At 49.9% G+C, this 117,244-nt stretch overlaps 2 protein-coding genes across 2 annotated transcripts; one reads left to right on the top strand and one right to left on the bottom strand.

The window, feature by feature from the left end:
• Window positions 1-3,038: 3,038 nt before the first annotated feature.
• TACR2 (tachykinin receptor 2) lies at window positions 3,039-12,736 on the bottom strand. Its single transcript, XM_049764550.1, has 5 exons — window positions 12,345-12,736; window positions 9,207-9,401; window positions 8,015-8,177; window positions 6,383-6,579; window positions 3,039-3,234 (listed from the first exon to the last, which is right to left on the bottom strand). Exons 1-5 carry the CDS (start codon window positions 12,734-12,736, stop codon window positions 3,039-3,041), a joined length of 1,143 nt encoding a protein of 380 aa, XP_049620507.1.
• Window positions 12,737-41,625: 28,889 nt separating this feature from the next.
• TSPAN15 (tetraspanin 15) lies at window positions 41,626-101,967 on the top strand. The gene is made up of 8 exons (XM_049790502.1): window positions 41,626-41,749; window positions 77,487-77,672; window positions 79,484-79,558; window positions 94,932-95,027; window positions 98,474-98,590; window positions 100,488-100,535; window positions 101,278-101,394; window positions 101,758-101,967. Exons 1-8 carry the CDS (start codon window positions 41,654-41,656, stop codon window positions 101,905-101,907), a joined length of 885 nt encoding a protein of 294 aa, XP_049646459.1. The 5' UTR covers window positions 41,626-41,653; the 3' UTR covers window positions 101,908-101,967.
• The last annotated feature ends 15,277 nt before the right edge of the window (window positions 101,968-117,244 follow it).

The raw sequence follows: 117,244 nt of genomic DNA, 5'->3' as shown, positions 1-117,244 counted from the left end.
TGGGGTCACACTCAGAGGTGCTCCAGGGTTTCTCCTGGCTCTGCACTCTAAAATTACCCCTGGTAGTGCTCGAAGGATCATATGGGGCGCTGGGGTTCGAGCTCGGATCAGCCGTGTGCAAGGCAAGCGCCTGCCTTGAGTGCTGTGGCTCACGCTCATGGGTGAGAGTTTGAAACAGAGGGTGCCGCTCGTCCCCCAGACCTTGTGGGGTGTGAGGACTCCTGGGCCTTCCCTCAGAGGAAATAGCTTCTCCCCACTTCTGGGACAGGCCAATGGGCACCACTGTTCTGCCCCAAAACCTTTTCAATAAAAGGGGAAATCCCGCAAGCCCCTTGTGTAGTCTGGGACACCAGTCCAGCAGCTTTCCAGAGGTTTGGGAGGATTCAGCGAGGAATATTGCCCCACTCTCCGCCACCCTCTGAGGCACACCCTGCCCTGTGTCCTTTATTCTCAGCCAACTCCAGGATGGGATGAAGGGGGCCAGAGCCATAGCATAGTGTTAGGGTGTTTGTTTTGTACGTGGCCAACCCGGGTCCGATCCCTGGCACCCCACATGGTCCCCTGAGCCTGCCAGGAGCGATTTCTGAGTGCAGAGCCAGGAATGACCCCTGAGCATCACTGGGTGTGGCCCTAAAACCAAAAAGTAAAATAAAACTAAAAACGATGATCACTTCTCAGCCTTTGGGCTAAGATTAAGTGTAGTAAAAACAAAAACAATGAGATTGAAGGCCCCGGCCTGAGTGGTCGCATTGCAGGGTGATGCCCCAGTCTTAAACCCGACCCCCTTCTCCTCACCCTCAGGTTCTTGCTTCTCCCATTCACGCTGCTGTTTTGTCTCTTCCCAGACTCGGCATCGGAAAGGGCCTCCACCGTGAGGTGTCCAGGAGCGCCCCCAGCCATGGCTCCATCGAGTCACGCCCCCCCTTGACTGGCTGCACGCCTCTTCACTGGGTTAGACCACAGTCCCTTTATTTATCACACGGTGACTTTAGCAGACAGTTCAGGTCCATAAAGAACTCTGGATGTGCTCTGAGTGTCCGGCCATTCTCGGGGGAAGAGGCTCACAGGGCGTGTGGGACAGGCTCCACTGCCTCGGGGATCTTCCACTGCAGGCATGCAGAGGTGTGTGTGTGTGTGTGTGTGTGTGTGTGTGTGTGTGTGTGTGTGTGTGTGCGCGCGCGCGTGCATGCTTGTGTGATCTCACAAGAAAGCTGGCAAGCAGCCCTCAGCCTTGGGGATCTTCCACTGCAGGCATGCAGGTGTGTGTGTGTATAGAATGAATGCATGCATGTTGTGTGTGTATGTGTGTGTGTGTGTGTGTAGAATGAATGCATGCATGCTTGTGTGATCTCACGAGAAGGCTGGCAAGCAGCCCTCAGACCGAGGGGAGGTGGCTGCTGATGGAACATGGACTCCCAAGCTGGGCAAGTGAGCAGAAGGCGCCGCTCCCAGTAGCCTGTCAGGTGTGTTGCTGGGGGCACTGGAAGAGGCCAAGGATCCCTCAGTTCGGCGCAGCTTCACCACTGGAGGTGCCAGAGGAATCTGTGCCCTCCTGCGCTCTGCAGGGATCAGGGTTCTCGGGACCACTTGCACGCTGGGCACTGCTGCAGGGAAGCAAGAGGCCCCCAACCAACAAGTCCCCCCACTTGTGCCCTGAGTGGGTTGGAGGTTTCCCCATGGGTGCACTGGGGTCGATTCTCCCTCAGTTTATTAAAAAGTGAGACATGGGGCCGGAGAGATGGCATGGAGGTAAGGCGTTTACCTTTCATGCAGAAGGTCATCAGTTCAAATCCCGGCGTCCCATATGGTCCCCCGTGCCTGCCAGGAGCAGTTTCTGAGCACAGAGCCAGGAAAAACCCCTGAGCAATGCCGGGTGTGACCCAAAAACCACAAAAAAAAAAAAAAAAAAAAAAAAAGTGAGACAAAGCGAACAATCTTGGCAGCTTCACAGGTTCTGGGTTTCAGGGAGTTGGGAAGAGAAAACAGTAGAGCAGTTTGGGGGCTGAGAGATAGCACAGGGGTAGGGCATTTGCCTTGCACACAGCCAACCTAGGACGGACGGTGGTTCTAATCCTGGCGTCCCATATGGTTCCCCGAGCCTTCCAGGAGTAACCCCTGAACGCCACTGGGTGTGCCCCAAAAAACAAAACCAAAATCAAGCAGTAGAGCAGTTGCCTTGAGTGTGGCCACTGTGACTAGTCTTGGCTCCATCCTGCACCCATATAGCCCCCTGAGCTAATCCAAGGAAACTCCTGAGCAGCTCCGACTGTGAAACCCTCCTCCAGAAACACACACACACACACGCACACGCACACGCACAACAAATGTGTGTGCACCCAACACAAGTCAACAAAGTTGGATTTCTGCTGTCTTACTCTCCAAGATTTAGAAGACCTGGTGACATGAGTTTCCCATTTCCCTGTGGTGACATTTCTCCAGAGCTGACCATCTACTGTCCCTTTGGGAGGCCAGTCCCTCCTCCCCCTGTGCCATAGTCCCCATGATTTTCTGTCGCCCCAAGTTTAAAGCAGTTATCTGTCATTACATTCATGGTGCTGCTTTTATTTTATTTTATTTTGGTTTTGGGGGCCACACCCATTTGATGCTCAGGGGTTACTCCTGGCAAAGCATCCAGAAATTGCCCCTGGCTTTGGGGGACCATATGGGACACCGGGGGATCGAACCACAGTCCTTCCTTGGCTAGCACTTGCAAGGCAGACACCTTACCTCTAGCGCCACCTTGCCAGCCCCATGACGCTGCTTTTAGACCAGAATCTAGGTGCAGGATGCTGAACCCCAGGAAGGGGGATGATGTCTAAACACCTGGATTAGGGGGAAACTTCAGCGCCCCCTGTCTCCTGCTGGACCCTCTAAAGCCCCAGTTGGAGACTAATTGACAGCTGCCCCTGCTAATAGAGTGCCCGCCCCATCGTGCTTTTACATTGGTGTGCTGAAGTGAGTGAGGCATGGATCAGACTTTGAGGTCTGGTCCTCTGGGTCAGCTGCGTCTCAGAGAATGCTAAAGCCAGGGCAAGGGTTCAGAGTTTAGTAGGTCCCCCGTCCTGGGGTGTCTCAGAGGGAACCACGGCCCCAACCATGAAGAAAATCTCTTTGGTGCTGCGCCTGGTGGCCCTCAGGGACACGGACGCAGTGTGGGTCAGCTCCATCTTGTCCTCTTCCCTTGGCGTGACCCAGGGGCAGCAGTGGAAGGCGAGGCGAAATCCAGAGCGAAACCTGAGAAGGGGTCAGGGAGGTGACGGTCAGCATGGTGATGGGGGACCCTGGCTAGCTCTAACCTGGTGAGACTGCTTCTCGAACAGGCCTCCCCTCTAGATGGTCACTGCCTTGTGCCTCACTGGACCTGCTGGTGTTCTGTCTGTGAGACACTTGATGGGTCTGATTCTGGAGAACAGTGGGGTGACCTGGAGCTGGTGCAGTTGGGGGGGGGGGTTCAGCTCCATTAGACCTGATGCTGTTTCAGTCACGGAAAGAAACCAGGTACCGTGATAGAGGGAGAGGGAAGTTCTGGGGTACAGGGATAGCTCTAGGCACAGTGCTTGCCTTGCAGCAGACTCGAGTTTGATTTCCAGCACTCCATACAATCCCAGTGGTAGCACCATATGATTCCTGGGACCCCCAATAAAATGTGGTTTTACTAGTGTCCTGCAAGTAGGTTCACAAGCTCCAATGAGCTCTACAGCTGACCTCGGCTGCCTCTCTATCACCAGGACAAAAGGGGGGAAATTATGTAACTAATGATTTTTTTTTCCCCCCTTGGCTTGTGAGCCACTCCTGGCTGTGCTCAGCTCTTACTCCTGGCTCTGTGCTCAGATCATTTTTGGCAGAGGTTTGGGGACAGATCCCACAGGTGCTGAGGATCTAATCCATTCTCAGCTGACTTCCCTCTCCTCCTGCTTTAGGGAGGGGGAGATGCTAAGGGATTACTCCTGTTTGTCTGGTTTCTGTTTTGGGGCCATACCCGGCAGCGCTCAGGGGTTACTCCTGCCTCTGCACTCAGAAATTGCTTCTGGCAGGCTCGGGGGACCCGATGGAATGTCAGGAATCTAACCCGGAGGATCTGTCCCGGGTCAGCCTCACGCAAGGCAAATGCCATAACACTGTGCTATATCTTCGGCCCCACGGGTTACTCCTGAATCTGCCCAAAGGAGGAATCACTCCTGGTGGTGTTCAAAGAACCATATGGGATGCCAGGGATTGAACCCGGGTTAGCCATGTGCAAGGGAAGTGCCCTGCCCACTCTACTGTCACTCTGGCCCCTCCATTGACTTCTAAAGGACTAATCAAAGAGGACACCATGAGTTTAGACCATGTAGGGAAGAGCAACAATCCAGAGAGAGTACCCATGCAACCCTGGCCTTTTGGTCCTTCAGCTCAAAAACTAAACTATAGGGTTGGAGAGATTGAGCAGGAGGTAAAGCACTTGCCTTGCCTGTGAAACCGTAGGTTGGTGATAGGACAGAGGTGTAGCATGAGGGTTGGGACACCGTGGCCCACCCACGGAGGTAAGCAGGAATCTCAGGATCCAGTGTGACCATGAGATCTTGGTTTCCCAGTGGGGCTCCATCCTGATGAGCCACGGTAAACCAGAGACCTGGGCAAAGGTCACACACATGGCCCGGCCAGGCCTCTCCTACCTGCTCCCTGCCTTTGAAATCATCCAAAAAAGGCCTGTTGAACTCTCCTCACTAGTTGTGAAACTTAGAAAGATTTCTTTTGAAGCAGAATAGATTTAAGGAAACATCCTTATTTAATGAAAGATGTGAGGAGAAAGAAAGATAACTTATTCAAGAGATAACAGTCTCTCTTACTCAAGAGAGAACATGGGCTTCTCCAAAGTGAGAAACAGAGATAGAGGGGCTGGAGAGATAGCATGGAGGTGGGGCATTTGCCTTGCATGCAGAAGGATGGTGGCTCGAATCCTGGCATCCCATATGGTCCCCCAAGCCTGCCTGGAGCGATTTCTGAGCATAGAGCCAGGAGGAACCCCTGAGCACCGCTGGGTGTGACCCAAAAACAGAAAAAGAAAAAAGCAGAGATAGAAGCAAGTGAACTAGGTGTTCAAGGGATTGAAGAGCAAACTGACTTTTTTTTTAAATGTGAGGCCAGCCCCACAGCAGTTCTAGGAGTATGGAGCTGGGGGCAGCCTGGGTGATGCTGCCCAGTGGTGCCAGCCTGAAAGCTCAGTGAGGGATCCTCACTGCTTCAGGCCTCCCCGGACATACCCTGCATGTGTCATCAGGGATCAAACCTAAAGCTTTGCATAAGCCAGGCATAGTCTGTCCCCTTTGGACACCCCACACTCCCCCACCCAAGACTTGAATTACTGCCCTGAAAGAGTCACAACCAGTGGCACACCCATAGTTTCCCACCCTGGTGGATCTGCCGTGTCCAGGTGTCCCCAGTGTGGACCCCACACATTGCTAGTCCAGAGCGGCAGGTCAGAAGTATAATTTCTGGGCACCAGTTTCTGTGGGCTGAAACTAGTCTGAGGCCCTAGGCCCCATTTCAGTGCCGGACACACCATTATCTTCTGGTCCCAGAGGATGCAGAAAGCCTGCCTTAAGAGGACAGCCTGACCTACCCTGCGGCTCCATCTTGTAGGCAAAATGTCAGTGAGGTTGGCTGCCTTCCTGTGACTCACTTTCCTCCCAGCTCAAGAAAGAAAGTACAGCATAGAGGGCACCTGGCTGACCTGGGTTCAATCTTTAACATCCCATCCAGTCCCCTGAGCTCCTCTAGGAGTGATCCCTAGCCCTGTTAGGAGTGCAGAGCCAGAAGCATAGCTGGATGTGGCCCCAAAATGGAACCCAACTCAACACACACACACACACACACACACACACACACACACACACACACGAGCAGAGCCAGAAGCATAGCTGGATGTGGCCCCAAAATGGAACCCAACTCAACACACACACACACACACACACACACACACACACACACGAGCAGAGCCAGAAGCATAGCTGGATGTGGCCCCAAAATGGAACCCAACTCAACACACACACACACACACACACACACACACACACACACACACACACACACACGAGCAGAGCCAGAAGCATAGCTGGATGTGGCCCCAAAATGGAACCCAACTCAACCCAATAACCAAATCTCAGCACACCAGCACACACACACACACATACACACAATCACACCATGTTGGGACAGACACTGTGAGCTAAGGCCCAGATGACAGGGGAGGCTCTGACGGAAGTGGATCTCAAGTTCTATACAGACCAGAGGACAAGGGTGTCTCCTTGTGGTGGGCCCAGGGTGGGTGGTTGCAGGCGGTGCGGGGGAGCCACGGGGACACCCCTGGGAGTCCGGGCGGGGAGGAGCCGGTGGGACTCACCTGCGGTTGAGGCAGCAGTAGATGATGGGGTTGTGCATGGTGGAGCTCATGGCCAGCCAGAAGAGGGCCAGGTACAGCTGCTGGATGAAGCCGTGGCGGTAGATGCCGTCCTGGAAGTGGCCCAGGAGGAAGTAGAGGTGGTAGGGCAGCCAGCACACGGCGAACGTCCCCACCGCCAGCACCATGGCCTTCACGAACTGGGGGGAGGAGAGGCCAGGCCAGGCCAGGCCAGGCGAGGCCCAGGTCAGCAGGGCAGCTCTGCATCTCAGCTCAGCTTGACTATCACTGCCCACAGGCTGGCCCTGGCTTGGCTCGTCCGTCAGAGCTAGAACCCAGAATCCAGAGCCCAGGCCAGGCCCTCCCTGGCAGGACTTGGGGATGCCCGAGATCGGGGGCCACGCTGAAGCTCAGAGCTGGCCCCGGGTGTCCTTGGCCCAGAGATGAGCCCGGGAAGATGAGCGGGACTCGGGGAGCACTGGAGGTGGGGTGCGGGCGGTTCTGAGGATCTAAGAGTGGGACAGGCCCGGTCTGGGTGCCCTGACCACCTGCCTGGCTTCCCAGATCTCAGTGGACTTAGGATGCCCCGTCCTAAGTGTCCCGCAGGCACCTGAAGTGCCTTAAGAGGCACGCAGGGGTCCTGACTCCCCCACCTTCTGCAAATGGCCTTGGCTTGGTGTTGGGCCCCAAACGACCTGTCCTGGCCCCCAGCAAGTCCCGCCCACACGGGCCCGCCCACCGCCACCAAACCCCGCCCACAAAGCCAGTCCCCATCGCACTCAGGATCCCGCCCAGCCAGGCAAGCCCCGCCCATCCCAGGCAGGCCCCGCCCACGAGGCCCTGGACACCCCGCCCCGATGCCTGCCAGGTCTGACCCGAAGGCCCCGCCCACCCCAGGCAGGCGCCGCCCTCCAGGCTCCTCCCACCGCAGCCAGTCCCCATCGCACTCAGGCTCCCACCCACCGAGCCAGACAGACCCCGCCCACCCAGACAGGCCCCGCCCACCCAGACAGGCCCCGCCCACCGCAGCCAGTCCCCATCGCACTCAGGCTCCCACCCACCGAGCCAGACAGACCCCGCCCACCCAGGCAAACCCCGCCCACCCAGACAGGCCCCGCCCTCCAGGCCCCGCCCACCGCAGCCAGTCCCCATCGCACTCAGGCTTCCACCCACCGAGCCAGGCAGGCCCCGCCCACCCCAGGCAGGCCCCGCCCTCCAGGCCCCTCCCACTGCAGCCAGTCCCCATCGCACTCAGGCTCCCACCCACCGAGCCAGGCAGGCCCGCCCACCCCAGGCAGGCCCCGCCCACAAGGCCCCGCCCGGATGCCAGCCAGGTCTGACCCGAAGGCCCCGCCCACCACCGCCAAGCCCCGCCCACCAGCCCCCTCCCACCGCAGCCAGTCCCCATCGCACTCAGGCTCCCACCCACCGAGCCAGGCAGGTCCCGCCCACCCCTGGCAGGCTCCGCCCACAAGGCCCCGCCCAGGCGCCAGCCAGGTCTGACCCTAAGGCCCCGCCCACCATCGCCAAGCCCCGCCCACCAGGCCTCTCCCACCGCAGCCAGTCCCCATCGCACTCAGGCTCCCACCCACTGAGCCAAACAGGCCCCGCCCACCACAGCCAGGCCCCGCCCACCTTCTTCTTGGCCCGCAGGCGGCGCCAGGAGGCGGCGCCATGCACCTGCCGCCCAGCCACGGCCACCGGCCGCTTCCACAGCGTGAAGCCGATGACGCTGTAGGCCGCGAGCATCGCCAGCAGCGGCAGCACGTAGATGGCGGCGATCACCACCAGGTGGTACCTGGCGGGAGGGAGGGAGGGAGGGACGGAGGGAGGACGTTTGAGCTGGCCGGCTCCCCCTCGAATGACACAGGGATCCCTTCTCAGGGTGAAATGTTATCGACCTTGGAATGACACAGAGTCACCTCCTCCCGGAGCTTGAGGCGGGCCAGAGCTGATTTCCTCAGAGTCTTCTCTCATGGTCTCCTCTCACATGAGATCTGGGCAGCTGTCCTGACCCCATGGGGCAGAACTTGGGCGATCGGGAGTCTACAGTTTGCTTTTTTTGTTGGGGGTGGTTTTTAGTTGTGTTTTTATTGCGAAGGGAGTGTCTCTGAAGAGGGTATCAGCTCTTTAAACACCCCAACACCCCACACCCCAACACTCATGTGCGTGTGAGTCCCCAATCGAAATATTAGATGCTTCCCCTCCTCAGAACCAATAATATAGAAATCCCGAACCTTCTCAGATTTCTAGCCCCAAATTACACACTTCCACATGTACCCACCTGAAGCCTTCTCACACACACGCACGCAGACATGTACCTCTATTCTCACACAAATCTCAGACCCATGCCTGCATGCACTTGTTTATAAACGTAACTAGTCTTTTGTGTTTGGTTTTAGGTCCCACTGGCAGTGCCGAAGGGTTACTCCTGGCTCTGTAATAGGGATCATTCCTAGTGGTGCTCAGAGACCATTTGGGATGCCAGGATACAACCTGGGTCGGATGTGTGCAAGGCAAACATCCTCCCCACAGTGCTACCAATCTGCCCCCCATTATGCACACATCAGTGTTCAGACCCCCTGCATCGACAGCCACAGGCACCACTGCTGGAGGGGCAGTGCAGTGAGGAGGCCGGGCCTTTTAACACCAACAAATTGGGCCCAAGAATGGCATCCCAGGTTGTTAGGGAGGCAGGGAGGCAGTAGATTCATGCAGGGAAAGTGCTCCGAGCAAGCCTGATGCTTTTTGGTAGGTTCCCAAAGGCCCAGAGACATGCACTTAAGTATCCTGGCCCCCTCCTTACCCCCCCCTGCGGCTGCCTTACAGGAGTGGTGTCTTGCCCCCTCCGTCTTCGGGCCAGGCCACCAAGCACTTGGTGGCGCCTTGGTCCTGGGTGATGGTAGAGTAGAGGCATTGCGGGAAGGCCAGGGCCAGTGCTACCAGCCAGATGCCAGCGATCACTGCCCGGGTGGCCAGGGCTGAAAGTCGCGGCTGGAAGGGGTGGACGATGGCCATGTACCTGCAAGTGGAGGGCGGAGTGAGAGGTGGGCGTCCTGTCAGCGCGGCCCCCAGCCCTGCTCCCCACATTGAGGTGTGGACCCCAAGAGCTTGCACGCTGCCAACTCCCAGATGCAGCACGGAGACCCCGAGGCTGAAGCTCAGCCCTGCCACCACCCTCTGCCAGGCAGCTCCTCCTGGCAGATCATCAGCAGGGCTGCTCACCAGCTCTCTGCCATGAGAGGCCCTTTCCTGGTCCCACTAATTGGTTATGCTCCGCAGCCTGCTGGAACAGGGAACATGGCTCATAGGACCAAGGAACGAACACGAACTGTTTTTTTTGTTTTGTTTTTTGGTTTTTAGGCCACACCCGGAGATGCTCAGAGGTTACTCCTGGCTATCTGCTCAGAAATAGCTCCTGGCAGGCACGGGGGACCATATGGGATGCTGGGGTTCAAACCAACGATCTTGGGTCCTGGATCAGCTGCTTGCAAGGCAAAACTTCTGTGCTATCTCTCCAGCCCCCTACACGAACTGTTTTAATGAAAATTTTGTGGGGGGCTGGAGCGATAGCACAGTGGTAGAGCGTTTGTCGTGCATGCAGCTGATTCAGGATAGAACTGGATTCAATCTCCGCATCCCATATGGTCCCCCAAGCCAGGAGCAATTTGTGAGTGCATAGCCAGAAGTAACCCCTGAGCCCAAAAACAAAACAAAAAAATACTTTTCTTTGCAGTTTTTCAGCCACACCCAGCTGTGCTCAGGGCTTACTCCTGATCGCATTCAGGGATCGCTCCTGGTGGTGCTCAGGGGACACCTGTGGGGTGCCAAGGATCAAACCTGGCAAGTGCCTTAACCGCTGCACTTTCTGTCTGATCTTTAATCTTATTATCATTGTTTGAGAGGGAGCAGTGCTGACCATGCTCAGGAGACCATGAAGTCCCAGGGATCAAACCAAGGCTTCTGCCTGCAGGGACTGGAGCAGTCCATTGAGATGCCTCCATGGCCCAGACAAGGGATGCCCTGCATTTGCAAATGGGACCTTTCCTCACCCTTCCCATGAACTCCCCCCAGTCTCGCAGGCTTAGTCCGGGATTAAGGCCATCTGAACTAGATGACACCCCATAACATCCCCACCGTGAAAATTTCCTGGTGACCAACTATCTACCTTGGTAGCCAGGTTCTAAAGAGACAGACTGAGAGTCCAGGCAAGATGGAAGGTGCATATTTCTTCAGTGTTCTTGAACCCTTCAGCCACCCCCCCCCCAGTGACGGGGTCAGCTTGGGGGCTCAGGTGGTGGTCTGGGGGGTGGTAAGAGGGGCACTTTTCATGGTCTGTAGCAGAGGGCAGGTCTGCACTGCAGCCAGAATAATCCAGATCTGTATCTGGTTTGCACTCCTTCCTGCTGCCTGAAACCCCAGAGTTCAGAGCACACTGGGAAGGGCCTGGCTTGTTCCTATGCTGGGGGGCGGGGACAGAGGAATAGAGGGGCCACCTGTACTCAGCAGGGGAGTTTCTCTTCATTTCCTTCCCCTGGGCTGCTGGGGTCCAGGCTCTATCTGGAGCCCATGCCTTGCAAGCCTGAGGCCCTGAGATCAGTTCCAGTGCTGCATGCTACACACACACCCTGGTCCCCCATCTAACCGCCATGGCCTCCCTGGAGTCCCCATTACTGCCCGGCATAGCTTTGCAGGGCCGGGCGTGTGACCTCTTTTCTCTTCTGCTTTCCCTGTGCACCCACTCTCAGATGCTTGTGTCCTTTGTTCCTTTAACTTACCAAGGCAGGCATCTTGAGTCTGTTTTTACCTTTAACTCCCAACACTTACACCTGGCAAACGTGTGAATGAGTGAGAGGGTCGAGTGACCAACGACGGATCATCTCCCTTACCTCTCCCCAGGGCTTTGCTCAGTGGCTCTGGCATGGACTCCTGGAACCCACTCTTCCCGCTAGCTCATTTGCCTCCCCCCCACCCCCTTGCCTTCCTTATCCCCTAAAAAGGAAGTTCTACGAGACCAAGAATTTGGGACAAACTTTCCCTGCTGGTGTTTATATTAGAGGGAACATTCAAGTATTTGTTGAATGAATGAAAAAAACATCTCAGGGGGTAGAGAAATAATAGGGGGTGGAGATGCTTTGGCTGTTGGGGATGACAGTCGGATGAGGGAGCTGGCCAGGGGTCAGACAGGTCCTGACCTCTCACCTCTGACCTGAAGCCGGCCTGCTGGTCTCTAGCTGTCACACCATTGCCCAAACACCAAGAAACTTCATATTTTAGGGGAGAAGGTTTTGAGTCCCTACCCAGCAATGCTCAGGGGCTACTCCTGATTTTGAGTTCTTAGGCTGCTTCTATGAGGGACTGTATGCGGTGCCAGGGATGGGACGGGGGTAAGCCATGTGCGAGGCAAGCACCTTAACCCTTGTACTATCTCTTGGGTCTTCTTTTTCTTGGGGAGTTGTACAGTGAACCTAGGTAAAAACCTAACAAAGGCCCTACCCTCTGTACTATTGCTGAAACTCCAGAAACAGCTTTCTTTCTTCTCACAAAGAGAGGCACCACAGGTAAAAAAGATTTGATCCCTGGCACCCTATATGGTCCCCTAAGCACCTCCAGGAGTGATGCCTGCGTGCAGAGCAGGAGGAAGCCCTGAGCAACCCCAGATGTGGCCCCAACTCCCATTTCCAAAGGAAAGATTTCAGCCAAGATCAACTTCAGACTTAACACCCCAGCAGATCTCAAAGCTGGCCACTGCCCAGCCAGCCCTTCTCTGCAGTGTGGTGGCGTCTTCTCACGCCCCACCACCTCGGCTTCTCCTGCACACTCCTTCCTTCCAGATGTGCCTGTGGGCTCAGGTGGGGCGATCTTCCCCAGGGCTTTGCTTTCCACTGGCGATGTGACCAGCCCCGTGTGAGCCCCAGCAAAGGGATCTCGGCTGTTCCCTCCCTTCCCTGCCTGTCCCTCTTGCCTTTCAGCAGCGATGGCTGTCATGGAGTAGATGCTGACAAAGACGGCCGTGATGGGGAAGAGGTTCTGGAAGTAGCAGAAGGCGCGGCCGAAGTACCAGACGTTGTGGCTGGCGTAGACGAAGTTGAAGGCCGTGTTGAAGGTGGCAGTGCAGAGGTCAGACAGGGCCAGGTTGACGATGAAGTAGTTGGTGACGGTGCGCATCTGCGGGTGCGCCAGGACAATCCATATTACTGTGGCATTGCCTGTCACGGCCACCAGAACCAGGGCCAGGTAGGCCGTGGCCCACAGAGCCAGCTGCCAGCCACCCATGGAGAAGGCGGTGAGGCCCGTGGCATGGCTGGCAAGGGCCCAGGAGTCGTTGGTGTCTGTCCCTGTGCCATTGGCTGTCATGGCTGCCTCACTGACCTGTGTCAGGCCTGACTGTCTACTCCGGCGCCTACTCCCACCTCTCAGGCTGAGGTGAATTCTTGGTCTAGATCGTTGTTGGTCTGGGGTGTCCACAGGCCCCTTGGACCCTTGAACCCACAGAGAACAGGCAGTGCCTCTGTGGGGGTTCAGTCACCCCTTCACTGTTGCTAAAAGACTGAAAGCAAGTCCCAGAGGGGGCAGACTGGCCAGTCCTCACTCGGGAAGCAGGTGGCAGCCAGGACCCAGCCCCGTCCTCTCAGTTCTCTTTAAACCCCTTTTGCATTAGGGTTCTCGGATTTAGAGACCCTCCATCCGCCATCCACACTGTCTCTGCAGGCTTTGAGTCTAGGTTCAGCCCTCTGAGTCTCTGCTCACCACTCTTTGCAGGGCAGGCTGGGGCTGCAAGCCCAGGAGGTGGGGATTAGCATTTGCCCCTTGTCCCCCCCACCCAACTCTCCTCCCTATTCCATGCAAGGCCAGGCCCTGTCTCTCAAAGAAGATTTAGGACTGGCTATTGGTGCCCGTGGGGATACCGCCTGTGGTGCGTATTTACGTTGGAGCAAAGAGACTTCTGGAGCGTGGCCCGGAGCAGGCAGTCCAGCCACCCTGGGAGGGGGGTGTGGGTGTCCCAGGGAGAGGTCCACACCTCCCCGCGTCCTCTGCAGGCGTGGAAGACCACAGTTGTGGGGCTCAGTCTGTGTGTGGGCACTGGAGACGAGCTGTTCAAGGAATCTGAGGCTACAGGGGACCCCCTGGGCCCTGACACCTTACTTAGAGCAGCTGTGTTAGGGTGAAGACAGGCCCCACGGGTTCTTCTGCACATCCCAGAAAGGCCAGAGTGTCCGCGGGGATGAGGAGTGGGGGGAAAAATCTGAACCCCCAGGAATGACTGCTGTTCTCATGTGTGCATGTGAAAGTGTGGGCATACATGTGTGTATATGGGTGCCCACATGTATGCATGTCCACTGTATATATGTGTCCATGTTTGTTTGGTGTATTTCTATGGTGCAGATATCTATATATGTGTGTAAATGTATGTGGCCCATGCAATTCATACTCTTATGCGTGTGAGTATACATGTAGGTGTGCATGTGAGTGTGCTCATACATGTTTGTGAGTGTGTGTATGTCTGTGTATGCGTTCTGTGGTGGTGGGGTACACCATGCACCCCTGTGTTGGAATAACCAGATTTTATTCTATTCCGGTTAAATTTTGTTTTTCTCTTTTGCTTTTTGGGCCACACCTGGTGACGCTCAGGGGTTACTCCTGGTTATGAGCTCAGAAATTGCTCCTGGCTTGGGGGACTATATGGGATGCTAGGGATCAAACCCAGATCCGTCCTGGGTTGGTCACGTACAAGACAAACGCTCAATAGCTGTGCCATCGCTCCAGCCCTATTCAGGATAATTCTTGTTTGCTCATGCTTGTCACTCATGGACTGGAAGTACCTCTGGGTTGTTCCTTTACCCCTACCTGTTCTCCACCCAAGGGGTGGTCTTTCTCCTCCCAAAAAAGACCTCAGGTCCCAGGAGAACCTGCTGTGGTTCCGGTTTCCACACCTCGTCTACCTGCCTGCTAGTATCTTTCGCTACTGAGGAAAGTTTGTGGTGGAATTGTCCTGAACCTGCTTTATTTCCTTCAACCTTGTGTGGATGATTTCCTGTGTCAGTGTTTTCTTCTAGACCCACGCTCCTCAATCCCTTGGGGTTGGGGCATGAGGCTTCTTCTTCACCTGGTGCCCAGAACAGGGACCTTGTCTATAACTGGTGAGATGTTCTCTGGGGTGATTTTGTGGTTATTCAAGTGAATACTTCCATCTCCGATAAAGGTTCTAGTTTCTTTTTTCCTCCATCCTCCCTCCCTCCCTCCCTCCCTCCCTCCCTCCCTCCCTCCCTCCCTCCCTCCCTCCCTCCTCCCTTCCTTCCTTCCTTCCTTCCTTCCTTCCTTCCTTCCTTCCTTCCTTCCTTCCTTCCTTCCTTCCTTCCTTCCTTCCTTCCTTCCTTCCTTCCTTCCTTCCTTCCTTCCTTTCTCTTTCTTTCCTTTTTGTTTTTGGGTCACACCCTGCAGTGCTCAGCCATTACTCCTGGCTCTATGCTCAGAAATCACTCCTGGCAGGCTCAGGGGACCATATGGGATGCCAGGATTTGAAATACCGACCTTCTGCATGCAAGGCAAATGCCTTATCTTCATACTATCTCTCCAGCCCCAAGATTCTAGTTTTTATTCGGTTCAAAATTATGACAATGGCTTGGCTTTGGATAGAGGGACCCTGGGCTTTCTTCATGTATATTGCTACCTTCTTTATCCCAAAATCAATATAAAATATACCCAAGTCACAATTTATATATTGGTCACTCTGGTTATAATTTATACATACTGTGCAATGTGGGATGCACAGGCCAAGCTTTCCAAAATGCCTCCAACTTTAGAAAACAGAAGCGCTCTTCTAGTAGTGACATGTGCCCAAGCCAAAAGCCCTGAGGCTGGTAACTCAGCACCTCCACTGGCGCTAGGCTAGAGAATCAACATCTGTCTACAGAGCTCAAGAATTAAAATGCCCAAGAAAAAGAAAATAAGGAAAAGAATTAAAATGCATCAGGACAGAGAACCAACAAGCTGATTTTTTTTTTTTTTGCCATATGTGGCTCCAATTTCCTTGAACCTTTGGGGTTGTGACTTACATAGACAGTGGGGGACAGAATACCACATCTCTTGCCAAATCTCCTTCCAAAGTACCAATTCAGATAGTTTGCCTGCTCGTCCAACCCCACTCCAGCCTACCAGCTCAGCCTTATAATTGGGGCTGCTAGGGTTCAACGCCCAGCACCCATTCAATTGAATGGAAAGCACATGTTTCAATTTGGATTCCCCTGTGGCCTGTGAACAATATAAAATTAGAGGCACCAAAGAACTTATTTCACGAACAGTTAAAATTGGGACACATTGAAACATCATTTTCTGTTTGTTTGTTTGGTTTTGGTTTTTGGGTCACACCCTGCAGTGCTCAGCCATTACTCCTGGCTCTATGCTCAGAAATCACCCCTGGCAGGCACAGGGTACCATATGGGATGCCGGGATTTGAACCACCATCCTTCTGCATGAAAGTCAAACGCCTTATCTCCATGCTATCTCTCCGGCCCCAGGTTTATCTTTTTATTTTTATTTATTTATTTTTATTTTTTATTTTGTTTTTTTTTTTTTGGTCACACCCAGAAGTGCTCAGGGTTACTCCTGGCTCCATGCTCAGAAATCGCTCCTGGCAAGCTTGGGGGATCATATGGGGCACCAGGATTCGAACCAATGAGCTTCTGCATGAAAGGCAAATACCTTACCTTTATGCTATCCCTCCGGCCCCTTTATATTTTTATTTTTATTTATTTTTTTGGAGTCACAGTTAGTGGTATTCAGGGGTTACTCCAGGCTCCTGGCAGGCTCAGGAGACCATATGGGATGCCGGGGATCAAACCTGGTTGGTCCTGGGTTGGCTGTGTGCAAGGGATATGCCCTACCTGCTGTGCTATCTCTCTGGCCCTTAAAAGATTTTATAACATTTCCATTCACCCAGAGGACAGAAAACTTTTTCAGTTTTTTCTCTCAATATTAGAGCACCCATGTGGTGGTTTCAGTGGACTGTTTTTACCTCAGGGCACTACGAACTCGCCCACAATGTGTCAATACTTTGTTGATGTGTTCTTATGTCCAGCTCCCAAAAAGTTCCCCCAGGCATGCTTGCTGGCCTGCTCTACAGACAGAGAATGACAATGTCTGTATAAATATGTCATCACTTGCCTGCAGACTACTGGTTTAAAAATAGCCACAGGAAAAAATCCAGGCTTTGAATTTCAATCTTCATTTCAATATGTCAACCCCATTTCAATATTTGGGGTTTTTTTTAGAGCATACGTTAGTATGCCTCCAGAAGATCTCTATTTATTGGAAAAATTTAAGAATTCTCAATGATTTTCAAAAAATTTTAGGTGACAGAAATTGGATCCTTCCTTCCCTTGGAATTCCATACTCTGAATTTAGCAAGTTATTTAGCACATTTGAAGGTAATCCAGATTTAAATAACCCCAGGTGTTTAACTCAAATAACCCAAAAGGAATTGGATTTCTTCATGGATTAGATTCAAGTTTACACCTGGAGATAAAGGGTAACTATTAATTTTCATGGGTCCTGTATCTCCAACAGGAGCTGTTGCTTAATTGTCAGGGCCATTTGAATGGATTTATGTACACAACGAAAAACCTCACATATTTGTGCCCTCCTTAGAGTGATTGCTGCTTTTATCAGCAAAGCAAGGCTCAGAGCGGGTTTCTTTGTTAAGTTTTGATCCTGAAATAATAGTCTTACCAATTCCAAAAAAGGGACTGGAGTGTTGGCACAGCAGTAGGGCATCTGCCTTGCATGCACTAACCTACGATGGACCACGGTTCAATCCCCCGGCATCCCACATGGTCCCCCAAGCCAGAAGTGATTTCTAAGCACGTCACCAGGTGTGGCCCTAAAACCAAACCAAACCAAACCAAACCAAAACAAAACAAAACAAAACAAAATTAAATAAACCCAATTCCAAAAAAGAAAGTAGAATGCTTATTACCTCTTAGTGAGTCCCTTCAAAGAGACTTATCCAACTTCTTAGGAGAGATATCCTCCCATTATCCTGCTGGAAAGGCCAGGATTTTTTTTAAGAAGGACAAATTTTGTAATCTCTTCAACAATCTGTTCCTCTCTCAGACCTGACACTCCCATGTTTTACATTGACAAATCATCATCAGGAAAAGGTGGTATCGACGACCCCCTCACTGACCACAATGTGTCTACAAATTATAAATCCGCTCAACAAGTGGAACTTGCTAGTTCAATTTACTTACTCTTCTATATTCCAGAACCATGCAATGTAGTGAGTTACTCGGCGGATGTGTGGGCTTATTTCTAGGAATTGTCACTGCCTCTTTAACAGCTCATAACCAGGCTGAAAACCAGGTTGAAAAGCTGCAAAACAGTCTTGGCAGAGACACAAGCAGTTCAATGAATCTGTTATAGCTACACTTTTCCAAGGCCAGCTCAAGTCCACAGTCCAATGCCTCACCTGTCACAAACTATCTTGGACATTTGAGATTTTTACACATTTATCTTTGCCTTTGACATCTACGGACAAATGCACATTGCAAGATTGCTGCTCACAACTAGATTCAGCTTTTGGGAGAAACTTGGCTCTAAAACAAATCTTGATCCATGACTGCTCTGAGCCGTTTTACAGACTTCCACAAGACCACGTCACTGGCTGAAGCTGTGCTCTGGATTCTATCCCCTCAGACTATTTCAAAAGACTTAAAGGGAATATTTATATCTCTTTTGTATATTTCTTTAGTTAGGTGTATTTTCTTAATATGTATAATTCTTATTGTGTATTTTCTTTTTATTTTGTTCTTGTTTTGTTGTTGTTGTTGTTGTTTTTTGGGTCACAACCAGCAGAGCTCAGGGGTTCCTTCTGGCTCTATGCTCAGAAATTGCTCCTGGCAGGCTCGGGGGACCATGTGGGATGCCGGGATTCGAACCACCGTCCTTCTGCACGCAAGGCAAACGCCTTAACTCCATGCTATCTCTCTGGCCCTATTGTGTATTTTCTTATGTAGAGTAGTCCCTGCTTTTTTAACTCGTTTAGTAGAAAATGTTACTAGATATGTATCTCTTAGAGCCAAGTTATAGGGATTGCTTAGTATGTTGTTATTACCCCCATATGCAACCATAGTATCCTGTGGCATTGTTCCTTTTTGCAGAGGCATAATAAATGCGGGTTTTTCTGTTTGTTTCTGTTTGGGTCACACCTGTCTGGTGCTCAGGGGTTCCTCCTGGCTCTGAACTCAGAAATCACTCCTGGCAGGCTCAGGGGACCATATGGGATGCCAGGGATCAAACCCCCATTTGGCCACATACAAGGCAAACCCCCTTTCCACTGTATTGCTCCAGCCCCACGCTAATTGTTCTTTATTTTTTTTAAAGCCAGTCCAATTGAGCAGTCGAGGGTTATATACCAACTTTTGTGATACTGACGTTAATAAATACTGATAAACCACTGCCATCGGACCAGCCATGCTAATTGCTCTGAACCACTAAGCAGGGGTCTCAAACTCAATTTACCTGGGGGCCGCAGGAGGCAAAGTCGGGGTGATCCTGGAGTGCAAAGTCAGTAGTAAGCCTTGAACATTGTGGGGTGTGACCCAAACAACTAAAGCAAAACAAAACAAAAAAAGATTCCTCTCGGGCTGGGCCACAAAATGTTGTACGGAGGGCCGCGAGTTTGAGACCCCTGGAAAGAGTTCAAATGTGGGTCGTCTGAAGGTTACTGGGCACGTAAACCCTTAAAGGAAAGGGAGGAAGTGGATGGTGGAGTTCCAGGAAAGGGTAATGCGTGGCTCCCTGAGTGAAGCCATATCAGGGAGGGTGGGCTGGCAGCGGGAGCCTGGTGTTTTCCTAGGAACTGCATCTGGAATGAAGAGAGGCAGAGAATGTGTATGCAGCAGAGACCAGAGGCTAGGCATCTGGGGTCTCTAGGGTCTGGCCTCTCTCAGGGGGGTGAGATCTGCCCCCCTGTTTGCCTTGGTTTGCATTTTTGCCGTTCTGGATCTGGGAGGTGGCAAGGGAGGGCTGCCCACCCCTCACCCCACCTTTCTAAACAGTTTACATGAGCTGGATAGTTAAAACACTTAAAGCCTGAAGTTTAAGTTTCTCTAGAAGCGAAGCAAAGAGTGTTTACACGGCCCCGCTCCTGCTGTGCCAGCTCAGAGCTCAGAGCTCTGCACCAAACGCTCATTTCTCAGCATCAGCACCAGCCTGCTCTGTGTCCATCTATGGCAGGCGGGGAGGTGGTGGGGAGGGCAGGCCCTCTGTGGGGCACCTCGGTACCTGATTGGACAACTGATGGGGGATTGGTCCGGGAGAGACAAACCCCCCTCCCCCAGAACTCTGGGTATTGTGAAGGGAGGGGATTTGGTGTCTGCCCAGGCTCTGGGCACCAAGGACTTGGCACGCAGGTGGGGATGAGAGGGGCTGGGACACTGGGGGATTGACCTGCGGTCCGTTCTAGCCTAGCGCTTGCAAGACAGACGCCTTACCTGTAGTGCCACCGCTCTGGCCCCGGGCATGGCTTTTATTGGTCTTTCATGCCTGCCTCTCTCTGCACTGTCCCTTTTCCCGGCAGGATCCTGGAAGTAGGGGACTCTGCATCTATGCCCCCTACACCCCCACCCCACCCCACTCCCCCATGGACAACAATCATGGGCTTGGAGAAACTTTCCCAGAATTGGGCCCAGTGACCCTGCACCACACACACACTAGCCCCGAGAGCCTGCCCAAGAGAGGAACCTAAACTGCTTCTCTCCTCCGCAGCCCAAGGCAGTCCTACTTCTATGGAAATGGAGCCACTTCTTCCAGAACCTTCTAGCTGATTCCCCTGCTTTCCTGGGTTCTGTCTTAGTTCTACAGGCCAGGAGCAGTCTGCGCTTTCCTTCTTGCTAACAGCCAGCAGCTAATGAACAGTTCCATCAACTGGCCTAAGTGTGTTTTCTCTCCTCACCTGGAAGCCCTTAAAGCCAGGAACTGTGCCCATCCCACCTATGGCCCTGTAAACAACACACACACACACACACACACACACACACACACAGAGTGCAAGGCTCAAGAATGATGATTCCTTTAAGGGCTATTAGTCAAATAAGATCTAAAACTAGGTATACTTTTGTTTTGTTTTGGGGCCACAACCCACAGCACTCAGGGGTTACTCCTAGCTCTGCACTCAGAAATCACTCCTGGCAGGCTCTGGGGACTTTATGGGATGTTGAGGATCGAACCCTGGTTGACTGTGTGCAAGGCAAATGCCCTTTCTACTGTACTTACACCCTGTAACAGTGAACTAAACCAGTCAAAGCTTACTTTTTCTCATACAACTAGAAGATGGAAAATATTCCATGATGTGCATTTAAAAACCTTGTTTTCTAAAACTGGGGGCCACAGCCTCATGTAATTGGATACGAGGGAATGTCACAAAAACTCTGATGACAGTAAAAGATTTAAATAACTAAATGTTAAAGTCAACCACGCCACAAATATGAGGTGTTTCTGGCAGCGCTCCGCTCCCCCTTTGCATTTCTTTGATGAATAGGAATTGCACACGGGAAAAGTTTTGTGGTAAAGAATTCCATGACTTTGGGCCCGGAGAGATAGCACAGCGACATTTGCCTTGCAAGCAGCCAATCCAGGACCTAAGGTGGTTGGTTCGAATCCCGGTGTCCCATATGGTCCCCCGTGCCTGCCAGGATCTATTTCTGAGCAGACAGCCAGGAGTAACCCCTGAGCATCACTAGGTGTGGCCCAAAAACCAAAAAAAAAAAAAAAAAAAAAGAATTCCATGACTTCAAAGCTCCGTGGGAATTTTTCTTTTTCTTGGCCTTTGCCTCGTGACTCCAAGATGCCTGCAGCACCTCTGACTATTACATCATGACCTAACTGTTTGCCCATCCCAGGAAGCAAAGAACTTTCGGGTCTCTTTTCTCAGGAATGAAAAAATACTCTCAGGACCCTCTCAGTGGATATTCTCAACATTATTTTAGCCAAAACCAAGCTATAGGATTACTTTGGCTGCCCAGGAGGCAAGGGACCCACTATTCCTTCTTCGGGGCCCACTGGGCCTGGTGGGATGAAGCTGGCTCCTTCCTTGCCTGAATGGTCTCATCAGAATAGTCCCAGGGACAAAGTTTTTATGATGTGACCACAATTGAAAGATCAGACGTTGTTCTAGGTATTTTCTGGAGAATGTTACTTGATTTCTCTTCATTTTTTTCTCTTTGGCTTGGGCTGGCCCAAGACCGTACTATCCCCTTCACGGACCCCTGTATCTGGTACAGTCTGGTACATGTCACTACCGTGGAGCCATCAGTAGCTGTGTGTCTGCCATGTATGGGGTGGTTGAACAGTAACACAAACAGTTGAGCTTTGGGGGCTGGAGCAATAGCTCAGCGGGTGGGCTTGCACTTGGCCAACTTGGGTTCAATCCCTGACATCCCACACTGTTCCCCAAATCTGCCAGAATGACTCCTGAGTGCAAAAGCCAGGAGTAACCCCTGAGCATCACTGTCTGCCCCCCGCCACACAAAAATAAAAAATAAACAAACCCAAAACCAAAAGAAAACTACTGGGCTTCTGTTTCCCACCTGGATTTTTTTTAATCTATCATCTATTTTTGGTTTTTGGGCCACACCCAGTAGTGCTCAGATATTACTCCTGGCAACTCAGGTGACCATATGGGATGCCAGGGATTGAACCCAGGTCTGCTGAGTGCTAGGCAAACGCCCTACCTTCACTACCTATCACTCCAGCGCTGATTTAACATATACCTTTGTATGTGTTTAGAGCAGTACCTGGCACTAAGGTTGTCTCTGTTTTTTGAACGGGAGGCTTTGGAGGTTGGGGGCCACACCCAGCAGTGCTTGAGGCTATTTCTGGCTCTGTGCTCAAGGGTCACTCAAGAAATTACTCCAGGGGCTGGAGAGATAGCATGGTTGTAGTGCGTTTGCCTTGCATGCAGAATGATGGTGGTTCGAATCCCAGCATCCCATCTGGTCCCCCGAGCCTGCCAGGAGCGATTTCTGAGCATAGAGCCAGGAGTAACTCCTGAGCCCTGCCGGGTGTGACCCAAAAACCAAAACGAAAGAAAGAAAGAAAGAAAGAAAGAAAGAAAGAAAGAAAGAAAGAAAGAAAGAAAGAAAGAAAGAAAGAGAGAGAGAGAGAGAGAGAGAGAGAGAGAAAGAAAGAAAGAAAGAAAGAAAGAAAGAAAGAAAGAAAGAAAGAAAGAAAGAAAGAAAGAAAGAAAGAAAGAAAGAAAGAAAGAAAGAAAGAAAGAAAGAAAGAAAGAAAGAAAGAAAGAAAGAAAGAAAGAAAGAAAGAAAGAAATTACTCCAGGGGCTGGAGAAATAGCGCAGCGGTAGGACTTTTGCCTTGCATGTGGCCGACCAGGGAGGGACCTGGTTCAATTCCCGGCATTCCTTAGGTTCCCCCGAGACTGCCAGGAGCAATTTCTGAGCACAGAGCCAGGAGTAACTCCAGGTGTGGCCCAAAGACCGACCAACCAACCAATCAATAAAATTAGAAAAAAAAAAGAGAAAGTACTCCATATCATAGAAGGTACCGGAGATTAAATCACAGTTGGCTGCATGCCAGGCAAGTGTGTTAGTCTCTGTACTATCTCTCTGGCCCCGAAATGTTTGGTGTTGATAATTTGTCATGATTCTACCCTAGGAAGCAGACAGCCAGTGTGTATCATTTACAGACCAGGACGCTAGGGGGCAACCTCTGCCCGGGTCAGCCTTAATACTTCTGGCCACGATGGCCTCTCAGTGGGACAGAGATTGTCCACGGGACTGTGTTTGCGTGGGCATGGGGGTTCTGCACACTTTTCTTGTGTTGCTGAGACTGGACATGGATGCAGGCTGCAGACTGAGGAGGGCAGAGCTGCCAGGACTGAATTCTGCAAGTGACCGCACCTGGGTTGAACTCAAGGCAAATGCGTTAACAAAAGCCCAGTCGCCTCCAGCCCCATCACCTGTTTCCATCTGAAATGACTGAGCTGTGGCTAATATTGGACCAAGGACCCTGAGATGATGGGAAACATACATTAATTCCTATGGTTTATGGTCAAGTGTAATCTAAACTCGAATTTTAACCCAGAAAGAATCCATGAATGGAGTTTGCACATATCTGTAGTTGGGGGTCCTGACTGTGCTCTGGAGAAGGGTGGGCATGGACATATGGGAGATCAGAGCCCATCTGGGACCCCGTGATGTGTGCAAAGCAATGCCTCTGTCTACCAAGGAAATAACAGACTTAAAAGCTGGTAAGCTCACTCAGGATCCTGTTAGGAATAAGCAGAAAAGGAAAATTACAAGATGGGCTGATTCTTTTATCCATGTTCTTTCCACAGTATCAGGATGGGTTGCCATTCACACATCTATATTCTATTTGCCCTTGGTGATAGGTTGAATGCTCATGATGGAAGACATTGATATTAGGGCAATAGGTTTATGATGGTGGTGGGAGGATATTCATGCTGTTATTCCCTCCCCATGGCCGAATGCTGATCTTACCTGATGGTCAGGCCCACCCACTCTAGGAAGGGATCTGTGGTTGTTAATTAGAGGCGTCTGGGGGAGAGGGCAGGGAGAGGCTCAGCAAGAAGCCTCAGGAAGAGGCAGGATGGAGAGATGAGAGACAGTTGGGTGCAGAGCGGCTGGTTAGCTTAGAAGCCACACACGGTGCTAAGAACCTTGTCATAAAGCTTCATGCCTCCTGACTTCTACTGACTGCTTGTGGGTCATTTCCTCACCCTTATCCTCACCCTTATCCTGAACCCTCAGACCCGCCGGCCAAAGAAGGTGCAGGCGCCTGGCCTATCCACCCACCATCATCCACCACCATAAAGGACTCGTTAATTAATTAATTTTTTGGTTTCGGGTCACACCCGGCAGTGCTCAGGGGTTACTCCTGGCTCTATGCTCAGAAATGGCTCCTGGCAGGCTCGGGGGACCATATGGGATGCCAGGATTTGAACCACCGACCTTCTGCATGCAAGGCAAATGCCTTACCTCCATGCTATCTCTCCGGCCCCATTCTTTCTTTCTTTCTTTCTTTCTTTCTTTCTTTCTTTCTTTCTTTCTTTCTTTCTTTCTTTCTTTCTTTCTTTCTTTCTTTCTTTCTTTCTTTCTTTCTTTCTTTCTTTCTTTCTTTCTTTCTTTCTTTTTGCCTTGTATGTGGCAAAAAAAGGACTCATTAATTTAATTCATTCAACAGATATTTTATTGATAAGTTTATTGGTTATGGTGGAAGGATATTGATACTTTGGCGATAGGTTTAATGACTGGTGGAAGGATATTAGATTTTGGTGTCATGTGTCATTTGGTAATATATTTTGAAGAAGTGTGAAATTGCACCCCTGGGCCACAGAGTCTTATAAACCAAATGTTCTCCAGTTAAGCCAACCAATAAATACCTAAGCCAATGAACAGGTGTGATTTGCTTCCTTTGTTCATATTCCAGAGACCCATGGAGCAGGGCAGATGGGAATTGTCTGGAGACATAGCTCTGCTCTCCTGGGCCCTTGGGAAGGCTGGGCCACTTACCAGGTGTCATGCCCAGAACTTGCTGACAGTCAGGCTCCATCAGCCCATGAGGGCAGGTCCCCTGGGTCCTTGTGGGCAGCCAGGTGGTGCGCTGCCCCCCCCCCACTGACTGTCCTTCAGCTTTAGCCCAAGAGAGTGAAGCCCCCAAATCGTTTTGGCCCTTAGAGATATAGGGCCCCCCATCACCTCAGGTGCTCCCTCCAGCTGGAGAGTGAGCGAAGGAGTGGGGACTGGGCTCTGCCACCACACTCAGTGCAGAACTTTCAAGATTCACAGGTTCCAACTGGGGAAATTTGCTTTTTTTTTTTACTCCTGGATGCTTCCTGTACCAGCTCCCAGTGGGTTCAGGCTTGACTTACCTATTGGCTGAAACAAGCCTGATTTGTCTGGAGGTTTCTCTCGATGGTTAGAATTTAATCTGTGTTTTCCTAGGGTGGTTTAGGATTCATCCCCCCCCCCCCCCCAGGGACCACACCTGGTGACGCTCAGGGGTTATTCCTGACTATGCGCTCAGAAATCACTCCTGGCTTGAGACCATATGTGAAGCCTCATCCGCCCCATTCTTCCTAGGTAACTTGACCTTAACTGAAAGACCCCGCCCATTTCCTGGGAGGGGTCTTGGAAAGGGTAGATAAGGCTTTGACTAGAGGGGATTAGCCCTTTTGGTCTTTTGCCAGCATGGAGGTCAAAGGGAAGATGGCTGAAAGGAGTTAAGATGCAGGGCTAGCTAAGAATGGCTGAATGCTTAATTGGTTATTGAAGCCTCATCCCCCCCATTCTTCCTAGGTAACTTGACCCTACCTGCAAGACCCCGCCCATTTCCTGGGAGGGGTCTTGGAAAAGGTAGATAAGGCTTTGACCAGAGGGGATTAGCCCTTTTGGTCTTTTGTCAGCATGGAGGTCAAAGGGAAGATGGCTGAAAGGAGTTAAGATGCAGGGCTAGCTAAGAATGCCTGAATGTTTGAAAGGTTATGATATAGGCCACACATGTGGTGGATAGGGCATGAATAAAGTTGATGCTTTCTGAAGCCTGCCTGTGAGTGAGTTCAATACCCGTTGCTTTCCTGGACCCCAGACCCGCTGGTTGATGGGGGATGAAGCCACGTGGTCATGGCCTAAGAATAAAGGCCTCCATCCACCTCTATCCAGCAACCATCGTTAATTATTTAATTCTACAACTGGCGCCCTGATGCCTGTCTCTGGATGAGTCTGATTCCGCCGTTCACCTAAACCTGAGACCTGCCAGCTGAATGGGGGTTGTAGAGCCACGTGGCCTGGGATCCATCGTTAATTATTTAATCCTACACATATGGAACTCTGGGGATCGAACCACAGTCTGTCCTGTGGCTGCACAGGCAAAGTAAATGTCCTACCTACCGCTGCACCACCACTCTGGTCCCAGGTTTAGGATTAAGTTGAAAACTGGATGGAGAGGCAGATAGGCAGGAGAGATAGGATAGGTATTAGTGAAGGCTTGTTTTTGGATCATACCTGACAATGCTCAGGGCTGTCTACTGCCTCTGTGCTCAAGGATCATTACTGGCAGTGCTCAGAGGACCATATGGGATGCTGGGGGACCAAAGTCAGGTCAGCTGCATGCATGGCAAGTGCTCTACCTGCCGTTCTATCGCTCTGACCTTAGTTAAAGCTCTTGTCCTGCAAGTGGGTGACTGGTTCAATCACACAGAATAAGGAGTAAGCCCTGAGCACAGTGAGGTATGGCTTTTCCTCAATCCCCCGAGAAAAGGGCAGAAAGGGGCCCTGGGTTGGGTGGGGGGGATGAGGCAGAGGCTCTGTTTGTATTCATGAGTCTTTGAATTTCACCCCTAGCATCACTCCCCATGTGGATTCTTTCCCAGCCATAGTGCCAACAAAGAGTCCCATCTCTGGGTATCTCCAACCAAGCCACCCCCCAAATTCCCGGGTGTGTGTGTGTGTGTGTGTGTGTGTGTGTGTGTGTGTGTGTGTCCTGAACCAGAGTAGAAAACTGTGCGGACCACTTGGAATGAGAGGTGGGGCAGCTGCCATGACTCCCCAAGCAAGCATGAGGAGGAGGATCCGTCTTTCATAGAGACATTCCATGACTCCTCTGCTCCCCGCTGGCTGCAGTGACCACACGCCCCATAGCATTTTGGAAAGGCCAGAAAAGAGCAAATCACTCGAACCTCCAGCTCCTAGGCCCTTGCCCGACTTCCAGAAGGCAGAGCAGCCCCACGGGCTCCAGGAGCTGCTCGGGTCCCTTTGCTGCTGGGGATGTTGCATCCTCCTGGGATGTTGCAGGCCGAGTGGGTGGGTGGGAAGCAGCCAGAGCTTTGTCCCTGGCAGGACCGAGACCCGGTCTGCACCCCAGGGAAACAGAAGGTCCTGTTTCCCACAGAAAGCGCTGCTGAGCCTCCCAGAGAGAGGAAAACAAAAACCAAACAGAGAACCCCGACGGTTCCCTGGATGGACATTGGGAAGGGGCGGAAATGGCCATTTTGCTCCTTTTTCTCCACAGGACAGGGGGCGTGGATCTGCAGGACAGAAAATCTGCCACTCTGCTCAGCTCAAGGAAAGGGGAAGCTGGAGTGGCCGGAGGGAAAATCGGAAGAAAAGGGAGCCAGAGAGTTGGGGAGAGTCCCTGGCAGGGAACTTGAACTTGCCCTGCGCCAGGCTGGCTGCTCTAACTGGGAACCAGCTGGTCTCTTTGGGGTGGCCCCTCGGTGGGGGTTTCTGTGCTCAGGAAGCACGTGCCCAGCCGCCCAAGCCAGAGTCCCTTGAAGATGGTCCTTCCTATGGGGTGAGCCCTGAATCCCTCCCCACCCCCCAGTGGGGAAGGAAGGGAGAGGTATGGGACTCAGTGATTTGGAAAGTGTCAAGTCCACATGTCTACCCCCATACACAGCCACCAGCAGGGGGGTCACTTCAGAACCAGCCGGGTAGAATCCTGGCAGAAACCAGCAGAGCCTGTACAGCAGTGTAGACAAACGCTTCCTGAGACCAGCACAAGTGTGAGGCAGTGACAACTCCTTCTGAGAGAACAGTGGAGCCACACTGCAGTGTCCACACTGCCTGAGACCAGGGGAGCTGTGCTGCAGTGTAGATGCCTCCTGAGAGACCAGCAGAGCATGCTGCCCTGTAGACACCTTCTGTCCCTTTCCTGGGTAGCCACAGGATCTAGTCCAGCCAGGCCCTCCTCGGTGTCTCCCAGAATTCCATCCTTGGCTCCCTCAGAACTGCCCTGGAACTCCCACCCCTGCCTTCCCAGCCTCAGGGACAGGCCCCCCTGTGCTGAGTGACAGACAGGTGGAACCCCACTGCTCTGAGGAGGGTGCTCCACCACTCCCAGTGAGTCACAGGGGCCTGGCCCTGCACCCCATCTTCCGCCAAACAGGGTTCCCAGGCTGCTTTCCCAGAGTGCCTGGCTGAACCCCAGCCAGGCCAAGCCCCACTAGTGTGTAGGGTGGGGGGCACTCAGTCCCTTCAGAAACCGAACCCTGAGAAGCCTGCCAGGCGGGTCTCAGCTGGAGTGTCTGTGGGCGCCAGTGTCGGGAAGGGCAGCTCTGCACTCGCCAGGCTCTGCAGTGACTTCAGTGCAAGTGGGCAGAGGCTGGGTGTTTACAATGAATGGCTGATCCCCAGGTTAAAACAACTCTCCCAACCATCGGGGAAAAGAGAGATAGCATGGAGGTAAGGCGTTTGCCTTGCATGCAGAAGGACGGTGGTTCAAATCCTGGCTTCTCATATGGTTCCCCGAGCCTGCCAGGGGCGGTTTCTGAGCGTAGAGCCAGGAGTAGCCGGGTATGACCCAAAAACCAAAAAAAAAAAAAAAAAAACTTAAAGGTGAAAAAAAGCCTTTTGCTTTTTCTATTTTGGGGGGGTCACATCCGGAAATACCCAGGACTAAATCCTGACTGTTCAGGGGATCACTCCTGGTGGGGCTCAGTATTTTATTTTGAGGTGTTAGGGATGGAGTTAGGTTGGCCCCGTGCAAGGCAACCACCCTCCCCACTATATTATCCCTCTAGCCTCGAGTCATTTCTTTGGGACAATATTTTAATGTAGTTAAAACAAAAGACATAAATCCCAGGACGCAGCTATGAGCTGCGTGCTTTTGTTTTGGGGATGGAGGGTTGGACCACACCTGGCTGTGCTCAGGGGTTCCTCCTGACTCTGCACTCAGAAATTGCTCCTGGCAGGCTCTGGTACCATATGGGATGCCAGGAATCCAACCTGGATCTTTCCTGGGTTGGCCGCATGCAAGGCAAACTTTCTATCGCTATATTATCTCTCAGGCCCCATGCTGGTGCTTTTCTAGTCATTTCTCTGTCCAAGCATGAGGAATTGGATCAAGCAGCCTCTAGGCACAAGCCTGGTTTCTGGCCAATTCCTCCCTCCTCCGTAGCCTAGAGAAACAGCCTTACCTCTCTCTCTCTCTCCATTTACACACACACACACACACACACACACACACACACACACACACACACACACACACACACACACACCTGTCTCCCATTCCTCCCTCCTCCATAGCCTAGAGAAACAGCCTTACCTCTCTCCATTTACACACACACACACCTACCCCCCTGTCTCCCAACCCTGCGCTGTTTTCAGAAGGACAAAATCATCAGAGACACAAAAGCCTGGATGATGAGTAGAACCTGGGGAAGGATCAGCCAGACCTTGTCTGCTTGAGGGGTGGGGAGCTGAGAGTCCCTGCAGTTGTCCTCTGCTGTCCTCTCTGCACTGGGTGGGAGGCACTAGGCTCACACCCTCTTTGGGTACTTGAACCTCAGATCCACACTGCATGCAAAGTCTGTGTGGGAAGAGGAGCTCCACATTGCCTCAACACATAAATCATGTTATGGAGTCTACGTTATGGACGCCCTGTGTCCTTGCCACCTGGTCATCCTGGGGTGCTGCTCCCCAGAGCCTGCAGGAGACTGATTGATTCATGGTAAGCCTGGTTGGCTGACAAACCTTCAGGCAAAGTTATGTGATTTCACAAAGTCAAGCTCAAAACAGAAAGCATCTGGGACAGGAGAGATAGCATGGAAGTAGGGCGTTTGCCTCGCATGCAGAAGGACGGTGGTTCAAATCCTGGCGTCCCATATGGTCCCCCCAAGTCTGCCAGGAGCAATTTCTGAGCCTAAATCCAGGAGTAACCCCTGAGCGCTGCTGGGTGTGACTCCAAAACGAAACAAAACAAAAAACCCAGAAAGCATCGGTTTTTGTGTTTAGTGTTCTTTTCTTTTCCTTTTCCCCTTAATAACTGGACAGCACGTAACTTCTAGGAATCATGTTCAGCCCCCAAGGAACTAGGAGTCAATCCCATGGGGCAGCCCGATCAAAGTCTGCTGTTTCTTTAATGTTGATAACTAGGATTGGGAAAAATAAAGTTGTGCAACCAGTGACAGTGGACAGAAGCTGCGCAGGCCTCTTCCCTCACAGAACTATGTCAGGACTGTTCCCACGAGTGGGGAGAAATCCCACAGCCTTTCCCAGATGCCCCGGACAGAGTCATGTTTTACAAAGCACTTCAAATCTCATGGAGGCACTTTTTCATGGTCGCCCACAATCTTTTTTTTTTTTTTTTTTTTGGTTTTTGGGCTACACCCTGTGACGCTCAGGGGTTACTCCTGGCTATGTGCTCAGAAGTTGCTCCTGGCTTCTTGGGGGACCATATGGGACGCCGGGGGATCGAACCGCGGTCCATCCTAGGCTAGCGCAGGCAAGGCAGGCACCTTACCTCCAGTGCCACCGCCCGGCCCCTCGCCCACAATCTTTCTCTTTCAAGTTTCAGCTCTAACCAGCACCAAACTCTTATCTGAGCCAAGCCCATCACTCAGACTGCAAAGTCACAGTGGATTTTGTTCTAGAGTCTCTGGGACCATTACTATCTTTGACTAGAAAATGCTCTGCTGGGTCTCAGCACATGGATTCAGAAGAATCCCATTACTTAATTTTTTAAATTTTATTAATTGGTTTTTGGGCCACACCCAGCTGTGCTCAGGCGTTACTTCTGACTCTGCACTCAGAAACCGCCACTGGCAGGCTCGGGGGACCATATGGGATGCTGGGAATTGAACCAGGTCCCTCTCGGGTTGGCTGCAAATGACCTACCACTGTGCTATCTCTCTGGCCCAGTCCAGAGAAGCTTCTGTGCTTCAGTTTCATTTATAAGGTGGGAATCAGCCTGTTACATTCCATGGACCATGAGACTTTCGAGGTGACTCTGTGAAAGTCCACGCAGCTATGGTAGTCTAAGCTGGTCGAGAAGAAGCAGAGATCCCAGTGTCCTGAAATAGAACCTGAGAGAGGAAAAGTGACCTCACTGAGCCAGAGACAAGGACTGAAGTCACTGCAGTTCCCTGGGAGAAGAGTTGGAGGAACAGGTATTCAGATAAAGGTTTTATGCATTTTTAGTTCTAAGGACTTGGCAATTAGCATTTGCTAGGTAACAAATGGCCCCGGAATCAGTGCTTTAGGTGATGATCACATGATTCTCTAGGTTGATTCATCTGGGCTCAGTTAACCCTGCCTGGTCACACTTACCTAGATGTAGACAGCAGTGTGTGTAGGTGGGGTTTGCTGGGTGGGGTGGTCTGACGCAACTTGCCTTGCATATCTGGTAGTAGTTGCCAGCGGTTGTCAGCCAGGGGTCTCGTGGTCTCTCCAAAAGACTGAGACTTATACTTGGGGAAGCAACACTCCAAGAGTGGGGACACATCAGGAGCTAGAAGACCTCTTGATTCCTAGGCTAGAACTCAAACCACCTCACCCCCATCTTGGTCTGTTGGTAACAGCAAGAATCAAGGCCAAGCATGGATGCAAGAGGTCATGGAAGTGATTTGGCCACTGAAATTCTCCCACATTGAGACTAACTCTGGCATTTTTGGTCGGGGAGGTGGTTGGTGGTTTGCGGAGACATCCATCTGTGTGTTCTCGTGAGGATGTTTCATACACCCACCTCTGTTATCTGGACTTGTTTCTTCTCTCACTTCCCCTCTCTCCCTTCAGTCCACCCCAATTAAGCTTTTGTTCCCACTGTTCCATGAAAGAGCTCTTGTCAAGGTTACTTTCAACCCACACCAAGTGACAGCCTGAAGTCTGTCCTGTCCCACTGACCACCACCTCAGGGCGTAGTTGAAGCATCTGATCTGGCATTCCAGTGCCATATCCCTGCCAACTTCTCCCAGCCCTTTCATCTCCGTCTCTCCCTGCGTGCATCGTGCCTGTTTGCTTCACAACCTCTCGTTCAGAGTTGAAGGGGTCTGCTGTCATCTGTATGTCTCTCTTCCCTTACACATTTTTCTCCCAGTGTAATTTCTAAACATCGTGGATTAAGTTGCTACTGTGACTCAAAATTTGACCTCCCAATCCAACCCCCACCACAGAATTTCCTGCAAAACTTCCTCTGGATTTTGGGCAGGAATGATAGTACAGTAGATCACTCTACCCTTTGCGTTGCATGGGGCCGACAGGGTTCAATCTCTGGCATCCCAGATGGTTCCCAGGCAGCACCCAGAATGATCCCTAAGTGTGGAATCAGGAAAAACCCCTGAGCATTGCCAGGTATGATCCCCCCAAAATAAACAACAACAAAAATTTCATCTGGACTTTGGAAACTACATTGCAAAGACTAAAAGGTCAACGTCATTTACCCCTGTTCCCTCATTTCCATGATCCCCATCCTTTGGTATGTGACTGGAACACACACACACATGCCTACTCGAGGCAAACACACATGGCATCATCCCGATTACTCCCTCTCTCCCTCCTTCACATTCCACACCCACGATGTCAGTCTGAATAACTCTCTCATAGCTGTCTGCCATGGAACCCAGCTTTCTGTATGGACCCCCCTTCTCCATGCCATATCCTCTTACTCTGGGACTACAAGGGCCTCCTAATCCAATTTTCTCCTTTGCCCCTGTCCCCCTCCTATCTACCTGCAGGAATCAGATTCTACATTATCAACTGCTTAACACCCCCCTTACAGTGGGCCTCACTGGAACAGAAAATCACCCCAGTTACAATGCTCTCCCAGACTCTGACCCTACACCCTTCGATTTTCCCTGCATTCTGCCACAAGCCCCTTGCACCTCTCCCAGCTGTTCTTTCCTCGTTGCCTTCTCACTTGCCGTGTGAAAGGAGCTTCTCCCATTTTGAGCCCAAGTTGCTTCCTGAAATGACTCCTTTTGCTTTTCATTTCCATAGGCTTTCATTGGTCTCTCCAATCCCACACTCACCAACAGAACACAATGGCAGCTCTCTAGTCTGTCTTGTTTACAGATGAATCTTCCAGAGCCCAGGGCAGGACCTGACTTGTAGGAGAAACTCCAGAGACAATGACTGATGGCTCTGACCTTGGGGAAAAAGGCTAAAATGGCTTGAGCTAGAAGAAAAACAGCCCAGCTTGGTGGTCCCTTAGAGAGTTACTGGTGGTGGCAGAGCAGATGTACTCATGCCTGCCAGCCTACTACACTGGCCTGATCCTCATATTATTATTATTATTTTTATTATTATTATTATTATTATTATTATTATTATTATTAGTTTATTTGTTTTGAGGCCACACCTGGTGATGCTCAGGACTTACTGGGAATTGAACCATGTGTCCTGACTGCCAGCTTCAGCATTTCTCAGTGCTTCCCCTCACCCCCGTCTTATTTTCTCATGACCTAAAAGTGAGGTTTATATATTTCTTTTCCAGGAGAATCCCTGCCACATGATCATGAAAGCAGATCTGGGAATGGATTCTGCCATCGTGCAAATATCTCAAAAAAAAAAACATTTCTTAGCGAGTAGCCATAAAATTGGCTCCCACAGCCCTACGAGGTTAGGGGATCTAATTCCATCTGCCTAGAAGGAGGCAGGAAATTCTCCTTGCAGGCCTCAAGAACAATCCCATGGGCAGGAGCTCAGCATCCAAGATACCCCATTCTCTCCTTGGTCTGGTACTCTATTAGCTGGCACGAAGTATGTGTGTCCACACTTGGAAGATAGAAGATGCTAGAAGCAGGATCTGGTTCGATGGAGGGTAAGAGAGGCCACAGGAATACACAGAGGAACTCACCAAGGATTAGGTCCAGGACAGCTTCCTTGAGTCCGATTCTTTCATTTGGATGGAGCAGTGTCAGGATCCCCAACCCACTAGGTCACTCATTGCCTTGACCACTATTCACGTCCTCCCAAGGGCAACTCGTTCTTGGTGATGCTAATGAAAAAGACAGGAATTTGGCAGCTGCCTGCAGTTGAGTTCTGCCTTCAGCCCCCAATCCAGGCTGAGCTCTTGCTGGGAACAAGGAGTCTTGCCTTCAAGGGGGTAACTTGACTTCAGAGAAGCTGGGAGGGTTTAATCTAAGGAAACACGTCACAGGGAAGGAAGATCTTCGTCACCCCCTCCGACCCTGGAGCCTGAAAATAAACTTTTACTAGCATCCCCATGGCTTTTCTTCTAAAATGATTTGCACTCAGCTGATCAGTTCTACCTCTGGCTGTTAGGCTACGCCTTATTTTTACCCAAAACAAAGATCATCCTTTGGTTTATTCCTATCTGTTTGTTTACAACTTGGTTTAACCCAAAACAAAGATTGTCTTACATGTAAACCTGGGTTGGACAGGCTCAGGATAGCCTGAGCTCTCTGCCTTTACTCTGTCCTTACTGCCTCATCTGGGGGTGATCTCTGTTCTCAATAAAAACAGTTCTGGGGGGCTGGAGAAATTGCATGGAGGTAGTGCGTTTGCCTTGCATGCAGAAGGACGGTGGTTCAAATCCCAGCATCCCATATTGTCCCCCGAGCCTGCCAGGAGCAATTTCTTTTTATTTTTTTATAATAAATTTATTTTAATTATGAGAACAAAGATGCAAAGAGGAAAAGGTAAAGTTACAGTGGAAGGACAATCACCCATAAACAGAATTCTTAGAAGAAAACCCCTTGCTGATACCTTAATTTTGAACTTTCAGCCAAAGAACATTAAGAAAAATAAAATAGAACCCATGTACAATTACTTTGTCCCTCAAGTCCCCAGCTTGTAGTACATTATAACATTTCTTAGCAGTACACAAAGCAATCTAAGGCCATAAAACTTATGTTTTATGAAGGTATAGTATTTTCTTACATTTTCTTCCCCATGCATATTAGTTTAAGTTAACTTCAAAAGTTGTTTTTTTTTTGTTTTTTGTTTTTTGTTTTTTTTGGTTTTTGGGCCACACCCCGTTGCTCAGGGGTTACTCCCGGCTGTCTGCTCAGAAATAGCTCCTGGCAGGCACGGGGGACCATATGGGACACCGGGATTCGAACCAACCACCTTTGGTTCTGGATTGGCTGCTTGCAAGGCAAACACTGCCGTGCTATCTCTCCAGGCCCAACTTCAAAAGTTTAAGTGGTTTTTTTTTAAGGATTAGAGTCAAAGGAGCACCGTAAAAGCGGTGTTAGAGTTGCAGTTTTTGTTTGCATAGGCCCACCAAAATATGAGAGACACGGAAAGGAAAAGCCTTGGCCTAAATACAAGGAGACCCTACCCCTGAAGTTTCCTGGCATAAGACCAACTCTAGGCTCCAGGCAAACTAGTTTGTACAATCCAAGTCATTGTCTTTAGTGCCAATACAGTTTTATTTTTCATGCAGTCTCTATTTTTGGCATCAGGTTTCTGTATTAATGATCCTGGAATCTGCATATCCTACATTAAAGTCAGGCTGGTGTGGAGCATCCTCTCATTTCACCTCACAATTAAAGGGCAAGGCAGAAAGCCCTGTCCAGTAAGCAGGTCGTTGTTGTCAAGTCTTCTTAGTGTTCAGGGAAGTCTCTTTTGAGCAGGCCAATGTCAGAGCAGTGGTAGGGTATTCCCTGGTAGAGGATTGCTTCCAGATAATATTATAAATGACCTTGGATGTTTTGTAGTTAGCTTTCCTAGTTCAGGGGTGAATGGTGAATGCCCATTCTTCTGAGGCCTGTCAGGTCATTTTGTCAATGATCAGGGTGTAAGGACCCATTGCTCTACAAGATTTCTGTGTTCCTACCTCTATTAGATAAGAACTTATTTGTATATATAGTATTTTCCCATTTTAATGTGCCTATGCAAACAAGGAACAATGCCACATGGCGTTATAGGCCCATATGGGGGCAGCAAGAACAAGTCCAAAACTCTCCATGACATGGTTAAACATAAGCATTAAACTAAGGGACTCTTTCACGGAATATTTCTTATTGAACAGCTCACAGAGAGAAGAAAAGATAAAAAGTGGGGAAAATCTTCACTGTATAAGAGAATATTTAGTAAGAGTTAGCTGTCAAAGAAAATAGACATAAAATATTCAAAAGCCATACGTGTCCATTTTATGTCTTTTGAAATAGTTGGGGGTTGTTAAATCCAGTGCACCACTTTGGTGTGTGATTAGGACTGTGCAGTACTGAAGTTAAAAAGGGTAAATGGGGGGTACTGATGGTTGGGGGTGATAGAGTTAAGAAGTGAATATGAGCTTTACAGGGCTGTGAGAAAGGGCAGAATACCAGATGGACATTCTACATACACAAAACATAACTTAAGGATAGGATATATTATTAATATATACTGTGTGTGTTTTGAACATGTAGACTGGTAAGAAATTGCCAGAGACTGCCTTAGTAAAAATGAGCACCCTCAAATTTGGACCCACCTTTTCTGGCCGCCTGGGCTAGGTCCCAGGGAAGGCCTGGAAGCCGGGGGCAGGAGAGGGGATGGCTGGAGGCCTACCAAGGCTCCCAGCACCCCCAAGCTAGGGAGAAAGCCTTTGACATTGGGGTCTCCCCAGACCCCATGCCGGCTAGAGCTAGCCCAGGAGCAATTTCTGAGCATAGGGTGTGACCCCTCCAAAAACAAACAAACAAAAAACAGCTCTAGCAAGCAGCTTGGTGGAAATGTGAGGTAGATGGCTGCCAGACTATCCGTGTTTCATCCTCAGCCTGATCTGGATTTTTTTTTTATATAAATGTTTATTTCAGCACCACGATTGCAAGCATATCCGTAGTTGGGTTTCAGTCATAACCAGAGTACCCCCCTTTCACCAGTGCAACATTCCCATCACCAATGCCCCCTCCTCCCCGGCCCCTGCCTGTATCATGACAGGCATTCTACTTCTCTTATTCTTTAGTATTGTCATGCTAGTTGTTAGTGTAGTTATTTCTCTAACATCATTCACCACTCTTTGTGATGAGCTTCAAATTGTGAGCCAGTCCTTCTGGCCCTCCCAGTCCTTAACTCTATTGTCTCTGGGCCTTATTACAGTAATGTCTTTAATTTTTCTTTTTTTTGTTTTTTTTTTTGTTTTGTTTTTGGGCCACACCCGGCGTTGCTCAGGGGTTACTCCTGGCTGTCTGCTCAGAAATAACTCCTGGCAGGCACGGGGGGACCATATGGGACACCGGGATTCAAACCAACCACCTTTGGTCCTGGATCGGCTGCTTGCAAGGCAAACACTGCTGTGCTATCTCTCTGGGCCCTTTTTTTTTTTTTTTTTTTTTTTTTGTTTCTGGGGTCTTTAATTTTTCTTAAAACTCATAGGTGAGTGATGCTATTCTGTGTCTATCTCTCTCCCTCTGACTTATTTCACTCAACATAATAGATTTCATGTACATCCACATATAGGAAAATTTCATGACTTCATCTTTCCTGACGGCTGCATAATATTCCATTGTGTATATGTACCACAGTTTCTTTAGCCATTCATCTGTTGAAGGGCATCTTGGTTGTTTCCAGAATCTGGCTATTGTAAATAGTGCTGCAATGAATATAGGTGTGAGGAAAGGATTTTTGTATTGTATTTTTGTGTTCCTAGGGTATATCCCTAGAAGTGGTATAGCTGGGTCGTATGGGAGCTCAATTTCCAGTTTTTTGAGGAATCTCCATATTGTTTTCCACAAAGGCTGGACTAGACAGTATTCTCACCAATAGTGAATGAGAGTTCCTTTCTCCCCACATTCCTGCCAGTGCTGATAGTTGTTGTTCTTTGTGATGTGTGCCAGTCTGTGGTGTGAGATGAAACCTCGTTGTAATTTTGATTTGCATCTCCCTGATGATTAGTGATGTGGAGCATTTTTTTCCTGTGCCTTTTGGCCATTTGTATTTCTTCTTTGAGGACATGTCTGTTCATTTCTTCTCCCCATTTTTTGATGGGGTTATATATTTTTTTCTTATAAAGTTCTGTCAGCAACTTGTATATTTTGGAGATTAGCCCCTTGTCTAATGGGTATTGGATGAATAGTTTCTCCCATTCAGTGGGTGGCTTTTGTGTCTTAGGCACTATTTCCTCTGAGGTGCATGGTCTGGTGCGTGATCCTGATTCAGACTTGTTCACCATGGGGCTGGGCTGGAGTGGTAGCACAGTGATAGAGCATTTGCCTTGCAAGAGGCTGGCCCAGGACAGACGTGAGTTTGATCCCCAGCATCCCATATGGTTCCCCCAAGCCAGGAGCAATTTCTGAGCGCAGAGGTAGGAGTAACCCCTGAGCACTGCCGGGTGTGGACACCCAAAACAAACAAACAAACAACCAAAACCAAAACAACAACAACAACCACAAAATCCCAAACTTGTTCACCTGAGGTTGGAGATAGGGTGCATGGGGTGATTTTATGCCTGGCATCCCATATGGTTCTCTGAGCTTGCCAGGAAGTGATTTTCTGAGTACAGAATTATTCCCTGAGGGCTGCTGGGTGTAGCACCCCCCAAGTCTGGGGCTTTTTAAATGGAAATTGATTCCCAGGTGTTGGAGACTCAGGGCAGGGCTGGAGAGGAACCGGAAACTCACCATGGGTTCTGTTGTAAAGCACTTGTGCCCCAGATCCTAACAGTCAGTGACATCCTGATTAGCACCTGGCTCACTGGCCCCCAGCCCAGACCTTCTGGTGGAAGAAGGGAGAAGGTGGGAAAGGGGAAAGGGTGTTGGGGTACGCCAGTTCCTGGAATAACTCAGGAACCACAGTAGGGCTGAGGCTGTCCCCACAAACTGCAGGTTCCTTCTGGGTGTGTCTCCTCCCCACTCCTCTGGGCATCTTGCAGGGGCATCTTAGCCAGTGCTTAGGGGAGTCGGGAAGACTTGAAGGAGGAGCGGAAGAGGGGCCAGAATGCAGGAAGACAGCAACTGGAATAAGGAAGCAGGGACACCCATATTAGGGCTAGAATCACTCAAGCTATCCTTCCGGCCAGGAGTGTGGGGACCCGTATCTCCAGTCTCTAAGAGCGGGTGGCAGGCTCCTGCAAGTGGGGTGCAGGGCAGAGCTGGGCTAGTTTCCTCCTCCTTGGTTTTGACTTTTGGGCCACACTTGGGGAGCTCCTGGATCTGCACTTAGGAGTCACTCCTGGCAGTTCTTGGGGGACCTTATGGAATGCTAGGGATCGAACCAGGGTCAGCTAAGTACAAGGTAAACTACCTTCCGCTCATCTATTCCTTAGGCTCCAATTGGGAACTGAAAGTAAACTGGAGACCTGTGTGTGGGAGACTGCTTTAGCCCATTTGATGACCAGGTGGCTGGCACACCCCCTTTTGTACCAGGAAACTTCCTTTCACCCCTCCCCCTCCCTGCCTTCCTTTCTTCCTCTCTCCCTGCAGCTTTGGGGGTGGGGAAGCATGTGACGCCAGGAGCTGTGGTGGACGCTCTCTGGGAAGGGCAGGTCAGGGGACTGGACACGGACAACACCAAGGGCCCGCCCGCCTGGGCCGGCTGGAGCCAGGACCTCTGGGTCACCTGTTTACTGACTATAGCCACCAACTGTCTGGCTTCCCCTGGCCGAGCCAAGCCTGGGAGGCAAGGAAACAGAGGTGACTAAAAGCAGGGCCATCTGGTGTGAGCGAGGGACCTTCCGGACCCTCAAGACTCCCTGCTGGCTGGGGAAAGTCCCACCCCCAGGGGACTTCCGAGGTCACAGCAGACAGGTGGGGTGTGTGCAATGGCCTGGCTGAAAGTGCGTTTTGCAGAGGAAGAGATGGGGGACCCCCAGCACCCGGTCACAGAGATGTGGGTCACAGTCTAGAAAGATCCTCAACTTAGGGCCGGAGAGATAGCATCATGCAGAAGGTCGATGGTTCAAATCCTGGCATCCCATATGGTCCCCTGTGCTTACCAGGGGCGATTTCTGAGCATAGAGCCAGGAGTGACCCCTGAGTGCTGCTGGTGTGACCCCCGCAAAAAGAAAGAAAGATCCTCAACTAGTAAAATTGGGGTGGGGTGGGGTACAGCTCCTGAGAGCCCCACGCAGCCCCACCTCCCAAGAAACTGCCCTTCTGTCCCCTCAAGGCAAAGCAACTCCACTTCCTTATTGCATTCTCCTTTGGGACCATCATTAGCTCGGTTGTAACCTCCTGGAGGATCATTTCTGTCCTTTTTTCCCAGGGTCTGTTTGTTCCCTGAGCTAGATCGCCAAAGCCGCCAGTCTATACATAGCTTTTTAAGATTTAGACTTTTTTTTTTTACTGAGCAGACTTAATAGATGAGCTCTCTCTGTCCGGCTCTTAAAAATGTTCCAGGAGAGGGGAAAAAAAAAAAGTGTTCCAGATGTTTTACCTGAAAGATTAGTTAAGTTTTGCTGGGCTGAATTTTTGGATGTCCCATATATGTTCTTTTTCAGAAAGAGTGGGCCGTGGCTGTGGTGACTGGTCTTTTTGAAGAGTTTTATGTCTGGTGCATAAAATTAGACAAACACAGAACACACACAGGAGGGTCTTTTTCACTCTAGAATTGGAACGAGTGTCTATGCAGTGAATATATATATATATATATATATATATATATTGGTTTTGGGGCCACATCCTGTGACACTCAAGGGTTACTCCCGGCTATGTGCTCTGAAATCGCCCCTGGGTTGGGGGACCAACCATATGGGACGCCGGGGGAATCGAACCATGGTCTGTCCTAGGTTAGCCGCGTGCAAGGCCAACGCCCCACCAATTGTGCCACCGCTCCGGCCCCATGTAGAGATATTCCATATTTACATGTTCCATATTTTATTTTATCCGTTCCTATTTATTTATAATAATATTCATTCCTCATAGTTTAGTTCATATTTTATGCAATCCTATTCATTTCATAATGATCAAGTTGGATTCCTAATTCCTTTCATAGTTCATTCCAGATTTAAACCTGCCATTAGAAACCACTCAACTATCATTTAAAAATAATTTTAAGATTAATGTGAAATTCATATGCAACATAAAATACTTCATAGGTGCAGGAGTAGGCACCCCCTCATCTCCCCTCCCTCTTGCACCTTCTGTTTCAGTAGAAGTTGGCACCCGCTTTGGCAGAGCTGCTGGAGACCTCTCCTCCCCTGGGTCTCTCTCCCAGTCCTTTGGCCCTCGGTGGGGAAGGGAGAGGGGTTTCCCGGCCGAAGCCACGCCCACCACGGCCCCACCCACCCCGTACATGCCACACCACGCCCCCGACACGCCCCCAACACGCCTTCGCCCCGTACTCACTAGGCTCCGACACGGCCCAACCACGCCTCCGACACGCCCCGCCTCGTGTTCGCCACGCCCCCGACACGCCTTCTCCCCACCCTCGCCCCGCCGTCGCCCCGCCCCGCAGAGGCTCCGCCTCCCTCCCATTGGTCGCCGGCGCCCGTCTCGGACCGTGATTGCGGCTGGCGGGTGTCAGTCATCCTGCGGGGCGGGGCCAGGCGCCGGGGGAGCGGCAGGTGGGGCCGGGGCCGGCGCCCGCACCGAGAGATCGAGCCCGGCCCGGGAGCCCCGGAGCCCGGGAGCCCGCGATGGCCCGCGGGGACTCGGAGCAGGTGCGCTACTGCGCGCGCTTCTCCTACCTGTGGCTCAAGTTCTCGCTCGTCGTCTACTCCACCGTGTTCTGGGTGAGTGAACCCCGAAGATTTGGGGGCCCCTCGCCGGGTCGGGGTCCCCCCACGCAGGTCCTGCCCGGGACACCGGGATGGGGTGCTCGGGCGGCTCCGGGGCGATCGGAGGGCCCGAGATGGAGTCCAGCTGCTTCTCTGGCACCTCCAGGCAGCCCGAGCCCAGCTGCGGGTCCCCCTGTCCCCCCCCCCCCCCGGTCACCCCCTGGTTGCTGACCCGGCCCACTGCTGGCTCCCAGGGTGTCCACGGGTTGGCTCGGCTGCCAAGGCCTTAGTGTCCACCCGCCTCGCCTGCCTGGCATCACAGCTGGCCCAGGACAGAGCACAAGTGGCCAGTCCGGCTCTGTGGCCTCCGGTGGGGCACCCCGGACTCTGCCCTGACCCCCCCAGGACTGGCTGGTCTGGCCGGACCCGGCACCAGCTGCTTCCAGAACCGGGTCTGGGTTTCCTTCCTCTGGGAGCCAAAGCAGAATGTGCCCCTAGTTAGTCCAAGGGCCCAGGTGAGCGAATCCCCCAGACCTCTGAGGGGCTCCATCCCAGTCCAGGCCCCCTGACCATTTATTTCTTGCCCCTGTTGGGCCCAGGGGTGGAGGGGAGAGTGGTTGGGCCGGACCCGGCTTCCGATCCTGGGCTGCCACTTTCTGCGTGTTCTGGGGCTGCATTGCTTTAGTTTTCTGCACCAGAGTCCTTATCCGTAAGTGGAGAAAGTCAGCTGCATTCATGATTGTGGGGCGGAGTGGAATAGGGCAAGTAAGCCCTGGGCTTAGGTGGTTAAGCTCAGGGCCCGGCAGGCTGCATCCTGGAGGAGTGTGTGTCCTTGTTTTGGTCCCAGGGACGAGGTTTCTGGATGGGGAGGTCTATGGGGGTTGTTGATCGGCCTGGTGCCAGCTATAAACGAGGACATCTATCGTCCTGCCTGGTCCTGCCAGTCTAGAATAGTGCCCTGACCCCAGGTACCTCAGGAGAACTGACCTCTCTCTCTTACACACACACACACACACACACACACACACACACACACACACACACACACACCTGCCAGTCTAGAATAGTGCCCTGACCCCAGGTACACACACACACACACACACACACACACACACACACACACACACACACACACACACACACACACACACACACGCCTCCTCAGCCCTCACTGTAACCTTGTGTTTCTTGCCTCTGCCTCAGGAGAGATCCCAGGCAAGTCACTTTCCTGTTTGGGGCCTTCCAGCTAACTGACTTCCTTATCCCAAATGTCCCCTGAGATTCAAGATTGAATTTTGATTGGAGATCGTTCTTAGTGGTGACTAAGCAGATCATAAAATACTCGCTGACAGGTGGAAGGAGGGGATAGCCCAGGGATAGAGGTTCCTGGGTTCAGCCCCCTTAATACTTCTGGTAATGCAGTGGTGCAGAGTTGAATACTCTCACAACCACTTGTGGCCACGTCAAATTTAATAAGTAGTTTTGTTGGGTTTTCTTTTGAGGGGGAGGTACACCTGGCAGCACTTGGGGGTTACTCCTGACTCTGTACTCAGAAATGACTCCTGGCAGGGGCCAGAGAGATAGCTTGGAGGTAAGGTGTTTGTCTTGCATGCAGGAGGTCATTGGTTCGAATCCCGGCATCCCATATGGTCCCCTGAGCCTGCCAGGAGCGATTTCTGAGCCTGGAGCCAGGAGTAGCCCCTGAGCGCTGCTGGGTGTGACCCAAAAACCAAAAACAAAAAAAAAAAAAAAAAAAAAAAAAAAAAAAAAAGAAAAGAAAAGAAAAAAAGAAGCGACTAAAAATTAATTTTTATTTAGTCACCACAAATTACAGTTATCAAGATTGGGTTTCAGGCATGCAACGTTCCAACACCCATCCCTTCACCAGTGCTCATTTCCCGCCACCAATGTCTCCGGTTTCCCTTCAACTCTCCAGCCTGCCTTTATGGCAGACACTTTTAAAAATAAATCTTTGGTAGTTGAGATTTGAATGACTCAGAGGTCAGTGGCATCAGTTGTTTTTGCAGCGGAAATCTATGTGTAACTTGTTTTGTTTTCATGGGTCAGACTTGGAGTGCTTAGGGCTTATTCCTGATTCTGGGCTCAGGAATAACTCCTGGTGGGCACAGGAGAGCATATGGGAGTGCTGGGGATTGAACCTGAGTTGGCTCTGTGCAAGGCCTACTTGCTGTACTATTACTCTGGCCCACCTATGTGTAACTTTTCACTCACTAACTTTTCACTATCTACTCACAGCCTGTTGTGAACCAGAGCATTGCTGATAGCTTAGACAGCCAATTACTACCTGTTGTATGTCCTATGTGCTATGTACTAAAAGCAAACTAGGGGAAATGACAGCCCAGCTCCCAACCCTGATCTCTGACGAGGTGAGGCCGAGAGAGGTGAAGTATGCGTGGTCAGAGGACGTAGGTGGAAGGTGTTACGTGGGAGGCCAGGATGGGGGCGGCTTGAGTTTGCATTCGAAGGTTCTCTTCTGAAGTTGCCTCAGAACCAACTAGACTCCTTTCAAAAGGTGCCTGGATAGAGGAATGGATTGAAACTCATTTAAGCTCCCCAGGTACTTTCGATTGTGTGCACAGGGTGGAAACCTGCCTTGCTAAATCCCTGATTCCAACTCAGGGGTTCTCTGTCTGCCTCTCGCTTGTCTGGTCTTTGAAGAGAGCAAGCTGGTAAGGGAGATGGGGAAGAACCTAGAAAATAAGAACAGGACTGGAGAGATAGCATGGAGGTAAGGCGTTTGCCTTTCATGCAGAAGGTCATCAGTTTGAATCCCGGCGTCCCATATGGTCCCCTGAGCCTGCCAGGAGCAATTTCTGAGCGTGAAGCCAGGAGTAATCCCTGAGCACTGCCGGGTGTGACAAAAAAAAAAAAAAAAAAAAAAAAAAAAAAAAAGAAAAGAAAAGAAAAGAAAATAAGAAGAGCCTGAGAGTATGCAGGGGTTGCTCCTGGCAGCCTCAGGGGATGAAATGCCAGGAAATCGAACCGGGGTCTGTCCTGTGTTGGCTGCGTGCAAAGCAACTGTCCCCTTCATCTCTTTTCTGCATATACGATTGATTACTGGGTAGGCCCTTTCCATCTGTGAAATGGATGACTGGGGGCCCATCCCGCTCTTCTCTGGAATGTTCTTTGCAGAGTCCAGTACTACACAAAAGCAAGTCTCCAGGGAACTTGAATTCCAAGGCCTTCCCTGACAGGTCACCTTAGCTGTCTTGGGGCAGGGTGAGGCCTGAGCTTGAAATCTTTCCTCAGTAACTGAGACTTACCAAATCCTTGACTTCCCGTCCTTGAAAGTATTTGCTTAAACTCTCCCCTCCCTTGCCAAGAACTCAGCTACCTGCTACCTGCCAGCTCTGCCAGGCTGCTCGAGGTGCCAGTTTGGCTGCAGGGCGGGAGGCCGGTGTGAGTAAGCCATTTGTCCTGGCCCGGCTTCCCTGTTAATTGGAAACCATGAGGGAAATCCCATTCTCTCAGGTGCCATCCCTGCGGGCAGGGGGCGTGGGCAAGAGCAGTGCCAAGGCTTCTATGCAGCAAACATCTCAAGGAAGCTCTTCTGTCGTTCTTTCTTGCTTTGGGGAGCATTGTGGCGGATCTCGGCTCTGCTCAGGGATCAATTCTGGGTGGATATGGGGAACCCTATGTGGTGCTGGGGATCAAACCAGGTCAGCCAAATGCAGGGTAAGTACCTTAACTTCTGGACTATCTCTCTAGTCCTCACCTCAATCTCTAGGATTAGAAGGAACCCCAAAAGGCATTTTGCTTCATATCATCATCATCATCATCATCATCATTTTGGTTTTGGGGCCACACTTGACAGCTTAGGGCTTACTTACTCCTGATTCCACACTCAAGAATTACTCCTGGGGCCGGAGCAAGTGGTAAGGCGTCTGCCTTGCCCACACTAGCCGGTTCAATCCCCTGGTGTCCCACATGGTCCCCTAAGCCAGGGACAATTTCTGAGCACATAGCCAGAAGTAACCCAGGAGCATCACTGGATGTGGCCCCAAAACAAAAACAAAACAAAACAAAACAAAAAGGAATTACTTCTGTTGGTACTTTGGAGGATTATATGGAGGTGCCAAAGATGGAGGTTATGTTGTCTGCTTGTAAGGCAAATGTCCTTCCCACTGTTTTATCTTTCCACACCCAAGACTTTTTGCTTTAAAACCTTCTGCCATGGGGCCGGGCGGTGGCGCTAAAGGTAAGGTGCCTGCCTTGCCTGCGCTAGCCTTGGACGGACCGAGGTTCGATCCCCCGGTGTCCCATATGGTCCCCCGAGCCAGGAGCAACTTCTGAGCGCATAGCCAGGAGTAACCCCTGAGCGTTACCGGGTGTGGCCCAAAAAACCAAAAAAAAAAAAAAAAAAAAAACCTTCTGCCATCTGGAGAATTCAAGGATACGTCTGACAATTTAGAAAGCATCACCAAGGCCACAATCTCCCTCCTCTTCCTCTCACTGCCTGCATGGGCTCCAGAGGGCTCCAACACTGTTTCCTGTGCTTCTTCTCTGAACTAGAAGCCTGGGCATGAGAACGTACCAGGTGTTGGACTAGCTGCGATCTTTCTCATTCTCACCCCAGGGGCTACTGTTCTGTCCTCTCTGATTTCAGTTCAGATCCATGGAAGAGTCCCACACTCAACCCCCCTGCAGAGTGCCGCTGGAAAGGAGCTTTCAAAGAGCTCATTTTTCTGGGTAGATGCAGAGAAGTCCCTGGAGGCTGGGCCTGGGTGGACTGGATCCATCCCTTCCGGGAACTCAAGTCATTCCCTCCCTTTTCCTTATGGTCTAAAAGGCTACACGGAGCAAGTCCGTGGGGGGGCTTTGCATTGGGTGTGTTTGTGTGCTGGGTAATATGGAGTGGAGCTGCCGACTCAGAGTGCAAGTACAGTAACAAACAGAAACACACTTGCCCGAGATGTGTGCGAACTGAAATGATGGGATTTTACAAAGTGAGGATGAACAGATTGGATCGAGTCAAATCAAATAGGTCAAACCAACCTGACTGACAGCAGAGGCCGGGCACTTCCACCTTATGCCTGCTTCATTCCTTTCTCCACTCAATTTCCATCAGAATTGCTCATCTACAAATGAATAATTTGTAGATTTGCTTCCTCTGGATGTTCATTTAAAAATGAGAAGTGCTGGGGCTGGAGCTGTGGCACAGCGGCTGACCTAGGATGAACCCTGGTTCCATCCCCCAGTGTCCCATATGGTCCTCCAAACCAGGAGCAATTTCTGAGAGTCTGAGCACATAGCCAGGAGTAACCCCTGAGCGTCACTGAATGTGACACGGGTCCAAAAAAAAAAAGAGAGAGAGAGAAGTGCAGAGAGATAGTACAGCAGGGAGTTGGTCTTGCTTGCAGCCAACCTGGGTTCCATTCCCAACATTCTATATGATTCCCTGAGTACCGCCAGGAGTAAGCCCTGTGCTCTGCATGTGTGGGCCAAAAAAAAAAAAAAAAAACCCAAAAACCAAAACAAACAAAAAACCAAAACCAAGCAAGAGAGACTGTTCCACTGTCTGAAACCTAGAGGTTTCCCCCATTCTAATATTTTCTGCACTTTCCAGGCACTGACTCCTCGCTCAGAAATCACATGTGGCAGGCATGGGGGACCATATGGGATGTCAGGAATTAAACCCGGGTTTGCCCTCGGTCGGTTGCGTGCAAGGCAAACTACCACTGCTGTGCCATCTCTCCAGCCCCCTGCTTTTGACCGTTTCCTTCATCTTTACAAAGCAGCTTTTTCTCACTGCTGCCAATGTGAAGCCATTATTCCCTCATCCAAAAGAGCAGGAAGCGGTGATGGTGAATGCAGAGAGAACAAGCCGGGGTAGGTCGTTAATCCTGGTAGATAAGGTGGTGGCTGGACTGTGACCCTAGGCGGGGCCCCTTTGTTCCAAGGCAGGTGGGCAAGTGTTCGGGAGGCTTTGAGACTGGCATCAGACTGGCGCAGAGTTTGGCTCCTCGCTGCATTGGGAGGATCAGAGGGAAAGTGAACTCGGACAGCCTGACCTTCCTCGGCCTGGGAGTCCCTCTGAATGTGGCTTTGAACCCCTGTGATAGTCCAACGTTCTCTGGGCCCAGAGTGGGTGTGTAGCCTGGAGCAGGGCTGGATGTGTGCCTCAAGTCTCAAAACCCCACGTCGGGGAGATTCGTGTAGGAAGGCAACTTGGATGTTTCCCGGAAAAGTGGACCCCCCCCAACACCATAGCCTCCTCGCCTGTCATCTGGGTGAATCACGCTGACACACGTGTTGAGGCCCATTGGGGACACGGCTCTAATTTTAGCACAGGCTCCTGGGGTTCCCGGGGATTGGGTTTCAGGGCTCCTTTCTGTGGGACTTTGGGTGCAGGGGGCAGGGCTGGAGCTCTTTCATGAAGGTTGCTCTGGGGCTGGCCTCAGCAAGTTGTGGGACCAGGACCACCCTGCATCTTGTCAGAAGCCCTGGAGGGGACAGAGCGGCTGACTGTCTTGCAAGTAGCAAGTGGCTGCCTTGCCAGGAGAAAGGGTGTTCAGATGGGCAAGGGGAGTCCTCGCCCCGTGTTCCTAATTAAAGAGAAGGGAAAAAGACATGGCTGAGATGTGTAGAGGCATTATGGACTCACTATGGTTTCTCAAGAGCAGGGGTCTCAAACTCAATTTACCTGGGGGCCGCAGGAGGCAGAGTCGGGGTGATCCTTGAGTGCAGTCAGTAGTAAGCCTTGAACATTGGGGGCTGTGACCCAAACAACTAAAACAAAACAAAACAAAAAAAGATTCCTCTAGGGCAGGGCCACAAAATGTTGTATGAAGGACCGAAAACGGCCCCGGGGCCACCAGTTTGAGACCCCTGCTCTCTGTGAACTCAAATCTCGACTCTGACATTTGTGTGTGTGTGTGTGTGTGTGTGTGTGTGTGTGTGTGTGTGTGTGAGAGAGAGAGAGAGAGAGAGAGAGAGTGAGAGAGAGAGAGAGAGAGAGAGAGAGAGAGAGAGAGTGAGAGAGAGAGAGAGAGAGAGAGACTGGCATTGGCATTCCTGTGCCTCAATTGGCTTAGCTATTGAAAAATGAAAGGTCTGCTCATTAGAACTGCAGGCAAATGAAAGCTGCCTGGAGGTTTCCTGAGGCAGAAAGGCAGCAACTGCTTATGACTTTCTAGACCAGCCAAGTGCTCTGAGCAGTGCTTGGATCAATAAACACTCCAGCAGCCATTTCTCCCTTAGCTGTTGGTTTGCCATGTTCAGTTCCTCTCCGGGCTTCTAGGGGCTCAGGAGCCACAGACTGGGGGCTGACGGGGCCCTATGAGGGTCTTGACCTGTGACCAGGTTATCTTACTGATTTTTTCTTTTTTTGCTTTTTAGGCCACACCCGGTGACACTCAGGGGTAACTCCTGGCTATGGGCTCAGAAATTGTTCCTGGCTTGGGGGACCATATGGGACACCGGGGAATCAAACTGCAGTTTGTCCTAGGTTAGCACCTTGTGCAAGGCAAGCGACCTACTGCTTGCACCACGGATCAGGCCCAGGGGATCATCTTACTGAGGAGGAAGAGAGGCCTGGAGTGAATCCCCGATGGTGCCTTGTGAGGCAAATGATCAATACAGAGAGGGACCCAGGCTGACCATTGCTTTGTTGTTTTTGGTGTTTGGGCCACACCTGGCAATGCTTATGGGTTACTACTGGCTCTGCCCTCAGGAATTGATTGTGGCTATCTCTGGGGATCATATGGGGTGCTGGGATTGAACCTGGGTTGGCCACATGCAAGGTAAATATCTTCTCTGCTGTGCTATAGCTCTGGCCTCAGACAAGCCATTATTTTTTTGGTGTGTGTGTGTGTGTGTGTGTGTGTGGGCGCGTGCACGAGCGCCACACCTAGCAGTGCTCAGGGGTTACTATTGTCTCTGCACTCAGGACTTACTCCTGGAGGTGCTCAGGAACCTTATAAGATGCTGAGGATTGAACCAGGTCAGCTATATGCAAGGCAAACACCCTCCCCTCTTTATTATTGCCCCACCCATGACCTTTATTCTTCCACCCTTACCCCAGCCCACCTGGCTCTGTCCCTACAGCCAGGACTCAAGGAATGAAAAAATGGAGTCAGAATGGTAGCACAGTGGTAGGGCGTTTGACTTGAATGTGGTTGATCCAGGACGGCTGCAAGTTCAACCCCAGGAATTCCATATGGTCCCCTGAGCCAGCCAGGAGTGATTTCTGAGCACAGAGCCAGGAGTAACCCCTGAGCACTGCAGAAACAAACAAACAAACAAAAGGTATGAGGAGAGAATAGCTATGTCAGGTGTTAGATGAAGCCAGGCAGAAAAGAAGGTAGGTAGATCCAGTTTCCAGCAGGAATGCCGGGCTTTGGAAAGAATTCTATTGTTTTTGTGGGAATGAATAGGACAGACACGCAGTTAAAAAGTCCAGTGAGCTGTTCAGGAAGATCCAGCCAGCGGGCTAAAAAGCCACCTTGGATTCTCCTGCAGCCAGAACCTGTCCGAGTTGGAAACCACCTGTCTGGACTTTTTGCACAGACGCACAACTTTGATTTGCCCTTTTTTGGAGTTGTTGCTGTTGCTGTTGTTGTATCAGGCTGGTTTCCTCCTATTCCAGGCAAGCCTTTCAAAGAGAATATGGGGAAATTTGGGGCCGGAGAGATAGCACAGTGTAAAGCGTTTGCCTTGCACGCAGCAGCAAATCCAGGATGGTCATTCGAATCCCGGCATGCCACATGGTCCCCGAGCCTGGTAACCCTGAGCACTGCCGGATGTGACTCAAAATCCAACAACAATAACAACAACAACAACAATAACAACAAAAAGAAAATAGGGAAATTTGAACAGTAGGCAGGCAGCCTTCAAGTGAGGGAACAGAATCAAAGGACTGAGAGATGCTGGGAGCAAAGGGCCTGGTCAGCTCTCTCTGAGTCAGGGTCCTCCCTCCCCTTGTCCGGCCACTACAGACCAGAGAGGCCGAACAGCAGCATGTAGGTATTTGGAGAACCTTCTAGACCACTCGTTTTACAGGCTTTATTTTCTCTCTCTTTCTTTCTTTCTTTCTTTCTTTCTTTCTTTCTTTCTTTCTTTCTTTCTTTCTTTCTTTCTTTCTTTCTTTCTTTCTTTCTTTCTTTCTTTCTTTCTTTCTTTCTTTCTTTCTTTCTTTCTTTCTTTCTTTCTTTCTTTTTCTTCCTTCCTTCCTTCCTTCCTTCCTTCCTTCCTTCCTTCCTTCCTTCCTTCCTTCCTTCCTTCCTTCCTTCCTTCCTTCCTTCCTTTCTTTCTTTCTTTCTTTCTTTCTTTCTTTCTTTCTTTCTTTCTTTCTTTCTTTCTTTCTTTCTTCCTCTTATTCGTTCCTTTCTTTTTTTTTTAATTTTATTTTTTTTTTATTTTTTTTTATTTTTATTTTGATCATAGTGGCTTACATAATGTTGACAATAATATTCTAGGTACATATTTACATAAAATCAGGGGGGCTTCCCATCCCCAAATTGTCCTCCCTAACCCTCCGTTTTTGTCCTACCTCCCATTTCCTCTTCCCTCACCCTCAGGGCGGTTAGAATATATGGTCCCCTCTGTATCTAACCTACTACTTAGTAGTCTTGCATCAGTTTGGTCTTGGTGCCTCCCTTATTTCCCCCTCAAAGTGGGGGCAGGGCTAGCAGCTCAAGTTAGGTGGTTTTGCCTGAAAAGGAGAAAATGAGTAAACTGGGGTAAGAGTCTAATATCCCAAAAATGGGCAGAATCCTTCTAGAGGTTCTCCTCATCGATTTGGATAATGTAGGAGAAAAAGAAGGTGAAACACCCCATCAGTACCAAAAGAAGTGTCAAATATCCAGTGAGGACTCCAGTTATATCGATAAGCACCACAAAAAACTGATAAAAAACTGATAAAAAACTCCTTCCTTCCTCTTCCTTCCTCTTTCTTTCTTTCTTTCTTTCTTTCTTTCTTTCTTTCTTTCTTTCTTTCTTTCTTTCTTTCTTTCTTTCTTTCTTTCTTTCTTTCTTTCTTTCTTTCTTTCTTTCTTTCCTTCCTTCCTTCCTTCCTTCCTTCCTTCCTTCCTTCCTTCCTTCCTTCCTTCCTTCCTTCCTTCCTTCCTTCCTTCCTTCCTTCCTTCCTTCCTTCCTTCCTTCCTTCCTTCTTTCTTTCTTTCTTTCTTTCTTTCTTTCTTCTTTCTTTTTCCTTTTTTTTTTTTTTTTTTTTTTGGTTTTTGGGCCACACCCAACATTGCTCAGTGGTTACTCCTGGCTCTCTGCTCAGAAATAGCTCCTGGCAGACACGGGGGACCATATGGGACACCGGGAATTGAACCAACCACCTTTGGTCCTGGATCAGCTGCTTGTAAGGCAAATGCCGCTGTGCTATCTCTCCAGGCCCCATTCTTTGTTTGTTTGTTTCTTCTTTCTTTCTCTCTCTCTCTCTTCCTTCCTTCCTTTTTTTTTGGTTTTTGGGCCACACCCAGTGGTGCCCAGGGGTTCCTCCTGGCTCTGCACTAACAAATTGCTCCTGGCAGGCTTGGGGGACCCTATGGGATGCCGAGGATTGAACCTGGGTCCATCCCAGGTTGGCCGTGTACAAAGCAAATGCCCTACTGTTGTGCTATCACTCGGGCCCCTTACTCCTGTTTCTGAGTTCTGGAGTGACTCTCAGAAATGCCCATCTATATGTATGGCCACGCGCATGGCAAATACCTTAGCTCCTGTACTCTCTCTCAGGCACAAGTTTCTTTGCTCTTGACTTTGGCCTTTCTCTTTGACTGGGGCTACTTCAGGGGCTTTGGACCAGGACTCGCTACTCTTGGTGGCTTGTCCGGAGAAGCCGGAGGAGCAACTTGCATTCCTTACCTGCCTCAGTGCTCGGGTGAGTCACAATGTCACCTTGGGGTGGGGCTCCAGTTTGCCCAGATAAGAGCTAGATAAGGAAATGCCGGTGCCAGCTGATACCATGTGCAGGGAGGAGCTATTTCAGGGTAAGCCGGAGAACCAAGAATACAAACTCTCCCCAAAGGGTTCTGGAGGGGTGAGAGGGTTTGAACCCGTCACTCCGAGGGAGGAACGCCCAGCCTCGGTTTTCTCCAGGGTGTGGGGGGTTTGCTTGCTTATTCACCCGGTAAATGTTTGTTTGGAGCTGGCAGTGTTGCAGGGCACGAGCAGTGCCAGGAAGTAGAGACCGGCTTTCCGGGGATGCTTTGGTGAGGAGCCGGCCTGGCAGGGGAGATCCGTGACTGAAAATGGGGTCAAAGGGAAAAGAGTCCTTAAAAAGGCCACAAGAGTCTGCAGGCAAGAGGCCACTGCCCTCGTGTTCAGGCAGGACTGGGAGAAGGATGAAACCCTGCCTGCTGTGGGTGCCTGAGGGGTGCCATTAGCCTGGTCTGGGGGAGTGTGGGCATCTGTGTACCCTCTTGGAGTTGGTCCTGTGGCGGGACGAGCTGTCTGAGCCTCACAGGCCTTCCCATGCAGACAGGGCAGGAGGGAGGTAGCACAGTGCGGAGGGTGTTTGCCCTGCATGCAGCTGATCCCTGGTTCCATCCTCAACATCCCTTATGGTCCCTCCAAGCACCTCCTGGAGTGATTCATAAGCTTAGAGCCAGGAGTAACCCTTGAGCACCCCTGGGTGTGGCCCCAAACCAAACTAAACAAAACAAAAACAAACGAAAAGAAAAGAGGCCAGAAGTAAGGGGAGTGGGGCTTGGAGCGCAAGGCAGGCCCTTTTTTGTTTTGTTTTGTTTTGTTTTTTTTGTTTTTTTGGGTCACACCCGGCAGTGCTCAGGGGTTCCTCCTGGCTCTAAGCTCAGAAATCGCTCCTGGCAGGCTCGGGGGATTCTATGGGATGCCGGGATTCAAACCACTGTCCTTCTGCATGTTCTGCATGCAAGGCAAACGCCCCACCTCTATGCTATCTCTCTGGCCCCCACTGGCAGGCCTTTAAGAGGGTGAGAACTTGAGAACTTTTCTGGGAAAGGCCGTCCCTTCTGTTGAGGACTCTGCCAGCTCTTTGGCCGAGCAGACGAGCGGACCCCTTCCTGGACCTGCAATTGGGGCTCTACACACACAGCCGCTAGGCTGTGCACCCCTCGGGCCAATGGGTCCCTATGGCCGCAGGTGTCCTGAGAGACTCTGCTCTGGTTGTCACCCATATCTCCCCCAGTCTGGGAGGAAGTGGATCTGGGAGCAGCATCGGGCTGAGCTCCTGGGAAGGTCCGAGCAGACAGAGGGCCCGATGCTGTGTGTCTGCCCAGCCCAGCAGGAATGGAAGTGGAGAAGGCAGAGAAGGATCTTCTATTTGAAAGCCCATTTGGGGGCCTTGGGGAAGCAGGTGGGGTTCCCACTGGGCATTGGCCTGTGTGCCTAGGGGCCCCAAAGATTGGGATGATGGCTGGAGCAGTGCCCCAGTCACCTGTTGTGGAACTGATGAGTCATAATCGCTCTGGAGGGCCAGCAGCAGGGCAGAGGTGAGGGCAGGCCTGGTGGACTGGAGGAGCAGGGATGGTTGCGGGTAGCTCTCGATGGCTTGTTACCCGACCTGTGCAAAGCATTCACCGGTGTACTTCAGGGGGTCAAGCGTGCCTGGGCGCTGCCTCCAGACCGCTGGGAGCACAACCTCATGCTCGCCTGGGCTGGTGAGGGTCACACAGGATACAGAGGTAACCTCGCTTTCTGCTTGCCTTCCTGCACTTTTCTCACCTCTGTGGACCTCAGAGCTCCTGAGAACGGAGTAGGAGGATCTTGACCCATTCTGTGGCCGAGCAGTCTGAGGCCTCAATGGGGAGGCCATGGGCAGCAATCCGCCTTTCATTCCAGAGCCCCCAAACTACTTTGCAGTTTGCATGTGGCAGGCAGGAGGGCATCGGGGTGCTGAAACAGGAGCAGCAGGGCTCCCCTTCAGGAGGTGAATACCCCATCGGGGTGGGTAGGTTGGGCTGAGACTTCTGGCCAGCCAGAACTTGGAAGACCTTGAAGAACTTGGGAAGCTGTATTCCTTTCGGGGGCACGAAACAGAGCAGCCCACACAGCAGGTGTCTCCAGGGTGGGTCCCTGTATATGGGACGATGATATCAGCCCCTGAACCTGAGGGGACACTTTAGACTGGCCCTTGTTGTATTGATTATTAGTTATTGAGTCCTACTAGTGTGGATGGATGGTGGTGAGGCCTTTCTCGGCCCCACCCGCTGCCTGCAGCCCCTTCAGCCGAGAGTCTGTAGGTGCAGGTGATGGTGAAGAAACGATCCACAGGCAGTCTGTTGAAGCTTCATTAGACATCCAGCTTTATTACAAAGCCCTATTCACTATTTGCTGCATCTCTCTCCTCCCCCAGGTAACCCCTTCATTACCAACCACGGATCCCTCCAGATGAGATAGACAGGAATTTGGGGGAGGGGTAACAGACCTGTCAGGTGGGAAGAACTCCAGCAGCTGACATGCCCCCCCACTCCATGTTTATGCCTTTGATGGACACAGTTCACCTGGGTCTGAGTCTGGGGGCGCCCCTGGGCCAGCCTGCCTTGACCTTGAAAGCTGTGCTCAGGGAGCCCAGATGGGGTTGGGGGTCAGCTGCCCCCCAGTGGCTCCTGGGGATTCTTATTCAGCAGGGCAGAGTCAGAAGTGGAAGTCTGAGGCGCCATCAGTGGCCGCTCCAGCCTGCAGAAATGGCTGTGAGGTCTGGAGTTCTGGGAACCACGGAGACTGGAGCCTTTGGTATGCTTGACTCTCGTCTTCCCCAGCTGCTGCCTCATTTCGATCAGACTTCCTCTCCTGCCACCAGGAACCCCCCCCCCCCCTTCACCGCAAATGTGCCTCTTTACTTGGGGGAATGCCCCCTGCCACCTCCTCTTTTTGGTTTCTATTTCACCCCCAAGACAGGGAAGGAGGAGGGTGGCAGAGAAGGAGACTGCCCAGGGCTCCCCTAGCTTCGTAGCAGGAGTGTCGCCATTAATACTCTGTACCCCCTCACCAGCCTGTGCTCAGTGTGGCTCTTGCCCTTGCCTGGACCTCCCCTGATACTCTCAGCAAAATAGGGCTCACTGGGAAGGGTTTGATTTGTGTGAACTTTCTCTTGGTCTAATTTTCTTGGAGGAGGAGGGGACAGAGGGCGAGGGGACCCCGTCTTTAGTTCCTCAGTTCCCTGCCCCTCGTCAGCCCTCAGAGGTCTGGCTTCTGTGGCTCACGAGGTGGATAATGGGCAGGTTTCCTTTCGGCTTATATTTAGTCGCCCTGAATGCTTGGGTGACATCTGTTTAGGACATTAGTTCAGGCGAGGGGCGGCAGTCCCCAAAGGGCTCCGGTGGCCACTGGGATTTTCCAGAGCCTGTAAACAGACCACCTCAAGAGAACCGTGAAGCCTAGGCATGTTTCACTGCTCAATGTTTTATTGCCAAAAAGGTCCACAAAGGAAAGTCTGGAGGGATGATGACCGAGTGGTCTTCTCACCCGCCAGACACAACGATGGAGCCTCGTGGCTAGATAAGAGTCCGTATCAGGGACCAGTGTCCAGGGTTCATCTGTCGGACCCAAAGGGAAGCAGCTCTGAGAGATCAGCACTGTTAAAAGATATACCAGCCCATGGGCCAAAGAGATAACACAGAGATAGGGCATTTGCCTTGCATGCAGAAGGGCTGTGTTTCGAATCCCGGTACCCCATATGGTCCCCCGAGCCTGCCAGGAGCGATTTCTGAGCATAGAGCCAGGAGGAACCCCTGAGCACTGCCAGGTGTGACCCCAAAAACAAAAAAAAATCCAAGTTGCAGGAATGGAGCTATAGAACAATGGGTAGAACATTTGCCTTGTATGAGACTGACCCAAGGTCGATCCTTGGCATCCCATATGATCCCCCAAGCCTGCCAGGAGGGATTCCTGAGTGCAGAACCAGGAGTAAACCCCGAGCACTGCTGGGTGTGACCTCAAAACAAACAAACAAACAAACAAACAAAAATCCAAACCAGGAAGCCAGGAGTCAATATAGAGCCAATATATCTGGCCGCGTCTGGCCTGGGTTTGATTGCTGGTACCACATGGTTTACACTGGGTGCAGCCCTAGAGGTGTCAAGACTCCCCGGGGTAGCCGGACCCTGGTGCTGAATTGCTACCGGGGTGGCCAAGACTCTCCAGAAGAGTCCTCGGACCCCTTAGAAGCACCCCTGCCCACCCCTCAAAAAATTTCCATGTCAAAGTCTCGCACAAACTCTCAGTGCCTGTCTATGACACAGGTGGCGAGCTCAAAGAGCATCAGGTCAGCATCTCAGAGACTTCACAGCCCAAATTCCCCACCCCTGAGGCGGCAACAGCTTATCCTTGAAATCAGGGACCCCTGCACAGTTGGGGACAGTTGTTCCTGCTCCTTCATTCATTCACACGGCAGGCAGTACCGTGGAATGAAGATGATGCTGTGGGACTCCCAGTGACAGTTGACCCAGCCCCCTCGTCACCTAATGTCTTTTATTTTTGGGGGGGAGATGTTTAGGCCACACCTGGTAATGCTCAGGAGTTACTCCTGGCTTGGGGGACTACATGGGATGATGGGGATCGAATTGCGGTCTGTCCTAGGTTAGCACGTGCAAGGCAAATGCCCTATCACTTGTGCCACAGTTCTGGATCATCTTTCGGGTGTTTTTTTTTTTGGGGGGGGGGGTTTGGGTCACACCCGGCAGCACTCAGGGGTTTCTCCTGGCTCTGCACTCAGAAATCGCTCCTGGCAGGCTCAGGGGATCATATGGGATGTTGGGATTCGAACCACCGTCCTTTTGCATCCAAGGCAAACGCCCTACCTCCATGCTATCTCTCTGGCCCTTGTCTTTCAGTTTTGCTGTAGCCCTTGTGCCCAGATATTCTTTCGTCTCCTTTGCTGCTCCTTAAGGGAGCGCCCATGCCCGAGTTGGGTCTTTTGTGCTTAGTTTATTACTATGACGATGCCCTGGGTTTCTTTTTTTTTCCTTTTTCCTTTTGGATTTTAGGTCACACCTGGTGGTGCTCAGGGGTTACAGTTAGAACCAGACAGTTAGTCCTGGTTCTGTGCTCAGAAATTGCTCCTGAAAAGCTTGGGGGATTTGAACCTCCGCCTGTCCTGGATCGGCTGCTTGCAAGGCAAATACCTTACCACTGTGCTATCTCTCCGGCCCCAGTGATGCCCTGGGTTTCTAGACCAGCTGCTTTCAAAGAGTGAGGGGAGGGGGTTTCTCAGGGATCCATGTGGACAAGTGGCAGCAGCAGACATTGGGGTGCAGCTCTGAGAACCAGTGGTTTCCTCCTCCCCGGGCCAGCACTCGTGTGCAGCAATAGCAGTAGTAGGCCACACTTTTCAGGTTTGGGGTAAAACTGTAAAATAAAAACAATGTTTATTTGTGGCAACACACATCTATTATGACTCACTTGAAACCAAAAAAAGAAAAACCCACGTAGAAGGTCAATGCTGGTGCACGAATGCAGTTTTTGGACTTAGTCATGAGACCGAACTTGGATGGTTCTGCTTCTGAGAGACTCCCTGGCCTCTTGCCTTCTTCCATTCTCGGCTCTGACCCACTGACCTAATGACCCAAATGCACCTTGTACATTAAAAATAAAAAAGATTCTTGGGGCCAGAGCGATAGCACAGAGGTAGGACATTTGCCTTGTATGTGGTGACCTGGGACAGACCTGGGTTCCATCCCCAGCTTCAGGGCCGATTTCTGAGTGCAGAGCCAGGAAAAAATCCTGAGCACTGCCACGTGTGGCCCCCAAACAAACAAACAAACAAACAACAACAACAACAACGAAAGATTCTTTCTTATCTATAATTCATCCAGTGAACTCAGCGCAAATATCTCCTCCTCCAGAATGCCTCTCTGGGCCATGGTTCAGCCGCTCTGCCTCTCTGGCCCCTTCTACGTAAATCAGGTTTCCTGCTGCTGCAGGCTGACTGCACGCTGCCTCAGGGCCACTCCTGAGCCAGAGGCGGAAGGCGGAAGGGTCACGGGTGATGGACTGGAACCAGGAAGCATCACCCCCTCCTGCATCCCTAGTGTTCCCAGCTCGACCTCCCCGTCCCCACTCCTGTCCCCAGCACAGTGAGACACCCCAGTGCATCCTGGGGACCACTCGTTCCAGCTCTGATTGGCTGCTGGCTGCTGAGTAGTCTCAGGCCAAAGACTAGCCTGTGGGCAGTGCTGATCACGGAAGGTGGATGCTAAGCAAAGTCAGGGGCAAGGGGTGCAGAGGAGGAGTCCCGAGAGGAGGAAGCGGGGTGGGTCTCTCCCTCCTGGGGCTGGGTCCTGAGGTTTCAAACTCACCCTGAGTCACTGAGGAGAGAGGTGAGGCAGGAAGGGGAGCACTCATCTGCTGCCATGGGCTTGAGGTGGGAGCCTCAGAGTCACTTCTCGGATCTCTCACTCCCCGAGGCTCCCGGCCTTGACGCCAAAGCCCTGCACATCCTCTTAAGGCTCTGCGCTGAGGGCCCTTCTGATTTCCCAGGAGGAAGCAATTGCTAGGCTGTGTAGAAGAGTATCCTGTTTGTTGTGCCACTTCCTGCCTGCCAAACCCCCTGTGAATGTGGCCCTACTGGCCTTTACCCCAGTGCTGTGTTTGTGGCTGTTATATATATATTTTCCTGGCTCTGTGCTCAGGACTCACTCCTGGCAGGCATTGGGGGCCATATGGGATGTCAGGGATTGAACCCCAGTCAGTGGCGTGCAAAGGCAAAGATCCTCCCCACTGTGCTATCACTTCCTTAGTGAATGTTTTGTTTGTTTGTTTGTTTTTGGGTCATACTCAGAGTTACTCCTGGCTCTGCGCTCAGAAGTCACTCTTGGCAAGCTCAGGGGACCATATGGGATGCCGGGGAATCGAACCACCGTCTGTCCTGGTTTGGCTGTGTTTAAGGCAAACGCCCTTAAACTAGTGCTATCACTCAGCCCCTTAGTGAAGGTTTGATAAGGAATTTCACTCTGGTGGGGACTGTTGGCATCCTGGCCCAGCTTTTTCTTTTTCTTTTTTTTTTGGGTCATACCCGGAGGTGCTCAGGGGTTACTCCTGGCTGTCTGCTCAGAAATAGCTCCTGGCAGGCATGGGGGACCATATGGGACACTGGGATTCGAACCAACCACCTTTGGTCCTGGATCGGCTGCTTGCAAGGCAAACGCTGCTGTGCTATTTCTCCGGGCCCGGCCCAGCTTTTTCATGCCTGGAAGTTTCCAGGCACTGTGGGACACTGGGCAGCACACTCTCGGGACCCTTTGTGGCAGATGGGGTGGCAAAGCAGACCTTGCCATGTTCCCTTGACTTCCTGAGAGGTTTGAGCCTCTAAGGCTGAGCATTCTATTCGGGTTTGCTGGGGTGGGGGCTTTCCAGCCCTACCTAGAAAATGTTTCTGAAAGTTTCTTCTCATCTGTTTGTAGAGGATCATGGGAAAGCTTGAGGAAGGCAGATAGACATGTTTGAAGAAGGGGTACCACGTGTCTGAGTAGAACGTGCCCCCCCCCCCCCCAATCTACATTCTGTGAGATTCTGGGCAGGATATTCCATGTGATTTTCTTTCTTTCTTTCTTTCTTTCTTTCTTTCTTTCTTTCTTTCTTTCTTTCTTTCTTTCTTTCTTTCTTTCTTTCTTTCTTTCTTTCTTTCTTTCTTTCTTTTCTTTCTTTCTTTCTTTCTTTCTTTCTTTCTTTCTTTCTTTCTTCTTCTTTCTTTCTTTCTTTTCTTTCTTCTTTCTTTCTTTCTTTCTTTCTTTCTTTCTTTCTTTCTTTCTTTCTTTCTCTTCTTTCTTTCTTTCTTTCTTTCTTTCTTTTCTTTCTTTCGTTCTTTCTTTCTTTCTTTCTTCTTTCTTTCTTTCATTCCTTCTTCTTCCTTCCTTCCTTCCTTCCTTCCTTCCTTCCTTCCTTCCTTCCTTCCTTCCTTCCTTCCTTCCTTCCTTCCTTCCTTCCTTCCTTCCTTCCTTCCTTCCTTCCTTCCTTCCTTCCTCCCTCCCTCCCTCCCTCCCTCCCTCCCTCCCTCCCTCCCTCCCTCCCTCCCTTTTTTTGTTTTTGGGTCACGCTTGGCAACGCTCAGGGGTTACTCCTGGTTTTGTACTTAGAAATTGCCCCTGGCAGGCACAGGGGACCACACACCTAGGCTCTGCGTTCATGCCATTGATGTTGTGGGATGTTCAGCTGAGTAGCCAGACAACCATGTAATGCCCAACACCACCAGCTACATGGACATCACTGACACTGCTGTGAGTTGTCCCACATCTGGACAGAAGGGACAGTTAGTCTGTTAGAGGTTAAGGTAGGTAAAGGTAGGCTTTTCACTGAAGAGCTGGCTCAGATGTTTGCAGGGAGGAGCCTAGGGTTTAAAACCCAACATAACATAATCCCCTGAGTACTTCCAGATGTTCCCCAAAACTGAGCCAAAGAGAATGGTGGATCCTTCCTGGATCCTCAGTTTACATGCCCTGCATGTGCCCTGCCCATAGGCCCCTAGACTTCCAGCCTGGCTTCATCCCTATGGTTTACCCTGTACAAGACTCTGGGTAAGGTCTACATAACCAGGCGGGAGGAGGCTGAAGTGAGGTGCAGGGGGAGAGCACAGTGGTTAAAGCATTTCTTTTTCACGCGGCTGACACTGGTTTGATCCCGGCGCCTCATATGGTCCCTGGGGCCCCACCAGGAATGATCCTAAACACAGAGCCTGGAGTATCTGTGCCCTGAGCACTGCCAGGTGTGGACCAAAAGCCAAACAAGACAAATAAAAAGTCCCTACATCCTCTGTATGCTGGGCTGTACCCAGGCCCCACGGAGTCTGGCTTGGGCCTTGAGCACAGTGGGTGCATCTGAGGGGTACTTTGTGGGGTGACATAGGTCTTGCAGAGTCTCTGTGAGTGCAGACTCGTGCCTTTGCAGACCAGTCCGTGGGGCAGTGGCTGGAAGCTCCCTTGAAAGACCTGCAGGTGGATCTACCGCATTGGGACATTGAGCTCCCAGAGGATCCAGCTCTCCCACTCCGAGGGATATGCCCTGGAAACAAAAACACAACACAAAAATGCCTTCCTAACACCTATATTCATTGCAGCACTATTGTTTTACTATACATTAAATAGTTCTACTGTGTGGGGAAGGTGAAGCCCCTTGGCTAGGCCCGGCTCCTGCAGCCCCTATGGCCTGGCGGGTCTGTAGGCTGCCTGGTGAAGGCAGAAAAATGACACAAGGCAGTCAGCCAGCTTTATTTCACAATCCTATCTGCCATATACATTTCCTCACGTGGCTTCTATGCTAAGCCTTTCGCTAACAGCCACTTCTGGCTTCTTCTGGCTGTTTCTGCCTCTGTCTCCCTTTCAGCTGCTTTTCCAGGCTTCCTTGCTGACTAATTACCTTTGCTGATGCTCAGCTGCTGATGCTGAATCTCTCTGTTGAATCTCGCTGCTGATTCTCGCTTCTGCCACTCGCCTCTCTCTAACTCTCTCTCCCCCCATGCAGACTCCTCTGCCCGCCCATTCCAAGTGTGGGCAGTTTGGTCATTCAGGTGGGATAAATAAGAATGTGGGGGAGGAGATACACACACAGCGCTATTTACAATAGTCCTACTCTGGAAACAACCCAGATGCCCCACAAGAGATGAACCGCTAAAGGAACTGTGGCACATATACAGAGTAGAATATTATGCAGCCATCAGGAGATATCAAGTCATGACATTTTCCTACACATGGATGAACTTGGAAACAATGATGCCGAGTGAAATGAGTCAGAGGGAGAGAGATAGACGCAGAATAGTCTCACTCATCTAGGGTTTTTTTTTTAAGAAAAATAAAATACATTATTGAAATAATTCCCAGAGATGAGGGCCGGAAGGACCAGCTTACGATAAGAAGCTCACCACAAAGAGTGTGGTGAGTGCAATTATAAATAACTACACTGACAACTAACATGACAGTGGTAGTGAGTGAGAGAAATAGAATGCCTCTCTTGAAGGCAGGCAGGGGGTGGGGGTGGAGGGAGATGGGTACATTGGTGGTGGGAATGTTGCACTGGTGAAGGGGGTGTACTAAAACCCAGTTACAAACATGTTTGTTATCATGGTGCCTAAATAAAGATATTAATTAAAAAAGAAAGAAAGGAAAGAGAAAGAAAGAAAGAAGGAAGGAAGGAAGGAAGGAAAGAAGGAAAGAAAGAATAAAAAAAGAAAGAAGGAAGGAAGGAAAGAAAGAATAAAGAAAGAAAGAAGGAAGGAAGGAAGAAGAAAGAGAAAGAATGAACAAAAGGAAGGAAGGAAAGAAAGGAAGAAAGAAAGAAAGAGAAAGAAAGGAAAGAGAATGAAAGAAAAGAAAGAGAAGGAAAGAAAGAATGGAAGGTAGGAAGAAAGGAAGAAGAAAGAAAGAAGAAAGAAAGAAGGAAGGAAGGAAGGAAGGAAGGAAGGAAGGAAGGAAGGAAGGAAGGAAGGAAGGAAGGAAGGAAGGAAGGAAGGAAGGAAGGAAGGAAGGAAGGAAGGAAGGAAGGAAGGAAGGAAGGAAGGAAGGAAGGAAGGAAGGAAGCGCTGCAGGTGCCGAACTAGCCTTTAGGCTACCTGCTTCCCTGAAGCTGCATCCAGGCTGTCGGGCTCAGTCAGTACCTGTAGAATGAGATGCAAAGTCCAGGCATTTGGGCCTGGCCTGAGAGCAGCCAGCCCTTTCCTTTCCCTCTTTGCCCTGCATGCGCAGAGTCTTGTCAGCCGCCTCTGCTGGGTTCTGTTTAACTGAATCTGTCTGTCCTGCCTGACAGATAGGCCCTGGCTTCCTGTCCTGGAGCCGGAGCGGCTGGCAGCCTGGCAAAGGGCTATAATTAGGAGAGAAGATTGGCCGGGGTGCTCGCCAGCGCAGGCAGTTCATCTTCTACTCCAACGGAACATAAACTCAGAATGGCAGACGTAAACATCAGCCCAGGGCCTGAATTCCTGGCAGGACTGCCCACACTCCTCAACCAGAGAAGCGGAGCTCAGAGCCCTCCTACCCTCACGGGTGATGTCCGGGGATCAGTTGGCCCTGGACACTGGGGGTGTGTGTTGGGCTGGCAGTGTCTTTGGCTGCACCCGTTAAATGCCAGACTGCTAGCTCAGGCACAGCTGGGCAGAGGTGGGGACTGAAGTAGGAGCCGACTTCGCATGTGCCACAGGCTATCCCCAGGCTTTGGTGGCCCGGGTTCTTTGAGCCTGGTGAGGAAGAGCTGATGGTACTCTGGCCTGGGAGAGAGGCAGCTCAAAGGAAGTTCTGTTTCCTGCCGGCCAGGGTCCCAGGGCTCTGGGGAGCTGTTGAAAATAAAAAAAAAGCTGGGGCCAGAGAGATAGCACAGCGGTAAGGCGTTTGCCTTGCATGCAGAAGGACGGTGGTTTGAATCCTGGCATCTCATATGGTTCCCCCTGCTGGGAGTGATTTCTGAGTGTAGAGTGCTGCCAGGTGTGACCCAAAAACCAAAAAAAAAAAAAAAAAAAAAAAGAAAATTAAAAAAAAAAAGAAAATAGAAGGGGCTGGAGAGATAGCACAGTGGTATTTGCCTTGCAAGCAGCTGACCCAGGACCTAAGGTGGTTAGTTCGAATCCCAGCGTCCCATGTGGTCCCCTGTGCCTGCCAGGAGCTATTTCTGAGCAGACAGCCAGGAGTAACCCCTGAGAACCGCCGGGTGTGACCCAAAAACCAGAAAAAGAAAAAAGAAAAAGAAAATAGATAAAGCAGGGGTGTTGGGGACTGACTTGTTTGAGGACATTTTGCTGTTCTCTCTGCCATAGCCCAGCTTTTCACCTAAAAGCAATATGCAGTCTTGCTGTAAATCTCTGAGCTAAGAGAAAAGAATGTAGCTGCAGGACTTAATTTAGCTATAAGCCCGGAGGAGAGAAAAAACCGCCTGGTCCAGTTATCAGAAACTAGGCCCCATTCCTTAAGACCACATTCCGGAGTAATTTAGGCTGTTATCAATAAGTATATGCTATATTGTCTGTTCAAGATCACTTAGGCAAGCACATATTGCACCATTTCCTGATAGTCAAGCAATTAGGAATGCAGCTAGAAGGACACTAGAAGTTTCCATTGAAACAGCACGTTCAGTATAGCTTAAAGGTCATCCAGCCCCTAGCCCACTGCCCACTTCCTTATGAGCCTTCGCGCCAAAAGTATGATTGACATCACCTTTGTACTGCCCCTTTTTCTCCTTCACTATTTAAGAAGGAACTGTAGCCAATAAAGACACCCTTGACCAGTGAGACGCTGCCTTGGGTCTTTATTATTAACCTCTCTCAGATTTTTTACAGTGTGGTTGTTCTTCTACTCAGCAAAATAGGAGTGCAGTCGTCTGAGAAGCCTTCCCAGCTAATTCCTGCTGGCCGGGTCCCCCCTGGGGGGTTTCAGGTCACTGCATTTTGGCGCCCAACGCTGGGCTCGAAGATCACCGCCACACTCCGAACGACTACAGGTCGGCGAGTCTAGAGCTCCTTCGTAAATCGCGGAAATTACCTCATCAGGGTAAGCGTTGAAACGAGTTAGCCTTAATCAAAATATTTAAACTGCAGTTTTCCAGTCGTTCTGATCGCCGCCCCTGATTGGCTTTTGGGGTTTAGCCCATAGGATACGTTACCATGGGTAATTTTTTGAGTACTGAGCTTAAATTCATTATTGATATTCAGTCTGAGTTGATAGCCAGACATATAGAGGTTACCAAAAAAGATATTTGTAATTTTTTAATGTTTGTTCATGATGTTTGCCAGAAATCTAGTGTTCCTGGGCTCCCTCTCGCTCTGACTCTGTCTCTCAGTTTCCTTCCTCTTCTGACCCTTCATCTTTACTTCTGCCGCTGCACCCTCTGTGCAAAATCCTAAACAGCCCTTCACTTCCCTAGTCTCAGCTCCGTCCCTGTTCCACCAAAACCTTTACTCCCCTCACCACCCTCCCCTCCTTAACCAGCAATTGCAACAATACAAAGCCTTTAATTGGAAAAGCCTCACAGCTGTTTCAAGCCGTGTGACCCCAGCCCCTTACACGCTCTCCTGCTTGAAATCTATTGGGGGCGGCGCTGTCTCCCCCGCTGAAAAGCTGAACTCTTGCAAAGTTAACTTTTTCTCCGCAGTAAAATCCTTCCTTCCAGCAAGCAAGCACAGATTCTAATCTCTGAGCTCATCGCTGGCTTCACCTTAAAGGGACAGCGCCCATTTTCCAAATCCCAGCTTAAACCCGGTTCCACACGTGACAACAAACTTTTGCTACCCCCCCCCCCCCCCCCCCCCCCCCCCCGCCATCCTGGCCATGCGGCCGCTTCAGCAATTTTAGCAAGCAGGGCGAAAACCTCCCTTACAATACAAATGCCTATCTTCCCTCAGGCTTTTATAATTGTCTCTCTGGTGCTACAACTGTTCCCTTTTCCTGAGTTGGGATGCCTAAGTTGAAATGTTTTTCTAAGTATAAAGGCCACAGTTGGTAAAATTAAAAAGTCTTAAATGTGTTACAAAATGTCATAATAAGTTTAACCTACGCAAAGGTGACGTACCTGTTTTTAAAACTAAGTTTCTATGTAGCTAAAATGCAAAAAAAAAAAAAAAAAAAAAAACAAAAAAAAAAACAAAAAAAAAAGGCCCGCCGTTTTTTTTTTTTCTCTCTTCCCTGCGCTGTAAGCTCGGCCTCTAAGCTTTTAAAGGCGCAGTGTACATTTTCCAAACCCTAGCTTGTCAGCAGCTCTGTGCCTGAGTCACTCTCCAAAGTCTGTGTCACAGCAACAGGAAAATAACAGCAATAAACACCCTTGTTCATGCCTCTCAAAAATTTTAAAGTAAGGTCATAATTCTGTTACTTGTAATAACAAATTATCAGTAAACAAAAAACCTTTTCGTGCTTTAAAACTTAAACAAACACACAAATATTAAAATTTAAGTCTTTTTTAAAATTATTTTTAATCTTAAAAGTATATGAAGTTTGTAAAATAGTTCATGTCATGGGCATTTTTTAGTAGCTTAGGCTCCTTAATCTGCATTTAAATATTTCTTATATTTTGTCTTTTTAATTGCTCTTTCCTTCCCATGTTTGCCATTCAAATCTAATAGTTAAATAACATTTTGTAACATTTTTAACTTTGTTTTTAAGAACCTCTGCATTGGGAAAAAAAGCAAAACTCCTTTGTTAAAATTACTGCACATGTTTAGAAAGTTAATTTTTTAAGAACTAAAATAATACAAGTGAGCAAAATAAGTTGGTCAGCTTTCCTTAACAATAATGTATAAACATTCCAAAACTCTAAGCTAAGCCTAAGCTCTTTTGAATGCATATAAATATAGCAAAATAGCATTGCCATTTGAAAAACTTAAACCAAATAATCTAAACCTTAAAAGTGGTTAGGCAGTTCAAATAGTGGCATAAAAGCCATTTCAAAAAAAAAAAAAAAAAAAAAAAACAAAAAAAAAACAATATAATAACTAGTTAAATAAATTTGTTCATAAATTATTGTTCATAAACTTAAACCTTAAGTAGCTTTATTTCTTTTCTTAATTTCAAGCTTAATTTTAAACTCAAAGGTAAGTACAAATAATTTTGCATTTTCCAAGTTTAATCTTAAGTTGTCTCTGTTCATGTTGTGGTTAGCCCTTTTTAAAATAATATTGTTAATTAGTATCATAAAAGTAACTAAATTTTATAAGCAAATTAACAAGTATTAAAAATAATTTTGGTCTTAAGCTCTAGGTGTGTAAATGCATCAAATGTCTTTAACTATATTTTATAATGTCTAAACATTTTGTCAATTTGGTATCTAATATTTTTTACAAATTATTCACTTTAAGTCTTCAAAGTAAAAACAGTTGTTTTTTAAAGTCAGTTTTTTATACCTTTAATAATCATAGTTCATACTCTTGTGTTTAATCATAAAAATTTTAACACTTTATTACAGCTGTCTTACTATTCTACTGTAAAACCAATTTATAACAAACCTGTTCCTTTACAGCAAATGATATCATACTTCAGAGTGCAGACTCCTTCTACAGTGCTCACTAAGCAATTTACTTAACAAAATTTTAACTGCTAACATTTTACTTTATGTTTTCAACTTTAAATTACAATTGTTTTAAAAATGTTTTGTGTTAAAGCTAAACCTTAAAATTTATTTTCAGCAGTTCCACTCCAGCTACGTTAACAATTTTTTTACAAACATGCCGGCTAAATATTTAAAAGCGCTTGTCAATTTTTCCAATGCAAATTTTGAATAAGTCCTCTTGTCTGTTCATGTGTGTGTGTTATGCGTGAAAGTGGCCACAATGTTGTGTTTCGTGTTTGTTCTGTCTGTCTATTTGTTATTTTTGCATTTCATATAAATACAATTTTTAAAGCCTTATCCATTTTTAAAATTTCAATTAATTTTTTACCTAGCTTAGTCTAGTCATCTATAAACTGTGAAATCATGCTAAAAATCCTGTGCTAAGCTAGCTTTGTTCTATCAGCATGGCAAAAAAGGTAGGGGATGGTAAACCCCAAAAATTTCTCAAATGGCCATCAGGAATAACTTTTTCCTGGAGAATTTCTGGACTTTGCAATCCCCAGTTTTTCTGCTGTGTGTAGTTAAGGCCAATACTATAAGGCCAAATGTGGCTAGAAAAAGAAGCATCTAGCTTTAAAATAATAACTAAGAAGTTTAAAAAAAAAAAAAAAAAAAAAAATCATTTAAGTTCAGTTTAAAGGCTTTTGAACAATTGGCTATCATTAATTATAAGATTTTTTAAAAGTGCTAAAGTCTGGCAAAAGTCAGAAGGCATTTCTGTGGCATTCAAAAATAATCATTTTACCTCCTGCCAAGTTGTTTTCTTATAGACCTCCTACAGCTTCCTGCAGTCCTGTCCTCATTCACTTCAAAAAAGCCTGCCACCCCTCCTGCTATCCCACCATTCCTGCTGCACCTGTTTCTGACTGACTCTGCCTAAGGGGAATGCTGGATGATACTCTGCCTGGCAGCCCTTCTATAAACCTTCAGCATGCCCACTGCTACCAACGACCCTGCTGACCTCCACTGGGGAGCTGAGACTCATCAAGGCATACCTTTGACACAGGTCATGGGCGTGGGACCTTGCTTACTCGGACCATATATGCGCCCCCCCTGTCCAACTATCAGACATTTGCAATCAAACCATTGTGGTTAACAACACTTACATCTTCATTGAAGCCCCCAACTCCACTGGACATTCTCCCCATATTGTTACTGAAATGTTTCTTGCTTATCATGACTATTAGCTTTGTTAATGCCAGATTAACCATCAAACCTGTTGGTCCAGTTTCCACCTTGAACCTCATCCTGCAGATGGTCAACGCCTCCACCATCACCGACCCTGCCTATCTGCTATTCATCTCAACCGCCCTTCTGCTTTGGCAACCTCCTGCCTGTCTCTGACCCCTTCGCTCTGCAATCCAGCCCCAAGCCTCACTTCAGCATCACCTTCAAACAGGTGGTGAAACTTGAACTTTGCCTTTTGGTACCCAATATAATTCCCCCTATTGAAAATTGTAATCAAATTCTTGTCATTAATTCCTCCTTTCAGTTCATAATTGCCCCCAATTTAACGTTTCTTGCCTGTTTTACTGGTTTATCTCCCCACATTGTTTCACATTTGTTTTTTCAGTCCTAAAACTACTGTGTTTTCATTGTTTTAATGCCTAACTTACCTGTCAAACCTGCTCTCACCCTAGCCTTAATCATAGGCCTGGGTGCTACCGCTGTAAGCACAATAATTTATTCATTGGTTCATACTCTAAAATCTGTCAATGCCTTAAGTATAACTGTTGTTAATAATGTTTACAAACTTAAACTAAGTTTACAACACTTAAAGCACATTGTTAAATCCCTAGCAAAGATAGTGCAGCAAAACCACCATGCCTTAATCTGGTTTCCTTTTTTTTTGAAGAAAGGGGGAGTCTGTGTAGCCCTTAAGGAACAATGTTGTATTTTTAAAGACAAAACAGGTTTAGTTAGAGATAGCGTTCAACATATTGGTGATGGTATAAAAGATTTTGAAAAACATTTCGATGAAGAACAAGGTTGGTACCAGGATTGGTTTTTCTCTTCCCCTTGGCTCCACACAATCTTGTCCACCGTTGTGGGCCCTCTTATTAGCCTCATGCTGCTCTTTTCTCTTGGCCCATGGATTTTCCGCAAAATTACTGCCTTTATTAAAAACCAGGTAGATGAAAAGGCAAAAACCTCTATTCAGGTTAACTACCAGCGTCTAACCCCGCGTGACTCCTGTGAAAACTTGGCTTTAGTCACCAAGCCGCCTTTCCAGCCACTAAGTTTCCAGGAGATAGAGCGCATAGCTAACAGACGGAGCTCGCTCCGGCACTTGTGCTCTCGGCTGTGGAGACACCTACGACGGGATTAGCAAGGTCCCAGTTAGGGCACGGCCCAAAAAGGCTACAACGTATAATTCGGATCTCTGCGCTCACCCACGGCGTTTGTAGCCACCTTTTAAATGCGGCTTTGGCCGTGTCCGACCTGGTCAAACCTTGTATGCCTAAGACACGGTTCTTCCACCCGCTCACGACTTTCCTTCTTTTATTAGAAGAGAAAGGGGGAGATGTTGGGGACTGACTTGTTTGAGGACATTTTGCTGTTCTCTCTGCCATAGCCCAGCTTTTCACCTAAAAGCAATATGCAGTCTTGCTGTAAATCTCTGAGCTAAGAGAAAAGAATGTAGCTGCAGGACTTAATTTAGCTATAAGCCCGGAGGAGAGAAAAAACCGCCTGGTCCAGTTATCAGAAACTAGGCCCCATTCCTTAAGACCACATTCCGGAGTAATTTAGGCTGTTATCAATAAGTATATGCTATATTGTCTGTTCAAGATCACTTAGGCAAGCACATATTGCACCATTTCCTGATAGTCAAGCAATTAGGAATGCAGCTAGAAGGACACTAGAAGTTTCCATTGAAACAGCACGTTCAGTATAGCTTAAAGGTCATCCAGCCCCTAGCCCACTGCCCACTTCCTTATGAGCCTTCGCGCCAAAAGTATGATTGACATCACCTTTGTACTGCCCCTTTTTCTCCTTCACTATTTAAGAAGGAACTGTAGCCAATAAAGACACCCTTGACCAGTGAGACGCTGCCTTGGGTCTTTATTATTAACCTCTCTCAGATTTTTTACAGTGTGGTTGTTCTTCTACTCAGCAAAATAGGAGTGCAGTCGTCTGAGAAGCCTTCCCAGCTAATTCCTGCTGGCCGGGTCCCCCCTGGGGGGTTTCAGGTCACTGCACAGGGGCTGGAGTGATAGCACAGTGATAGGGTGTTTGCCTTGCACGAGGCTGACATGGGACTGACCTGGGTTCCATCCCCGGCATCCTGCATGGTCCCTTGAGCCTGCCAGGAGCGATTTCTGAGTGTAGAGTCAGGAGTTAACCCCTGAGCACTACTAGGTGTGGTCCAAAAATAAAAAAAGTAAAATAAAAGAAGTTATGGACAGCCTTGATGTAGAAGACTGTTGGAACCAGGGGGCTCCTAGTTCTGGAGCGTAGGGGTTGGTTCCTTCCTGAGCTACAGGGATGGTGGGACTGAGAATGGAGGTGAGCGAGGTCAGAACTCTCACAAGCCTTAGGGAGTCTCCCAGAGAGCTGGAGATGCTTTCTGCTGGGGCCTGCCATCAGGCAGGCGAGTTACACTTTTTCTCTCAAAGCAGAAAATTGCCAGGCCATCATGTACATGGCATTCTTGCTTTTTGATTCATTTCCGGTCTGGACTGAAGGTTTCACTTTTTTTTTTTTGTTTGTTTGTTTATGGGTCACATCCGGCAGTGCTCAGGGGTTCCTCTTGGCTCTACCCTCAGAAATCGCTCCTGGCAAGCTTGGGGGACCATATGGGGTGCTGGAATTCGAACCACCATCCTTCTGCATGCAAGACAAACGCCCTACCTCCATGCTTTCTCTCTGACCCCTGAAGGTTTCATTCACTCTTGATAGTTCTCATTGACCTCAGATCCTCAAGCCAGTGATGTCTGGGCTTTCGGGGTCAGGGGGTGAGTGAGGGATTTCTTTTGTTTATTTTGATTTTGGGGGGCCATGGTTGGAGATGCTCCAGACTTAGATCTTGGGTTTGCACTCAGGAATCATTCCTGGTGGTGGTCATGGGACCCTAGGGGGTGCCAAGTGTCAAACCTGGGTTGGCTGCGTGCAAAACAAGCTCCCTACCCGCTGCACTATTGCTTTGGCCCCTAGAGAATGATTCCTTATACGCAGAACAATATGGAAGAAAGGGTTTGGGCTTTTCTGAACTCTGTCATGGTCCTCGGAGGATCCACAGGGCTTAGATGACCTTGAACAACACTTTCACTGTGTTCTGGGTTATGGCATCTGCACTAAACTGATTGCTTTCAGTTAATCTTTCTTCTCTTTTTTTTTTTTTTTTTGTTTTTGGGTCACACCAGGCAGTGCTCAGGGGTTATTCCTGGCTCCAGGCTCAGAAATTGCTCCTGGCAGGCACGGGGGACCATATGGGACGCCGGGATTCGGGATTCGAACCGATGACCTCCTACATGAAAGGCAAACGCCTTACCTCCCTGCTATCTCTCCGGCCCCGCTTTCAGTTAATCTTTCTCTCTCAATGGTGCATTTTATTTCTGGTAGGGTTCTCGTGTGTGTGTGTGTGTGTGTGTGTGTGTGTGTGTGTGTGTGTGTGTGTGTTGCTTTAAATTGTATTGCTTGTTTTTGTGTCACATCCGGTGATGCTCAGGAGTTACTTCCGGCTCTGCACTCAGGGAGCACTCCTGGTGGGATGCCGAGGATCGAACTCAGTCGGCAGTGGGCATGGACTCAACTCAGATCCAGAGGGCTCCTGCCTGTCGTATCTCTTCCCTCCTCCCCATCTTCTCATACCAGCTCAGAGGAACCATCCCGGCCCTGGGGATGTCAGCATCCTGGGACAGAAGTGAGGGACAGGGAGAGCTCAGTGGCTGGGTCAGCTGCGGAGTGTCAGGCTGAGTGGGAGCCCATCTCTTTTCTGTCTTTGATGCCGGCACTGCAAGCTGACATCACTGCTTGCCAGACTCACACTAAAAGGGGTGGAAGCCCTAGGGAACCCCCAGCACAAAGGGGTGCAAGTTCTAGGGACCCCCAACTAAAAGGGGTCAAGCTCTAGGGACCCCCAACTAAAAGGGGTCAAGCTCTAGGGACCCACGACTAAAGGAATACAGGCTCTAGAGACCCCCAACTAAAAGGGGTACAAATTCAGGGACCCTCAAGTAAAAGCCCTAGGGAGCCCTCAACTAAGAGGTGCAAGCCCTTGGAAGCCCCCAACTAAAAGGGGGTGCAGGCCCTAGGAGCCCCCACCTAAAAGAAATGTGAGCATCATGGCCAGGCAGCGCACCTTCAGGAACATGTGAGTAAGCACCATGATGGCTGTGGGGAGCGAGGCCAGGATGAGTGCAAGGACCACAGCCCAGCAGAGCGTGATCCTAGCGGGCACCTCTGACCTGTGACCCCGCAAAGACCACAGCTGGGTGCGTGCAGGACCCAGATATCAGAGCTTGGATATGGGAGGTGGTCAAGCCCATAACGGGCTCAGGTGGAGACGCTCCCAGCAGGCCACAGTGACTGTGAAACCGGGTGGGTCTTGCAGCGCAGAATTGTGTTGACTGTTTAGGTGTCCAGGACTTGGGGGAAGCCCACCCCCAGGGAGCTTAGAACCTGGTGGGGAAGGCGAGTCATTATCAAGTACAAAGAAGGGGCTGGAGCCATAGAACAGAGAGTCGGGTGCTTTCCTGGCATGTGACTGACCCAGTTTGCTCCCTGGCATCGCAGATGGTTCACTGAGCCCTACCTGGAGTGATTTCTTTGTTGTTTGTTTGTTTGTTTGTTTTTGGGTCACACCTGGTGACACTCAGGGCTTACTCCTGGCTCTGCGCTCAAAAATAGCTCCTGTCAGGCTCAGGGGACCATATGAGATGCCGGGATTCGAACCACTGTCCATCCTGGATCGGTTGTGTGCGAGGCAAATGCCCCACCACTGTGCTATCTCTCCAACTTCTATCTGGAGTGATTTCTTAGTATAGGCCCAGGAGTAACCCCTGAGCAATACTGTCTGTGTCCCAAAAAACAAACCAACTCCCAAAAACAAAAAGGAAAAGTGATCTGATAATAGTGGTCAGTGGAAGGGAGAGAAAAACACAGGGAAAAGGGATAAAAGCAACGAAGGGGCTGAGCTTTAAGACAGGGGTTCAATTGAGTGCATGCCTTGCGTGCGGATGGCCCTGATTTGATCCCTGAGAATTGTGGGAGGTGTTGTGTATGTAAATATTTTGGGGGATTACTATGTTGCTCACCCTAATCTGATTAGGTGATTGTGCCCTACCCTAGGGTGTGACCTGGCATTCTGCCCCCACCCTAGGGTAGGACCTGATTCTGCTTCCACCATTGGTTGGTATCTGATCCCACCATTGGGTGGGACCTGACTCTGGAGTATAAGAGCTAGGGTCTGTGGAAGGCGGGAGCTTTTTGCTGGCTGGAACTGAATCTGAGTCTTTGGACTTCAGTTTTGTCCATCCGAATAAAGCAAATATTTCCACGAGCCTGATTGTCTGCGAGCTGTTTACCCGCCGTTTCACCTCAGAACCGTGGGCTAGACAGGGTGGCAGACGCGTGCTCCGAGCTGGAAGAAAAGGGCCTCATTCTCCATCCCACCATCAGTCAACCTCTTCAGGGGCTGACCTGCTACAGAAGGGACCCCTGAGTCTCCTGAGCACAGCTGGGGAGTACCCCCAAAAAGGGTTTTAGGGGACAGACTTTCTACTTTGAAATCAGAATGTCCCAAAGGTCACACTGAGCAGATGACAATTGCGCAAAGATAGGAAGGGAGAGCACAAGTCTTGTGGATATTAGGAGCAAGCACACTCCAGACAGCGGGAACTGTGTGCAAAGGCCCTGGGGTGGGCTCACACACAGGAGGAACAGTCTTTGCAAAGGCCGTGGGGTGAGGTGCCCTTGGTGTGTCCATGAACACCAGGGCCTTTGCACAGGGATGTGCAGCTAACGTGGAGTGGGGATGGAGCTAGAGGAGGCTCCAGCCCTAGGTGGAGGTTTCCAGGCTGTCACTTGCTTTATTTGCACAGGGCAGACTGGAGGCATCACTGGGGCCACAGAGGCAGGACAAGGAGTGGTTAGATCCACCAGAAGAGGTAGAGACCCAGAGGGTGAAAGGGAGGACTGTTTCACGCTCCCTGAGAATTTCGTGGGAGGTTCCTAGGCAGAGAAAGTTCCTTCTGTTGCTGTCCCCCAACTTTCCCTGCTGAAGTATTGACATTCGCCTCCTCATTGTCAGCGAAGTCAGTGATGATGAATAACCGGGAAAGTCCTCTCATCCCTGGACTTTTCTCAAGGTCCGTGGGCTGAGGCCTCTTGGGATTTCAGTGCCTGGGTCACCACCCCCATGCCCTTGCTAGTGTGACTCAGCGTCTTTTGGTGCCTGGCTGGCATGTTCCAGGCACGGGGTTGGTGAGTGATCGACCCTGGTGGCATCTCCACCAGGGTACAATGCTCCTGTTGAGGGCCGAATTTCCAAATCAGGCCTGCATTCATTTTCTAGGGCAACTGGAACTTGTCCTAGCCAAGATCTTGAGGGTCGGAGCCATAGCACAGCAGTAGGGCATTTACCTTGCACGAGGCCAACCCAGGACAGCCGGTGGTTCGATTCCTGGGTTCCCATATGGTCCCCCAAGCCTGCCAGGGGTGATTTCTAAGCTCAGAGCTAGGAGTAACCCCTGAGCGCCACCAGGTGTGACCCCAAAACAAATAAACAAACAAAAAGACCTTGAGCTACAGAACTGTATTGACTTCACTATTGAAGATCAAGGCAACTGAAGACCTGCTTTTCTTTTGCATCCCCTTCCTGGTGGAAGACTGCACACCCCCTCACCACTCCCCACCCTCCCCTGTGCCTTCATAGGGGTACCCTAGGTGTGGTTGGTTATCTGTTTCCAAATCTCTCTTCACGCATCCAGCCCAGATCATCTCCTTTAAACTCGAGCACCTATTCATTATTCTTCATTATTATTTGATTTTTGGGCCACTCCTGGCAGTTCTCAGGGCACTATATGCTTCCCAGGGGTTGAACCCAGGTCAGCTGGGTGCAAGGCAAGTGCCCTACCTTACCTGCTGTACTGTTCCTCTGGCCCTTGGTCACCTTTTATTAGAAAACATATTATTCTTTATTTAAAACGCATATAACACAAAGCTGACAGTTAATTGTAATCCATTGTTTCTAGGTAAGTGGGAGTAAAAGTATTATTATTTATTTGGTTTTTGGGCCACACCCAGTGGCGGCGCTCAGGGGTTTCTCCTGGCTCTGTGCTCAGAAATAGCTCCTGGCAGACTCAGGGAACCATATGGATACCGGGATTTGAACCACTGCCTGTTTTGGCTTGGCTGTGTGCAAGGCAAATGCCCTACCTACCGCTGTGCTATCTCTCTGGCCCCTGGAAGTAAAATTATTAGAAAAAGAAAGAAAAAAAGTACATCAGCAAGAAAATTTGTGAAAATTATTGAACTTTGCTATGAGGTCCTTAAGTTATTTCAGGTTTAATCAGCTCTTGTTGCTGGTTGAATATTTTGTTACTTCACTTGTTTGATGAGGCCACATGGTCCAGGAGTCTCAAATAGTGTGGCTGATACTGAAGCTTTCGTGGGGTCGTGTTTTCAGCTGCTGGGTGTTCTGGAAGTAGAGAAGGTTGGGGAGGATGGTGGGAGTACCCAGCAATCACTCTAAAAAAGTCCTGGTGATGTCAGCCCAGATGCCTGCATACCTGGAGCTCTGGTCAGACTGGAGTCTCTGCGGAGAGCTGTAGAGGAGGGTTAAGCAGGACCATTGGCGAAATGGTGGTGGTGGGTGACGGGTGTAGGTGGCATGGCTTTGGCAGGGTGCACACTTGGCCGGCCCTCTCCTCTCGAGAGTGCCAGCCTTCAGCTGAGTGGTCAGTACACCCACAATTTTTCACGGCTCATTTTATATCTCTTTTGGGAACAGAGTGGGTCTGTGGAGCTGGCCGGGTGCAAACATGACAACTGTGGGCTTTGATCACCTTTTTTTGTTGTTGTTTTGCTTTGGTTTGGGGTCATACCCAGTGATGCTCAGGGGTTACTCCTGGCTGTACACTCAGAAATCGCTCCTGGGCCCGGAGAGATAGCACAGCGGCGTTTGTCTTGCAAGCAGCCGATCCAGAACCAAAGGTGGTTGGTTCGAATCCCGATGTCCCATATGGTCCCCCGTGCCTGCCAGGAGCTATTTCTGAGCAGACAGCCAGGAGTAACCCCTGAGCCCCCCCTCCCCCCCCCCCAAAAAAAAAGAAATCGCTCCTGGCAGGCTCAGGAGAGGCCATATGGGACGCCAGGGATTGAACCACCCTCTGTCCTGGATAGGTTGCGTGCAAGGCATATGCACTACCACTGGGTTATCTCTCTGGTCCCTGATCACCAGTTTTTTTGTTTGTTTGTTTGTTTTTTTGGGTTATACCCGGCAGTGTTCAAGGGTTCCTCCTGTCTCTATACTCAGAAATCACTCCTGGAAGGCTTGAGGGACCATATGAGATGCCAGGATTTGAGTCCTACTGCATGCAAGGCAAATGCCCTACCTCCATGCTATCTCTCCGCCCCCCTGATCACCCTTTTTTAAAGGCTCTAAGCACAGTCCCATTGGGATGCAGCCATGAATTTAGGGGAGCATGAGTCAGTCCATAAGAGGTTCCCCCATGTGCCGTCACTTGGGGTCAGCTTGCCATGTGGCACATGGACCTTCAAGTCAAGTTTGTGGGCCCATCAAGCGATGTGTATGTCTGCGTGACGCACTCCCCCTTTTCCTCTGCAGCTCTTTGGGGCCCTGGTGCTGTCCGTGGGAATCTACGCTGAGGTGGAGCGGCAGAAATACAAAACTCTGGAAAGTGCCTTTCTGGCTCCTGCCATCATCCTCATCCTGCTGGGGGTGGTCATGTTCATCGTCTCCTTTGTGGGTGTCCTGGCATCTTTGCGGGACAACCTATGTCTCCTGCAGTCGGTGAGTCAGCCCCCCCCCCCCCCGTTGCCCCCCTTTACCAGCTGGGGTGGGACACTTCTTGGAAGCCCAGTGAGAGCGAGGGAGAGCCAGGTCTCTTGCTGGAGTCCATGCATAAATCAACTTTTCGAAGAACATTCTCTGCATTAGTCCCCCAAGCACATGGCACGTCGTCGAGGCTGGCTTCAGGGTGTTGAAGGTTCACTGAACCCTCATTATCATGCAACTTATGCGGGGCCTGAGCAATACCACAGTGGTTGGGCGTTTGCCTTGCACACTACTGATCCAGGATGGACCACAGTGATCCCCGGAGTCCCATACGGTCATCTGAACCAGAAGCGATTTCTTTTTTTTTTTGGTTTTTGGGCCACACCCGTTAACGCTCAGGGGTTACTCCTGGCTATGTGCTCAGAAGTTGCTCCTGGCTTGGGGGACCATATGGGACACCGGGGGATCGAACCGCGGTCCGTCCAAGGCTAGCACAGGCAAGGCAGGCATCTTACCTTTAGCGCCACCGCCCGGCCCCCAGAAGCGCCCGGCCCCCAGAAGCGATTTCTGAGCGCAGAGCCAGGAGTAACTCCTGAGCATCACTGGGTGTGGCCCAAAAATTAAAGCAACAACAACAACAAAACATACAACTTATACTTTCCTCCTTTTTACAGGGAGTGAAGATGTCACAGGCAAGGGAAACAAAGGGCAGTAATAGAGGCTGTAGATTGGAGGGAGTCCCTTAGCTCCCAGAGCCCAGGGGGCAAGCTTGGCTTTCTCTTGCTGTCTCCCAACTGAGATGCCCGGCTTTGCCCACTGGTTCTTCTTTATGCTGGGCACCAGCAGTCTAAGACTTACTGAGTCCTTTCAGCGCTCTGTCCTGGGTATCTTTCCTGGTTGCTCCAGGTCTCTGAGGCACCTGCTTGCCCAGAGCCTGCTTTGGGTCCAGGGTGGGACTCGGCCTCCCTTGCCATGGGCTGAAGGCTCTGCTCCCTGTCCCAAAGTTGTATGGATCTATATCCTCCCTGTGTGCCCTTACTTGGGAAGTCCCTAAAAACCCTGTAAGTTGGTGCTGCCGAGACAGGATGTGTCTGTCATGGGTATGACCTGTCTTCTGACTCGGGGCAGGCTGGGGTGTGGCGCCCCTCTTGGGAGATCTGGGCAGCTGCTTCCAAGGGGCTCTATGACAAACTGAGAACTGACCCTGGGGCGTGTCCCCATGGGGCTCAGCTGGAGAGTGTAGGGACCACTTCCCTCCCTCCTGGGAGGAATCCAGTCCCTCCTGGGGGGCTCTCTTACTCAGAACTACCTGGCTGGATGAGGCCAAATGGTCTCAGATGTATTGACAGGGAAATAAATAAGGACAGAACTAAATATCCAAGTCAAAGTCAATAATGATAGAATCAAGGGACCTAAACTTGAACCGTCTAAACTCAAAGGGGCCTGTTACACTGTCAGGCCAGGGGGCAAAGGGTGATGGGTTGAGATGCACTTTGGGGCCATTGGTGGAGGGAGGTTAACACTGGTGGTGGGAAAGGCCCTGACTCACTGAAGATCTGAACTCCAACTATGAAGGACTCTGTAGATCACAATCGTTTCAAGCAAAAAAGAAAGAACTATCTGGCCAGATGCCTGAGTCGCCCTCCCTGACCCCGGGCTCCTCAGAGGGCCCTTTCTGGGGAGGTCTCTTCATGTCTCTGTCCTCCCGGAATGTCAGTCGGTGCACAGTTGCTGGGGCCAGAAGTCATCTGGCAGAGACAGGAAGTAGCTGCTGACCGGAGTGCTCCTTTGACCTTCTGGATGAATCTCTCAACTTTGCTTTCCAGTTTATGTACGTCCTTGGGATTTGCCTCATCATTGAGCTCATTGGTGGCGTGGTGGCCTTGATCTTCCGGAACCAGGTACATGTTCCTCAAATTGCCAATGAGGGGGTCCCCACTGTGTGTTCCCTGGGCTGGTCCACAGGGGTATGGCTGGCACAGAGTAGTACAGATGGCCCATCTGATGGCCCTCTTGGAAATAACAGCGAGGGGATTAGAGGTGGGGGTGAAGAGGAGGTAACAGAGAAAAGGAGGTTCTGGAAGAAAGACCCACCGAGGCAGGCGTGCTACTCACTGGGGTGAGGTGGTGAGTGAGGGGAGCAGGCAAGGTGAGGTTGGACTTGCACATCACCGCCAGGTCCTATGCCTCAGGAAATCAAAATCTCTCTTCAGGCCTGTGGGGAGCTGGAAATGGGCAGTGATGGGAGAGGTTGGCTTGTTTGTGTTTATCTGCTCTGTGGACAAGAGACAGGAAGGAGGCTCTGGGGCCTGTGGACAGCACAGGCAGGAGGGGATGGTGGTGGTTTGGGGGAGACACACTGATCTGGCTGAGGTGGAGATGATGTGATACTGACAGAACTGAAGCTGGGATGGTCTGAGCTCCTGGTCAGCGGCTCCGGGTGCCTCTTACTAGCTTTGATTTTGGACACTTCACACAGCCCCTGAGCTTCTCAGGCTGATTAAGGTTTGACAATGGTCCTGAGGTGTAGGTGAGGGTTTGGACCACATCCAATGATGCCCAGGGATTACTCTTGTTCTGCACTCAGGAATCTCTCTTGGCAGTGCTTTGGGGACTATATGGGATGCAGGGGATCGAACCCCAGTTGACCACATGCAAGACAAACACACTATGCTGTTGTATCCTGTTGTGTTTTGTTCTTTCTCCAATGAAACAGTCATGTGACATTTATCCTTCATTTTGTTAATAGGGCATTCACATATGGACTTGCTGATGTCAAGCCCTCCTAGCATCTTGAATAAACCTCTCATGTTTGTGGAGTTTAAGCCTCTAAATGTGGTGTTAAATTTTGTCCATTCTGATTTTGTTGAGAATTTTTATGTCTAGGTTCCTTAGACTGGAACTCTAATTTTTATTTTTATCTGGACTCTATTTTATCTGAACTATAATTTTATTTTCTCATAATGCCCTTGCTTGCATCAGAGTGATAATGTTCATAAAATGGCCTCATAAGTGAATTTGGAAAATTTTCCTCCTCTTCAGTATTTCAGGATAATTTGATAAAGATTGGTATTAATTTTTCTTTCAATGTTTGATTCACCATGAAGTCACTTGGCCTTAGCCTTGTTTATTGACTTAATATAATTACTATTTTTCTGACTCCTCAGTTTCTTTAGGATTCTCTCCTGGGAGGGTGTAGGCTTCTAGAAGTTCATCCATATTTTAAGTTACCAGTTTCAGTAGACAATTATTTATCAGTCTCTTATGACCCTTTGTATTTCTTTTTTTTTGTTGTTGTTTGTTTGTTTGTGGATCACACCCAGTGGTGCTCAGGGGTTACTCCTGGCTCTGCTCTTAGAAATTGCCCCTGGCAGGCTTGGGGGACATATGGGATGCCAGGATTTGAACCACCTTCTGTCCTGGGTTGGCTGCATGCAAGGCAAATGCCCTACTGCTGTGTTATCTCTCTGGCCCAACTCTTTATATTTCTTTCTTTCTTTCTTTCTTTCTTTCTTTCTTTCTTTCTTTCTTTCTTTCTTTCTTTCTTTCTTTCTTTCTTTCTTTCTTTCTTTCTTTCTTTCTTTCTTTCTTTCTTTCTTTCTTTCTTTCTTTCTTTCTTTCTTTCTTTCTTTCTTTCTTTCTTTCTTTCTTTTCTTTCTTTCTTTTCTTTCTTTCTTTCTTTCTTTCTTTCTTTCTTTCTTTCTTTCTTTCTTTCTTTCTTTCTTTCTTTCTTTCTTTCTTTCTTTCTTTCTTTCTTTCTTTCTTTCTTTCTTTCTTTCTTTCTTTCTTTCTTTCTTTCTTTCTCTTTCTTTCTTTTTCTTTCTTTCTTTTTGAAATTTGGGCCACATCTGGCGGTGCTCAGGGGTTACTCCTGACTATCTGCTCAGAAACAGCTCCTGGCAGGCATGGGGGACCATATGGGATGCCGGGATTCGAACCAACCACCTTAGGTCCTTGATCGGCCGCTTGCAAGGCAAACACTGCTGTGCTATATCTTTGGCCCCTATATTTCTATAATTATCAGTCATGGCTCCTCTTTCATCTCGAACTTTGAGTCTTTTCATTTTGAGATCTTTCTAAAGGATTTTCAACTTAATAGTCTTAAAAAAAAAACCACACCTAACATTTATTGTTTTATTTTGGGAGGGCCCCACCCTACAGTGCTCAGGGGCTATTCCTGGCTTCTGTGCTCAGAAGTGTGAGAACAAACTAAGGTTTGTAACTGTTGTTTTTAAAATCCTTCGTTCCCTCTTTCCCTTCTGAAGACCACACCTGCCTGACTGAGGTTGTGGTCCTCCTGGTTGTCCTGGTTGCCTGGCCTTGGTGCTAGCGGGGGTCACACTCCCTTGGTGACTCTGAGCCCTGGAACTACGTGTGTAGGAGTGGTACTTACCCACATCATCGGCGTTTGCAAGGGGTGCTGTGGTTCTCCCAGGCTTGCTTCTGGGCCATGGCGCCCACACACATCAGAAGTATTTGCATACCCCTGGTTGTGCTGTGGCACCAGGATCAGTCAGCAGAGCTGCCAAGTACCCAGCTCAGCGGCACCTGAACTCTTGGTGGATGCCCCAAGCTGCTGAGAGTATCTCAATTGGAGATAACTTCTCTTTTTCCCTTTCCACTTGGATCTTTTGTTCTATTGTTCTATTTTTTTTTTTTTTTTTTTTTTTTTTTGGTTTTTGGGTCACACCTGGAAGTGCTCAGGGGTTACTCCTGGCTCTATGCTCAGAAATCGCTCCTGGCAGGCTCAGGGGACCATATGGGATGCTGGGATTCGAACCACCATCCTTTTGCATTTAAGGCAAATGCCTTACCGCTGTTCTATCTCTCCAGCCCCTAAACACTCTTTTTTTTGGGGCGGGGGGCATACCCATTTATGCTCAGGGGTTACTACTGGCTAAGCGCTCAGAAATTGTCCCTGGATTGGGGGGACCATATGGGACCATATGGGGAATCGAACCGCAGTCCTTCCTAGGATAGCACTTGCAAGGCAGACACCTTACCTCTAGCGCCACCTCGCCGGCCCCTTGTTTTATTTTTTTAATTTAAAATTTATTATTATTTTGATTTTTGAGCCACATCTCATGATGACCAGGGGTTACTCCTGACTGCACTCAGGAATTACTCCTGTTGGTGCTCAGTGGGGAACATATGGAACGCCAGGGATCAAACCCGGCTCATCCATGTGTAAGGTAAGCTCCCTGCCTGCTGGACTATAGCTCAACCCTCTTTTATTTTCTTCTGCAAAACTTCCTCCCTCCTACTCACCGTGGGCTTAGTTTGTTCTTTGGTTTCTTGAGGGTAAGGTTAGGTGGTTACTTGAGATCTTTCTCTATCTAATGCATCTTTCACTGTTGACTCTTCTATCCTGGATTTGTAGTTGTTGTACCCCCAAAGCTCTGCCATATTTGCTTCCCCTTTGGCATGTCTCCTCTTCATCTCCCTTTGATCTCTTCTTTGCCCCTGGATGTGTCCCCATCTTGTCTTGCTCCCTGCCACAGCCCTTACCTCCTCTGCTTTGCAAACCATCTATGCTGAACTGGAAGGTCCAGAGCTCTGGTCCATTTTCCATCAGGCTAGAGGGGACAGACATTGTTTTTTCCACGTGTCCATAGGAAGCTTTTTTTTGGGGGGGGGTCACACCCGGCTGTCCTCGGGGGTCACTCCCAGCTCTGCACTCAGAAGTCGCCCCTGGCAGGCACAGGGGACCATATGAGATGCCGAGGATAGAACCTGGGTCCATCCTGAGTCAGCCGCATATAAGGCAAACGCCCTACAGCTGTGCTATCTTTCCAGCCCTGGAAGCTTTTTTTATGTGTGGCCAACAGGGCTCCCCACTAGCTCAGGGCTTCCCAGAAGTCTGGGGTTAATCTTTCTGCCTGACACTCAGGCCCAGGTTACGGTCAGCAGCATTGATGGATTGGATAACTTCCCGGCCAAGCCAATGGCAGCTCCATTTTCCCAAGTGCTTTGGCTAAACTGTCTGGCATGTCATGGTCCAGTGCCCTGCGGGTCAGCGGGGAGTCACTGCACCCCGAATTCTTTCCAGTGAATCAAGTGAAAAGAGCAGATAGAAAACCACCCTGGGCTAGCATGCTGGCCAGGACCTGAGGTCAAGGGTGAGAATCTCCAGGTATTTCACAGCTCAAGGGTACCACGGGAAGAAGTTGTGTTCATTTTGGTGGGGTCTTCATCAGGGAAGTTTTTGGGGAGTGCCACTCACTCAGGACCTACCATGCATCTCACTTTGTTCCCTGGAGCCTCAGGGGCTTACTCACACAATTCGAAATAATCTTGTTTATTCCTGACATAGGACTCAGGAGACCATGCAGTGCCAGGAATTGAGCCCAGCCAGGCCTCCTGCCACCAACGCGTGCCTGGCATCCTTTTGAGCTGCCTCCCTGGCCCTCAAACTAATTTCATTACAATTTTAGTTTATGTGCTGCAGAAGTGAGCCCTCGAAATAATTTCAAAATGGGCTTTAAAACTGTGTGTATTCTAAAAGCTCCACAGTTGAGAATAAAAGGCCTGGAAATCTCTTGAGATAAACACAAGTATTAACATACTTAACTCTTATTCCTGTATGGAGTGGAATTTGGTGGTGGTGGTGGTGGGGGGCTCTTTGGGGCCATACCTGGGGGGTGCTCATAAGCTATGCTCATGGCTCTGTGCTCAGGAATGACCCCTAATGATACTCATGCTCAATGTGGTGCCGAGAATCAAACCCAGGCCAGCTGCACGAATGGAACTAAGTCATTTTTATTTGATCTATCATGGTTTTCCCTTAGCTCCCAAATGTTCTTTTTTTGGCTCACACCCTCTAGCACTTGGGTTATTCCTGGCTCTTTGCTAAGAAATTGCTCCTGGCTCAGGGGACCATATGGGATGCCAGGGATTGAACCCATGCCTGTCCTGAGTCAGACACATTCAAGACAAGCGCCCTACCACTATGCTACCACTCTGGCCCTATGTTCTCTCTCTCTCTCTCTCTCTCTCTCTCTCTCTCTCTCTCTCTCTCTGTCTGTCTGTCTCTCTCTGTCTCTCTCTGTCTCTCTCTCTGTCTCTCTCTAATATGTAATCAGGAGGGAAAAAGGCCATATTGAGAAAATGAATGTCTCTTTCAACTCCAGTGCCATGTGATTTTATTCAGTAAGAGAAGGGACCACCTTGGCTGTCTTCAGTAAGGGGACTGGGCAGTGGAAGGTGGAGGGAAAAGGTGAGGTGCAATCCTGGGCAGCTTTTAGGAGGCAGTGAAATTTCAGTTCTGTTTTCCGTACCCAGAGGTGAATAGGTTCTTGAGCTTCTCTGCCTCTACTCCAGTCCTAAATGTGACTTAGGACTCCTTCATCTTGGTGCACGGCTCGCTCAGAGGTGCTGTGCTAGTCCCCTCCTTCTGCCTCTAAACTGTTCCATTTTCATAATACATCCCAGGCTCTGCCAAGTGCCAAATCCTGTGCTCCACTGTCCACTGGGTGCCCTTCATCGCCTGGATAATCTCAGTGTTGTGGCTTGGCTCGGAGTTTGCTCTTGCAGATATCACCTGTTCTTTTGCTGCCTTTTTTTGTGTACCCGGTGAGGTGACCTGGTATTTCTTTCCCCTTCTGACTTATTTAGCTTAGCCTGATCCTTACCAGCTCCACCCATGTTGTAGCAGAAGGAGGCTTTCCTCTTTTCTGGTTCCACTGTGCATATGACATTTATTGATCCCTCATCTGTTATTGAACACTCAGGCCGTTTCCAAACTTTGGCTCTTGCCAGAGTGACAGTACAGCATTAGGGCGTTTGCCTTGCACGCTACTGGCCCGGGACAGACCTAGGTTCGATCCCTGTCATCCCATATGGTTCCCCGAGCCTGCCAGGATTGATTTCTTTCTTTCTTTTTTTTTTCAGGAGCAATTTCTGAGCGCATAGCCAGGAGTAACCCCTGAGCACTGCCGGGTATGGCAAACCAAACCAAACCAAACCAAACCAAAACAAAACAAAACAAGAAAACCTTGGCTCTTGTAAATAATGTTGCACTGAACATAGTGTACATACATATTTTCCAATGACTGTTTTATTCCAATAACTGGTATTAGTATCCTTAATAATTAGTACTAGTATTCTTTTGGCTAGGTACCAAGAAGTGGAATATCTGCATCGTAAGATAGTTCTGTTTCTTGTTTTTTGTGGGGAGGGGTGAGGGGGATTGACTATGCTCAGGGCTTACTCCTGGCTCTGCACTCAGGGATCACTTTGGTGGTGTTTGAGAGATGAGGTGCCAGGGATCAAATTATTTAGCTGCATGCCAGATATGTCACACCAATGGTACCATCTCACTGGGTCCCCTATCATTATGTCTTTTTTTCTTTTTTTTGGTTTTTGGGCCACATCCGGCGGTGCCCAGGGGTCACTCCTGGCTGTGTGCTCAGAAATAGCTCCTGGCAGGCGTGGGGAACCATATGGGATGCTGGGATTCGAACCAACCACCTTAGGTCCTGGATCGGCTGCTTGCAAGGCAAACACCACTGTGCTATCTCTCTGGCCCCTATTTTTATGTTTTTGAGTAATTTTTTTTTGGGGGGGGTCACACCCATCCACGCTCAGGGGTATTTCTGGCTCTACACTCAGAAATCACTCCTCGCAGACTCAGGGGACCATATGGGATGCTGGGATTTGAACCACCGTCCTTCTGCATGCAAGGAAATACTTTACCTCCATGCTATCTCTCTGGCCCCATGCTTTTAGTAATTTTTATGCTGTTTTCCACAGGGACGGGACCACTTTACATGTCCACTAACAGTGAATGAATTTTTTTCTTTTGTTTATATTTTTTGGGTTACTCTTGACTCTGCACTCAGAAATCACTCCTGGCAGGCTTGGGGGACGTTATGGGATGCCAGGAATCGAACCCAGGTCTGTCCCGGGTAGGCCACCAGCAAGGCAAACACCCTACTGCTGTGCTATCTCTCCGGCCACTAAAGTTTCTTACTCTCTGCAGCATTTGTTCCCATAGACCATTTTCACGGGGGTCAGATGATATAACATTTTGATTTGCAGTCTCCGATAATAAAAGATAATGTGCATTTTTTTCTTTTATTTGTAAGGGACACACCCAGCTGTGCTCAGGGGTTACTACTCCTGACTCTGCACTCAGGAATTACTCCTGGTGGTGCTCAGAATCATGTACATTCTGTCAGGTGCTTTAGGCCATCTGTTTGTTTTCTCTGGTGAAGTATCTGCTTAGCTGCTCTTCCTAATTTCTTTTTAAATGGATATTTTTGGTTTCTGCTTTTTGTGAGTTCTGTGTAATCTTGGATATTTACTCTGTCATGGATGAGCTCATGTATATTCTATAGATACTCTGTGATGTGTGCACATTTTTCTCATTCAGTAGACTGCATTTTTGTTTGTTGTTTTTGTAAGCTGTGCAGAAAAACATTTTAGTTGATGCAATCCTGTTTGTCCAGATTTGCTTTCATTTTTCTTGCTGATCGAATTGAATCCCCAAAGTTCATTTAGAGCTAATGGCATGGAGTATTTTGCTTATGTTTCTTGATATCTTGTGGTTTGTGGGCCGACATCCAAGTCTTCACTTCATCTGGGATAACTTTTGTTTTGTTTTATTTTTTGGTCACACCCGGCAGTGCTCAGGGGTTACTCCTGGCTATGTGCTCAGAAATTGCTCCTGGCAGGCTTGGCGGACCATATGGGATGCCCGGAATCGAACCTGGGTCTGTCCCGGATTGGCTACGTGCTAGGCAAATGCCCTACTGCTGTGCTGTCGTTCTAGCTCTGTCTGGGGTAACTTCTGTGTATGGTGTGAGAGTGATCTCTTTCCATTCTTTTCTATGTGATTTTTATCTAGAAATCACAACACCACTTGTTGAAGACTTTCCTCGCTTCATTTTATGCTCTGTGTGCCTTTAACAAAGAGGCCAGAAGGATTAAGTCATATACCTTGTATGTGGCTGACATGGTTGGATCTGCTGCACCATGTGGTCTTATGAACATACTGGGTGGGTATAGCCCTGGAGCCTCCCAAGTACACATTTTAGTAGTTAGTATTTGTTCTGTTTCTTTTTTTTTTTTTTTTTTTTTTTGGTTTTTGGGCCACACCTTGTGACGCTCAGGGGTTACTCCTGGCTATGCGCTCAGAAGTTGCTCCTGGCTTCTTGGGGGACCATATGGGACGCCGGGGGATCGAACCGCGGTTCGTCCTAGGCTAGTGCAGGCAAGGCAGGCACCTTACCTCCAGCGCCATCGCCCGGCCCCATTGTTCTGTTTCTTAAAGGAATGTAATTGGAATTTTTATAGCATTGTATTGACAATACAGCATGCTTTGGGTAGGATGATTTTTTTTGTTTGTTTGTTTTTTGGGCGACACCCTTTTGATGCTCAAGGGTTACTCCTGGATATGCGCTCAGAAGTCGCTCCTGGCTTGAGGGGACCATATAGGACGCCGGGGGATCGAACCTCGGTCCTTCCTTGGCTAGCGCTTGCAAGGCAGACACCTTACCTCTAGCGCCACCTTCCCGGCCCCAGGATGATTATTTTAACTGTGTTAGTCTTCCCAACCCATGAGAATGGAATATCTTTTCATTTCTTTGGGTCTCCTCTATTTCTTTGATCTGAGTTTTACATTTTTCTATGTATAAGGTTTTTTTTTTTTTTTGCCTTTTTGCGAGTTTGAAACTTAATATGTTTATGCAGTTATAATTTTTTTAGTTCTAGGGTCACACCCAGCAGCGCTCAGGGGTTACTCCTGGCTCTATGTTCAGAAATTGCTCCTGACAGCCTCGGGGGACCATATGGGATGCTGGGATTCGAACCACCATCCTTCTGCATGCAAAGCAAACGCCTTACCTCCGTGCTATCTCTATGGCCCTGTAATTATAAATTAGATTGATGCAATTATAATTGAGATTGTTTTCTTGGTTTCCTTTTCTACTAAATATTTGCATATAAAATGGACTTGAGCTTTATATATTAATTCTGTATACTTCCACTTTACCATATTGGTCTGTTAATGCAAATATTTTGTTTTTAGTGGAGTATAGGTTTTTTTTTAAATATGCATTTTCATGTAACCAGCCAAGAAGTTTTACCAAAAAATTTGGATGTTTTATTTCTTTTTCTTGTCTAATTGCTGTGGCAGGACTTCTAATACTATGCTGAATAACAGTGGCAGTGGCGTGTACACTTTTTTCTTGATCTTAGAGAAAATTTTCTGGTTTTGTTTTTGTTTTTGTTTTTTTTGGGTCACTCCTGGCTCTGCTCTCAGAAATCACTCCTGCAGGCTCAGGGAACCATATGGGATGCCGGGATTCGAACCACCATCCCTCCTAGGTTGGCTGCATGCAAGGCAAACGTCCTACCACTATGCTATTTCTCTGGCCCCTAAAATTTCTGTTTATTAAGGGTGGCACACCTGGTGGTGCTAAGGGGTTACTCCTGGCTCTGAGCTCAGAAATCGCTGCTGGCAGACTTGGGATACCATATGGGATGCCAGGATTGAACCCAGGTTGGCCAGGAAAATGCCCTACCATTGTGCTATTGCTCCAGTCCCAAAATCTCTAGTTTTTTGCTATTGATATATCAGTGATGGTTCAGTCATCTATGGGCTTTACTACGCTGAAGTTATGTTCTTTTATCCCTGTTTTGTTGTGAATTTTATTTTATTTTTGGTTTTGGGGCCACACCTGCATATCTGCCAGCACTCAGGGGTTACTCCTGGCTCTGTGCTCAGAAATCACTCCTGGCAGGCATGGGGGACCATGTGGGATGCCAGGATTCGAACCACTGTCTGTCCTGAATCGGCTGCATGAAAGGCAAATGCCCTACTGCTGTGCTGTCTCTCCAGCCCCTTGTTGAGAATTTTATGCATTATAAATGGATTTTTGATCTTGTCTGTAGCTTTCTATGTGTGTGTTGACATATGATCACAAGGTTGGTACCTTTCCTTTTGTTGATGTGGTTTATTACATGAACTGATTTACCTATAACAATCAATCCTTGAATTCCTGGAATAAAGTCCATTAGTCTTGATGCAATATTCATTTACCATATTGTTGAATTTGATTTAGGATTTGGTGGAGGATTTTTGCATCTATGTTTGTTAGAGATATTGGTCTCTCATTACTTACCTTTCATAGTGGCCACCCTCTTCTGGGCTTGGGTGAGTTGGTGAGGCCTGGGGCCTCCCAGCAATGTTTGGTCTAGCCCTGGGAACCTGGTAGCTTGATGCTTGGATCAGCAGTGCCTGGAGACCACCGGGACACCCCTGGAAGACACTCATTGTCGTGAGAGTCATTCTTATAGTGCTGGGGTCAATGTGCGGCAGGAGTTCTTCCTTCCTTCCTTCCTTCCTTCCTTCCTTCCTTCCTTCCTTCCTTCCTTCCTTCCTTCCTTCCTTCCTTCCTTCCTTCCTTCCTTCCTTCCTTCCTTCCTTCCTTCCTTCCTTCCTTCCTTCCTTCCTTCCTTCCTTCCTTCCTTCCATCCTTTCTACAACTTATTGCTGTAAGTGGTTCATATTTATTCTATAATCCTATGTATACCTCTGGTATTTGTTGTAACTTCTTCTCTTTCATTTCTGATCCTATGTATAGGCTTTTGTTCTTGTTCTCTAACTTTTTTCCATGGAACTAAAGTTTAGTTCATCTTATTTATCCTTTTAAAGAATGAGCTCTTGAGTTCATCAACCTTTTATTTATTTTCTTTAAATTACCATTCTGCTTATTTTCTCTTGAATTTTAAAGTTTTCTTTCTTCTATTTACTTCGGGTTTCATCTTTCTAGTTCCTTAAGGTGTGAGGTGGGATTGTTTGAGTTTCTTATTTCCTGAGGTAAGCCTCTATATTTCCATGACTTCCTTCTTAGTACTGTTTCTGTTATGTCCCATGTATTCTGATAGATAATTTATTCTCATTTGTTTCCGGGATTTGTTAACTCCTTTAATCCAATAGTTATGCAATAGCATATTCTCTAAATTTAGTTTTTTCCCTATCTCTTTTAATGGTTGATTTCTAGTTTAATTCTATTGTGATTTGAAAAGATACTATTGGACCAGAGATATAGTGCAAGAGTTTTACCTTATATGTGGCTAATCCTGGTTCAAATCCATGGCAGCTTACATAGTCCCTGAACTATGAACCTGTGCCTGCTAGAAAGAGTGTGTGTTTTTTTGAAGGGTGTTGAGCCCTGTAAATGCCTGTTGGGCATAGCTCATCATCAAGGGCTGCTCTTTTCTTGTTGGTTTTCTTTTTTGGTGGGGGATCTACAACTGGTGGTACACAGGAATAACTCCAGGTGAGCAAATTAAACCATATAGGGTGCCAGACAGGGATTGAACCCTGGTTGGCCATATGCAAGGCAGGTACCCTATCTGCTGCATTATTGCTCCGGACCCTGATGTTCTGTCTGGTTGATCTGTTCGTTGCTGACAGTGGAGAAGTAAAACCTCTTATTACTATTGTTTTTCTATTAATATCACTATTTAGGTCTGTTGGTAGATGCTTTATACATTTTTGGGGAGCTACAACTGGTGGCATTGAGGAGTTACTCCTGGCTTTGTGCTCATAAATTGCTCCTGGAAGGCTCGGGGGACCATATGGGATGCCAGGGATCGAATCTGATCTGTCCCGGGTCGTCCACTGCAAGGCAAATGCCCTACTGCTGTGCTATTGCTATGGCCCTGCTTTATAAATTTTGATGTGGTTTTTGGTTGGGTGTAAATATGTTAAAATGTGTTAAGGCTTCATGATGTGTGACTTCCGTAATCACTATATATGCTGGGTGTGGCCCAAAACCTAACCAGTCAATAATAAAGTTTTTTAAAAAAAATAAATGCAAAGCAAGCAGCATCTCTCTGATGCTTTTTATCTGCCCTCCCCCCACCCCCGCCATGGACCAGCAGACCTGTCTGGTCAGTATCCTAGTCCTCCCCCCCCCCAACAGTCCATGGTATGACAGGGGGCATGTCCAGGCTCAACTGTCATTAAAGTTGGTACAGTTGTATACAGTGGGTGTCCAAGGGGCATGTCCAAGTCCAACTGTCATACAGTTATTGGGGGTATCCAATGCTGGCCAAGAGCTTAGCAGGCAGGGGGCGCCTGGCCAACTGGCACAGTTTTCTGTGTGTCAGAAGCGGACAGGGAGGGACCGTTAGCTCAGCTCTGGCAGGGCTGGGCGAGGCTCTCCCTGAGGATCTGCCCTTGGGGTTTTGGAGAGGAGACCAGGAGATCAGATGCAGGAGTGTCACCCAGCTGTCATCCTGTCCTCAGTCTCCTGCACAGAGTCACATGGGGAGTCAGTCCCACACTGCAGTGCTCTCTGGTGGTCCCTGAGATCTGGGGTCCTTGAGCTCCCAGCCTTCTGGGCTCTTTCTGTGCCCACTTCTCGATTGTTCATCAGCATCTCTGTTCACTTCTGTGCAGGTTCATCGTGTTTTGGGCCTGGGCATGACTGGTATAACAGGAGTTTTCCCACATGTCTCCTGGCTTGGGCATCTGGGTCCCTTCCTCTCTCGTGATGGCCCTGTCTTGGATGTGGGAGTTTGGGCCAAATCCAGAGATGCTCAGGGGGAGCTCTCTGGCATGTGGCTCCAGAAGGTGCTGGAAAATCACAAAGCACAAGTCACTAGCCCCTGAGCCATTTTTCCGGCCCCTCCCAACTTTTTCAAATACAGGAGCCGGATGCTGCCTCCTTGGGCACAGATGCACCATCAGTGCCCAGTGCAGTGACTTCCTCAGTGTCCTCTCTGACCCCAGGGGTCTGTGAGGGGGTCCAGGGCCCTGCTGCCTCTTATCCCAGAGGTCTTCTTTTACAGTCAGTGTTTTTAGACGAGCTATGGCCTCAGCTTCCCTTGGGATTAGTCATTTCCTCGGATGACATGTTTGGTCGAAGTGGTGCCATTGGGTTGTCTGTGACTCAGAATAAAAGACAAATCTGGGGCAGGAGCGATCGTACAGTGGTTAAGGCATTCGCCTTGCATGCAGCTTGAACCAGGGTTCAATCCCTGTCATCCTATGTGGTTTCCTGAGCTCTCCAGGAGTGATTGCTGAGTGCAAAGTCAGGATTAATTCGGAGCACTGCCAGTTGTGGTCCCAAAACAAAACAAAACAAAACAAAAAAGAAAGCAAAATAGAATAGATACATAAACAGACAGACAGACAGACAGACAGACAGACAGATAGATAGATAGATAGATAGATGATAGGTAGGTAGATAGATAGATAGATAGGTAGGTAGATGATAGATAGGCAGACAGGTAGGTAGATAGAAAGAACTGTAATATATTTATTTTGCTTTTGGGGCCACACCCAGCAGTTCTCAGGGGTTACTCCTGACTCTACACTCAGAAATCACTCCTGGCAAGCTCAGGGACCATATGGGATGCCAGGAATCAAACCCAGATCCATCCCGAGTCAGCCTTGTGCAAGACAAATGCCCTATCGCTATGCTATCTCTCCGGCTCTGTAATACTTTTAGTTCCTACGCTGCTCACTTCATTTCGCTGAGATTTTACAGAGCCCTGTGAGGTAGAGGATTGAGGCGGCCATCCTGTAGGTGAGGGAACCGAGGCTTTGACTCAAAATCAAAATCAAAAACATCAAAGAAGCACCTCTGGGATGCCCAAGAGCCATGGCCTCGTCTTTGATCCTCAGAGCTGGAAAGAACCTTGGGGAAAAAATAAAGCCCGCAGAACTGGTTCAGGGGTGGGAAACTGAGGCCCAGGGAGGGGTCGATCGTGCCTGGGCATCTGCAACAGCAGGATCTGGCCTCGCTGTCCGGGCTCCCCGCAGACCCCCCCTGTCTGGCTCCAGCCAAGAATGCCCCCTTTGTGCCAGCACCGTCTCCAATGACACTCAGCCCTGAGGCCCTGAAAGCCACGATTGTGGCTGGGGACACTGAGCGGCACTGCCCACGCCCTGGCCCGCCCTGCCCGCGGATCCCTCACAACAGCCGGGCTGTTGATCCAGATGGCCCAGCACCACGGGGTGAAGACCAGGGCGTCGCGCCAGCGCCTTCCCGGGCATCGCCTCCTTGGCTGGTGGGCTGGAGCACCGCGGGGCGATGGGCAGCAGGGACACCAGCTCCCTATTCTGGCTGAGCCCTCTGGCTTCTGTGCTGTGTGACCCAGGGCCTGGGAGGCTTCTTTCTGGGCCTATTTCCCTGTGTCACAGACACAGTGTATAGTGGGGAGTGTGGAGCTTGGAGCGGTGCCTGGGGGGCACCTGGATGGTTCCCTCGCTGACCTGGTTTGGGGGCAGTAGTAGGCCCAGGTAGGACTCAGCGTCGCTTCTGGGCTGTCTGCTCTACGGAGAAACAAGTGACTTTCCTTCGCAGACAGGGCGAGACAGGCACCAGATGGGCACTGGGGTGTGAAACAGTGGGTTGTGCATTCCACAATCTTCAGAGAGGGAGAGGGATCCCCATGCCCGCAATTGGGGTAGGACATGAGATGCAGATCCAGCAGCAACTCTGATGGCGGAAATAATCCACACACGGTTGGGGCAGAATAGCAGGCCAGAAACTCACACTGCAAGCTGTTCACCTACAAGCCAGTGGCTCCCCCACGTGGAACCATGAGCCAAGATGGCAGCCGCCCCTCCAGGCCTCCAAATCAGCATTTCTTGGGAAAACAAAGCCCACCCCCAAGGGAGGGGAAAGAGCTAGATGAGGAGACAATGGGGAAGCATCTTTTCAACACGAAAACCAAAGGAACCAATTGAGCGACATCTAATAGAAGGCAATATGAGGACTTATCCAAAGGCCTCTGCCAACACTGGGGCATGGAGGTGGAGTATAGGCAAGAAGGCCCAGGCATAGAGAGCAGAAACAAGGGGAGCATTCAGTTCCATCTGGACTTGTCGGGCCTCTTGAGTTGGACTCCCTGTGATGTGTGACCCTTTTTTGGGGGGGCCCACACCCAGTGGTGCTCAGGGTTACTCCTGGCTATCTGCTCAGAAATAACTCCTGGCAGGCACGGGGGACCATATGGGACGCCGGGATTCAAGCCAACCACCTTAGGTCCTGGATCGGCTGCTTGCAAGGCAAACGCCACTGTGCTATCTCTCTGGCCCCGATGTGTGACCCTTTTGTGTGGCTTTTGGGGCCACACTCAGCAATGCTCAGGTGTTACTCCTGGCCCTGCGCTCAAAATCACTCCTGGCAGTGTTCTACAGGGACCACATGGGATGCCGGTTGACTGTGTGCAGGGCAAATGCCCTCCCTGTGGTGCGGTGACCCCACCTCTGATGTGACCCTTTCCTGCTGCATGTCTCCCCCGAAACAGACGATCGACTTCCTGAACGACAACATCCGTAGAGGGATAGTCAACTACTATGATGACCTGGACTTCAAGAACATCATGGACTTCGTCCAGAGGAAAGTGAGTCCGACTGGGCTGGAGTGGCGCCTCCCAGACCCTTTGACCCCCACCCCAGGATCCTGCTGAAGAGAGTGGGTGGGTAGGATCATGTGACTTATCTATCCCCCAAAGCAGGGGCCGCAGGGTGGCACATGGATGGTCCTACCAAGGGTGGAGGACCTGGAACCCAACTTTAACCAACTGTCTGTCCTCCCCACTTGCCCTTCCAAGCGGGCACAGGCTTCCTGGCTGGTGGCAGGAGTGAGCCGCAAACCCCATCCCCCAGGTGCTTGCTAGGGTGAGAATTCAGCTGCTGGTCCCTCCCACTGACCAGTAGCAGGACACAGAGAACAAGGCTCCCCTTGTTCCCTGAACCCCAATCTTTTCTGCACATAAGGTGGCCAGTTAGGGGTGCCCACCTCTCCCCAAGGCCGATTCAAATCTGTTGGCATTTTCATGATGGCAGTTGCAGCTGGGGAGGTGGCCCAAGGGCTGCATGTGGGGGGAGGTCTTTGGTGAACACCACCACCCTAGTGTCCCCAGAACTGGTCATGGCCTCTGGGCCCCTCTGTGTGGTCCCAAATCCCAAACATAAAGCTGTGGGTGCCGTGGGCCCTGGGCCTTCTGCAGCATCCGTACCCCTATTCCTCCCACCTGGAGGTTTCTCCCAACCAGAGGTCCTCAATGACATCGGGGTTCCTGATGGTCCCTCCTGGGCATGGACCAGAGGCCTCAACTTGGCTTTACTCCTTCCTCACTGGCATAGGGCTGGGCACATGGGAAGCCTGTAGGCGCAGTGACCTCGTGAAGGCTGTGTTGTATATGAAAATATTTCCATAAGATTATCCTTTGCCTGTTGTCCCACCTTGACCCTCCAGGTGGTGGCGCTGTTGAGAGCCAAATAAATCGCTTAGGTTCCTGGCGTTTGGGGGTCTTTTGCCAGAGTTGGCTGGCTGGCTCCAGATGTTTTTTGGAGTGTATACCAGGCTGACAAAGGACTCTCCTCACCCAACCTTTTAACCCTTAACCCCCCTGTCCGTGTGGATTATTTGCTACGGATAAATATTACCAAGATCACCCCCCAAAGAGGGGACAAGGGGATGGGAACCAATTTCTCACTCTGGGAGCTCTTTGCGGATAATCAATCAACAGAGGTGTAAACGGGACCCAACAAATGGGGCAACAGGCTGAGCCTTCACCCTGGCCCAGCTTCCTGGGAGAGTCCAGCTGCTTGGTGGGGACCCAGACCCCCCTCCGCGGCTTCTGCTAGGCTCGGGCTTCACCCTGTCACCAGCTGGTGCCATCCGGAGGAACTTCCTGCCCAGTGCTGGGCTCCAGTTGGTTTCCCTAGAGCCGTCTGCATGGCCAGTGACTCCTGCCCACAGGCCTCTTCCCTGCTCGGCTTGGCCTGCCCCAAGGGCCCCACTCTGCCACTCCCAGAGTGCCACCCCCAGAGCAGAGGTGAAGACATCACTGCCCATGTCACACAGCAAGGCTGTGGAGGTCCCTGCCTTCTCAGACCCTTCAGGCCCCCATCACCCCCTCGCTTTCACTGGCACTCGCTCTGCTTGGTCCCTCACTTCTTCCCGCCCTCATTCTCCCCCTGCTTCCGCTTTTTCCTGACATCTGTGTTGCGAATTAGTTTATTCGTTTTTGGGCCACACCTGGCGGTGCTCAGTGGGACCATATGGGATGTTGAGGGTCGAACCTGGGTGGGCTGCATGCAAGGCAAACACCCTCCGCACTGTGCTATCGCTACAGCTTCTGTTGTAAATGTTTTTTGGGGGGGGCAAGGTTCACACCCGGCAGCGCTCAGGGGTTACTCCTGGCTCTACGCTCAGAAGTCACTCCTGGCAGGCTCGGGGGACCATATGGGATGCTGGGATTTAAACCACCGTCCTTCCGCATGCAAGGCAAACGCCCTACCTCCATGCTATCACTCCATACATATCACATATATGTATATATGTATATATATTTATGGGGGCACACCTGGTAGCACTCCTGGCAGGCTTGGGCACCATATGGAATGCCAGAGATCAAACCCAGGTTGGCTATGTGCAAGGCAAATGCCCTATCACTCCTGCCCCCAGCAAGATAGTTTTTTTTTTAAGTTTTTTTGTTTGTTTGTTTGTTTTTTGTTTTTTTTTTTGGTTTTTGGGCCATACCCGGCGTTGCTCAGGGGTTACTCCTGGCTGTCTGCTCAGAAATAGCTCCTGGCAGGCACTGGGGACCATATGGGACACCGGGATTCGAACCAACCACCTTAGGTCCTGGATCGGCTGCTTGCAAGGCAAACACCCTGTGCTATCTCTCCGGGCCCGATAGTTTTTTTTTTAAAGTTTATTGATTGATTGATTGGTTGGTTTCTGGGTCACACCTGGTGGCACTCAGGGATTACTCCTGGCTTTGCACTCAGAAATCGCCCCTAGCAGGCTGGGGACCATACGGGATGCCAGGAATCAAACCAGGTCCTTCCCAGGTCAGCCACAGCAAGGCAAACAGCCTACCACTGTGCTATTTCTCCAGCCCCAGTAAGATAGTTTTTTTTTTTTTTTTTTTTTGGTTTTTGGGCCACACCCAGCGTTGCTCAGGGGTTATTCCTGGCTGTCTGCTCAGAAATAGCTCCTGGCAGGTGCGGGGGACCATATGGGACACCGGGATTCGAACCAACCACCTTTGGTCCTGGATTGGCTGCTTGCAAGGCAAACGCTGCTGTGCTATCTCTCTGGGCCCAGTAAGATAGTTTTTAGTTGAATGCAACTTACTTAGAAATAAGTGAGGGAGAAAAAGAGAAGAAAGATATATTCAAGAGATAACACGGAGCTTCTCCAGAGTGAAAAACTGCCTCCGTTGCAGATGAACGATCTTTTGCCTCAGACCAGACTCTCCCCACCTCTGGCCTCAAGCCCCTTGCTGCCTGCTGCTGCTCCTCTTGGCTTTCATTCCCCAGTCCACAACCCGGAGCCGACCTTGGTGTGGACGCTGCCTGGGTCCTCCCAACACCCCAGAGCCCTGCAGCTCTCTTCCCCGGCACAGAACAGTCTCCTGGCAGGGGTGGGCGGTCTGGAGCTTCTTGCCGTTTCTTCCAGGCATTGCTGCTGGCACCAGGGCCCCAGGGAGGGCGAGCGTGGTGCCAACCCTTCCGCCCCCCAGGCTTTGGTCCTGAGCCCAGGGCAGGGCAGGACAGGGCCACAGAGCTGGGGTTGGTGTTGGGCGTGTCTGCATTGCCGGTTTCACCCTCGGGGCCTGCAAGGCCAGCAGCTGCTGGGTCACACAGTGGGAACCAAGCTTGAGGGAAGCACTTGCCCCCCAGCGCTGGCACTGTGGCTGCCCTGATGCCCCTCTAGGGCCTGGCCGGGGCTGCATGTCTCCAACCGTGCAGGCTCACCCCACCTAGCAGCGCCCCCCAATAGATGACCCTCATCCGCTGCCAATGACATCGTCCCGCTTTGCTTCCTCTGCAGTTCAAGTGCTGTGGCGGCGAGGACTATCGAGACTGGAGCCAAAACCAGTACCACAGCTGCGACGCCCCTGGACCTCTGGCCTGTGGGGTGCCCTATACCTGCTGCTTCCGAAACACGGTACTGCCCCCCAGGGTGCATCTGTGGGAGCAGCAGGAGGGGGGAAACGAGCCTCATGGGGTGTCCTTGGGGTTGGGGAGGTCTTTGGGCTTTGCTTCTTCTAAGTCTTTAAGTTGCAGGACCTAAACCTTCAGCCCTTCTGCCAGATGGGGTGGAGGGTCCTGACCTCTGGAGGAGAAGTTGGATAGAATTGGGGTGAAACGGAGCCCTCCGAGGTTGGTGCCCTGATCTGGATGACTGCATGGCCCAGTGAGGAAGGAGCCTGGGCAACCAGACCCAGGGGCTTCCTCATCAGGCATCCTGGAGCCCTGGAGATGGATAATGTTGGAAATTGCAGGAAGCCTGAGGATTTCCTGTCGGCCTCCCCATTTCTCAGAAGGAGCTCCTCGGTCTTGAGGGACCAGAGGGGCCTCAGCATGGTCCAACCCTGCCTGGTGTACGCACAGGAACCAGGGCTGTGCTTACTCATGCCCAGACAGTCCTGGAACATTCTCTGACCTCACCTCCGGGTGCCCGCTCTTGACATGTGCTCATCAGCAGCTGTGCTGGGCGTGGGGTGCGGACCCCACCCGGCCCTGGGACCCGATGCCCGGCAGGATTGCCTCAAGAAGGCCGGGCCGGCTGTGAGTGAGTGAGTGAGTGAGTGAGTGAGTGATTGAAGAGTTCAGGGTTTACAGAGACGGGATCGCACATGTCCGTGTGCATGTATGTATCTCTGCATCTCTGTATCTCTATTCAGGTGTGTCATGTGTGTATACATCTGTGTCCATGTATGCATATGTCTGTACTTACTCACACTTTAGGTTTTGCCCCAGAATGCATCTGAGGTCTGACCCGCTTTTCAGTTGCCCCCCCCCTCCTGACCTTTCCGGAAGCTGGAGTCACCCCAGCCCACACGCACCCCAGGGACCGCAGTGTGCAGAGAGAGGCCTATGCATTCCCCCCCCCCCCCCGGCTCTTCTAGCTGCTTCGTGCTACTGCCACCCCCTGAGGCTCAGGCTTCGGGGAGTTTGGGGGAGCAGCAGGGCCAGTTTTCTGTTGCGGCGGAGCCAGCAAGCACCCACAGCCTGTGTGTGGTCCTCTGGGGATCCTGTCTAGTGCTTTCCCTGCCTGGAATGACCAGCAGCTGGAAATTCTCTACCCAAATGAACTCAAGGTGCTCAGCCATCAAGCTGTGGGATCAGGGCAGAGCTTCAAAGTCTCCCACCCTCACCACCCAGCTTTCCTCTCAGCAAACCCCAGCAGGCCAGTGACTGTGGCTGAGGCTCTCTCTCTCTCTCTCTCTCTCTCTCTCTCTCTCTCTCTCTCTCTCTCTCTCTCTCTCTCTCTCTCTCTCCCCTCTCCCCTCTCTCCCTCCATCTTTCTCCTCTCCCCTCTCTCTCCTTTCTCTCTCCCCCTCCCTCTCTCTTCTCCATCCCTTTCTCTCCTCTCTCCCTCCCACTCCCTCTCTCCCCTCTCTCCGTTCTCCTCTCTTTCTCTTTCTCTCCCCTCTTTCTCTCCTCCCCCCCCCCCCCTCTCAGGACTTACTCCTTGCTCTGTGCTCAAGGATCACTCCTGGCACGGCTTGGAGCACCCTCAACGGTGCTGGGGACAGAACCCCGGTTGGCAAGTGCCCTTCCCGTTGTGCCTTGGCTTTTGCTGAGCCTGGGGCTTTTGATGACCTGCAGGTCCCGCAGGGCAGCGTTACTCCGCCCTGGACTGGTCTTCTTCGAAGCAGCACCCCGAGGGGACTGACCGAAGCCAGGGCTCTCCTACCTGTGTGTTTCTTGCAGGGAGGGATTCAGACACTGTGTGCTCAAGCTAGACCGACACCCTCCCTGCTTGTCTCTCTGGAACGGGCCTAGTTTCTCTGGGGATGCCCTGGGAATGGCCGTTACCCCACGTGTTTCTGTTGCAGACAGAGGTCGTCAACACCATGTGTGGCTACAGGACCATTGACAAGGAGGTAACGTCTGGGCAGCTTCTTTCCTGCCATCCTGGGGGACCCAAGGGGCCTCTCGGGGAGGGGGCAGTACTTCTTGTTGTTTTGTTTTATTTTGTTTTGGGGTCACACCCAGGGGCACTCAGGAGTTATTCCTGGCTCTGCCCTTGGAAGTCACTCCTGGCACACTCGGGGGACTGTATGGGATGCCAGGAATCTAACCAGGCTTGGCGTGAGGTTGGCTGCATGCAAGGCAAATGCCCTGCCACTGTGCTCTCTCTCCGGCCCTGACTGAACTCATTTTTGAAATCAATCAGTCCATGACGTTCCACGCACCCTCCAAATGGCCTCATTCCTTCCTCTCCAGGTGTTTCCTTTCTGTACCCACAGAGTGTGGAGTCAAGCCCTGGGAGACGCCTTTTTTCCTGCTCCCCCAGTTAGGTTTGGGGCTCACTCATTAGGCATGAGTTTGCAGAGAGCCAGGGGCTGCTAGTGCAGAGAGAACTTGCTCCGAGAGCTTCATCCTCCCCAACCCCGGGGATACTCGAGTGCCGGGGTTCCATCCTGAGGTCCATCTTTTCATGCCACATAGCATGAGAGGTCCGGGACTGCCTGGCAGGACCCCAGGGTAGGGCAGCCAAGCTGTGTGCGGCGTGTGTGTGTGTGTGTGTGCGTGCGTGTGTGTGTGCGTGTGTGTGTGTGTGTGTGCGTGTGCGTGTGCGTGTGCGTGTGTGTTCACTCTGCTCAGTGCCTCTCCCCTGTGCAGCGTCTCAGCGTGCAGGACGTCATCTATGTGCGGGGCTGCACCAACGCAGTGCTCATATGGTTCATGGACAACTACACCATCATGGCCGGCCTCCTGCTGGGCATCCTACTCCCCCAGGTAGGCACGGGGTAGGGGGGAGCTGAGAGCAGCGGGCGGGGGGCAGGCTGCCGGCTCTGTGCACGGGGCCCAGGGGTGTCAGTGCAGGGAGAGGTGCAAGGAGAGGGGTGAAGGAAGCTCTGGGATGCACTAGGAAGGCTGCAGCAAGAAGCCCTAAGGGCCTCAGGGTCCCGGTGTCCTGTGAGGTGCATGTTGGGCCAAGTTGAGAGGGACCCACTCGCTCCAGTGAAATCCGTCCAACACTCCAGATTTGAGCGGCGAGGCTGCAGTGGGGCCTGACCCCACTGGGAGAAGGCTCTCTTGGACAGTGGGGGCCGGGGACAGCCCTCCACAGGCCCTCAGCACCCTGCCCCTGCTCCTCAGTTCCTAGGGGTGTTGCTGACATTCCTGTACATCACCCGCGTGGAGGACATCATCTCCGAGCATTCAGTTACCGACGGGCTCCTGGGACCCCGCGGCAAGGCCAGTGTGGACGCAGCGGCCCCGGGGTGCTGCATGTGTTACCCCAACTAGGGCCAGAGGGATCCGCATCCTGGACTGTGTGTGCTAGGGCGTCCGTGGGAGTCGGAGCCTGACACCTTCCTGGGCCCAGGAGTCTGTACTCCCCACAGTGGCACTCGCAGGGCGTGGGAACCAGGGGACCCCCAGTCCTGGAAACAACGACCAACTCCCCCATCTCCACCATTCGGCACACATTCCTTCAGAATCTGCAGATCTGGGACTCCCAGTGCCTTCGCCAGTCCCCCCCACGTCTGGGTCAAACTCATTTCTCAACCCCCATGTGCCTTGGAACCCCTAACAGCTACTTTCCTGACACTATTTTTATACACATTTTGTACAAGGTTAACAGAAGTTTCTGACTAACCGAAGTGGCTGTTTTCCTGTGGCCCCACTCCGGGCCGTTGTTTAATGATTATTGAACAATAAAGGCGTGTTTGTATGTTAGTTTGTTTTGTTTTCCTTGTGGTGATGTTCTAGATTCATAGGGCTTGGGCAGATGGGTGTGAGGAGCCCTTGGTGGGTGCAGGAATGGAAGCAATTGAGGTTTATGGGGACACAATGTAGGGGACAATGAAAAGCCCAGGGCTGGGTTGGGAAGCTGAGTGATTGTCTCCGCAGCCCGGTCTGAAGCGGCCTTTTCCTGCACCCTGGTGCTGATGTTTCCAGGAAAGAAGCAGCTTTCCCCAGCTGTTTGTGTTGGCTGGGTGTGGACCCCCTGGGTATGCCTGTCCTGCAAAAAATTCCTAGAACACTCAGCATGGAGGAAAACTTGGCGCGGCTCGCCCCCTGTTGGGCATAGCAAAGACTGCAATGCCTCCGTCCACCCCAACCTCTGTACTCTGAATTGGGTTGGCTTTGATTTGATTATTATTTTGTGTGTGTGTTTTTATTTGGGAGTGGCACAGCTAGTGGTGCTCAGGACTTACTCCTGGTTCTGCACTCAGGTATCACTCCTGGAGGGCTCATAAGACCTACAGCGTACTGAGGATTGAACCCAGGTTGACCATGTACAAGACAAATAAATGCTTCCCCTGCTGTCCTACGGCTTTAGCTCCTAAAACTTGGGTTTTAGAGTTTTTCCAGAGCGTTCTTACAAGTCAGGAAAACAGAAATATTACATCCATAAACACAAAGAATTAGGTCTAGGGATGCTGAGGAAACAAGTGAGGCCCAGAAGATAAGTTGTTAAGACGCTTGAATTGTCAGAAGTGACCGAGAGGTTTCTTAAAAGGAGAGAAAACTGGAATTGTGTCAGGAATGTGCCTGTACATCTTCTCCATGGTCTTGGCTTTTTTTTTTTTTTTTTTGGGTTTTGGGTCACACCCGGCAGCGATAGGGGTTACTCCTGGCTCTATGCTCAGAAATCGCCCCTGGCAGACACAGGGGTCCATGTGGGATGTCAAGATTTGAACCACCGTCCTTCTGCATGCAAGGCAAACACCTTACCTTCATGCTATCTCTCCAGCCCCCTTTGTTTTGTTTTTGTTTTTGTTTTTGGGCCACACCTGGCAGTGCTCAGGAGTTACTCCTGCCAGGCTCGGGGGACCATATGGGATACTGGGAATCAAACCAGGTTCTATCCTGGGTTGGCTGCATGTAAGGCAAACACCCTGCCGCTGTGCTATTGCTCCAGTGCCCTGGTGCTATTGCTCTGGAGTCCTAGGTCTCGGCTTTAATCCTCAAATTATGTGGCACGTCTCACTGACTCCATTTGACTGAGAAAGAAATTCAGCGCAGAGCTGCCATTCAACTTGCCCGTGACAAAGCTTGGTCTGACTCCAGGTAGAATTGGGGTCCAGGGCTGGATTGATAAGTCACTTATCCTGCATGCTGCAGAACTGGGTTTATCCCCGGCATACGCCAAGCCCACCGGGAGAGATCTGAGTAAACTCTGAGTTTGGGTGTAACAAAAATTGGGGTAAGAGAGAATACAACAGGCAAGGCTCTCACCTTGCACAGGGCAATCCACACTTGATCCCTAGCACCACATAGGTCTCCGGAGCCCTGCCAGGAGTGATCCCGGAGCACAGAGCCAAGAGTAAGTCCTGAGCACAGCCGAGTGTGGTGTCTCTTCTGAAAACAAAACAAAACACCAACCCCCTCCTTGTCAAACCTAGAAAACAAGTTTTTGAGCCCAATGCACAAAAGAATTTCTACTCTTGATATGGCATCCTTGTAGATCTGCATATTTTGGAAAGAGTACAGGTATTTTGCTTTTGTTCTTTTTTGTTTGTTTTGTTTTGTTTGGGGGGGCACACCTGGCAGTGCTCAGGGGCTACTCCTGGCTGTCTGCTCAGAAATCGCTCCTGACAGGCACGGGGGACCATATGGGACACCGGGATTCGAACCAACCACCTTAGGTCCTGGATCGGCTGCTTGCAAGGCAAACGCCGCTGGGCTATCTCTCTGGCCCTTGTTTTTGTTCTTAATATTAGTATGAAAATACTTTTAATGATGTCTTTTAATAAGTTGATACGGTTCATGCGGCTCTTTTGAACAATGGCCCTCTTTTCTTTTCTTTTTTCTTTCTTTTTTTATGGCAGAAATTGCCTCCTGGTCAAATTACTTTGCTTTCTGGCCAATTATACTGCAGAAATGTCTGCTTGTGGCAAAATTAGCCAGGAGAAGACAGCTTCTTCCATAAGTTTCGGTTCACATCTTTAAGTGGCAGCCAAAAAGTGTTTTCCAAAGTGGCTGTGTGATTGCTGATCGATGTGCTCACTGGGCAAGGTGCCCATTCCCTCTGCTTGGCAGTGTTGGGTTTGGGCGTTTTTCATCTGGTCATTTGTTGTTGTTTGTTTGGGAGTCATACCTGGCTCCAGGGTACTTACCCTGAGAATGGCTGGGGAGAACATGTGGGATGGCAAGAATCCTTATCTGGTTATTCTAATGGCTATAGGATCTGCTTTTGTTCTCTTTGTGTTTCCCCAGTGATGAATGACGCTGAGCATATTTTCATGGGCTTATTTCCCATCTTCACATTTCTGTTGTGGGTTTTTGCTTGTTTGTTTGTTTGCTTGTTTTTGAGCCACGCCTGGCTGTTTTCAAGGCTTCCTTCTGCCTCTGCACTCAGGGATCACTCCTAGCAGAGTTGGGGGACCATGTCAAAACCTGGTCAGCTGCATGCAAGGCAAGTGCCCTACTCACTGTACTATTAGCCCAACCCCCATTTATACATTTCTGTGGTGAATTATCTACTTACATTGTTTTGTTTTGGGCCCACACCCGGTGAAGCTCAGGGGTTACTCCTGGCTCTGTGCTCAGAAATTGCTCTTGGCTTGGGGAACCATATGGGACCCTGGGGAATCGAACTGAGGTCTGTCCTGGGTCAGCTGCATGCAAGGCAAACACCCTACCACTGCGCTATCGCTCTGGCTCCTACTTACAATTTTTTTTCTACTTACAATTTTTAAAAAAGGCTTTCTTTTTGGTCTTTTGGGCCACTCCTGGTGGTGCGCTGGGCTTCCTCCTGGCTCTGTGCTTAGAGATCACTCTTGGCATTACCAGGGGACATATCTGGTGTCAGGGAACAAACCTGGATTGTCCAGGTTCAAGGCAAGTGCTTTACTATCTCTCCAGCCACTAAAAAACCTTTAAAGATCACTCTTGCCATTCCTACATTTAGCGAAAGATTCTGATGTCCCTGGAAATAGTAAGAGCCCATCCTTGGTACCAGTTAAACATGTGGGTAGAGTTGGCACTTAAAGCCAAACAAAACAGTCACCAGAGGCTTTAAAAAGATGAGGTTTCTGTGCCAGAACAGTGGCACAAGCGGTAAGGTATCTATCTACCTTGCTGGTGCTAGCCTAGGACGGACTGCAGTTCGATCCCCCCGGCGTCCCATATGGTCCCCCGAGCCAGGAGTGATTTCTGAGAGCAGAGCCAGGAGTAACCTCTATGTGTCACCGGGTGTGGCCCAAAAACAAACAAACAAATAAAAAACAAAACAAAACAACAAAAAGACAAGATTTCTGATTCACTAGCTGGATTTGAAGATGAGTACTGTGGCATGATGAAGTAAACATGATTTCTAAGAGTATCTTTGAGGATAGTTGTATGAAAGAGGAAACAAGTGAATGCAGCATAGAATGTTTGAATGTGGAAGATTAAATTGTGTTAAGTCCACACTTTGTAACCTGTAGTAACATTTCACAAGTAAATCTTGCACAAACCCAGAGCCACTAAGGAGTAGGCTTATTCACTCAGACCCATTTGTTAGGTTGTCAGGAAGAAACAGTGTACATCAATTTGAATCTTAATCTATCTCCGTGAGAATTTTTTTTTTTTTTTTTTTTTTTTTGGTTTTTGGGTCACACCAGGCAGTGCTCAGGGGTTATTCCTGGCTCCAGGCTCAGAAATTGCTCCTGGCAGGCACGGGGGACCATATGGGACGCCGGGATTTGAACCGATGACCTCCTGCATGAAAGGCAAACGCTTTACCTCCATGCTATCTCTCCGGCCCCTCTCCGTGAGAATTTTGTTTAGCCAAGTTTTGCACTCAAGACAGTTTAGGGCTGAAGAGATAGTACAGGGGTTAAATCACTTGCCTTGCATGTGGCTGACCCTGCTTTGATCCACAATGTGCTCTGTGGATACAGGGCCTCTGAAAGTCAGATAAACAGGGCCAGAGGCAGCCCCTAAGCACCACCAGGTAGGCCCCCACAGCCCCTAAATAAAAAGATATTCCCAGTGCCCACACCCACTTTCTACACACAAAATACTGGCATAAAATCTGCTGTGGTGATGTGGTGGTGTGGTAGTTTATACATTATGTTCCTTTTTTTATTTTGTTTTGGTTTGGGGCCGCACCCAGCAGCACTCAGGAGTTACTCCTGGCTCTGTGCTCAGAAATCACTCCTGGGCCCGGAGAGATAGCACAGCGGTGTTTGCCTTGCAAGCAGCCGATCCAGGACCAAAGGTGGTTGGTTCGAATCCTGGTGTCCCATAGGGTCCCCCGTGCCTGCCAGGAGCTATTTCTGAGCAGACAGCCAGGAGTAACCCCTGAGCACCGCCAGGTGTGGCCCAAAATCAAAAAAAAAAAAAAAAAAGAAATCACTCCTGGCAGGCTCCAGGGACCATGTGGTACTGGGGATCAAATCCAAGTTCATCTTGGGTCAGCCACATGCAAGGCAAATGTCCTACCGCCATGCTATCGCTCTGGCCCCCAATACATCATATTCTTATTCTTTTTTTTTTTTTTTTTTTTGGTTTTTGGGCCACACCCGTTTGACGCTCAGGGGTTACTCCTGGCTATGTGCTCAGAAATCGCCCCTGGCTTGGGGGGACCATATGGGACGCCGGGGGATCGAACCGCGGTCCGTTCCTTGGTAGAGCTTACAAGGCAGACACCTTATCTCTAGCGCCACCTTCCCGGCCCCTCTTATTCTTATTGTATGAGGACCTGCCATAAACTCGGGCTCCTTCTGAGCCTCTTGCCCTCCTCATGCTATATGGGGCCTGGAAATAATCCGGGATATTACAGGCCAGTAGATTCCGGCACTTGTCCCGTTTTCCCTCAGTCTGTGAGCCTTCGAGGGAGCCTGCCTCATTTCGGTCTCTAGAGAGTCACTTGTCATACTCCACATGAACACTAGGTGACACAGGAGGCCTTCTGCCTGAAGCCGAGCTCGCAGAGCCCACTTTCCATTTCCAAATCTTGAGGCCTGGCTAACCACTTCCTCCAACGGAGTGGACATCACGGTGAGGGGCCTAAAATACTGCAGTGCCTGCACGAAGTTAGATTTCTTTCCTGTTTATTTTATTTAAAAAACTTTAGGTATGCCTAATACTATTCATGATGGGATACGTTTCGTGGACAAAATGTTCCAGATCACACCTTCTACACAAGAATCGGCTTTCTGCCACCAGTGTCTCACTGCCGCCCTCTTGAAAGTTCAGAATCAGAATCACGGTGCTTAGTAAATATATTAAAAACAAGTTGAGGGCCCGGAGAGATAGCACAGCGGTGTTTGCCTTGCAAGCAGCCGATCCAGGACCAAAGGTGGTTGGTTCGAATCCCGGTGTCCCATATGGTCCCCTGAGCCTGCCAGGAGCTATTTCTGAGCAGACAGCCAGGAGTAACCCCTGAGCACCGCCGGGTGTGACCCAAAAAACCAAAAAAAAAAAAAAAAAACAAGTTGAGAATTAGGAGATTTAGTCATGAAATTGGGAATAATGTTTCAATGGCTTCGATACCCACTTTTTTGGGGGAGGGGTCACACCCGGCAGCGCTCAGGAGTTCCTCCTGGCTCTGCACTCAGAAATATAAGCTCCTGGCAGGCTCAGGGGACCATAGGGGATACCGGGATTTGAACCATCGTCCTTCTGCATCTAAGGCAAACTCCCTACCGCTGAGCTATCTCTCTGGTCCCATTCGATACCCACTTTTACACAAAATCTGCATCCTTACAAAAAATATGACAGCAGGGGCTGGAGTGATAGTAAACAGGGAGGGTGCTTGCCTTGCATGCAGCAGATCTGGGTTCGATCCTAAGCCTCCCATATGGTCCCCTAAGCACCTCCAGGACTAATTCTTGAGTGCAGAATCAAGAGTAACCTTTGAACACTGCCAGGTGGCCCCCAAACAAACAAAACAAGAACATAAGACAGCCACAAAGTTACGTTCCAAAATAAACTATTAGTAAGCAAGGCAAAAACTCCTAAAAATGCTACCATAACTGTTCCCCCCACTGCATACTCTTCAGAAAATCAAGAATTGAAAAGAAAAACTCACAGTCACAATGGCTGGTATAAATACAAAGTTGTTTTTTTTTTTTTGGTTTTTGGGCCACACCCGGTAACGCTCAGGGGTTACTCCTGGCTATGCGCTCAGAAATCGCTCCTGGCTTGGGGGATTGGGGGACCATATGGGACACCGGGGGATCGAACCATGATCCGTCCTAGGCTAGTGCAGGCAAGGCAGGCACCTTACCTCTAGCGCCACCATGCCAGTCCCAATACAAAGTTTTTAGATTTGATCATTCCATTGACAAAAAGTCAAGAAGTGGCAGATTTGCATAATTAAGACAAGAAGGTCATATTTAGATATATCTCATCACTATAAATGGAGCTTCTATATAAGCACAATATATGTGCTTATTTATAAACACTTATATATACGAACACTCCAGGGTGTGACTAAAGCTCCCCACCCCAACATAAGAAAACAAAACTATAGACTAATTATATAAAATGTTTGTATAATAAATTATAAAAAAAGAAAAGACAATAGCAGAAAATTTGAAACAAAAGTTTTGAAATAAAACTCTACAAAACCTATATTTAAAAAATCAAACTTCAGCTTTTATAAGAAAGAGTTACCCTTTGGAAAGTCTGAGTATACTAAAAATGTAGGGAATAAGGGCCCAGAGAGACAGAAAAAATAATGTTAAGAAGACACTGAAAAAACAGTATCAGTCAGCAAAATGTGATATAATTACAAATACAAAAGAGATTATAAATTGGTGTAATGTTTTATGACAACCAGGTTAAAAAACTAGAGAAATGAATGATTTTTCTTTCTTTTATTTGTTTTATTTTTTGGGGGGTTGGGGTCACATCCAGTGACACTCAGGAGTTACTCCTGGTATTGCACTCAGAAATCACTCCTAGCAGGCTCGGAGAACCATATGGGATGCTGGGATTTGAACCACCATCTGTTCTAGGTTGACTGAGTGCAAGGCAAACGCTCTACCAATATACTATCTCTCTGGTCCCATGAAATGAATGATTTTCTAGAAGAAAATACATTTCCCAAACTTAAGCCAAAAGAAAAGACCAGTGGGGGCCGGCGAGGTGGCGCTAGAGGTAAGGTGTCTGCCTTGCCAGCGCTAGCCAAGGAAAGGACCACGGTTCGATCCCCCGGCGTCCCATATGGTCCCCCCAAGCCAGGGGCAATTTCTGAGCATGTAGCCAGGAGTAACCCCTGAGCATCTAATGGGTGTGGCCTGAAAAACCAAAAAAAAAAAAAAAAAAAGAAAAGACCAGTGGATCTATATCACATAGAAGACTAAAAGTGATTAATATCCAATATCTGGGGATGGAGTGACAGCACAGTGGGTAGAGCATTTGCCTTGCAAGTAGCAAGGACTTGATCTCCAGTATCCCATATGGTCCCCCGAGCATGGCCAGAAGTAATTTCTGAGCACAGAGCCAGGAGTAACCCTTGAGCACCACCAGGTGTAGTCCTAAAATAAAAATAAACATAAATTCAGTGCCTGGTCTGAGTTGATGTAGGTCAGCAGTAAAACACAAACTTGCATATGTGAGGCCCTGAGCTCTATCTCCAACACAGGAAAAGAAAAAAGAAAAAGCCTATGACTTACTAAATCCCTTATCCCACCAAAAAAATAAAAAGAGAGAGAGAAAGGAAGAAAGGAAGGAAGAAAGGAAGAAGAAAGAAAGAAAAAAGAAAGAAGAAAGAAAGAAAGAAAGAGAAAAAAGAAAGAAAGAGAAAGAAAGAAAGAGAGAGAGAAAGAAAGAGAGAATGAAAGACAATACTATTCAAAACTGGCAAATAACTGGAATAGACTTTTCTCAGAGGAAGAACTACAAATGAACAAAAGCATATGTATAAAACGATGTCCTGTGTCATTCATCATTAGGAAGAAAAGAAAGGAAGACCATCACTTCCAAAATGCAAACTGCAGGAGTCTGAAAGATAGCACAGCGGTAGGGCATTTGCCTTGCACACAGCTGATCGAGGATGGACAGTAGTTCAAATCCCGAGCCTGCCAGGAGCGATTTCTGAGTACAGAGCCAGGAGGAACCTCTGAGCACTGCCAGGTGTGACCCCAAAACACAAAGAAACAAAGTAAAACAAACAAACAAAAAAATGCAAACTGTAGAAACAAAACATCCTATACCCAGCAGGATGGCTGGACTCAAAATATTAGATCATTGAAGCTGATGAGGACGAATTGTGGGGGAATTGGAGACCTCACCGACTGCTCAGGGATGCCAAATGATACAGACACTTGGGAAAGTTCAGCAGCATCATACTGAATGGCTAAGCTTTAGAGTCACGACACGACCCAGCTGTTTCTCCTCCCAGGATCCCCTCACCCCCAGGAATGAACACGCAGACCCACAGCCCTGAGCAGTGTCATTCACAGTGGCCATGACTAGAGGGACCCTGCGTGTTTATCAGAGATGGGCAAGAACAAAAGCAGTTAGTTCCATGTCACAGAATGTTATTCAGACATAAAATCAAAGGAGGTCTGATGCAATTGAAAGAAGCCGGTGCTGGAGCAGCACATAATTATGAGATCCAATTAGCCTGGAAGTACAAATTAGGAAAATCAAAAGAAAGAAAATTCACAATTGCTTCAGGTGAGGACAGGGGGGATAGGAGTTAGAGAGGTTATAGCTAAGGACAATAGGGTTTATTTTGCGGGGGGAGGGAGTCACACCCGGCAGCTCTCAAGGGTTACTCCTGGCTCTGTGCTCAGAAGTTGCTCCTGGAAGACTGGGGAACTATATGGGAAGTCGAGATTCGAACCACCTTCTGTTCAAATCAGCTGCTGCAAGACAAATGCCCTACCACTATGCTATCTTTCCAGTCCCCAATAGGGTTTATTTTTGAGGTGCTGGTGTTTGAAATTGTGCCGGTGGTGGCACTTGCTCGTGAATATGCCACAGGTCCTGATTTTTGCCCCTTTCAATGGATGCCATGTGATGGGTGGATCATATTTCAATAAGAGCAAAAGTCTGTGACTTAAAAAAATGCATCTAAAAATGCAGGTCCAGGGGCCAGAGCACTAGCACAGTGGGTAGAGCACTTGACTTGCATGCGACTGACCTTGTTCTTTTTTCTTTTTTTTTTAACTTTGATTGATTGGTTTTGGGGTCACACCCAGTGGTGCTCAGGGGCTACTACTGGCTCTGCACACAGAAATCACTCCTAGCAGGCTCAGGGGACCATATGGGAATTGAACCGGGTCCCTCTCAGGTAGGCCACATGCAAGGCAAAAACGCCCTGCCACTATGCTATCTCTCTGGCCCCTGACCTGGGTTCTATTCCTGGCATTCTATATGGTCTGCCACGCCTGCCAGGAGTAATTTCTGAATGTAGATCTAAGAGAGACCCCTGGGCACTGCTGGGCGTGCCCCCATCAGGTCTAGATAATTTTTACATTAGGTTGTACTAGTAATAGAGCAATATTAGAGAAGAAAGGTCATAGCCTTTCTTAATTTGGGGGAGACTTAACACAATGGGCGTTTCTGTTTTATAAAGTGAAGTGGCAAGCAGGTGGCACTCACTGATGGTTGGGGGGCTTTGGATGACCTGTGTTCCTTCCATTCTGGACCTTCCATCTTCACCAGGTAACTTCCAAGAGCACTGCAGAAAAAAAAAGTACAAAGATGAGGCGTCCATCTAGACCCAGAAAGGGCAGGTCCGCATTTGCCTGTTTCCATTTGCCAGAACTTGGTAACAGAGAAAGGGAGTCTCAGCTAAAATGCTGATTTGGGTGAAATTGTGAAGAACTAGATCTTCCAACATTATTCGAGCTACTTTTGGATGATAAAGCATGCTTTTGAAGCCCCCCGACTTTGTAAGCAAGCATGAATATGGCCCTACAAGTCTCAGCTTCCTGGGTGGACTCAGTTTCCACTTCTGAATTGTGTGTGAGGGTGGGGCTTGTTCTCTGCAGAAACCTTGTGAAGTTTCAAATTCGTACACTTTTCTCTCCACTCATAGTATCCACTGCTGGGACCTTCTCCATTCATCCTGACTGGGAGAATTTGAGGGCAGAGATCCAAGGGGTGTTTCTGGTCCAACTGAATCTGAGCAGCTGGCTGGCCTTGGGGGCTGACCGGCTCCCCTCTGTATAGCCTCACCCCACACGTGGAATCCATCCTCCATTCTAACACCAACCAACCCTTGGTCTCTCAGCATCACAAGTTCCCGCAAGTCCTAGAGTCGATGGAATGTTCTGCCTTGTCCTGTCCCTGCCTCTTCCTTAAGCTCTTAGGATCAAAATCTTCTTCCTAGAAGAGTTCACCCCTCATTGCCTTTGAGGCCCCTCTACAGGCTCAGTCCACAGTGCTGTGCCATATATCTGGGTGTCTGTTTTGGTATCATAGGTTCTGTCACTTTCTCCCTATGCCCTTTTCCTTCCTGGGGGGTGGTGGTTTTTTCAGGACCCAGCTCAAGGGAAGAGGCTGTTTCCAAGGCAGATCCTAGATTTTGCTGGTTTCTGGTGGTTTCGTTCTCACGGAAGTCCTAGGATCTTCCTGTCCTTCCCAGCTGTGTGTAGAAAATTTAATGTTTTGATTTAATTTTGGGGGCCATACCTGGTGGTGCTCAGGGATGACTCCTGGCTCTGCACTCAGGGATCACTCCTAGGCTAGGAGAGCCTGGGGATGACTAGAAGCCTCGAATTCAGAAGGGGTCACTCTGGACCCTGGTGGCTTCATGCTGAGGGGCTGGTCAGGGGGAGCCCTGCAGGGGTCTGTATTTACACCGCTGGGGAGGGAGGATATGGATGGAGGGGACATTTTCACTGCAGGTTCACAGGGGAGCAGGGAATAACTTGACTAAAGGGCTGGAGAGGGAGGAAGAGAGCGTTTATGAGTGCATGTGTGAGAATTTGAGTGTGAGTGCCTGTGTGTGAGCGTGTGTATGTCTGAGTGTGTGAGTCTATATGTCTGAATGCATGTGTCAGTGCATGCAAGAAATGTCTGAGCGTGAAAGTGTAAGTTGCGTGTCTCAGTGTGTGTGAGTGTCTAGTGTGGAGAGGGAGGGGAAGGAGTACAGATGTGGGAACAAGTGGGACCTTTTAGTTCCTGCCAGTCCGGGGGAACAAGGTGTCTGAGCATGGGGAACCCCCAGTTGAAACAATGAGGTGGTGCATGAGAGACCCCAGCTCCCCTTTGACACCCCTGGCCCCTCTGAACCCCTCTTGAGTCCTCATTGCTGGTTCAGTGCCTTGGCACTGAGTTCAGGTCACTTTCCCTTGGAATCTAGGGCATAATGGGAGCTCATCCTCCTAGGATGTCTCCCCCAAGGGCACTGGATCTGGAGAGGGAGTGGTGAGGTGTGGCTGGGAGCAAAGTCTTCTGGGTAAGAGGGGGGACTGACAGGAAACCCCCTACTCCCACAAAGCTCTGCCTGGGCTCTGCTGACCCGGGGGGCTGCATGTTTTGCTGTTTGTTGTTTTGTTTTGTTGCTTCACACCCAGTGGTGCTCAGGACTTCTGGCTCTGTGCTCAGGGAGCACTCCTGGTGGACTCAAGGATGCAGGAGATCAAACTCAAGTTGGCCACATGCAAGGCAGGGGTCCTCCCCACAAACCCCACTGCATGTTTTTGCCTTAGTCTGACTGACCTTCATTTTGGTTTCCCAAATAGTTGGGAGGGGGGGGCTAAGTGGGGTCCTGCTGCATGATTTGATGCACCCCCTCGAGAGATGTGAAGGTTGGGGGAGAAGGAGAACACAGGCTTTCAGGGTGGTGACACAGAGCAGGGTCCCCTCAGCGTTCTCTAGAAGGAAACCAGCATTTGCTTCCTCCAGCCCAGCCAGTCAGGCAACACCAAGGCCACCTGCATCACCACAGGGGTCCCTTTGAGATGCCCTCTGCACCTTGCGCACTGTCAGGGTGCTGGGATAAGCTTCTCGCAGATTGGGAATGAAGCTTGGATGAACCCCGGCACATTAGATGACCCCCAACCCTTGCCCCATCCTCTTAAACCGAGATCTTGCCTGCTCTCTTGACTCAGGGGGTCTTCTGAAGGACACTTTGGCCCCAGAAGAACTCAGATCCCTGTTAGGGACCCCTTTTCTCTCACCGGCCCCACCCCTAAGGAAATTCAGCAAATGCAGAAGCTGAAGAGGAGCAGAGCAGAGGACAAGGGCTCAGATGCAGCACCCTTGCTGGCCACTCTGGACTTTGGGACTCCCTGTGCCCCCAGGTCTCCCCTATTCCCAGAATGGTGAGGGAGGAGACGGGAAATTCACTCCATGTCCCGGGTCTTCATGGCCCCAGATGATGCGAAGCTTGGGGAAAGGTTGAGGGTGAAGGCTAAGATGGGGTTTTTGGCACAAGCAGTCAGAGAAGTTTGGTGAGGGAAGAAGGAGGAAGCCCAGGAAAGCAGACTGCTTTCCCTCTGCATGGAGTTGATGGAGCCCAGAAGCTGGAACAGCACAGGGTGGTCTCTGGAGCCCCACTCTCCCATTCCCTTCCAGGTCTGTACCCCACCTTCAAGAAGGCCCTGCCTTCCAGTGCTGAGAACTTATTCCCAGGACACCCCTCTCCCTCTCTGTGCTTCTTGTTGTTCTTATTTTTTTTTTTTTTTTTTTTGGTTTTTGGGCCACACCCGGTAACACTCAGGAGTTACTCCTGGCTATGTGCTCAGAAGTTGCTCCTGGCTTGGGGGACCATATGGGACACCGGGGGATCGAACCGTGGTCCGTCCAAGGCTAGCTCAGGCAAGGCAGGCACCTTACCTTTAGCGCCACCGCCCGGCCCCTTCTTGTTGTTCTTGTTCTTGTTCTTGTTCTTCTTCTTCTTCCTCCTCCTCCTCTTTTTCTTTTTCTTCTTCTTCTCCTCCTCCTCCTCCTTCTCTTCTTCTTCTTCTTCTTCTTCTTCTTCTTCTTCTTCTCCTCCTCCTCCTCCTCCTCCTCCTCCTTCTCCTCCTCCTCCTCTTCCTCCTCCTCCTCCTCCTCCTCCTCCTCCTCCTTCTCCTCCTCCTCCTTCTTCTCCTCCTCCTCCTCTTCCTCCTCCTCCTCCTCTTTCTTCTTCTTCTTCTTCTTCTTCTTCTTCTTCTTCTTCTTCTTCTTCTTCTTCTTCTTCTTCTTCTTCTTCTTCTTCGTTTTTGGGCCACACTCAGCAGTGCTTAGGGGTTACTTCTGGCTCTACACTCAGAAATCACGACTGGCAGGCTCAGGGGACCAATGGGACACCGAGGATCGAACCGAGGTCTGTCCTGGATCAGCCACATGCAAGAAAAACACCCTACAGCTGTGCTATTGTTCTGGCCCCTAAAGTTTTATTCTTTAATTTGTCTGCCAACAAGACCCCCACATTGGCCAGTCAGGGTCACCCCTCAAAGGAAATGAGCCCTGCCCAAGGTCATGAGGAAGATTGTATAGGGAAAGGATATAGGGAGGCTCCAGCTTTCTGATGATCCTTAAAATGATTAGCTATCGTCTATGGGTACCTTCTTACTGCTCCCTTGTGTTTCCCTGACAGACTACATGGTATGACCAGGTAGCTTGGGGCAATGTCTATGGAAATAGTCTTGGAAGACCAAGCATGTGGTATATGTGTTACTTTAGTGTGCAGCCATGTGTGTGCATAAGTGAGTGTGCCTGTCATATGAGAGTGTGTGAATTTGTGTATGTCTGTGTATAAGTGTGTGATTACCTGTGTGAGTGTCCATGTCTCTATGTGCATCTGGGTGTTTTTGTGCATACGTGACTTCCACACAGTTCCCCCCTTCAGATGCATCTGGAATGTTCTAACTTGGTGGTGTTGGCTCCATTCATTGACTGGACCTGGGGCTCGCTCTCCACCTTGTCTTGATGGAGACAGAACATCATGGACTCAGGGCTCCCTGGCTCCCTGAGGCAGACCCCATAGCAGGAAATGCTACAGAACTCTCTTTCCCTTCTGCCCCCAGCAAGGGGCACAGACGGAGGTGAATCAAAGCCCCCACCCCAACAGATGTACAGATTTACAGAATTCTCTCTGTGCCCGCTCCGGGAGGCTCAATCATTGTCAGAGGCACAAGGTTGGGCAGCAGCTGGCTGCCCCCTGCTGAGGAGGCCAGCGGGGTGCTGGGGTGAAGGAGCTCAGGGCCCCTGCCTGTCGGCTGCCTGTCCCTGATTCCTCACCTGTGCTTAGGGACACTGAGAAACGACCTTCGCTCTGCTGCTGAACCTGGCTCCAGTGTGTTCAGGGTCGGCATGGAAGCTCCTGGCTCTTTCCTGTCCCCATCAAAGGAGCAGAGCAGGGCTGTAAGGCCAGATGGTGCTGAGTACCATCCCTCACCGCCCCCTTCCTTCCCCTCAGAACCACTCAATCCCCCATACCATTGCTGCTCCTAGAAACTCTCCACCAAGCCACTGATCCCCAACCAACAGAAGAAATCAAAGTGGGAGCGTGGAGCAAGGACAGACAGTTGCTCTTAGAACAGGAAACTAGGAAGCAAATTCAACTATTTTAAGACTAACCACTAGCTGCCCTATGTACCCACCCCAGACATTTTCCTGGGTGCCACAGTCCTTGGATGAGAGTAAACATTACTGGCCCCGCTGCAGATGGGAAATGGAGGCCCTTCTGCCTAGCTCCACACAAAGCAAGTTTTCCTAGCTAGGGCTGCTGGCCATGGGCTGAGACTTTGGTGCA

This window comes from Suncus etruscus, chromosome 17 (genome assembly GCF_024139225.1).
Source record: "Suncus etruscus isolate mSunEtr1 chromosome 17, mSunEtr1.pri.cur, whole genome shotgun sequence".
In the NCBI taxonomy this organism is placed as follows: domain Eukaryota; kingdom Metazoa; phylum Chordata; class Mammalia; order Eulipotyphla; family Soricidae; genus Suncus; species Suncus etruscus.
The sequence above is the reverse complement of the archived record's forward strand: the minus strand, read 5'-3'. Positions and strand labels throughout refer to the sequence as shown.

Bases quoted from the DNA above. Each gene is read 5' to 3' on its own strand.
- TACR2 (XM_049764550.1), bottom strand. From the start codon at position 12,736: ATGACAGCCAATGGCACAGGGACAGACACCAACGACTCCTGGGCCCTT. The intron at 9,402-12,344 runs GCAAGAGGGACA...CTCCACTTGCAG, and splicing joins ACAGCCATCGCTGCTGAAAG to GTACATGGCCATCGTCCACC. The intron at 6,580-8,014 runs GTGGGCGGGGCC...TCCTCCCCCCAG, and splicing joins GCCTGCGGGCCAAGAAGAAG to TTCGTGAAGGCCATGGTGCT.
- TSPAN15 (XM_049790502.1), top strand. From the start codon at position 41,654: ATGGCCCGCGGGGACTCGGAGCAGGTGCGCTACTGCGCGCGCTTCTCC. The intron at 41,750-77,486 runs GTGAGTGAACCC...TTTCCTCTGCAG, and splicing joins TCTACTCCACCGTGTTCTGG to CTCTTTGGGGCCCTGGTGCT. The intron at 79,559-94,931 runs GTACATGTTCCT...CCCCCGAAACAG, and splicing joins CCTTGATCTTCCGGAACCAG to ACGATCGACTTCCTGAACGA.